This window comes from Chelonia mydas, chromosome 8 (assembly GCF_015237465.2).
Source record: "Chelonia mydas isolate rCheMyd1 chromosome 8, rCheMyd1.pri.v2, whole genome shotgun sequence".
NCBI classification, from domain to species: Eukaryota; Metazoa; Chordata; order Testudines; family Cheloniidae; genus Chelonia; species Chelonia mydas.
The window spans coordinates 99,599,739-99,743,917 of NC_057854.1; the positions used below are offsets into that span (position 1 = coordinate 99,599,739).

Sequence of the window (144,179 nt, forward strand, 5' to 3'; positions counted from 1 at the left end):
GGTCTCTTTCAGATGCATTGTGGTTCCAGGTATTCCCCTTCTCTAACTGAATGAGTTAAGTTGGGAAGGTGTTTGCTTTCACTTTTAATTTCCTTCCTTTTGATGGTTGCATCACAATCTTAACATGACTGGAACATGGGGGGGGGGGGGGGTTTCATGTGTTATGAATCATCATTGACCAATCAGTGATTTATTTAACCCAGGCTCAAAATATATGGCCAAGAAAGTGAGACTAAATAGCCAGGCGTTCATTGGAAACAGATCAAGACGACACTCTGTTAACATCCTTCTTGACTGTGGGTTGTTCCCTCACATCTGGCCACTAAGTGCCTCTATAAATCAAAAATGGCATTAAAGGATGAGAAAAACTTCAGGGTGACCGCAGCCAAATGCTGACATCTCTGCTCTACCAACAGTTTATCATGAAGAGGGAGCCTTAATATAGTCGAGCCAATGTCAGTTCTGTTGATTTGTTTCTCAAGCAAACGTCTGTGCTTTTTTCCCAGGCTAACTCCCATGTAAGAATCACCCTTCTAAAAGGCTACTCCCCTCAACTTATTCAAGTCCCCCATGAAGGTCCACCACTGCTGTGATGTTTCTAAAGGCATAAAGTTCCCTGCCAACCAGACGGGTGCTCCTGCTATCCAGCTTTCCTTGTATTGTGATTGTGGAGGCATCTTCAGGGCATCAATAATACCGCAGATTTGCTGTGGCATGGAGAGATGAACTAAGATGGGTTTACAAAACAGTCTCCTTTGCAGAGTTATTGGGGTAGGTCTTGTGAGGATACAGGTACTATTTCTTTAAATCTGTAGCAGGAAGCCAAGCAGGGAGGAGTAGGCAAGATTCTAGGCAGAAACTCTACAGGAAAACGGAAAGAAACGGAAAGAGAGTTCAGTGGATAATACTAGAGTTGCTTGCAATTTTTAGAACACAATGGGGTATGTCAACAGAAACTGCTTTTCCTTGAAAAGGGTTTGAGAGAACCTTGTGAAATTTTAAAAAACCCTCCACATTTTTTGCAACGTCTTTGATCAATGTTTTACCTGAAATTTGAGTGCCAAACTTTGTTGAAATGAGCCTGGACATTTTTGGTTTATGGTTTTCAGAAAATGAACATTTTTCTGGACTTATTTCGAGACCATTTTCAATGTAAGAAATTGGTTAAAAACCTTTGTGGAAAACAAACAATGGGTCTGGTTCGAACCGTGGGAAATGGAAACAACTAACATTTTTCATGAAAATTTTCGTTTTCCAACCAGCTCTAGATTAACGCCATTTTCCTTAATCTAATAAAGTTCTTTGATCTGTGTGTAACACTAATACCCCCTGTGTACATCATCGGCCATGGGGATCACACCTGGGGCCTCTTGAGCTTAAGTCATGACCCTCTAAGGCCTGATCTCTAGATGGTCTAGCCACCAGTAGATGGGGACAGAGTGCCACACCAAGCAGGCGGGGATTCCACGTGTAAACAAAAAACTCTTCCCATAATTCTTTATTACTGCCACATGATACCCTGCTCTCTGATCAACCTAGCGGATTGGAGCCACATACTGATAGGCCCATCCTCTGCTTGCTTAGTCAGAGCTGAAAGTCTAAAACATCTCAGTTTGTGGGCCACGCCGCACATCCAGTCCGTCTTTTCAGTTGTCCCTCAGAATGTGCAGTGTTGCCCTGTAAATAAGGCAAGAATACTACCTTCAAACAGGGCCTATGCCCCTTTTTTGTCTGACACCGCAGGCATAACAACAGTGGCCTGAAATTAAAGATTAACCAGAGTCCTTAGAGTACACATTTTACTACCTTATGCCAGGCCTATAAATTCTTTCACCATATATTTAGCCAGGTTCAACACTGAATATGTCTTGGCTATAAAAGTTACTACTTTGCATGTTTCATTAGAAAGAGTAAATATTTTAACTACTTTTGTTTTGATGGAGATTAACCAGATTTAGGGCCACATTCTAGATTTTCCACTAGCATAACCAAGAGCTGAATTTGGCCAACAAGGCTGCAGAAGCCTTTGAATGAGACAGGCCGTGCTTGTGCAAATATTAGCTTTGTGTCATTCAAACGCTGTCAGAATTTCATATGATTCCAAGCCAGGTCAGATGGGATCAGAATATCTTGCCTTCTGACGGACTCTCTCTCTTCAAACCTCTGTGTGCCGGGTTCGAAGGAGCACTACAGAGCACAAATCCATGGTGTGCATTCTCCTCTGTAGGTTCCCCCTGTCTCTGAACTGCTTCCGCTGCACACAGGATGCCCTGAATGCCATTGTTCTGTAACATGAATAATATTAATTTAAAAGGCATCATCATAATAGCTTTTCAATAATTCTGGATTTTGCTGTGTCTTGGGATACTGTATACTGCCCATCCCCATAGTATCTAGGCATGTCTACTAACTTTCCAGGTGCCTGACACTCAAATCTGTTTCACGGCCAAGCTTTTTTCTTCCTGCACATATATTAATTGGTTTGTTATCATCAGACCACTCATAACTGCTGGGCTGATTTGCTACTCTTGGATCCCACGTGATTGCTGTTTCCTACTATAGAGCTGCTTGTGATGAGCACTAGGTGGATGACATTGGTGTCATTCTAGCAAAATATAACTGATGCATTAAAAAAAATTACAAGCAGCCTTCAAACATAGACTTGATCCTGCAATCGTATCTGCACGAGCAAACTCTTCCCCACCTCCACCCTCCACCCCCCACCCACCTACAGCCCTACTGAATTCAATGGGGCTCTGCACAGCCCAGGAGTCCACCTACACAGGTCCAATTGCAGGATGAAGGCCATAAAATACAGGTCAAATGCTGGTCCCAAGACTGGCCTTCAATTAAATTAGTATCAAAATATAAAGGTTTTATTGAAACAATGTCCTAAATTTAGAAGCGGCTTGTGTTTTATAAGTTTTATTTATTTTACTGCCCTATTGTCAGTTAAAAAACCTGTTTTCCCTTCCCACTCACTCTGTTCTTTTAAGTGTCTGTATTTTCTTAAATTCTCCATCTTCTAACAGTCCCCACTGAGATCAGGCACTGCACAAACAGTGGGAAAGACAGTCCCTGCTCTGCAGAGCTCACAATATAAATAGACAAGACAGCGAAAAAGGTTGGGAGGACAAACAAAGGGAATTACTTGCCTAGTCCCAGAACGTGGTTGGCAGAGAGGGGGAACAGAACCCAGGTTTCCTGACTGCTAGCGCAATGCACTATCCAGGGGCAGCACATGACTCTTCCATTTGGGGAGACTGGGCGTGCCCAGACCATGGCCTCAACCCCACTTGGCCTCCTTCTCCCTGAAGCTCTGCCTATGCTCTACTCCCGGCCCTGTACAGCCCCCTTCCCTGAAGCCCCACTCCTCATGCCCCCTCTCCACCCACCACTCGCGCCTCTTCGCCTCCTCCCTCAGTCCCCATGTGGGCAGAGCAAGAATGGGAAGAGGTGGAAGGAAGGTGGGGCTTCAGGGGGAAGAGGACAAGCTGGAGTGGGACATGGGGGCAGAGCGCGGGTAGGGCCACAGCCGGGGCCCCCACCCTTTTGGTGGTGGCGTGCTCCAAAGGCGGCGGGCCGGCTGTTTGGGGAGGCTTAGCCTCCCCTGGCATCTTATGCCTGCTGCCCATGGCGATATCCATTGAACCACACTGCCTCCAGCTGCAGCATATTGCCAGCCAAGGCCCCAAACCTTCAATAAGTGCCATGCAAACAGACTCCCCATCCATGCAGAGCCCCATTGCCTTTAATGCGGCGGGATGGATGCTCAGGGGTCTGACTACGTGGACCTCATTGCAGGACTGGGGTCTTCCACAGCAACATGCTCCAGACAAAGTACTTTGTTATCTGAAGGTTTTTCAACAGCCATGAATAAAACCGCAGCAAACTCTAACACTTCCAAGAAGATCTCAGCTCCTACTGATTAACCACGGTGCAAACTTCATAAAAGGTTTGACCTCCACCATCTATTTATATACTTGAGTAATCCCAATAAAAAAGGAAATGACACTTTGCCACAACATTACTAAGTCCACATCCTATAAAACCATTCAGCAAAAGCAAAACAAGAAAGAGGTGTGTTTGGCAATCGTCTGTTATTATACTGGCCTTTGTCAGTGTTACGTTGCTTCTAAAAATAATGAGCAAGGAACAAAGCTTGTTTGTGTTTATGGGCTGGTTCTTGGCCTCTGTCAGGGGCGGCGGGTATCATAGGCTGGGGGAGCCAAACAACCTGGCATGGCCCTGCCCACGCTCCGCCCCCAGTAGAGTGCCTAATAGTTCCCGCTCTTTTATGGCCCAGGCTGGGGCTGGGCAGCCTGCCTCCGGGATCTGGGGAGGCTAGGGCTGGTGCCTACCTGGCACTGCCTGCCCCGCACTCTGGGGCTGGGGTTCAGGTAGCTGCCGGCCCCACGCTCTGGGGCTGGGATTGGGGGTGCTACTGCGGTGCCGCCCACCCGGTGCTCTGGGGCTGAGGTCAGGGACCCCTCACTCCAGGGTTAGGGTTGGTGGCACCCGGTGCTCTGGGGCTGGGGTTGGGGGAGGCGCTTGCCTGGGGTGGGGAGGCCAGCAGCTGTGGTGGGGCTCCAGGTTCCAGAGAGGGACGGGGCGGAAGGGGAGAGGTGGGAAGGAGCCCTGGGCGGAAGGGGAGGGGGCTATTCTAATGCAGTGGTTTTCAACCTGATATCCGCGGACCCCTGGGGGTCCACAGAATATGTCTAAGGGGTCCATGAAAGGTTGTCATTACCATAGAACAGTGGTTTTCAGCCTGGGGCCCACAGACTATGTCTAAGATTTCCAAAGGGGTCTGCACCTCCTTCAAAATTTTGTTGGGGTCCATAAATGAAAAAAGCTTGAAAACCCCTGTTCTAATGACCGAGTGGAAGATGCACTTTGAACCCTTGGATTCCACACTGCAGGAGTGCTCTGTTTATTTTTCTGATTGCCTTGCTTGTTTCATTTCCACCTCATGGCCGTGGCATGTCTCCCAGTTAACACACTGATGTTTCTACACCAACCCACAAACAAATACAAGCACCCACGTCAGGAGCAATGGGGAAGCTTTTGAATGACACAACCCTCCCAGTGGTTTCCATCCAACAATCATTATATTTGTTTAAGCTCATGGAAAGAGCCATCGAACATGCTTAAAATAAAGTGTATATTTTTTTTCCAAGCAGTGGGTGATGCCACCTATATCATCCCACAAGCCAAGGTACATTTTCAATGCCCAGCAGGAAAAAATACCATTTGGATCAATGGTCTTCCCTTTCCTTCTTTCTCCAACAAGCTATTATTCAAATTGTTAAAAGAAACAGCTATCAAGGCTAGAAAGGTGCTAGACAGACAGAAATAAAACAACAAGATGAGAGGTTTCAACCCCGGCCTCTCCCCAGGAGCATCATTATTTTCTGTTTTGCTCTGCATTCGATACAAGGGGAAAAGCCGTGAGCAGGTTACTAAATTTAGATCATTGCTGATATGAATGAAGGTGCACTCGCTGTCCCATAACACCAGAGATGTGACTCAGAACAGCGCACCATGGAAGAGTGGGAGAGCTCTGATTCACAAGTGCGACAATTCTTCCGCCCTCGCTTGCAATAGGCGATCAGTATTCTGCAAGCAGAACCCTGTATTACCCTGGGCCCAGCTCCTACCCTCCACTTCAGCGAGTGGAGGGAATGATATGCATCATGCAGAATGGGGGATCAGTGCTCCATGTCACGGTTATTCCTTGCCCAGCCATGCTCTTACACACTGGGTACATCAATAATCCAGTGGAAGGCGTAATTTCCAGTTTAGACGTGCTAGGTTTGATCAAGGTAGCTTGGTAAAAATAGCTGCAATAGCCTGGGCTAGCTACCCCAGGACAATCCCATCCAAGGCCCTAGATTAGTACTTGGGGTAGAAAGTCTGGGACTTCATCTGTACCACTAGGGCTACCCTGCTATTTTTAGTGCACTGTCTATTAAACCTAGCATGTCTAGGCTGGAAATTACCCCTCTAGTTGCAGTGTAGACTTACCATATGTTTGTTTATATAGTGCCCAGCACAACTGGGCCCCGGTCTCAGTAGCAGCCTGTCATAAATATAAAGGGAAGGGTAAACACCTTTAAATCCCTCCTGGCCAGAGGAAAAAACCCTTTCACCTGTAAAGGGTTAAGAAGCTAGGATAACGTCACTGGCAGCTGACCAAAATGACCAATGAGGAGACAAGGTACTTTCAAAAGCTGGGAAGAGGGAGAACATCAAAGGGTCTGACTCTGTCTGTCTGTGTGATGCTTTTGCCGGGGACAGAACAGGAATGGAGTCTTAGAACTTAGTACGTAATCTAGCTAGATATGCGTTAGATTATGATTTCTTTAAATGGCTGAGAAAATAAGTTGTGCTGAATAGAATGAATATTCCTGTGTGTCTTTTTGTAACCTAAGGGTTTGCCAAGAGGGATTCTCTATGTTTTGAATCAAATTACCCTGTAAGGTATTTACCATCCTGATTTTACAGAGGTGATTCTTTTTTACTTCTATTAAAAGTCTTCTTGTAAGAAAACTGAATGCTTTTTCATTGTTCTTAAGATCCAAGGGTTTGGGTCTGTGGTCACCTATGCAAATTGGTGAGTTGTTTTGTTTTTTTTTAACCAAACCTTCCCCAGGAAGTGGGGTGCAAGGGTTGGGAGGATTTTGGGGGGAAAGACATTTCCAAACAACGTTTTCCCAGTAACCCAGATAAACGTTTGGTGGTGGCAGTGGAAGTCCAAGGGCAAAGGGTAAAATAGTTTGTACCTTGGGGAAGTTTTAACCTAAGCTGGTAAAAGTAAGCTTGGGGGGTTTTCATGCAGGTCCCCACATCTGTACCCTAGAGTTCAGAGTGGGGAAGGAACCTTGACAGAGCCCATAAGCGCTACTATAATACAAACAAATAACTTACTTGTATTGTAGTCGATTGTAAGCTCTTTGGGGGCAGGAACTGCCCTTCTGTTCTGTTTGTACAGAGCCTAGCACAACAGGGTCCTGCTCTGTAATTGGGGTTTTGAGGCACTTTTGAAATGCATATAAATAATAATAATAACAGCAGCCTTCACCCCACTGAAGACTATTGAGGGAGAGAAACTATAAAATCTGCAGATGAAAAAAAGCTGGAATTTTTACAACAAAACTTTTTTTTTTCAAGCCAAAAATGGACATCTTCCTGCAAATGAAATTTTCTTGTTTTTCACAAAAATCTTTTCTTCTGTATTTTTATTGAAAATGGAAACAAAAAAAGTTATCAAAATGGTTACACAATTTTTTTCATTTACCCAACTGCCACGATCTCGATAAACATGTCGATAATGATTTTAAAGAAAACTTAATTTTTTTTTAAATGCCCATAATGGAGTCCATTTCATACATTGAAGTGAAAGCAACTTTGAAATTTCAATTATTTTTCATGAAAATGGGTTCTCATTTTTTGACTGGCTCTGCTGAATATTAGAGCTGGTTCCAAATTTTCCAATGGATCATTTTTCTGTTGGAAAATGCCATTTTGTTATTTTATTTTATGTTATAAAAATTACAAAATAAAGTGCTTTGATGTATTGAAAAAATACATTTTGACTGATGAAAAATGAGGGTTTTTTTTTTTTTTCAAAAATTGTGTTTCAGAAGCAATTTCAGAATTTCAGCTTTTTGTTCTGTGGAACAGAAATTCCAGTTCCTATCCAGCATTACTGAAGATGGCGGAAAAGATCTCATGTTGCCCAGACTCTGATCTTGGAAGCATTTATGCACAATTAACCAGTGGAACTCATTGCCAGGGGATGTTGTGAAGGCCAAAAGTATTACTGGGTTCAAAAAAGAACCTGATAAGTCCACAGGTACATCAATGTCGATTAGCCAAGATGCTCAGGAAGACCCTAAACCTCTGACTGCCAGAAACTGGGAAGCAAAGATGGGGTGGTTCTCCCAAAATTGCCCTGTCCTGAAAATCTGGCACTGGCCACTGTTGGAGACAGCATACTGGGCTAGACGGACCACTGGTCTGACCCAGTGTTGCAGTTCTTATATCCTTACGTTTAGACTAAAGTTAGGCACGTGTGAAGATGTTTGCCAGATCGGGGACCAAGTTAACTAGTTGACGTTTAAATACACTGGTATAATTAAAACTATGTAGATAAGCCTGCAGGCTCCAGTGCAATCCATCAGTGCCTTGCTATGATGCCAAGAGCAGAAGACACCCCTGAGAACTTAGCCCTTGAGTGTTCAACACCTGGCAAGATTATGAGGACATGCACCAGTGCCGTAGGCACCATGGAACCAGTTACATCGAACCCTTTGAATTTCCAGAACCTTCTCGCTAGCTTGTGTTGCTGTAGTTCCCCTTGGAAAGTCGAGAAACACTCCCCAAATATCCTCCCATTTGTCACACGCTTGTTCCCTTGTACACATCAATACTTCTGCAAGTGGGGCCATTAACCTGACCCAGCCATTACACAAGGGGCCTTTGTGTGTTTAATTATGTGGTTTAAATCTGCAGGATTCGTGATTCAGGACAGAACAAGCTCTTCCATCGGGGCCAGTCTCGAGGCTGAACCATCCATGGGTCCTTTTAAAGCTTTAATGTGGATCAAAAAGCTAGATCCCGGATGCTGAGTATTTTTGACATTTAAACACATTTTTATAACTAGAGCACATGACAATCCTTCAAACAACCATGTTGTTTTATTTTTACAAGGCCTCCAATTAAGCAGTGTTGTTTAGATTGGTAATACTTGCCATGCATAAACTTTCTTAGCACATGGCATAAGAAAACAAATAACCTCCATCAGATGTGCATTTCCTGTGTCAAAAGAGCTGAGGGAAATAAGTGGCATTTTTGTCATAAACGGTCTGCAGATTTCCTCCCTGGAGGGTGCAAGGAACATTCAAAAATGTAATACAAAGGATCACACACACATGGACCCAAATCCTCAAGCCGTGCAACTCCAATGGGTGTTTCTTCTGGTTGAGGACGTCAAGATTTGACCCAGAGGAAGTACTTTCTGTCTTTGTGAAGCCCTGGCTCTCTGATCTTGAGATGGATAGTATGGGCATATTAAAGGGAATGGGGCACTCCAGGGGGGTAGCAGTATATCTTTGCATTATCAATTCTAGGAACAAAGCCCAGGTAAGCATTAGTGAAAGGTCCTGCAGTGAAGGTACTGGCTGGGTATTGGGGAGACCAAGGTTCAGTTCCCTACTCTGCACCAAACTTCCTACAGGACCTTGCACAAGTCACTTAGGGCCAGGTATTTAGGTGCCTGGTGGGATTTTCAACAGCACCTAATGGGAGTTAGGCACTGATCTACATCTTTTGCTGTGTAAATGCCTCTAAAAATCTGGTCCTTCGCCTCTCTGGAAATGTCTACACTGCAATTAGGCACCCGTGGCTGGCCAGTGTCAGCTGACTCAAGTTTGTGGGTCTCAGGCTATGGGGATGTTGAACTGCAGGGTAGACATTTCATCTTGTGCTGGATCCTGGGTTCTGGGACCCTCCCCCCACCCTAAGTCCCAGTGCCTGGGCTCCAGCCCAAGCCCAAACGTCTATGCCACAATTAAACAGGCCTGTAGCCGAAGCCTGAGTCAGCTGACACAGGCCTCTGTGCCTCAGGTGCCCATCTGTGAAACAGGGATATGAGCACGCCCCTGCCTCCCAGCAGCGTTGTGAGGATAAATACATTCAGGAGTGTGCGCTGCTGTGGGCAAGGCTGCCCCCCCCCTTTGGCCCTGTCAGTCACATGAAGGGTGGAATAAGGGCTTAAAAACAGGAAGTTCCCAGCAGTTGCTGGGTAGCTCTGGGAGAGAGCAGAGAGTGGCTCTACAGCTCCCAAAGGAGACTTCTGAAAGCCTTCAGAGGAGCTGCCCTCAGGAAGGGTATTTATTAGCCCCCTCCAGGCCCACAAAGAGACAATGGGCCCTAGTATTCTGGCCAGTAAAATAGGGGTTTTATAATCCCCAAGGCAAGCCAAGGTGATCGGTGCTGCCATCCTCTACTCATCTGGGGGTTAGAGACCTGAGAAGACCAAAGGGACTAGGGCAGTGGGAAGCCAAAAGCTATATCCCAGCCCCCCACATCATCCTAAAAAGACCATCTAACACAATGTGTGTGACAGGGACTCCTACACAGGCAGGTGGGACTTTTCAGTGCCTTTCCAGTAGCAGGCACCCCTCAGCAGCCTCAGAACGGTAACAAACGCACACATTCTGATGTTAGTGAAGCACAGCCGTCTTTACGCAAAACTAGCCTCAGGTGTGTCTGGAAATAAACCCACCCTTGTGTTGAAAAACGCGCCCATTTTAATGAATGAATGGAGATGATGAACATTTTCAGTGTTTGATTTTCTTTGGGCCAAAAACTCAAATGTTGACCAAAAACAAAAGTCAAAGAATATTTTCACGTAATTTAGGGTGGGGGAGGATTTTTTTTTGGAAAATTTCACCAACGTTTTGAAAAGCGAAATAGTTAAAAAAAATCAGTGGCAAATAGTTTTGTGAATGTTTTACTGCTTTTTCAACCAGTTCTGCTAAAAAATTAGCCTGTTTCACTTAAAAAGTTCACTTGTCAAGGCAAAACATTTATCCGCCCACTATAGGGGGCACTCCAGGGCAAGCTGGGGGGTACAGAAGGAGGATGTAGATTGCAGGTGGGAGGTTGGTGTTGCCAGGGACTTCTTACACCCTAAATCGGTGTGTCTCAATGACCGGTCCCTGGACCGGTGCCCATCCTTGAGATCTGCCTAACACAGTTCAGGAAGGCAGCAAGCCAGTCCCTGGTATCAAAACGGTTGAGAAACACTGCCCTAGCAAGTCTTCATCCCAGTAATGGCCCATACTGGTCTCTGCAACAGGTGCACAAGTTAGTTGCTCGCTTAACTCGTCCCTGGCAAGCGAGTTGGATGGGGAGATCCATGCACTAATGGTACCATACAGTGTGGTGAGACTTTATCCATTAATGTCTGTAAAACCTTCTGAGATCCTTGGTGCTATAACTTTTAGTTACCTTTATTCTTATGATACAATTCGGTATCCTTCTCAAGCACTAAGGTAAAAAATAATTCCATCAGTCAACACTTCTTCCAATTCGTATTCTTTACTTTGATTATACATCTTCAAAACTTGACAAATTAATGTTTTATTGTCCCCAGATATTTCTAATGGATCCAAATGTGCACATGGTTAGCCATAAAACCTGAAACCAGGGAGGGGCTCATTACCAATTTGAAACTCCATCCAAGTTTGCCAAATGCTTTGTGAATCTGGATCCAGTTTCGAACAAACATGACCTAACAAAGGGTTTCACTTCAAAGCAGCATGAAGCTTGATGGCTTCAACTTGTGATGGACCAGAATCAAAACATCCCTTACAAGCTTTGGGGAGGTTCCTGCCCAGATGGAAGCTGGTCAACAAACTCTATAATGCAAAACTTTGCATCCAAACATACTCCCTACAGACTTCTGTTCACTACAAAGCTAACTCGTGGTATAGCTTGCGGGTTCCCTTAACCCAAATCCCAACCACACAGAAAAATCCCTCATTTGAATGTGGTGGTGCTATGAACTTGAGATGGCTAAAGCTTGTTTGAGCTCATCCAATCAGCTGCTACAGTCACTCTACAATGCCACACGATTGCCGCTAGTCCTCCAAAGACTCTCAATTCTTCTGGGGACAGACAAGTTCTCTCACAACACACTGAAAGAATGCATAGAGATAACCAGCACACTGCAGCGCTAAGAACCATGGGATATGCCCCCAGAAGTCTTTGCACCACCCACAAGTACATCACCAGTGAAGATGCAACAAGCTGAGTATTAATTTGCAGTGTGACTGCTCTCACTTGAACTAGGCTAACATCAGATAAATAATTCACATGCAGATCACTAGGGTTGACTCTGCAGTGAAGGCATAATCTTTAAGCCCCAATTCAGTATAGGATCTAAGTATATATTCAAATCCCATTGACTTCAATGGGGCCTAAACACATGCATAAATGCTTTGTTGAATCAGGGCCTTGGGCTAACACATCAGCATTCATCCCATCTGGGTATGAATAATTTCCAGTGAGATTAATGAGAGTTATCCTAATCTTTTAGGGAAAGAACAGGATCCCTGGATACTATGGTGGTAGATATATCAGAAGCTCATAGGGACGGATGGATGGACAGACAGACAGATGACCAGACATGATTTATTTTTGTTACTATCAGATGACAAAATCAGTCACAGGGCATAGATATGGGTTATTTTTACATAGCCCATTTTGTGAGCATAACCATACTGCAAATGAAAATCAGTTCCACTTTAACCTTAAACAGTGGCAAATCAAAATGTGACTCATTGTAGAATTATTTCAAAGATGCACATACATATTTATTCAGTGTCCTTAAACCAAACAAACAGTTGTATATTGTTACCTACAACATAAGTCTTGGGTCTTAAGTCTCTGGCCAAGAAAAATATTGTCATAGCTAGTTTGTTATGAAAATGTTTGAATAAAAGAAATACCATCAATAACTTATGAAAAACTTCAACCTTTAATCAGCTGAGCCTTAATAGGGTTCAAGATAACAGTATTTTTCCAAGAGTATAAAATAATCATAAAATATTGTAATTGATGCACTGCTTTGGTTTATTACAGCTTGCAAGCTAGATAGCTGAGCACATGGATAGAGAAAACGTTGGGTCTTATGCCAACATTGTTGCAATAACTAAACACCAACTATTTGGAGTTTGGGAATGTCACTGGTTTTTATTTATGGTTTATTTATTTTTACAAAAATGTAAAAATCCTGGGCCAGAGTCTCAACAGGTGTCAATCCGTGTAGAACCATCGTGGTCAATGATCAATGCTGATTTCCAGCAATTGAGGGTTCAGCATAGTTTATTTAAGAGTGGATTTGGCAGACCCAATTCCTGCTCAGATTCAACCATCTAAATTTAAATCTAACAAAAATACAGCAAATAAACCTTGGACAATAAGTTACACCAAGTCGTTTCCTTTTTGGAAAGTAGTTAGCTGCAAATAATTCCTAATATAAGGTTTGCAGTGCTCAGTGAATACAAATCTTTATTTGGGGGCTGCGGAGCGAGCTTTTTTTCTTGCTCTCTTGACAGTTTAACAGCATGCCAACAATATTTGCTTAAAGTCTTTGGCTCCATTAATCTCAACCCCAGCTACAAAGATTGCCAAAGCTGATGACAAATCCCAGTTAGCATGGATCATCCACTTCCCCATGACAATATTTTTCCCATGACATTAGAATAGCAATTTTCCCCAAAGAGGGCACAAGTCTACCAATTCTCAAGAAAGGATAAGTCTATGGCTTAACATGACTGATAGAGATAGCTGGGGACTACATGGAAATAGGAAGGATAGAAAATACCCTTGCACTCTAATTGGCTTTTTTGTTTGCACACAGTTGTTTCTAATATGGACAGATCTCCATAAGAAAACACAAAATTAGCACCTGTTAGGACAACTTAACCTTCAGGGAGAAAAGCAAACATCCTTGGGTTGTCTAGATTTTGCAACAAGGTTAAAAAACAGCTGATTTTTGCCAAGATTATTTTAACCCTTCCTTGCAATACACCACTCTCCATAAACTAGGAGAACTGCACCATTCGTCAATGACATGTAGAGCTGGATTTGAACTTTGAAGCTTCTTCCTAGCTCTGTAGTGGGCCAAGCCAAACCCCTGGATTCAAACTTCATGCTCAGGCCTACCTGTTAATAGATAGAAATATTTTATTTACCTTGGGGTAGCTCCTAAGGCCCCACCCAGGAATCAAGGTCCCAATATGCTAGCTGTTGTATAGACAAATCATGCAAAGACAGTCCCTGCCCCAGAGAATGAAAGGATAAATGGCAAAAACTGATAAACAAGGGTGGATGACAAGGTAACAGCAAAGACATACTTCAGAATAGAGTTCATCAATATTAGATTAGATGGGCCAGATTCTTAACTGCTGTAAATTGACGTCACTCAATTGATTTCAATTTGCCCTGATGTGTGTGTGCATACATGTGTGTATATTAATTATGGGGGTTATGGAAGAGGAAGATTGGAAATGCTTTTTAATTAGGTTTTAAGCACATCTTTTAGGGGTCAACAAACATATCCAGATACAAGAAGAACTGATCCAAACATGTGCCCAGAACCAGAACCAAACCCAACCATTTCTAGATTTGGAAACATTAGCTTAACATTGTTCTTTTCCCCTTTCTGTCATGCGTCTGGGTACTAGCTGGGATCAGAAGTTGAAATCCTCCAATGCCATGAGACAGACTGTTCTGACAATGTGTCCTTTCTGAGCAGGAAGGACAGAAATTCCATGAGGAAAACCCAGGCCCTTATCCTCCAGAGGCATAAGAATGTGGTTAACTTTACACTCGATGAATAGACCCACTGACATCAAAAGGACTTCTCCAAAGATAAGCATGTCTTTGCAGGACTTGGACCTAGGTCATGAGTTCCGCCTTTTCTACATGGGGAGACATGTCAGAGAAGAATAACTATTCCGGTATAGCTACCCTGGTATAATTTAGCTATTCCGGTATAACTCCCCAGCATGGAGACACTATTTGAGAATAAAAGTGAATTTTTATTCTGCAAATTACTCTGTTTCCAAAGCTTCATTACTCCACTCTATCTATGGTGGTCAATTTCCCCGATGTAGACAAGCCCTAGAACCTTCTCATAAGTTTATCCCATAAGCCCATGTTGATATTTTAATTATCTCTCTCAAATTTTAAGGAAGAAGAACATATCAAACCTTGCTTGTGTCTTTTTTTTTTTTCTGCATCAAATTGCCATTCCTCTGTAATCACTGACAGTCTCCGCTGTATCATGCAACCCTCTTCGCTGGGAAGCGATGGGGGACTGAGTTATTTGAAGCAGCCAGCAGCTTTTGTGTAACTTAGACTAGTGCACCATGGAATTTAAATAATGGCAAATATAAGCTATGAAGCCCACATCAGAGAAAAAGTGACCTTTAAAAGCTTAAGGACAAAGAAATTTTTAAAAAAATCAGTTTCCCATGTCTGCTAATTCTTTGCTAAGTCGTTCATTTAGTCATGCTCATTAAAATGCTCTTTTTGGAAAGTTTCGGGCGAGATTGCAGCTTTGCCACAAAGCCTGGGCAAGGAGCAGCAAGCAGGCATGCTGCCCCAGAGGGGATCAAGGCCAGAACCTGGTCTCAGAGAGCCACAGTATCAGTGGGGCACACGCTCATCATTTTATCACAAGTCTTGGGAAAGCTGAGGCTTTCCTTTAAAGCCCTAGCTCCTAGGGCCAGCAGATTACATGAGTATCTCAACTCTAACCCACCCCCAAACTTGAAAATGGGACCCGAGTGCACCTTGAAGGCTTGGAAACCAGGACAAAAAATTGGGGGGGGGGGGGGTCTTTTCATTTAAATGTCATGATTTTTAAGACAATCTCATGATTTGGAGAGTGGGGAGCTGACATGGTGTTTGTGGTGGTGTGTTTTTGCAGGGGTTGAATGCAGGGCATTGGCATACTGCAGTACAGTCTTTTGAGCCCCACTTGCTCCAGAGGGGATGTGATCTTGGCCAGCCCTATATCTGGCACAGATTACTTCCCCACCTACACCTGCTCAGCTGCACTGACCAGTGCGGGGCGGAGGGGGGGAGGTGGGGGTGGGGAGAAACAAGATTCTGCCCTCTCTCCACCTCCTTGCATGGGAGAGGCTGCCCTCCTCCCTACACTGCACCCTAGGACATGGCTAATTTCTGTGCCTGGGTGTAAGAGGAAGCCTCACACCCCATTACTCTCCGGCCTGGCTGGAGGGCACAGCTCTGCCCTTTAAAAACAATGGAATGCCATGCCTTTGCACTTCATTCAGACCCAAATTAATCTGGTCCTCCCTGTAACATGATCAGCAAATTTTGGAGCCCATTTATCAAAAATAGCACACATTTCCTCCCTTCTGATTGATTACACTGTGTAGGAAGGTATGCTGGTGAAGACAGCGGCTGTCACAACTGGACAACTCTATTCCTGGTCTTAGAAAGCGGCTGTCGAGTATGGGAGGCCCAAATGCCAAACCCAGAAAGGAGAGAAAAGATCCGAGGGGAAGAAATCCAAGATTAAAAAGAATAGATGCTTGCAAGCAAAAGCTGTGTCATTCAGAGATTGCTGCGGAGAATGTGCGACACTGGCATGTGCTGCGTGTAACAAAACAGTCACCCAGCTCGCACTGCCAGTGTTTTGTTACTGCTGGAAAATGAATTGATTAAACTAGGGACTTTAACTTTAGTGGAACTACCCAGCTGTGTAAGCTTACACCCATGCAGGATCGGGGCCTCAGTGAGTCTATTGAGCTGAAGTGATCGTAATTGAACTCAGGTGATTGTAACACCATTCAGCTCGCAATGCTTCTTATCACTCTCCAATAGACGGACCCACTCTCTCCCCTGCTGGAGTCTTCCATTTCTCTGTCAGCACCTCAAGCAGCTCCCATTTTTGCTACCCAGTGGCCAACATTACCCCAAAAGGCCTTATCATCGGGCTGTCGCTACTAACCCTCCCTCCCCTGAGGAGGGCTGCATCAAAAGCAGAGAGAGACTTAGTTTTGACAACAGATTAAAAGGGAACAATCCACCGTATAAATGTAAAATGGCTTTATGGGGGGGGCACCTATCTATATGGTTGTGTGTGTTTTTTGAATAATCAGTATCTGCAGGTAATGGTTCAATGTCACCCAACAGGAAGTGTGTGCACAAAAGCAGTGATCCTTGACTAAAGAACAGCATACTTAACAGCTCAAAAGCAATTGTTGTAAAACCTGACCGAATGGTGGCTAGCAAACATATTTTATTGTCACTGGTGCAATGAAGCTTCAACACTTTCGGGGAATTTTACCTTGGGGAATGGTGGATATTTGATGAAGAAATCTGAGCTCAGCAGGTCACGGACATGTTTACTGTTTCCTCCAGAATGTACATATCCTACACAAAATACAACCCGGGTCTTCAGAAGAAAAACACTTTATTCAGCTTTGCATAGATCCCAAGGTCATATAAAATAATCTCTCTGAAGTTTGCACAGTGGCTCAAACTAAAAGGACCAGGCTGATGAGCTACTGAGTGCCTTCGACTCCCACCTGCAGCAGAGGGTGAATTTGGCTTTCGCGGCATCATTTGGGCCCTGATTCTGCAAGCATAGATAATCGACTTTTTCTCTCAAAGTGCTGACCTGTCTCAGCTCCCACTGGAGAGGTTATCGGTGGCCCTGGCACAGAAAAGCTTGGCCCCCACTCAGGAATCTGAGCAGCGATAGGCTGTTGACTAGAACTAGTGTGTTCGGAAACGCCGTCCTCAAAGATAGCTGGTCCAGTGGTTAGAGCACATGCTTTGGACTTGAGACCCGGGCTCAGTCCCCTGTTGTGCATCCCTGGGCCACCTCGGCGGGGAGTCACTTAGGGTAGGCCACAGGGTGGAACGGCAGCTGGTGTGGACAATTTAGCCAGCTCAGGTGCAGGAAGAATGAAGCTGCAGCCGCATGGCCTTCGCAAGTAATTACCCAGCGTTCCTGGCAGGCTGGGAACTGATGCGCTCTGCCATGGCTTCCCTGCTATCAGTACCCAAGCTGACTAAATTAAAGCTGGCTCGGGTATGTCTACCCAGGCTGCACTAACACTCTGTGACCACAATGTGGACATGGTCCCCTCCTGTAAAATGGGAATAAATTGCGCTTCCCTACTTCACAGGGGTGTTGGATACATTTAAGACGGTCAGGCTTAGATACTGTGGTGATGGAGCCAGGTAAGTACATTAGATAGATTCCTACCAGGGCTGGAAGTAAAACATTTGCATAAATGACATTAGTTCTATCTTGGCATGGCATCCCAGGTTGGCAGAGACCTGAAGTGAAGGAAATCCCTAGCAGCAGCCTTCTCTTCTCAATAGTATCAGTGGTTAGCAAAATGGAAATATCCTGCTGAGATTAATCCTGGTTAATCGCTAGTCAACCCTCATCTTCTTTTAAAGATTTAAAAGTTTAAGGTGGGGGGGGGGGTAGAAGATGCAAGAGGGAAAAGCTATTAGTGTCAAATATGCTCACCATCCCTAAACGGTATTTAAAGAAAGTCAAAGATACAGGGATTAAAACTGATCTGAGCTTAGGACAGGAGAGCCAAAAACTCTTGAATTCTAATCCGAGCTCTGACACTGATTCGCCATGAAGCCTTGCCCAAGTTGGTTTTCTTCCTCCGTTTCCCCAGGAGTAAAATGGGGAAGTCAATATATTTACTTACATACCAGCCAGCAGTGTCCGAAGAGTGTTGGAAACGTATTTTGAAAGCTTTTGTCTGATGCTTTTCAATTACAAGGATGACTTACACATGGGTCAATTATTTCCAAATGTGTCATATGTCAATGTCATAATTCATTTCTTAACTGCTAATAAGGTTTACACGTGTCTTTATTTACTCTCAGATGTGGGGTGTCTACAATAAAGCAGCACAGATCTCATGACCTTACGCTATTTGAATCATTATGTATGATGAATAGTGATGAATGAGCTGGCTTTAGCTGGCCCTCATCCATTGAGATTAATGGGAGTTGAGCTGCTAAATCTCTGCAGACTGATTTGAAAATGGAGCCAAGTAAAACAGGTCCCAATCCTGAGAGCTGTTAAACACTTTCAACTCTGGGTGAAGTCAATGGGGCTTGGAGGCATTGATCACCTTTCGCCACTGGGCCAGTTCATGGGAGTGGAGGGTTTTTAGCATCTTGCAGGGATCGGGCCCTTAATGAGCATCATTTTTAAGTGTGTGGCATCCCAGAAATCGGGGAACATAAGAGCCAAATTCATTACCCATGGGGAGAACTCCATTAGGTGCAGTGTAGATACTCCTGGGATGGCCAGCAGGTTAGACTTACCCCTTTATCTGCAGATAACATTCCAGAGCTATTTCATTTTCTAATGCAACTCACTGAAGTATATTAAGAGGAAATATGTTATGGATTGAAGAGGCAGGGGTCTTAAATGTAGCAAGATGATAGTGGCATAAGCTACTGTCATCCTTATATGTTTCAACTCAGAGGAACATTTGGCATCCCCCTGGGAATCAGACGGGTTTCCTAGGCAAAGGGACAGATTTCCCTTTGGTTTGTTTGGGTCTGAGGGGACAGATTGGCTCTATTCTAGCTCTGAGGCTTCTTGGAGTCATGCCTTCTTTTGACAGAGGCAGGCCCAAGGCTAGGAGCTGTCTGGTTCCCTTGTGCAAGTCCCATGCCCGAGACACCAAGGTGAGAGGTTGCTTTTGGGCAGGCGAGATCAAAGCACAAGGTTTGCAGGAGGCAGGTTGTTCTTAAATTGCACCAGGCAGCTGGTTCACTTTGGCATATGCTGTTGCTGACCTCCTTCCACGATATACACAAGGATACAACCTGGATGGAAAAAGCCACTGCACCACTAAGTCTCAACAGAGAGAGGTGGTAACTGACTGAGGAGCCTTCAGAACCCCCCAAAATGGCCATCGCTTAACATTCAGTAAAGCAGACTGCTCTGGGAGCAGTACATGGTGAGGTCTTTCATTTACTAGTTAGGGTGGGAGAGCCTTGAGGGAAGGGAGGGCGGCAAAATTTGTATACCATTGTAGCCATATATGCCTATAGGTCCAAATACATCTTTGGGTGCCATTCTACTTACTTCAGGGGAGGAATGTCCACTGGAATGCCCTCTAGTGGTGGCTCTGATTAGAGTACTTCCTTAGAAATATCCATTGGGCTACATTACCCAGGATCCTTAATTAGAAACCGGCTGTGTCTGTCCAGGAGAATTGAAAGCAAAGCATGGTGGACTGCAAGCAGCAAACGGCTAGGTCTTTCTTTTCCACAGAAAAAAATCATATGAGTATACAGGTGGATCAGATACTGTGGGGATGGAAGCCATCCAAGTAGCTAGCTAGAGAGAGAGGCTTTTAAAATAAACCTTTTAAAATAGTATTATATTATTTGCAAAACAGTTTAGAACCATGAAATAATCTCCATAATACCACTGTGAGGTAGGGCAGTATTACTATCTCCCTGTTAGAGATGGAAAAACGGAGGCAGAGAGGGTAAGCAATTTTTCCAAAACCTCAGAAGGAACCAATGTCAGAGAAGGTATTAGAACTCAGGAATTCCTGGTGCCCAGTTCTGTGCTCAGGTCATTAGCTCACACTTGTCTTGTTTGCAGCACCCCTTCCCCATTATACACACAAACAAAACTCCTCTCCAAATTCCTTTTGGCAAACCAGTCAGCCTGTGCTGGAAGGGGTCAAATTACAACGTACAGAATATATATAGAAATCCTTTATCTGAAAAGGGATTATATGCCCAGAGGGGAGGGCGGGAAATCCCTCCTTTAATCAGAACCTAAATGGGAAGACCCGGGTTGCACTGGAAGTGAGATTTCAGAAACGCAAGGAATGAATGGTCTGCTTTGTATCCACAGCTTTGATAGATCAGTTCCTTCAGTGACAGACTTGTTAATCTTTCCAATGTTGCTTTTTCAAAAAAAGACAAACACAGCGGATAAATGTAGAGGGCCAGCCACATCCCCTCCCATAGGAAGTCTCACCACATGGGCAATTCTTCCAGTTAAAGAAAACAGCCCGCTTTATTTACAGGGTAAATCATTTTGACTTATCTTGCAGGGCTTGCTCATAGCGAAGTGACAGTTTCTCCCAGTTGCACAGTAAAGGGCTGACTGGGAAAATGTTTTCCTTCCCACCATGTAGAAACAACCAGCCAAAAGGAGGTGAGGGAACTCTTCATTTTTGTAATACACTGTTAATGCTCTCCTAGCTGACAATCACACAGACGCTATAAAGGCCTGAATTCACTGCTCCTGGCAACTGCATCTAGAAATCTGAACCTCTACAGGGATTTTGAGCTAAGTACATTGAGGCGAGTTAGACCTTTCAGCCTTAGAGGTAAGGTAACCATTAAAACAGCTTCTAATTAAATTGTGTTACTCTGAGAAAGGAAAAAAAAAAAGTCTCCTTTTTCTTTTATTCTACATTGTGACCCAAAAAGCAAATACATCTTCCTCACCTAAAGGAGATACGCGTGTGGGGAGAGGAGATTTTTAAATAATGAACACTCCAAATGAGAGACGTTGATTGTTTTTTCCTTCGTATACATTTTTCCATGCTCATCAGCTTTACACAGCTGAGTTAATCCAGGTGTTTTTTAGATGTGTGGCTTAAATAAAAATAAACGTCTGCACAGTTTTGCACAATACTGATTATTGTTTTCTCTCGAACAAAAGTTTGCAAGAGAGGAATAGAACTGGGCTCAATCCTGCTCTTGTCAAAGTCAATGAGAGCTTTGGCACTGACTTTAGTACAAGTCTGATTCAATCCATTTGACCAGATTCTGACTTCAATTGCGATGGTGCACATCTAGAGTAACTCCACTGCCTTTTTAGGCTACAGACAACTGCAGACGCTTACTCATGTTCTTAACTTTTTGCAAGTGCATAGAGTTAAGCCTGTAAATGTCCGAAGGATCGGGGGACATAGAATGAGGAAGGAGTCTTCTTAATGAATACGTCTGTACGGCACCTTGCACATTTTCGGCACTGCTGCAATATGAATAAAAATAATAGAAACTGACCTCAGTGTAACTGAGGTCAGAATCTCTGTATCTGAAAAAAAATTTGGAAGAAATATAAAAGGGCATAAGAACAGTTACACTGGGTCAGACCAATGGTCAATCTAGCCCAGTATCCTGTATTCTGACAGTGGCCAGTACCAGTTGGGTCAGAAGGAATGAACAGAACGGGGCAATTTATTGAGTGATCCATCCTCTGTCATCCAGTCCCAGCTTCTGGCAGTCAGAGGTTTGATGCCCAGATGCTATGGTGCTAAATACAGCATAAATAACCAGTGGGAGGATCAGCGGACGGATGGATCATTGGATAGATAGATAGCTTTGGTCTGGGGTTCAGTGAAAGATTTGGCACCATTTTCCTCTCTACTTATGCACAGATGTACCAATATAAGCGGCCTCCCACACACTTTGTTAATGGCTCTATTCAGTTAAATTGTATTTAATTGCAAGCATGTGTTTAAGTCCCATTGATTTCAAGCGTAAGTGTTTTGCTGAATCAAAGCTTATATACATAAATATAATTATACATACATGACAGGGAGAAATCCATTGTGGAACTCTGATTCCACATTACAGAAAGAAGGCAGCTTCCACTCTCAAGCGAACAGATGGAAACTTGTACACATGCTCTCTGCACCCCCATAATTCCTTGTATAAAAGTTGCTTCAGAAAATAAAGGATGCCACGTTCGGGACTAGAAGTCACGGAAGTCTGTGTAGCAATGCAGATTTACCCCAGTGGAGAGTTTGGCCCCTTGATTGTGGAAAGACAATACTTTGCTGTCAAGTTCTGGTAACGTTCATTTGTTTAATTTGAAATATGAAAACATATGTTCTGATTTATGAACTGCAGGTCAAACGTGCAGGTGTTAATGGCTTTTTGCTGAGATTTTCAACTCCAGCCAGTCACGTGTATGAACAACCAATTCAGAAAAAAATAGAAACTATAACAGCATAGCGGTGTTCCCATCATCTCATAGTAACAAACCAGCATGGGGAAATTAGAAACACAGACCTTTCCAAGAGGACTCAGCCTCGGCAGGTAACAAAACAACCTTGAATCCTGCTTGAGTCTAAAAATATGCTTCTGTTTTGACCTTAAATGGTGCAATTTACCATAATAATAAACATTTTAAAGACTTTCCCCCAAAAAGGGTTGAAAGTTGAAAGCTTTCTCTGTTGCAGTTAGCTGGATTATTAAAGGTAATAGCAAAGCTGCTTGTGCTAACGAAGGTTGCATAAAGATTTAGAATCCCTTACAATTTTCCCTTTTATTTTTAATATCCCCCCTAGGGCCCCATCTGCACAGGTAGATTTATGATGGCCAAGGACTATACTGAAACACAGGGTGTGTCTAAACTATGGGCTAGGTCTTCAACTGGAGTCAAACAACAGTTTACAAAAGATGCGGTCTGGCCCTATAGATACAAACATATCACAGGAGACTGGCTATAACTTGGCTTTCCCCTACTCTGGTTACAAGCAGAGTTCCAACGGTAGGGTAGACTAGACCTTGGCCATGTTTTGTAAGTAATCATCTGAAATTACTCTGCCATTTAGAGAGACAATGTCGGGGAGGCAATATGTTCTATTGGACCAACTGCTGTTGGTGAGAGAGACAAGCTTTTGAACCGCATGGAGCTCTTCTTCAGGTCTGTAACCAGGTAAGTGAACAATTGTGTTGTAACCAGGTTCTGTGACATGACATTTATAGTGTTGACAGGGTCACAGTTCTGCTCTGAACAGGGTATAAGATGCTTGGGACACTGCTATGTTATAACATTATCCCCTGGCATGCTAGATGTGACTTGAGGCTCTGTCCCCAAGTGCTGGAACAACCATGTTTAAAAACTTTGCTTGAGAACAGTTGGAAGTCAGTTGTGATTCAACAGGGGTCTAACATGGGTTGGCCAATTGGCATGGATGGCCCACAGCATGTTAGGATCGTATTCAAACCCAGTGCTGTGTCTTCAGTTCCTACATTGCACTGGTGTTCTAAGACAGGTTAACCCTATGCGTAGTAGACGACCAAACCATACTAGAGGGTCATTTGACCACAAGCGAGTTGAAACTCGACATAAGCACTATTCTTAAATGTATCTGCTGCCATAATTCCACTGAATTCAATGTTCTTATACCAGCAGCGATTCTGGCCCCCATTGTCTTATCCGACTTATTTTGATCTTCTTCCATCTGCAAAGCATTCAGGGTCAGAACCTAAACTGGCAAGCTGGCAAAGCTTCATGGATTCAAGTGGAACCGCAACCACTGACAACAGCTGATTTTCCCCCCTTATGTTTCTTATGGTCCATAAGTTATGGGGTACCATTGCCCTGTTCGATTTACTTGCTTTCCCTGTAGCATCAATAGTAACATAACAGCAGTAGAGCTCTAGGTGACAAATTATGTTTTATTTGTCCGCTGGCTCTAGAATCTCAGAACCCAAGACACTGTGGCTATCATAGATTTTTAAAATTCTTTTGCTACGGAGTCATGGCCTTAAGAAGCAAGACCCATATTTTTAAAAGTCCATGCACAAAAAGGGCACATGTACTTTTGCATGTACACAAGTGGCATACAAAAAACACTAGACGTATGGGTACAAATTGAGGCTGCAAAGGCATCCTTGCCTGCAAATTGATTTCTTGCATAGGCACATTGAGGGTGAAATGCTGGCCTTACTGAAGTCAGTGTTTTGTGTGTGCAATTCGTGCCCATGCAAAAGAGTATGCACGCTTTTGCACGCAAGCCTTTTATACTGGCACAGAGATTTTCAAAGCTATCTAAAAGATTTGGATGCTGCCATTCATGTCACCTAGAGGGCTTTCAAAACACCACCCTGTGCTCCTAGATGTTAAGAACGGGTGAGGCATTCCATCAAATTATAAGAATTTTAAATGAAGCCAAGCATTTGTGAAAATGGCATGTCTTCCTTACCTTGAGGCAACAAAAGTATGGGAGATTATTATTTTAGTGGGTCTTCTAAATGACTATGTATAGTTTGTAATAATTAAAACAGTTTCAGATGTCCAGGAAATGACCTAACCACATAATTGCCCATCAAACATTTAACTTTTAATAATTGCATTTTGTAGGATAGCATCATCAGCTGTCCCCGTCAGTGTATTTTATAAAAACTGGGAGAACCCACAACAAAAGGATGTTCGGAAAGATCCTTTTGCAATATCCCAAATGCCTTCATTTTCTTTTTATGCCGCTAAAGATGATTTTCTGTTTCTTGTGATGCACCCTGCTGCTTTGTTTATAATCCCTAAGAGAACGGGGACATCATGGAGAAAACCAAATGAGACAGAACTAACATTTATTTATATATTAGTAGTTTTATTGCTGATCAAATGTTGAGTTAAAAATCAAACACCGAGTGTGTTTGGGTAACTAATGTTCCTAAGGATTCCTGGTGGCAGGTGCTGTCAAGAGACTGAGTTCTGATTCACGATCAGCAATTTTCTAAGGTTTGGCATATAAACCTAAAGGGTTTAATCCAAATCCCATCATATCCACCAAGACACTTAGTCAGCATGATAGGTTGTGGCCTCATCACACCAGCAGCCTAACAGTTGTCAAGTTTTTGTTGGCATCAGGGCAAAGGAGTTTTAAGGAGAAATCCGAGGAAGGATAAGGGATTGATTTTGTGGATGTTCACAGGTAGCTCCTCCCCAGCGTGAGGTGCAGCTTGGTAGGAAGCACAAAGGTGCTTGTGTGATTGACTTGGTTTTATTGGGAAAAAGGAAAAGGGCAAGAGAGAAGCAGCAGAAAAGGCTCCCAATGTATATTAAAAATGCACCAAATGTTTTAGTGGTCACAGAAGTACAGTAATCAATAACAAAAAGTGGTTAGATTTTTCGCTCTAAAGGAAATATTATTGCTTGGCGGTATATAGATAAATTGACTTATTTTTATTGCCCACTTCCATCCTCGTATTGTTTGGCCGATCTCCTGTTGCAAGTTGAGAATGCTGCACACATAAACAGTCCCACTGAAATCAAAGGTAAGCACAGGGATGCAGGACCACAGACGAATATTATAAACTCTAAGGATCACGTCTACCTTTATTTTTGTACAGCACCTGGACCAATGGGGCCTCTGCCATGCAGAGACAACTGGTGCCTGCTGATAGTGGGGGGGGGGCACAATTTATAGGGTCACCTCCCCTCCAAACTCCTTGAGTCACCCCCCCATACCCTCAGTGGCACCTCCCTGCAGCTCCCAGCTGCCTCTCCCCACTCCTGCAGCTCCCAGCTTGCCGGCTCCAGCCGCTGCCATGCAGGGAGAGTGCCTGGCTGCACCATGTGACTGAGCAGGGCCAGCAAACCCTGGCAAAAATGTGATGGCACATGGCCCCATGGCCCCCCACCCCGCCATGTCGCCTCTGCTACCATGCCTGGACCTCTTGGTGCTACTGCATTAGGACAAATAAATAAAACATTAATATCACGCCTCCTACTAATCATAATCCGTAGCTCTTTATCTTGGACTTTTCACCAACAGATCGCAAAGCACTCTGCAAAGGAAGTCAGCATAACAACCTGAAGCTTCATCCCCCACACAAACGGAATCTTTTGCAAAGTTGGAAAAAAGTGGGGTTACTTATTTTCTTATTTGCCATCTTGGGGATCCCCCTGGCCTTTCCAGCTTCTGGATGCGTCAGAACGAGACAGGTCAACAACATCACACGAAAGGCCGCTATGGGGAGGTTCCCGGCCGAGCTGGAAGTTGCAGGGCTCTAGTGAGAACGCATGGCTTAGTAGGACCGACGTCTCAGTTTTGCTGACTAAGACATCTGTAAAAAGAAAAGGAGTACTTGTGGCACCTTAGAGACTAACCAGTTTATTTGAGCATGAGCTTTCGTGAGCCACAGCTCACTTCATCGGATGCATAGCATATCGTGGAAACTATGCATCCGATGAAGTGAGCTGTGGCTCACGAAAGCTCATGCTCAAATAAACTGGTTAGTCTCTAAGGTGCCACAAGTACTCCTTTTCTTTTTACGAATACAGACTAACACGGCTGTTACTCTGAAATAAGACATCTGTATTTACATGCGAATTTTGGGTGCTCGTCTGAACTGAACAGCCCCACTTTTCTGCAGTCTGCCCATCACGACCTCACCCAGGTCCAGATTCAGCAACGTTCCAAAGCACATGGCTAACTTCAAGCATATGAATAGTGCCATTGATTTCAATGGGACTTCTCATGTGCTTAACGGTAGGCATGTGCCGAAGTGCCTTGCTGAATCTGGGCCCCAATGCCTTTGTGTATATGCATGGATTTGCAAAAGAGCCCACACACTTGGTGGGTCCCTCAAAAAACGTAACGGAGACATGAAGCACAATGAACACCAGACAGAGCCTCTACTGTATGTATCACTGGCTTGTTTGCCCCCTGATCTGAATTATGGCCAGAAGTTGAAACTAGAAAAACTCAGACTGGAAATAAGGTGCACATTTTTAACAGTGAAAGATCATTAACCATTAGAACAGTTTAGCAAGGGCTGTACTGGCAATTTTTCAATCAAGATTGGACGATTTCCTTAGAGTCATGCTCTGGTTCAAACAGGAATTAATTCAGAGTAGTTCTGTGGCCTGTGTTAGGCAGGAGATCAGATGCTAGACGACCACAGTGGTCCCTTCTGGCCTTCGAATCTATGAACTGTATTGTTTCATCTGATTTGCAATTTCAGTTTCCTCTCACGCTGCTTCCCTTGCTTTCCCTCGCAGAGTAACTGGTGCTTACAGGGCTATAACAGCACTGGCGTTGTGCATTGATAACACCCTCGCCGCCCATGTTGACACCTTGACCTGAATTCAGTGACCCTTTTCACAGCCTGGCATGTAAGGTAGTGAAAAAGGGGAATGAAAACAGCTGTAATAGTGAATAAAATATTTTCTCAAGGGTATCCTTTAATTAAGGGAAAAAATCCATGCTGAAACTCTATTAAGCATTGGCTTTTAAGCTTCCTTTGAGAGAACAGGATTTTATTCCCGAGTCTGCCTCCAACCAGGTGGGTGATGGTGGGCAAGTCACTACACTTATCTGTGCCTCAGTTTCCCCATCTGTAAAAATGAGAATTTTCTCTGTAAAGCACTCTGAGATAAACAGATAAGAGCTAGCTATTACTACTCCTCTGATTAACTGAAGAATCATACACAACCCACTTTAAGACAGTTTCATATTAGATATTGACAGAAGGAGTAGAAATGGGTTATTTTTCCTCACTCTTGACATAGATATTCTGGTTTTCGAGATTAAAAAGCAATAACAGTGTGTGAAAGATTTACTCTTAGCATATCTAAAAGACTGCCTGCAGCCCCAGGATAAAGATGTGGTCAACAACTCTGCTCCCCCAACACAATGGAGAGCGCTACCTCTCTAGTTGAGCCAGGAGAGGGAGCTTTCTTGGGAGCTGGTTTGAAACTGTGGAATGAATTCCGCCAGGAACTAAGGACCATCCCAGACCTCCACAACTCATGCTCTGAGTGCATGAGGCACTTCTCTGACCTGCCTTCTCAAACAAATACAGAGCTGTGTGTGTATGTGTGTGTGTATATATATATAGAAAAGGATGCATCTCTTCCCTGGACTTCTGCTATTAGGAATTGACTTTGTGGGTTGCGTCCATCCAAAAGTGGCTTGCCATAGTTTGGGAGAGTCTGTACAGAAAGCACTCAGCCTTCAAAACGACAAATATACAATGTAGCTGGGAATGTGGTGGCTACCCTTGGTAAACGTCAGGGAAGAACACAACTTGTGCAAACTTAATTCCCTTGCTAACTTCTTTGCCTTGTTGAAATATTAAACAAAAATAATTTCTCTTTTTATCTTTGAGTCAGCAGGACAAATTTATCACTAATGGATTAATGGGGTTATGCTAGGGAAGAAAGAGATGAATTTGTCCTAATGGATTGTGTGTCTCTGTGTTCTTATTGATAGCTGCTTTAATTAAAAACAAACATTTAGTCTTCAGAGCCGGTCAGAAAAAAAAAATCCAAAAAACGTTGAAATTATTTTCAACATTTTTTGTAATTTTTTTTTAATCATCTAATTTGTTATTGTTTTCTGTATGCGAAAATAAAACCCTTTAAAATTAATTTTTGGTCAGTTTAGTCACATGAAGGGATCTTTCCCCCTGAAAATCATTATTTCAAAATTTAAAACTTACATTTCTCCACGAATGTTTATCCCACAGACAGCAAGACTAAACGATAAAGAGAAGACACTGATTTTTAAATAAATATTGATAAAAACTTTATCAACTTTTAAAAAAAACATTTTTATGAAAAAAATCAATGTAAAAAAAGGATTTTTCAATTAAAACAATTTTTCTTCCACAAATTCAACCAAATCTAATATGAAGGTGACAAAGTGTCTTTCTCTAACCACTGACAAGGATCTTCTTGGTAAATGAATGGAGTAAAACAAAATTAAGTTGCACATTAAATAGCAAATCAAAATGCTCCATTTCATCGTAGAGGCTTATTCTGCAGCCTGCCTGGCTCACCAGCTGTATTTAGAACACATGGTCTTTACAACACAGAATTCAAAGAATTTAGAAAGAGGAAAAGTTGACTGATGAGGAATGAAAAGAGCGCATGATGAAATATGGAAGCTACTGAACTCTATAGTCTGGGGAAGATGCATTTTATGTGTCATGTTATATTGCATGCCAATCAATTACAGTGTGGCCTATATAAACACATCATGTGAATTCTGACAAGGAGTCGGGGTGAAGCAGGGTGTCAGGGTAAAACAGAGGATAATAAAATCACTTTAGATTTATTTCTCTAAATTGGAAACTTCATGCTTACACCTGACTAAATCATCAGCCTGAAACTCTAGCTCCACTCCCCCAGAAAAAGTATGAAACCTTATCCCATATTTGTTTAACAGAGGCCAATCAAGCCGGACTAATGAATTCTGCAGATGTAGGCTGCGGGCCTCATTCGGCTGTTTCAATTCTGCTGGGCTTTATCAAACTTGTCTTCAGTGTACCCATCTTACTCTGAGTCTGGCTTCCCCCGGATCGGCAGCAAGCATGTAGCTGCACTGACTTACTCAGCCCTCATGAGGGACACGTACACGATGATGTTCTTTCACATTAGCTGCGGCCTTCATACATTCTGACAAATCCTAAACTAACATTGCAGGTGGTCAACAACTGGGTCCGGCAGATGGCAGCTCATAACCCCGCACAGCTCTGGCTCTTGGAACTCCATTGCGGGTCCCTTTCTTTCCTGGGGTGGTAATCAGCATTGTCATTTTACCAGCAGTCAGCAAGTCTCCTCCTTGCAAAGCACAAGATCACTCTTTTCTTAAGTCTAGCATAAGGAGCTGGTTAAAAAACAATAAATCAGCAGTGAAACGTGGATAACAACCTTCTCTGTAAAATCAACATGGATTGTGTTCCTGCAGGGAGTCTTCTGACAGCCTAGCTGAAGCCTAACTGCTTACAGCCAGATTTACCAGGCTGCCGAAGGGTTTTGTTTTGTTTTTTTTTGTCTCTTTTCCTTTTGTACGCTGTTCTGCTATGTTAGAAAAATCAATAAACAAGGCCTTGACCCTGGCATAACTTCAGGCATCATTCACAACCTCTTTGTATCTCTCTTTTCTTTTTAAATACACATACACACGCACGGGGAGGGGGAGCGAAGGGGAGGTGGAATCTTGATGCAAGATGTGCAAAACTTGTTTGCAACAATATTCCTTGACAGGCCAAATCGAATTAGAAGATTAATGGAGCCTGCAGAGAGAGAGAGAAGAGGAGCTGAGGTGAAATATAGAGAAGCAGGAAATACCTGAAAAGAAACCATATGTGGCATGGAGGTGCTAGAGATTAATTTGCGCAATTTCACTTCTTAGGGTTGTTTTTTTTTTTAAACAACATAGAAAATCAAAAATAGCTTTTTCCATTTTTCCTTTTTTTCTCGGCCCTTGTTTCAGCTCTGGTTTATTTTCTGATAATTTCTCCTCCCTCCCACCCCGCCACAGGTTTTCCCTTCAGCTGACTCCTCAGGCTGGCTAAATTGGGTGATTAAAATATAGGAAGGCCTCCAGATTCCCCTTAGGACTGTATTTAATATCTGTAAAACTGCCACTTTGCCTTGCCAAGGTAAACATCATCGCATTCAGTTCAAAGGTGAGCGAGCCTAAATGTTTCCCTTAGCCTGAAAGGAATCTGTCTTGGGACCCAGTGCACCAGGCTGGAGGGAGGTGAGGGTGGGCCCCCAGCCCTCAGCATGGTGGCCGGTGAAGCATCTGTGTACACAATGCTCACGCCTCCCCCACAAATACTAAAAATTTCTCATTAAAAATTATTGCTGTGTCAACATGTGAGGCCACCAGCCCCCAATCTGGAAAAGACGTTCTGGTTTTTTCTTTCCTTTAGCTGGGAAAGCAGCCGGGGGGAGGGAGCGGTTTGGAAATAGAGCCAGGGAGAAGATGGGATGTGAGACTGAAGTCATTGGCTCCTGGACTTTGGATCTCTCCTTTCCACCTTGTCACTCAAGCTGATATTCCAAACTGTTCCACTTCATCTATTTTAAGTTACTTGCTACCCAGAATTTTTTTTTTCCCCCTGCCCTCCTTTGCTCTCTGAGAGGCTTATGTATACTTCACATGGCCGGAGGTTAAGTAGCATTTGGTGTTGCTTCAAATGGAAATGTGATTTTAGGTGATTTCTGTGGGTTGCAGCTGAAATACCTTAACGGGCCTTTTTGGAGCAAAGATTTTCCACTATCTAGATCCCCACGTACACACACTCAGGCCTTGATAGATTAAAATTTGCCCGACCTGTATGTGTTTGTCTCTATCAGATGGTCAGGCATTCACATCCGAACACCACCTGAGTTTGTGGGACAAAGTTTGTTCTGAACTCAGCTCCGGTTGGGTTTTGATTCTGTCCCCAGTTAAATGGGTTTGTAGGTTTTCTCCAGTCCAAAAAAAGCTACAACACAGAACTATTATTGCAAAGCTACCGGGGTGGGGATGGGGGTGAGAGACAGGAAGTTACAATGGAAAATATGGAAGGTGGGTGGAATAGGATACAAAACTAGGCAACAACCCATAATTACTTGTAACATTTATCTCTGGGGAGGGCATGATGGTGGGAGGTCAGCCAAAACTCAAAACTTCTGAAACTTTCAACGTTCTTGTTCTATTGAATCCTGTTCCGTGATGCATGCAGGCTTATGCCTAGACGACATGAAATACAGCAACGTGTAATTAACCTGATGTAATGTAATATATCAATAAGTTAAAAAAACCAACAACTTTCTTTGAGGTCAGGTACCCACACACACAATTCAAACAGTGGAGACCTAATCCAAATTTATTGGAGTTTGTAACAGCTGGACTTATGCCTCTAATACCTTTTAAGTGCCTCTTTTAACAGAGAACTGAGCGTGTCTTTCATGAAGACGGAGTTGAAAGCATGTTAAGTTCATAAGCATGAAAATAGCTATTTAGATCTCTTGGAGACAAAGTCTACCTTCAGTTTACAGTCAGTGCAACCCCCATTAATGGGCAGAATTTGGTCTTAAGTGACCCCATGGCACATGTTTGCATAGACTTTTTTTTTTTTGCTATAAAGAGGCCCTACTGTAAACAAAGTACAAACATATTTTCTCCAAACATACATATTTTAATCTTTGAAGCCTTTAACATCCCTGCTTCACCATCAAACCCCAAAGCAGGAACTAATGTACCTTTTCATCAGCAATCCCCACACCCACTTCCAGGCCCCAATACAGCACAGGACTTTAACACATGCTTAACTCTGGAGTCAATGGGACTACTCACGTGTTTAGATTTTGAGATTGATTGGGGCCATAGAAAATTGCCTTGATGTAAACATCAATGCTCCCAAGAGCTGATGAAAATATATTTTTATTATAAACACAGAGAGGAACTGTTTTGATCTGAATTTTATGGGGAACAAGCTTTGAACCGATGCTTTTTCACGGTCAGAGCTAAACAGAAACTGAACACCGCCGCGACTGAATGACTGTTTGAAAAGGCAGCACGGAGCCAGGTTGATGTTTGTATATAATGAAATTCAGTATCGATGTGATATGGACATCATCCAGCCTCTGAGACACATGAGGGAAGTGTGCAGTGCTTTAGGAGCAGCTAAAATCCATGGGGCACAGGGAAAGGAGCATCTCTCAATACTAATAGGGAAAAGAGTTTGGGGAACTTTTTATATGTAAATCATGGCTAGAAATATTTTGAAAATAGAATGAAATGTCCAGATATAAAATATATACGAGTATGAGCACCCTACAGGGGACACACGATGGGCCAATTTCTGCTCTCAGCTGTAATCTGGCAACCTCGCTACCATAATAATACTTTGCAGTAAAATAGCATGTGAATAGTTATCCAAGTGCTTTACCAAGCAAGAACAATCCCCCTGCAGGAAGGCAGGCACCGGCAGCAGCTCTCATTCTCTCTGGCCCTGCACCTGGTGTCATCATTCCCACTCATGCAAAGTGGCTGTAAAATGCTATCCAATCTGGATCCTCCACTCACATAAGTGACAGCACTTGGCATGCCCTTTGGACAGATGTAAATGAGTACACACATAGAAAATCAGGTCAAAAGAGATTAGATGACTTGCCCAAAGCCAAGCGGCAAGCTAATGAGAGCATCAGAGTTGGAACTGGAGCCGGGCAGGAACAGTGTTTTCCTTTTTTGCAGGCAATGCCGTGATTTTGAAATTTTACTTCCATTGCGAAACAGAAAACATTTCTGCCATGCATTTTTCTTTGGACAAATCAGCATTTTCTGGTGGGGAAACATTCTGACCCGATCTTGTTAGAAGCCATCTCTCCTGATGTCTCACTGTGTATTTAATCATAGAATCACAGCGTTAGAAGGGACCGAAAGGGTCATCTAGTCTAACTCCCTGCCAAGATGCAGGATTTGTTGTGTCTAAAACCAGTGAGCTCAAAGCTGTGTGCCAGTATATGGTTGCATGGATAAAAATGAGGACAGGATCTGGCCTGCTGCACAGCCCTTAGGGTTTAGCTCCACTGGACTAGAACACCTGTGGCTGGCCTATGTCAGCTGACTCGGGCTTGGTCTGTGGGGCTATAAAATTGTAGTGTAGACACCTGGGCTTGGGCTGGAGGCAGATATCAATGATGCAATTTTATAGCCCCCCGCAGCCCAAGCCCTAGTCAGCTGACACAGGCCAGCCACAGTTGTTTTACTGCAGTGTAGACATACCCTACGAAAGCAGTTATTTTACATCCCATACCCCTATTCACCTGTGGGCACCACATGGCACGTCTTTTTGTAATTCTTAGGCCCCCACAGCATGACTGGCTCCACCGGTATCTATCCATTGACTTCCTTGTATGTTGCACCACGGTGATGAGCACAAGAGATTAAAGGGAAGACATACAGATAGCAGGTGTTATAAAGGAATATGTGGTCCCATGCGCTATTTGTTCTGTGTTTGTACAGCACCTGGCGTAACAGGGTCCTGGTCCATGACAGGAGCTCCTAGGCACTACGATAACACAAATAAATAAGAAGTGCCAGATTAAACGAAGTTATAGAATTCACCATCATTAACCTGAGACTGGCATATGGATAATCCAAACTTCCAGCTGGGAAGGAATTGGGAGTTGCCTATAATATCGTCCGTTTGCTAGATTGGTGTTGTGTTTGCCACATGAGCACAAGGGGTTAATTCCAACAGGAGCTAACCGCACATAGGCCTGAAGGCAGGCCAGAATCTCAGGTAACCCCGTTCACAGATATTTAATGGACAGCAGTGCAGGTGTCATTTGCTCTTGAAGTTTACTTCTGACCCTGGGGAGTTCAACACCCTGGCCAGGCACATGCGGAAGGGGAAAATCCAGGCTGGAAACTGGACCAAAGAAATTTAGGGTGGCTAAAAGCACAGTCCCTGAAGTACAGGGGAGAGGCAGGCAGAGATGGCTGGGAAGGAGACTGATCCCCATTTCTCAGAGGTGGTGGCAGCTGGGTTAGGTGACCCCTTGCTCAATGAAGCAAATTAACTGCAGCCTCTGGGAAACACTGGCAAACCTTACAGGAATTGAAAATCTCCACAAGGGTTTTTTCCTTCTTTTTGTTAAATCATGGGACGATTTTCTGGCACGTTATCTCCAGAGAAGGACAGTTGACATCTTACTCGAATGGCGCACAATAAAACCAACTGACACAGAGCTGCATTTTCTCACCCTCAGGTTCAGGGATTATATTTAACTGGATGAGGCAGAATTAAACATCCGATGAAGTGAGCTGTAGCTCACGAAAGCTTATGCTCAAATAAATTGGTTAGTCTCTGAGGTGTCACTAGTACTCCTTTTCTTTTTGTGAATACAGACTAACACGGCTGCTACTCTGAAACCTAATTAAATATTAGTTAGGCCAGAACAAAACAAAAATGAAGTGGAAACTTGTGATTAACTGAGATACTGTTGTGGATTTTGCTTTTAGTGACACTTTCCATGATGCCCTGTGCATAAGCAGAAGTTGGGTACAGTATTTTGCAGTAACATTATGACCACTGTCCCCTCTATGCTGTGTGCATGCGCACACAGATCCTAAAACCTGCGCACACGGTGGAACACCACGCGCACAAAAATTCGCACAAAAGCACAACAATTCGCACAGAAGAATTTTTTTGCATACACGGCCTGTCAAAAATTAGAGGGAATATTGATTGTGATAGGCAGACTTACTGGAAGAATGAGCTATGGGAGCCATATAAAAGAGTAATTTAGGCTAGCAAGAAGTGGCAACATGGTCCAGTGGTGAGGCTGGTAACCTGGGAGAACAGCATTCAATTTCCTGCTGTACCACAGACTTCCTGTGTGACCTTGGACAAGTCAGTTTCTCTTATACCTCAGTCCCCATCTGTAAAATGGGGAGAAGAGCTCTTCCCTAACTCACAGAAGAGTTGTAAGGATAAATACATTCAAGATTTTGAGGTGCTCAGTGACTTTGGTAGCGGAAGTCATAGAAGTATCTAAGACAGATTGCACACATAAAGCCTGACCACCTTGGTCATGTTGCCTACCCAGCCAGCACTACCTACTTTCTGTGCGGTCCGGGTTCCCTCCAACTTCATCCCCAAATGAGGTAGTGGGGAGATATAACCCACTTTCTGCCAACTCCACTTTTTCCCCCAAAGGCTTTTCCACCTTGGGCGATGCTCCACCAGCGTCTACGCAAACCTGGGTTGAACTTTGCCCTGTGTCTGTGACCTAGCAAGGAGAAGAGGTTGTTCTCTTGGTGGGACCCTGATAGATTTCCAGTCCACTTAAGGGTCAGATACTACAGGGATGAGTGCCATAGCAATGCACATGATGATAAACTATAGGGACTGAGTCTCACAATTTACTCTCATTTTAAGGCCCCTTTACATTGCTAGAGCAAAGTGCAAATAGGAATCAGGGTTATTATATATTGTAGCCTGAACAGACGTCCAAGTTCACCTTTACTGCTCAAGGAGTGGACTTTCCCCAATGGAAATGACCATTTTAGGGTGTAGCAAAAAGCATGAGTCAGAACTGGATTCAACTGGGTTGTACCATTCTGGTCCAGCTACAAGGTCCCATTCAATGCCATGTTAATTTTGATTTAACACTATCATCCAAGGGGAAGGCTATGGGGCTCAGCTTTCAAAAGTCTGGAAAACACAGCCCTAAGCAATACTTGGAGCCAGATTGCATCAGATCATTGCTCAGGAGCACAAGGGTGGGACAATGCCCATCAAGATACTTCGCCAGACTCTACCCACTTGTCTCCTCCGTTCAGGACTGGTGCCAGTCACAGGCTGTATGCTTACCCAAGACTGCATGAGGCAAGTGGCACTAATGATGCTGGCCATTCTGAAGGGGATAGGGAGAAGTCAGGGACTGTCTGCATCAGGAATCTCTCACAGGCATTGTCTTTCCCTGAAGCACAAACCCAGAGCTCTCAGATGGGCAATGTGACTATACACCACCCGGCAGGTCAGTACCTCCAAAGCGCACTGGAATCTCAGTCAGTTAAGATTAGAGCAGAGTGGTGGGCAGCATGCGGCTCATCAGGGTAATCTGATTGCGGGCCGCAAGACATTTTGCTGACATTGGCCATCCGCAGGCACCGCCCCCCGCAGTCCCCAGTGGCCGTGGTTTGCAGTCTCCTCCTTGTAACAACCTTTCATGTACCTGAAAACTGTTACCATATCCCTTCTCAGTCTTCTCTTCTCCAGACTAAACAAACCCAGTTTTTTCAATCTTCCCTCATAGGTCATGTTTTCTAGACCTTTAATCATTTTTGTTGCTCTTTGCTGGCCTTTCTCCAGTTTGTCCACTCTTTCCTGAAATGGGGTGCCCAGAAGTGTACACAATACTCCCATTTAGGCCTAATCAGCGCTGAGTAGAGCAGAAGAATTACTTCTTGTGTCTTGCTTACGATATTCCTAATACATCCCAGAATGATGTTCACTTTTTTTGCAACAGTGTTACACAGTTGGCTCGTATTTAGCTTGTGATCCACTATGACCCCCCTATCCCTTTCCGCAGTACTCCTTCCTAGGCAGTCATTTCCCATTTTGTACGTGTGCAACTGATTGTTCCTTCCTAAGCGGAGTACTTTGCATTTGTCCTTATTGAATTTCATCCTATTTACTTCAGACCATTTCTGCAGTTTGTCCAGATCGTTTTGAATTCTCATCCTATTCTCCAAAGCACTTGCAACCACTCCCAACTGGGTATCGTCCACAAACTTTATGTGTACTCTCTCTGAGCCATTATCTAAATCATTGATGAAGATATTGAACAGAACTGATACCTATGCCTGTCCAAGTAAGCAAGTGACTGCAAGTAGCACCAACTAGAGAGGGCTTGGAGGCTTTTTGCAATATTGTAACTAGGCAGTCAGACCACAGTGATGTATGGGAGTCAAGAAATGATTGATCCAAGTTATTAATATCCATGATTAGAAGCTTAATTAGAGATATCAGGAATGCCAGATATGGATAATGGGTAGGTACTAATCTTATTATGGTCATGGAAGAAGATCAGATATGGTTGTATATTTAGTTACTTAGAGAAAAGGTATAACAGAGCCAGTCTAGTTCCCTAATTTTGGGGTTCCTTGAGTTCCCAAGGTAGTGTAAAGTGAATCAGGACCAACTCTCTGATTTGCTCCACTTCCTTTTCCTTCCATCTACGTTTCTAGTGGTCTGTGCAATGTAAGACTGTAAGTATGCACAAAGTAAAACTGTAAGTATAGAAAATGCCGGACACCATTTTACTTCTTATTCTTATACTTATGCAAATTAATTTTTCTCAGATTTCAATTATATTTGTCCATATTAACTAAAGCCCATACATTTCTGTGTTCCATTTTTATCTTTTTAATTGACTATAAGTAGCCTCCTGAAAAACAACCTGTTATCTCTGACAAGTGCATGTTGCACCCCAATAATAATCTTGTAATTGCAATAATCAAGAAGCCTACAACGGCTGCCAAAGCTCAGAGGACTGATAATTTAAAATAGAACAGAATGGTGGCACAGACGGAAGAGTCATGGCTGACAAAATGTAGGATTCCATTCAGTGTTGCCAGCTCTTTACATAATGGGGAAATGAGAGCTCACACTCAAAGCTGGGAGCATCCCAGGGTTCTACACCAAAATGGGGAGGAGCATTTCTGATGATCACGTAAACCTCCATGTGTCTATAAAGCTGGGCTAGAAATCCTGTGGGAACAGTCCTCTATGCCAAATTTCCAGTATTTTCACAATGGCTATGATGATGGCCATCACTGGGGACTGAACATAGGGCACTCTAGATCTCAGAGAACGAAGCCAAAGAATTAAGGGCCAGATTTTTAAAGGGAGTTCATAGATTCTAAGGCCAAAAGGGACCATAGTGATCATCTAGTCTGAGCTCCTGAATCCAGGCCAGAGAACATCCCCAAAATAATTCCTAGAGCAGATCTTTGAGAAAAACATCAAGTCTTGATTTTAAAATTGTCAGGGATGGAGTATCCACCACGACCTTTGGCAAATTGTTCCAATGGTTAATTATGCTCTCCGTTAAAAATGTACACCTTATTTCCACTCTGAATTTGTCTTGCTTCAGTTTCCAGCCGTTGTATCCTGTTATATCTTTCTCTGCTAGAGTGAAGAGCCCATTATTAAATATTTGTTCCCCATCTAGATACTTATAGACTGCAAACAAGTCAATCAACCTTTCTTAAGATAAATAGAGTGAGCACTCGGAGTCTATCACTATAAAGCAGGTTTTCTAATCATTCTCTTGGCTCTTCTCTGAACCCTCTCAGCATCCTTCATGAATAGCAGGGACCAGAATTGCACACAGTATTCCAGCCGCAGTCACACCAGTGCCAAATAATATAAAGGTCTCTACCCCTATTCTATTCTACAAACCTCTCTACTCCTATTCAAGATTCCCTTGTTTATTCATCCCAGGATTGCATTAGCTCTTTTGGCCACAGCATCTAACACTGGGAGCTCATGTTCAGCTGATTATCCACCACGAGCCACAAAAGTCTACATTAGATCCCTACAGATGCAGATAGATTCTTTGTGAGACTTTCAAATGGACCTAACTCCTCTCCTATTGCAAGTAGGCACCCAGCCCTTTCGAAAATCTCATTAGGCACCTATCTGCCTTTAAAAATCTGGCACTTAAGTCTCCTACCTGGTAGCTGTAGAAGACTGCTATCCCCTATGGATCAGACACAAAACAGTGTGTTACTTTTTCACTCCTGGTCTTTGCCAGAACAAAGAAGCACCAAACACACACAAAAGATGAGAGACACTGAGGAATGAAAGAGTTGCCCAAATATTTCGAACCTGCAAGAGGTTTGGTTCAGGTTCATTTCAAGTATGGCACAGAGGTTCAGATCATTTATCGTATCTCAGATATTTCACCATTCGCAGTGCATGAGCTACCAGGTCAGTGTAGTCAGTTAATACAAACTTTATTGTAGAGCTGGCCAATATTTTTTGCACAAAAATTTTATCACAAAAATATGTGGTTTAGTCACAATGAAAATTTTCCAGGGGAAAATGTCAATTTTGATTAAATATTTTGATTTTCTATGGGGAAATTCAAAACATCTCAATATGAAACAAGACCTTTTTTGTTTCAAAAGCCAAATTGAAATGAAAGATTTCATCTCAAACTGACATTTTGATTTAAAATGACTCATCTGCATGTCATTTTAAGTCAACTTCAGCATGAAAATTTTCATTTAGAACAAGTCAGAACATTTAGAAGACATCAAACCTAAAATATGACATTTCCAAATCAAAATTCTTGGGAACTTTTCACAAAAATTTACAATTGTTTGATTTTTTCATCCTGATCTGGGACAAAATTAAATGTTGAAACATCAGAATTTCCTGCAGGATTAAAATTCCATTTTTAAGCAGCTCTACTTCAGTGGACAATGGAAATATTAAGTCTTGCATTATATGTCTACAGACTTTTTTTTTTTTTTTTTTAAACTCCCACCTTCAAAATCTGGAGACCATAAATAGACCATTTTTTTCCAGGCTGCAAAACAGCCTTTTAAACCAAACATTTGTAACTATCACATCTGTAATAAGTACAACGTTTTTTCAAAGGGATTACATCGGACTGTGGTTTTCAGTGCTGCTTCGTTGTCTGCTGTGAAAGCTCCGCATCATAAATTAATTTGACTCTTATCTTCCTAGTACAATCTGCTTTCTGACAGATTGTTTTTATCTTGGTTCATTCCTGTTTCTTATTGACAACTCAATGAGCTGTATAATAGATATGAGTTATGAACATGGACAGGTTTTGTAATGGAATATTTTTTATCCAACAATGTATCATTTGTAATGTTTTTATTCCGCTCCTTCCCTTCTGCTACTTTTATAGACTAAGCAGAAAATGAAACAAGCGATGTAACTAGACTTTCCTGGAGCCCTTTTAAATTCATTCTGGAAGATCTTTGTATACCGACTAGGAATGTTATGTTGTAAGGTGTTATTCATACCGGACATAACTACTCAAACAATAACATATTGAAGGTTAAGTACAGTGTAGTCCTGGTGAAAATCCAAGCACTGGATAAAACAACATAAAAGAAGTTCAGATTCGTACATACCTATTAAGTGATGTGAACAATAACGTTAACCTAGCAACAGAATCTGAGAAGAACGTTAGCCAGGCTACATTAAAAAAAGGCCATGATGAAAAAAAAAAGTTACGTTTTTTTTGTCCTGTGGTATAAAAACCCAATCTCGCCATTTCTAAGATCCTTATTCTCAAAAGTCAGGTAAGAATCCTGGCCAAAATTTTTAGACTCAGGTGCCTAAAGTTAATCACCAGATGAGCACTTGCATCTCCCTGTTGACTTCGAAGGGGGCAGCGAGTAATCAGCACCTCCAAATAAATGACCCGATATTTCAATCTGTCTAGATATCACGAGTACCTACACAATCCCTCTCACCAGATCATCTCATAATCTTTAACGCATTTAGCCACACAACACCCTATGAGGCAGGGAAGTGTTATTATCCCTGTTAGATAATAGAGATAGAACTGAGGCAGAGAAACTAAGGCACAGATACTCAAAGGTATTTAGGCACCTCATTTGTATGGAAATCAATGCGATTTGCCTATAGTCACACAGGAAGGCTATAGCAGAGCAGAGCCTTACAGAGCCCAGACTACCACCCGAACCACTGGACCATCCTTTTCGTCTTCACATTCCGGAATATGGAGTTAGGTGCCTAATTGTAGGCCCCCAAGTTTGAAACTTTTGGTTCTGAACATTCAGTAAGAACATGGATTTGAGGCTAAAGAATTGGGAGAGTGCCCCACCAGCAGATCGTCTCCTTGTACCACAGCTTTCCCTGATGTAATTTGACTGAAATCAGTGGCGTTACACCCAGGCTGAATGTGGTGGTGATGCTGGTATAAAGAGAGTAACGTATAAAATCCTTCTAAATCAGAATCATTCTCTACTCACTTACCCCAGGAATAGCAGTTTACATGTCCTGTGTACTCACTTTTCCCGGGACAGCAAGCCTCATGCACCAGGGTTGCAGTCAATACCTAACTCTTAGAGGTCAGGATGAGATGCAGCATGGGGGGGTGAGGGGGCGCGCGGGCAGTTTATCCCATAACTGCCCACTTTGGGGATCTTACACCTCCCTCTGATGCATCTGGTGCTGCCCACTATCGGAAACAGGATACTAGGCTAGAGACCTTGGGTCTGATCCATTCTGGCGATTCCTATACACTTACATTTTCTGATGGAGAGTATTTCCTGTGTCCTCCAGTTAAGTTTTATCTTCTTAACTTACCTCCCCAATTATTAGTCTCTATCAGTACCTTTGGTACTAGTCTCTTAAAGCCTCAGTATATTAGCCTAGTAGTATCATTAATAGTACCTTTCCCAATTATAGCATTTTTCATTTACTATTCTGGTTCCGGGCTACAGAACTGCGACGTTCAATCAAGTGTAAGTGTCCATGACAAACTGTGAATAAGAAACCCCACAACACAAGTAGAGGTACCCACAGGGTACAGTATAACTTTACTGTCAAGCCCTGAAATAAACAAGCTAATGAAATAACACCGTAAAGTTTGTTCTAATTAAAATTAAGAGCATTTTATCTCCCTCACCTGAGCCTTAAACTGGGACAGATTGAAAGTCACAATGGAACACAAAATTGGCATAGCAGGAGAAAAAAATTATGAGCATAGTTGCAAGGTTAGGATTGTTGAACATGTCTAGTAATCTGACTGGTTCTTCACCCCAATGCCCTGATGTTGCCTCTTTTGTGAGCCCATAGAATAGACTAAATATTATTACTCACCACTTCCAAACACTAATAGGTACTTAGTATGGAAATGAGCCTGTACCAGGGTGGGACATCAGATCTGACCCCAGGAGTTCAGATGCTATGGAGCATGGATGCATTATAAAACCCACAGATGGACAAACAGAGAGACAGAGCTGATCAAAAAAATTCTAAATTCCCTTTTTTTTTTAATGAAAACAGATAATTTTGGTTTAAATATACATATATATATTTCCCTCTCATTGTTTGACCAGCTCTAATAAATAGGAAGACAATGAAGTGACTGATGAACTTCTACAACCTATGTTATGCAGGAGGTCAGACTAGAGATGATTGTAGAAGTTCCTTCTGGCCTTAAAAATCTCTGATAAAGGTAAAAATTAAGAGACCATCTCAAGCTTTAGGGAAGTTCAGATGCCCCCTCAGAGATCCAAATCTGAATTTTGCAGCTCTGTAGCTAGCCAAACCAGAACATCAAATCTGCTTATCTTCAGACTTTGGGGAAGTTCTGATCCAGTTCTGGAGCCAACTTCACAATTCCACTAGCATGTGTCTACCCACATTCTTAATCACTGTAATATCAGAGCAGTTGCACCAGTGTCATACTGCCAATATTTCAACAAAGATCTCACAAACCTTTCTCTCCTTATCCTGAGATAAACCCGATGTCCCAGCAGTGGCTGTGCTGCAGAGAGAATCATAGAAGATCAGGGTTGGAAGGGACCTCAGGAGGTCATCTAGTCCAACCCCCTACTCAAAGCAGGACCAATCCCCAACTAAATCATCCCAGCCAGGGCTTTCTCAAGCCTGACCTTAAAAACCTCTAAGGAAGGAGATTCCACCACCTCCCTAGGGAACGCATTCCAGTGCTTCACCACCCTTCTAGTGAAAAAGTTTTTCCTAATATCTAACCTAAACCTCCCGCACTGCAACTTGAGACCATTACTCCTCGTTCTGTCATCTGCTACCACTCAGAACAGTCTAGATCCATCCTCTTTGGAACCCCCTTTCAGGTAGTTGAAAGCAGCTATCAAATCTCCCCTCATTCTTCTCTTCCGCAGACTAAACAATCCCAGTTCCCTCAGCCTCTCCTCATAAGTCATGTGTTCCAGCCCCCTAATCATTTTTGTTGCCCTCTGCTGGACGTTTTCCAATTTTTCCACATCCTTCTTGTAGCCTGGGGCCCAAAACTGGACACAGTACTCCAGATGAGGCCTCACCAATGTTGAATAGAGGGGAACGATCACGTCCCTCGATCTGCTGGCAATGCCCCTACTTATACATCCCAAAATGCCATTGGCCTTCTTGGCAACAAGGGCACACTGTTGACTTATATCCAGGATGGGTGACTGGACTATGCTGCAGATTTTTTATCACAGCGTAAACATCGCCTGAGATCATAATACCTGAACCAAAGACAGAGGTAGCACCACCGTCTCCCCTTTTGCTGAGATACCGTTGAGCACGATGGGGGGTCTAGGGTGACCAGATGTCCCGATTTTATAGGGACAGTCACGATTTTTGGGTCTTTCTTATATAGGCTCCTATTACCCCCCCCCCCCCGATTTTTCACATTTGCTGTCTGGTTACCCTATGGGGGTCACATGGCTGCTGCTTGGAGAAGTAGTCCAGTTGGGCAGCCCAACCCAAGGAGGAGAATTGGGGCATGAGACACTCCAGATTACAACTCCAACTCCCAAGAGATACTACGGTGGCATTTCTGAATTCAAAATTTTCGGTTTTCAAATTTTCAACCAAAATGTGACACTTTCCATGAAAACATTGATTTTGTGGGAAACTTCATTTGCTCCTGAAACTTTAACAGAAATATTTTGACCAGCTGTAAAATGTAGTCATGTTGTAAACCAGACCTGGCAGAGGGTTTTCCTGTTATCCGAAGAGTCTTTGTAAGTGAATGTGTGCATGGTCCACGAGTATCTTCACTAGACACGTTTATTTTATAGAAAAAAAAAAAAAAAGACAGAAAAAATGCAGAAATAATATATTATCACAAATAGAATAAGTAGATTTTTAATGGGGGATTTAAAATTTATTATATGCAGCTGTAACAAACTTTAGGCACATTGTACAAATCTACATAATCCATAGGCCTGATTCACTATTGCCTTGACTACTTGTGTAGTCAGCTAGGCTTATACAAAACTCTTTGGGACTGGGACTATCTTTTAGTTGTTTGTACAGCACCTAACACAATGGGGTCGTGGTCCATGACTAGGGCTCTTAGGTGCTACGACAGTACAAATAACAAATAAATAATAATTTTACATCTACTTTACACAAGTGTAAATGCCACTGCAATGCCAAGCAATGGAGACCCAATAGAACATCAAAACTGGGCATTCAAACTCACTGCCAACAGGATATGCCTTAGAGGGGTCTGATTATCAGGGGTCAGATGCCAAGCAGTTTCTGAAAATCAGCCCCCTTTTAGGTCTCCCATGTTGGACAGCCACACTCACTAGTCGCTATTGAAGATCTTGGCCATCGAGCTCAAAACCATCTTCCCATGCCAGAACAAACCCCTAATCTCTGCATCTTCCCAGGAAAAGAGGCGGGGTTTCTAGCTTGTCCTGGAGACCACTGAATTCAGGCTCATGCAGACAGAGAAAGGAAGTGATCTCCTAAGCCAAAGGACACACGCTACAGCCAGCCTGCTTCTGGTTTATACCAGGAGGTAGCTTCTCAAATATGGTCTGATCTAAAATCGGTTTAAATCAGTAGAAAGACTCCCATTGACCTCAATGGGCTTTGGACGAAGTCCTGGCAGACCCAGAAATTTTTCACATGGTACACATGACTAAACCCCTCATGGCTGCCCCCTTCTCCCCTCAGGGCACCTTGCCACACCTCTCCCAGCCAGTTCCCCTGTGCATGCACTCACCACAGCTCCTTCGTGATGGAGGGGCCACAGGGCGCATGGGTATCTCAGTACCATTCAGGTTTGCCCATGACGGAGGGGCCAGAGGGCCAAACCTGAAAGGGGAGTGGGGATGCCAGCACTGCTCCTTCTTGCCACTGCCATGGAGCTGGCTCCTGCTCAGGTCTCCTCTGCCCCGGATGCCTACCTGGCCTTGCCCCACTTCCAAGTGCCTGAGCGCCCCGCCAATGATATGTACCCAAGAGGAACGACAGCAAATTTTGAAACCTCCATGGCTGCCATGAGAGGGAATGGTTACCTCCTCTCAGCTCCTGCCAGTAGCCAGCATACCTGGTGGAGCAGAGCTATGGGATAACCCGCATTAAAGGTGAGCCGCCTCCTTCAGCACGAGATACAACTTCTGAGTGGTTTGAAGCCCCATGTAGAGCACCTGGCAGTAATCTGATCTGCGTGTGACGTATGTGGGCTAGAACATGCAATAAATGTGTTCTTGGAGTAAAAATGGCGGGGGGGGGGGGGGGGGGTCTCGCAAGCAGAAGAGGTCAAGGTAATAAATATAGGGGGGGTGGGAACATCACCCAAAAATCTGCTGAAAATCAGTGCTGTCAAAAGAATTATTAAGAGGTCAGTTGAATACAACCATCAATGGCTTATTTTACGATTCTACCCTTGCAAGGACGGCATTAATGCCAACGCCAACAAACGATCATGTCTGAGCTGGAGGGAACCGCTGCTTTTGTTCTGACTCACAAACTTTGTCCCCCTCTCTCTCCGCAACTCACCTCAATCCTAAATAATAGAAGTGGATCTGCACATATCCAATCTGAACCACTGACACCTTTGAGGCTCGTCTTTCATCCCAGGCCGAATGGGCAGAGTTTTGAGCTCATTTCACAAGCGAGTTTGGACGAACCCAATTCCCAGACTCTCCTATGAACAGCCTATTGCAGCTCTGAATGTGTTGGGTCAAATCCACCTTTGGGTTGACTCCAGCTTGAATTTAGACCAGGGATCAGAGTAAGCATTAAGAGGGGAAAAAATATCTCCTCCAAAATTAATGACTTCAGTACATTGCCATAGCACTGAGAAATTACAGTATGATCATTGCAAACTGTCAAAATATATGTTGGCAGATGAATTTATAACCCTGAAGCTCATTGAAGTTTTGCAATCCCTGTGAATATCTGCACAGAGGGAGGGGGTATCATAGAGATGTGAGGAACCTGGGGCAGAGACCATCTTCTTTCTATTTTTGCATCCCCAGCACCTAGCGTAACAGGGTCCAGATTCTTGATTGCAACTCCACGGCACTACCAAATGCCTCAACATAATCACAAAACCAGTTTGAGTTCATGAAATTAAATCCAGGCCTTGTTTCCCCAAGGTCGATTCACGAAGGTTTTCTGGCCAACGGAAAGCCTGGGCTATGTATTCGGAACAGCAGAACCTCTCAAAACCCTTAGCTGGGACCAGTGGGTCATGTATACACAGGATATATGAACAGCATAAACACGGTCACTGCCAGCACACTTTCCAAAGCACCGAGGACAGGTCCTGAGGGACAGATGTTTAAAGGAACTTAGCTGCCGAGCACCCATTGAAACCAATGGGATTTACGTGCCTAAATACCTTTACAAATCTGGCCCCTAATCCAGCTCTAGATGATCAAAAGCTATGATGTCGCTGGACCCGCCTACAACAGGTCGTGGGAACTCTGCCGATTACTGAGTCTGGCCCTGATCTGTACCGAAGCACATGCTGAGTTTTAACCACGTGAGCGCTGTGATTAAACCACTGACTGCTTAAAGTTAAGCACGTGCTCAAGTGCTTCGCTGGATTGAGCCTTACTTCAATTTGTGTGCTTCAAGGTAAGCATTTACTTCAGTGTACTGCTGAATCCAGGTGTAAATGAATTCACGCAAGGGGAAAAGCAAGGGCAGTGCACTGTTCAGTTTGGTCATTTGGCAAAGGTATTTTACTTCTAATGGTTTATGATCATATTTCATACCATACCAGTAAATGCGCTGGTATTTGTAAGAATAACGTAGTCTTACTAATGAGACTTCACTCCAGCTCTCTGATCTTACATCTTCGCTAACAAACTGCAAGACGCAACCATTGCTGTGTGAAAACTACAGGGCACAGTTCGACTGTATTATTATATCTAGTTACAAGAAGCTGTGAATTGCTAGTCACATTTGAAGTGCATTAAGTTGGATGCAAACAGTTCTGGGATAGTGAAAAGCCAGAAAGGAACGTGCCTTTTTCACATTGCGAAGATGACTATTTAGACTCAGGAAATGCAGGTCACGAGATGAATTCATAAGAAAGGCATGAGACGTCTACGGTGAGGGTGAGAAACTGACCACGATATTTAGGAAAAACATTTCGAGTAATTAATTTTCAACCAATTATGCAGCAAAACCATTTGTATGGAGTCAATGGGTACGGAATGTGTGTTTTCAAAACAGCTATACACAATAACAACGGGACAGCCTGTTAGGTGAAGATCATGGCATTTAGTTTATAATACAAAGTTGGCGTGAGTTTGCACTGAGGCAAGCACTGGTTGATGTGTGAGTTGTCCCCCCTACCCAAACTTTGGTGGGAAGGGGAAATTCGTCTCAGAAATAGGCTTAACGGCATTAGAATAAAAACCAAACACAGCTTTCGTGCCATGTTCAAGTTACAGGATCAAGCCCATCGGGAGATTCCAAAAGGTATGGTGGGTTCAGCAGCTTTAGCTCACCCACAATCACATCCTGGGTACTGTATGATAACCATTCACAGGGGCAAGCGCACGAGGAGAAGGGGCAAAGGTGACTTCGTGCCTCCTTCGTGTCCTCTGGGCTGCCGCAGGGGCTGAAATGGCCCCCGGAATAAGTTAGAGTAGCTCCGGGGCCGCTCTAACTTCCAGCAATCTCAGCAGGCAGGGCTGCCTCTGGATCACAGCAGGCCAGAATCCCTCACACCACTCAGCACCGTCGTCCCCTCCTCCGCTGAAACTTGCAAAGGGGCGGGAGCAACTTGTGGTCACTGAAGTTTGTGCTAGGCAGCTCCTCTACCAAGGGAGCTCTCCCCTCTCCTGCATGGCTCCTATAAGTGGAAGGCCACAAAAAGCACTGTGTTAAGGTCCTCAGTGAACAAGGGAAAGTAGAAGAGCAAACAAAGTCACTGGAGCACATTTAAATTTTGGACTTTTCTGACTTTTGGGCACTTGAGCTTGCAATAATTCAGGGGGTTCATGGAATGTTTCACTTAGGTGTCTCCTCTTTTTCCTACTACCAGAAATGAAGATCAAAGGAAACCAATGAAAATAAAATCTGAAGGTGACTGATCTTCAGTTTAGAAACTCTACTGCCCTTGCCCGCAAAACTTAGACGTACTTTGAACACTTAAACATAGGGTCTGAGTCTTTCCATTCGTTCCAGTAAGGGTTGAATCAGGTATGTTCAGTTTAGCTATCCTGAAGCAGGAGGTCATATGGTCTAGTGGATACAGCACTGAATTAGGAGACTTCTGCCCCTGAGCTGCTGTGTGACCTTAGGCAATTCACTTCACTTCTCTGTGATTATTTCCCCTTCCCCTCCTACCCCCCCAATTTCAGTTTCAGACCCATCACTGCTGCAGCCCTGTCCAACATGCAGTTAGTTTGTGTCATTACACAAAGTAAAACTGCAAAAAGAAAAAGAGGACTTGTGGCACCTTAGAGGCTAACAAATTTATTTGAGCATATGCTTTCGTGAGCTACAGCTCACTTCATCGGATGCATTCAGTGGAAAAACTATTCCCCTTGTTTATTTCCCCTCCTACTGTTCTTGTAAACTGCTGGAAATGGCCCACCTTGATTATCACTACAAAAAGGTTCCCTCCCACCACCCTGGTAATAGCTCACCTTTCCTGATCACTCTCGTTACAGTCTGCATGGTAATACCCATTGTTTCATGTTCTCTGTGTATATAAACCTCCCCACTGTCTTTTCCACTGCATGCATCCGATGAAGCGAGCTGTAGCTCACGAAAGCTTATGCTCAAATAAATTTGTTCGTCTCCAAGGTGCCACAAGTCCTCCTGTTCTTTTTGCGGATACGGACTAACACGGCTGCTACTCTGAAACCTTAGAACATTTTAAATCTCTTCATCAGTTCATCCCCCTCGGAAAGGGATTTTGCTCAAGTATTCCCCCCAGATTAGAGACCAAGCAACAGAAAGTCCCGCGCGGAAGAGTGGGGTTTTGAAAACGCGTGTCCATGTGAAAGTAAGGGGTTGCAGCTGAATATGTTTGGCCAGAACTACGCTGCACCTGCTTTAGTTTCACACTCGTGCTAGTGCAGACCCCTGTGCCCATGCAAAAGTCCGTTGACTTTAATGGGGGCAGCACCAGCCGATCCTGATGCGGGACTGGGGTCAACAGACAGTTAAAAGAGTCTCTTTACTCCTGGAATTTCTCCAGTCCCTGGCAGCTTCCAGAATCTGGGAGTACAGCCAACCTTTGCCCCACCTTCCCAGGTTGTGCCAAGCTCAGGTTGGCTAGAAGCCCAGAACTGAGGCCGCTAGTCTCATTTTAGACCAGGGGGGTTGGGAGGCGGGAGGGAACTGAGACAGAGACAGGTCAAGTGACTTACCCGCGGCCGCATAGCAAATCAGTGGCGGAGGTGGGATAGAACTCAGGAGTTCCTGCTGTCATCCAGACCACCCGGCTGGCTCGGAGACCACACTGCCTCTGTGAAATGTGTGGAAATTTGCAGGCATTTTCCCTGATTTCTACAGGGATTTTTTAGTTCCACACTTGGCTCACAGCTGTTTGCCAAAATCAAATTGCTGAGGTGTTTCTGTCTCTCTTTCAAATTCCATAAACAGACAGTTGGACGGAAAAAAAAACCCATCAGCTAATCACAGCTGCATCTGGGGGATTCATGTTAGCTCTGGCAGGCTGCAAGCGGAAAACCCCAGCTTAGATACGGACTAAGGCCCTGACTCTTCCCCACTGCCCCCCGCACTCCTTCTGCAGCCATTCACACCAGTACCAAACACTGCGAATCAGAGTAGGCACATTTTACAGCCACTTTGCACCAGCGAAAATCATTACAAAAGGCGCAGGTGGAAGAGGCTCGTGCCTTGCATCTTTCGCGTTACGAGGCTGTCGTGCCAAAGACTGTTTTGAAGAGAGATCATCTGATGCAGCCAGGCCCTCAGTAACTCAGAAATAGGTGAGCCAGCCCATGTGTGCAACTTCCCTGCTAGCCGCCAGCCCATACATACCAGAACTAGCCAGGCTTCCATAGGGCTATGTGGACAGACACCAGCTAAGGATCTGGCCCCCGATTCCGAGTTCACCCTAACTTTGCCTTGTTTTTCCAGGATGCTTCTTTCCTGCTCTGTCTGTTCACTAGACGTGCACAATCCTCCATGTCCCTTGTGTTTTGAAATCCATCCAGAAACCCCTCCCACCTCTTGCATGGTGTTTGTGCTTGCCTGGCAGTCAGCACTTGTCTCCATCTGGGTAATACCTATGTTCTAAGTGAGACTTCCTTCCTGGTCCATACACCGGCTTTCAGGGCTAGCTTCAGGGCAGACCAGGTGCAGCAAGAAATCAGGGACAAGATGTGCAGCGGCTTAACAGAGTGAATGACCATCAGGCCATGAGAGGAGCAGATGTTTTCCAGTTTACCTGTAGTTGGAGCCAGTTCTGCGACCTCCCAGCAAACAAAAGGTTAAATAAACAAATCCTGAGTGATGCATTGGGCTTGCCAGATGCACAAAGCTCTCAGCCAGCACCATTTCCCCTTCCCTAGCTGCACATTCATATTTTGTATGATGTCAAGTTGCAAAAAAACAAAAACAAAACCACCTCCCCAATTCAGATCACAACTGTGCATAAAATGACCTGAAAGCCCATTTTGCATATTTCCTTCTGGCCCAGCGAAGTGGAGGAGAGAAGCAGTGCTCAGACGGCCTGTCCTGGTACTTGTGGACGTGTGACCTACAAACGTCTCCCATATAGACCCATGTGTTTTCTCCTATCTCACTTCATCTCTCACAAAGCCCGAGCGATCCCGCGCTATTGCAGATTTATCGCCATCTGAAAAACATTAAATATCGCAAGGTTTCAAATATTTTCAGACAGCCCAAGAAGTGGCTCTGATGGAACTGTCTCTTTCTGGCATAAAGCTATCAATTTTCCATGAACGTTTATGCCTGGATTTGTTCTTCCCCCCCCGCCACCCCAATCAGATCCAGTAAAATTCTGTATAACAAATGGCTTTTATGGCCTTTTAGTAAGTGAAAGGGAAGTGTGGCTTGTTATTACCAAGACTGCGTGTGTGGAAGTAACGAAGAGACAATAAATCCCAATTCAAGATAATTCACTGGGGCTTGGTTGCAACTTTTCAATCTGCACCTCCCCAGGAGCAGAGAATGAACGGGGATTCAACCTAGATTTTGCCCCAGCTCTGGGCGTAGCTGGAGTAAGTTACTTCCCCCCTTCTCATGGAGTGACTCCCCCCATTCTGTGTACCCAGCCTGCTATCGGGTCCCACTCCTCCCACTGCCCGCCCCTCATTTCACCACTTGTTTGTAGCTGGACACAAAATCCGGAGCAGAAAGGGATTGGTTTCTCCTCACCTCCCCCATGTGGCAAAGGAATGGTTGCAACAATCTTGTCCGTGGGTGATCCCAATGCCAGGGAGGACAGTGGTTTCAGGCCAGGTCTGGGAATCAGAAGATCTGGCTTCTTCGGCAAAGGCTTGCTGTAGGGATGTCTATACTGCAGTGCAAGCCCAGGGTTACGGGGGACTCGAGCCGTGTTAGGGAACCCTGGGCTTGAATGTCTACATTGTATTCTAACCCTGCATTCAGACTCATGGCTGAGCTGTGCTAGGTGAGTGCATGGCATCATTACTGATTTAAAAACATTTTTATCTTCAGTCCTGTTTAGAAGAATAAGACTCGGGGGGCTCTCCATTGATGGAGAGAACAGCGAGAGTAAAACACTAGCTGTGTTGTCTCCTGCAGGGGTTCTCAACCTTTTTCATTCTGAGGCCCCCACAACATGCTACGGCCCACCTGTGCCACAACTTTTTCTGCCTATAAAAGCCAGGGCCACCATCAGGGGGGTAGAAAGCAGGGCTATTGCCTGGGGCCCCACGCCACAGGGGGCCCTGTGAAGCGAAATTGTGGAATCAGCCTCAGGTGCCGGGGCGTGGGGCCCTGGGCTTCAGCCTGCAAAGTGGGGCTTTGCCTTTCTGCCCTGAGTCCCAGCGAGTCTAACACCGGCCCCCCGAAACCTGCTCGTGGTTCCCGGGGGGGGGGCAGAACCCCTGGTTGAGAACTGCTGGTCTAGTGGATAGTGCACAGGCCTGGGAGGCAGGAGACCTGGGATCTAGTCCCAGCTCCATTGCAGGGTGACCTTGGGAAAGTTGCTCTGCTTCCCTGTGCCTCAGTTTCCCCATTTGTAACAGTGACAAAGATCCTGATCTCCTTTGTAAAGTGCTTTGAGATCTATGGGTGTTGGGTGACCGGATGTCCCAAATTTATAGGGACAGTCCCGATATTCAGCGCTTTTTCTTATATAGGCGCCTATTACCTCCCACCTCTGTCCTGATTTTTCATTCTTGCTATCTGGTCACCCTATATGGGTGAAAAGAGCTCTTGCATAGATAATACTTATGCTATGAAAAACCATGACTGGCCCAGCCAAGCCACACCTGATCACCGGCTTGATGTCTGCAGACCAAAGGTGGAATGTATTTTCTGCCCAGCATGGTCTCTGCTTCAACAGGGCTTGTACCTAGTGTTGCACTAGGCAAAAGGCTCCCCCTTTTGTGGGGGGGAGGGTCCACTGGAGACAGCGCCAATGTGGTGCTCAGACAGGAGAAATCTCTATCCGGAAGGCACATTTCCATGCTGAAACAGAGATTAGCAGTCATTTCTGCCCTTATCTCCCATCTGGTCTGTGGAGCTAATGAAAGGCTTTCACTATTAGCAGGCACACTACCCACTCTCACTTTCTCCTGGGGTTCCAAAGTTCACTGCCTTCTGCCCGGTGCACCAGCATACAGTTATTTGATTTTATTTCTTTTCAACAGGTAAATTGTGGGTTGTGAAAAGCTCCTGACTTAGCTTCTTTCCCAAAGAGGGAAATGATGCAAGCCCACACGGCCACCAGGTAAGCGCCACGGAAGGCGGCTGTCAGCGGGTGGAAAGTTAGCATCCCTGGAGGGCTGGTTCTTGGAAGGGGGAAGAGGAACCTGTAGCTGCTGGAATGGGAAAGAAGAAAAACTGAATGGGAGGAGGGCATTGAAACAGAGGGTCTCTGTAAAATCTTGGGTGAGCCATCAAGAGATGCGATTCTGTTCTATCTGGCCCCATTACTGTGCTATCCTTAGGTTGTTTTTCAAGGTGTCTGTCTATCCTCACAGCATCCCAGTGAGGCAGGGCAGTGCTATCATGCCCATTTTACAGATGGGGAACTGAGGCACAGAGAGACTAAGGGCTTATCTGCACAGGGGAAAAAACCATAGTAGCTAATGCGCATTAGCTGCTCTGCATTAACACCCCATGTGGACACTCTAAGCACCCTAATGTGCAGCCGCTGAACGCACTTTGAAAGTGCATCAAGATAAGCTGCCCAAAGGCATTCTCAGGGCACGCCTACACGAGCAGCAGTGTGGAGAGTATAGATTCCGCACACCCCCCTTACACTGGTATAAATAGCAGTGTAGACAGTGAGGCCCACCTCAGGCAGGAGTGAAAGTTACTTAAAGGACTTACCGGTACGCCGGAGTCCTGTGCAGGGGGCGGGGCCTCAACCGGAAGAGGCGGGGCCTTTAAATCCCCCGGCCCTTTACATTGAGATTTAAAGGGCCCAGGACTCCGGCTGCGGTAGCTGGGAGCCCTGAGCCCTTTCAATCACTGACGGAGCCCTATGGTAGGGGTAGCTGCGGTAGCGGCCGGGAGCCCTGGGGCAGCAATTTAAAGGGTCTGGGGGTCCAGCCACTGCCGGGAGCCCCGGGCCCTTTAAATTGCTGGCCTGAGGAAGCTGCCCCCTGCCAGTACAGTTGGCTGTGTACCAGCACTTGCCAGTACTCCGTACCGGACCATACCGGCTTACTTTCACCTCTGGGCCGAGGTGAGTAGAGTGCCCTACATGCTTGAGCCCCCGGGGTAAATACCCCGCATGGCTCTCTACACACTCAAGCAATGCCTCACACATCTACACTGCAATTTATATGTAGCGTTCCCCACTGCCGGAGCCTTTCACTGCAGCGGGTAGCGGCTGTGTTCTACACACTGCCCTGAGTGCGGACATGGTCTCAGAGTGCAGTCTGGGTGTCCACCTGACAGAGACCCTAGTGCACTTTAAATCCACACCCTCGCTTACTGTGCGCTGACTTCCCTTTGTAGGCAAGCCTTAAGACCCAGACTCTCAAAGGTATTTAGGTGCCCACCCCCTCTTGATTTCAAATGGCTCGTGTAAGGTCACACAGGAAACCTGCAGCAGAGCGAGGAATCGAACCGTGGTCTTCTGAATCCCATCCTCCCTCCCCCATTCCAGTCTAGTTCTTGCACCACCCTCATCCATCTACATCAGAGTGTTTGCCAGAGATGCATTAAGCGATGTGACTAACATCTGTCACATGCCGTGTGTTTTTTTCCCCCCTCATCCTCTCCCCTCAGATTTAGTCCCCCGCATCCAGGCACCTCTGAACTCTGCTGACACTCAGCTGTAGACATCCCAGCTGGCCCTTCCTCGACAATTCCACCGAAAACAAGGTTTTATGGGCCATCCTATGGATTCAATATAAAGTTATAGACCCTGCCATAGCATGCTTCAAAAACCCTCTGGGAAGAATCACGTAGTGGGTAAGTTTTTAGCGTCATTTCCAAGGGCCTCCTTCAAGGCCAGATCCACCCCTCTCCCCACAAATGGTGGAGCTTGGGTCCTGTGCTATATAAAACACAACCCAGGGGAAAAATGGGTATAAATATACACACACTTCATACTTCACTGGTACCATGATGTCACTGCCCACTGATTAGTGCATACTGTCATATGTTTACCATACTATTTAAATATAAATACTAGTTTATATAGAAGCCATTTACTGGATGGCATTTTGGGGGAAGTTTGAGGGTATGTTTTGCAGGGGAGAGGAGATGTTAAAGGTGCCGTTTTGTTGCCTTGATTTATTAGCTGGCTGATTTAATTCACTATTTAAAGAGGAGCACTTTTTGGTAGTGGATGGTCCTCCTTTGTGATTGTATATCAAATTAATGGTGGGGGCTCTGATTCAAGCTTATTTCATGGGCATTTTTCATTGCTAATTAAATCTAAACAAATAAAATAAAGGCCCCCGCTCTGCAAGTATATAGCCCCTTGCACTTCATACACGCATCAATATAATTTTAGAAACGAATCCTCCCAATCCCACGAGGAGGGGTAAATAACTATTGTAAAAAGCCATTTAGACAGATGGGTAAACTGAGGCACGGAGCGTAAATGACTTGCCTGAAATCACAAAGTGAATCAGTGGCTTAAAGCAGGAACATGACTCACATCCCGACAGCTGCTTGGTGCTCTAACCACTCCATGACATTCCCCTCACCCCATGTCCTCACCCACCACCCTGGGAGGAGGGCAATGTCATCTATAGGTTTATACGTTACATGAGTTCATATATCTTCTTGTTTTAAGAACATTTATTTATATATATATATATATATATATATATATATATATTTAGCTGAGAACCAAAGTGTTAAATTAAAATTAAAAGTAGCTGGCCCAGGTTTTTACTGTCACACGTGCACAAATATGTTGTTTGGATATTTTTACAGCCATTAACTTTTCCATATTTTTTATATATATATATATACACATATATTTACACACACACACCGACCTCCCATTAGGTGTTGTAAACTGGATCTCCTCTCTTGTTGCCAAATATATTTCAATTAAATTAAAGTCACCTTTGGTCTTAATGAACCCTTGCTGTTTGTCTAATGCGATGATTAGTTCCAGCTGCAAACACTGGATACTTGTGCTGGTGGGTGGCTGGAGATGCTTGTTTTCCTCTTGAGTTTGTGGAGGGTAAATAGGAAGAACCAATGTAGCCACAGTATGATTAATAACTATTTGTATTAATGCAGCACGTAGTGAAATGGAGACCCTGTTGTGCGTACAGACACCGGCACTGAAAAGCTGACAATCTAAGCAGACAATGGCGGGAAAGGAAAGAGAGGTTAAGTGACTTGCTCAAGGCCATACAGCGGACCAGTGGCAGAGCCAGCAATAGTCCGCAGCTGTCTTGAGTCCTACTCCAGTGACCTGTCCATGAGACCAGTAGGTGGTTATTCATACTATAGCTGATTTCAGTGCAACTTTATCTTGACTTAGCTTGCTTTTTGTATTAGTGGGTCCACTAGTGGTTGGTCTCTTCTTTGTCCCTGAGAGTAAGGGGGTTGCTTTTGTGTTTAAAATACTGCCAGAGAATCAATCACCCTCTCTCATCAGCTACTGTAGCTGTTTTAGCTAGCTCAGCTAAAACAAAGAATCTTCTTTTATTTCTTTCTAGTTAGTAGTAAACCCTCTGCTTGTCAATGCTATAGAGCAGGGGTGGGCAAACTACAACCCGCGGGCTGCTTCCAGCCCATCAGACATTTTTATCCGCCCCTCAAGCTGCTGCCAGGGAGCGGAGTTGGGGGCTTGCCCTGCTCCGCCCGCCTGGTGCTCCCACCAGACCCACAATTCCCTTGATGAGCACCATCTTCCGGCACGCAGAGCCACACTGCACAGGTGCGACGTCACCGCACTGTTTCCGGGATCAGAACCCCGCCCCTATGCAGCAGCCCCACCCTGCACAGCAGCGCGCCCAATCCCCTCCTGGTCTCCTATGGCCCCACCCTCGAGAGCCTCGAAACCACCCAGGGGCCGCACCCATCCCAGGTAGGGTAACTCTGCCCGTGGCAGTGCCCGGTACCGCCGCCTTGGTGTCACTGCCGGCAGGGCCCCTAGGAGTCCCCAGTGCCGCCCCTGTAGAGCCCCCCCGCCGCCACACACACACACCCGTAAGTCCCCCCCTACACCTTGGTAGCATCCCTTATAGAGCCCCCCCATGCTACACCCCATAGAGTCCCCCTTCCCACCACACCGGGCATTCATGGCCCGTCACAATTTCCATACCCAGATGCGGCCCTCAGGCCAAAAAGTTTGCCCACCCCTGTTATCGAGGCTTCCAGAGACACAAAAAAAATGACCTAGAAGAACTAGGATCCAGGTGAGTTTGCTAGCATGGACGCAGCACTGCATTGTGATAGCAAAAGAGCTGGTGAGCCAGTAGGTTTAAGGTTCGAACTGGCCCCTCCCAAATACATCACTACAGACGGAGGGCACTCGAAGGCTCCGATCCCAGAATCGGATCCATGCAGACAGACACCTGCCTCTACGGGGAGCCCCAGTCACTGCCGAGGGGATCTGCCCAGGCTGCTGCAGGACCCAGGCCTAAAACAATATGGGCCTGATTCTCTTCTCAGCTTAACCAGGAATAGCTCAACTGAAGCGCCGAGCTCGGTGTAAAACCAAAGTCAGAGGAGAATCAGGCCCTATGACTCTATATGGGCAAGTGCTAGCACAAAGGAATCATGAATTAGTTTGCAAGCTCAAGGCAGAAAGGTGCGTGTTTTTGTATCCATTAAGCAGGAGTCATATATAATGTGCATACAACACATCACACATACACATGTACGCACAGCCAAATTCAGCTCCGATGACTTCTCTAGGGTATTAATATGCCAGTGTTTTGTCCAGGCTTGTTTTTGTACGGAGACAAATTCCGTTGCCTCCTTGATCATCTCACTGTCAGGAAATTAATTCACTACTACGTTATATTGCATTGGTGCAGCAAATTGCCTCTGCTCCGGATACTACCTCGCAAGTTCCCCGCTCAAAGCTTCGTGCCACATTGATGTGAACAGCGGGTAATAACATCCCGAGTGCTATAACCCAGGACACCAGAAATCCATAATTTAGAGACTGTTCCTGAATATTTTCCAAAAATTTGAGTATTCTCCAACATCAGTGCTTTGATTTGAAAAGTTCAATCAAGCATCTAACTCTTCTGGTTGCGTTCAAAGCAAGGCACCATGTTCATTGGTTCTGCAAACAAACAGGTCCAAACAAAAGCCCTGAGAAAAGTGCAAACTTCTCTTCCCCCTCCATTTTTTGTTGAATGCAGCTTTGATCTTTAAGCCAAATCATCAGCATTTAACAACTGGCGAATACCCTTATCCAGTGTGGGTTTAGTTTGTCTAAAATGACTTGAGATATAATCCTAGCCAAAAGCGGAAGGATGGTTTTAAGAGTAAGGCAGTGGACTGTACACCTCATGAGATCTGGGTTCAATTCTCCCCTTTGCAACAGGTGTCCCTGTGTGATCTTGGGTCAGTTACTTAATCTTAAGGGTAAAAGGAGGTTAATAAAACTGTTCTTCTCCCATCTTTGGTCTTGTCTATTTAGACTGTAAGCTCTTCAGGACAAGGTACTTGCTCTAGGATCCACTGTAGAGAAGTTCTCTGGCCTGTGTTGTTCAGAAAGATGATCACAATGGTCCCTTCTGGTCTTGGAATCTAGGAAGCTATGAATGAATCTGCATTTGTACAATGCCCAGCACAACAGATCCCCGATTAGAGCTGTGCAGAAAACAAACCTTGCATTTGGTGAAGGATTTTAAGGTTTCAAAATCTGGCCTCATTCCAAATCAGAAGAAACAATGAAAATTACAAAGTTCTCCATGAAGGAAAAGTCTGAATACAATTTTGTTTGGGGTCGATTGAAAGGCTTCATTTCTCTTTTGACTTTAATCTATAAGATATTATAAAACTTTCAGAACAAAAAATCAAAACTTTTCATTCTGAACATGCCCCAAAGGGGTGTTTCAGCGTTGTCGGTGCTTCATTTTCTGGTTTTCTTCCACAGCTAAATTCTGATAAAATCGACCCTATGACATGAAGCATTTCACACACCCATTCTGAAATTGATGTCTCGGGCATTAGCTGCTACCTTCCCAGTCCCCTCCCCATCTCCCACCACTTTAATTGCTCTTAAGTCCTGCACAACAATAATGAACAGATTCTTTATCTTGATTTTCAGTGGTGTCTGCCCCTTTTTGTGGACTCTGATGTCTAGGCTGCAAAGCCAAAATTGCCAAAGAACTGTACTATTTTTGTGAAAACCGTGTCCAGTTTTGCTAGAAAACCCTGGCTCATTAAAACTCTTGCACAGCAATCTACTGTATGCCACTTCAATATCACTGACATGTATAATTAACACTAGCTCAGACATACCAATTGTACAGTTTATAAAGCATCTTGTTTCCAATGCTGGTCTGCCTCACTTCGATGTGTGCCAGAGACATGTAACAGATACCAGGGCAAGGAGCACGGTCAAGGGAAATCAGTGGAAAATCTTTCATGTATGTCTGCTTGGATTTTTCATCCACATTTCAACAGGGGTAACCTGCGGGGATTGGAGGGGTTCTGCTGTTTTTTCCCAGTGTTACTATTCGAGCTTGCATGCAAAAAGAGGACAAAAAATTAGAGATGGGCCCAAATTAAACCCCTAATCCAACCAATTTTGAACTTTGGGGGAGTTTGGATCCAGAGCTGAACTTTGGCCCAGACTCTCTGGGATGTGCTGGCCCCTTTGAGCCACTCAGGCAGTAGATGTGGGTCAGATTCTGGGCATAAATGGATGGCAGAGAATTTCCCTGGCAGAGAAGAATGCTCTGGTGGCTCAATCCCAGCTGCCCACTCTGGCACAGAGGGCATGTCGGGGAGAGGGCGGGGAAGTGTCAGAACAGATCTTTACTACACCAATTGTCCAGCGATGTGGGACCTTATGCCAGTGGCAAAGGTTAGAGTAGCCCCTCGGCTGCTTTAACTGATGGTAGGGCATGGTCAATACAGAACTAAGAAGTTATAACCAGCTCCTTGATCCCCCCACACCCCATGCCAAGTGGAGCTGGGATGCAGGGGAGAGCTGTGTCCTCCGTCCTATAACGGACCAAACCAAAACCCTGAATTAAAATGCCTTTAAATTGTGGGGAAAACTCAGGTCTGGATTTGGATCCAGATTTTTTGGGCTCAAGCATATTTCTTAAGAACAGACAAACCAATTGATAGAGGATAAAAACCTTTCATCCAAAACTCAAACCCAAAATATCTGTCAAGTCTGCACTAGGTGAGAGAACATTTTTCCATTCCTTTCCGAACTAAGTACGTATCCTGCACTCATCACCCAGATATCCTTTATATTTCTGAGCCTCAGCTGGACAAGAACATACCAGAATACAGCAATACTGGGCAGTTTTTAAATGGTGAGGGTAACCAAATTACCAGAGGATGTGGCAGAATCCCCATCTCTTGAAGTCTTTAAATCAAGAGTAGGCCTCTTTCTAAACAATAAGATCTTGTTTAGCCACAAGTTCTTGGGCTCGATGCTGGATCACTGGGTGAAATCTATGGCCTGTATTGTGCAGGAGGCAGATTAGATGATCACGAGGACTCATCTTGGATGTAAAATCTGTTAATCTAACCCAACCAGCAAATGTAATTACCAGAAATCTCATGAGGAAGCAAGCTACTGACCCTCTGGATGCCATCTTTTCAAGGAGGAAGGTGGGCACTTTGATCCCAGTTTTGCAGACCCAAAAGGCTTGGGATAGTTTACCAAAGTTTCGGTAATTTTTGTTGCTTACACGAACTACCCCTAACAAGCTCGATCCCCTAACAAGTCATTCAGTTGAGCATCTCTACTGGAAGGCCCAAGATACAGTGAGTGACCTTCTCCACCCCACAGGCCCCAGACCAGCTAGGAAGGAATTCAGTGCCAGACAGGGTCATCATGGAGGAGGAATGAGTGGGTGCATTTGCGGAAGGAGGTTGGGGAACTGGGATGGCGCTTTCTTGTTAAAAACAGGAGAGGTGATGAGGAGACCCAACAGGGTTCTGATCCAGGAGGAAGCTGCCCTAATTCCACACTGAGTTCACATCATCCTCACCCCTAGAGCTCTCACTTAGTACAAAGTAGCTCATAATCCCCGACACACGGGGCATGTGAGCCGGGAACATCGCACTAGCATTTCATCCTAGCCCTGGTGCCAAGGGGCTCACATGACCCCCAGGCCCTCCGCGGCTGCAATGCATCAGCGTTGTCAGGACCTGCTCCATTTTACTCTGCAACTGGCTGCCCGGAATTTATGAGAGCTACCGATGATGCCGTCCATCACTGAGGCAGTCACTGGAGGAAATGAGGGTGATCTGTCCCCCTTCAAATTGAGGATGTTTTTCCTGTTCCCTACTAAAAATAATGGCCTTGGCATTGCCCTTACTAACTGTTCACACACAGTCTTGCAATCGGACTGCTGGATCACATCCACCCTTGCTGCTGATCCCCCAGCTGGAAGCACAGCAGGGTCTGGGGAACTGGACGGAGTAGCACATTGGCTTGTAAAATCCCTGTAAGCACCCTTCTTTGGTCATGTGACCCTCATGGCAGCCACCTTTCCCATTTCAAAACTACGGCCTGGTGGGGCCATGCACAACACACTTCCCTTGTGGTCAAGGCTTTAAAGGTGCAGCCAAATCCCCATTTCCAATGGGCAAAGGAACGCGGGTCAGGTTTTCCCTCCTTATCTCAAGTGACTTACCAGATGGAGACGCCTACCGCAGATCTGGGCTGACAGCTGGGGCAGACTTCGTTAGCTAACGCTTTTCACCTGGGATACCATAACTTAAGCCCAAAATGGATTTGCTGGCTCTGCTCACCCTGTGCTGTCAGATATCGCTTGCACCTAACCAGGGCCCTGAGCAATAAAACAGACAAACTCTGAGAGAGAAAAATCACTGGAGGAACTCACGTCTCAGCCAACACATGTAGGCTAAAATAAGAAGCCACTCATTTGGGGACCAGTCTGACTCACAGTATATGACAACTATGCCATGAAATTATCTTCTTCTCTGAGCCAAGGAAGGACTTGCGGCCAGGGGCACCACAAGAGGAGGGCGGAGAGGGGTCAAGCTGGCTCTGGGAGTGCTGCTTTCAAGGAGGGGGCGGCAGAGGCCTGGAGAATAGCATTGTTGCCACCAGCCCTACCTTTTCCCTTCACAGCTAGGCTGGCCCCACCCAAGCACCCGAACTTCACCATCATCTCCTAACACCTCAAGTGGCAGGCAGCTGGCTGGAGCAAAGGGCCCAGCCCACACACCAGGGGCCATTAGTGCGGGTGGGGGGGGGGATGGCATGGAAAAGCATCAAGCCCCCCTAGCAATTAAACTTTGTGGACTCAGGATCAAATCTGAGTCTCCATCCCCAAACTCCAGCCCCTAATCCCCCCCAGTGTCTACTACGATCTGCTCCCTTCACAACTAATATTATTCAGTAAAAATTCAGTCACCGTTCCATAAATTTTTTAGACTGCACCCACCCCTGTCTTGAGACTCCATGGGGTGCCCCTGATTGCAGCCCCATTTCCATCATGTAGTTCTTTCGTGTTCAGTACTAAAGCCTTTACCCAAACTATAGTCATTTCTATGTTACTTACAATCCAGCAGAGCTTGAGAACTCATCGGAAGTGTAATTGGTTTCATCTCCCCATCAAAGTTTATACGTGATTATTTGCCACTCTGCATATAAAATAGATGGCATAGTTTTAGAAAGATGTTAAGATACTTCTGGGCATCCAAAATAAATGAGATTTCAGAACCTGTGCTCCAACTCTAGATGTTTTACTGTTAACACTAAAGCTGGTTTGAAAATGGAAAGTATTCCCCCCCCCCCCCCCCCCCCCGTCCGTTCCCCAAAACGTCAGTTGTTTTTGTTCTCCAGGTTTAGAGAAATGACGACTTTGGTTCAGTGTTGAATTCTGGGGTTTTTTTGTTTTCCCATTTTGCCCTTTTCCTCCTTTCTTTTCTTTACCCTCTCACCCTTTTCTTTTCTTTTTTTTTCCCTTTGCAATTTTGCCACTGAAAAATGGGTGCGGGGAGGTCGCAAAGGGGAAAAACTTACAAACTAAAAAAGGATTTTTTTTTCTTTTCTAATTCTATTAAAAAACAACAAATTGGAAAAACCACCACCTTTTTTTTGCAAAAATTTCCAGTTTTGGGGGGGGAAAAGGGCCATTTTTCATTTTAAAAAATGTAGCCTTTGAAAAGCATCAGCCAGAGCTAGGTACCTCTTTCCCTAACATTAGGATCCAGATTCAGAACTTCTCCAAAAGTGCAGCCCAAACCAACACTAAGAACACTAGAGGGTAAGAAGCAGAATTCTTGCTTCCCATGTGAACGAGCTGGGTTTGATTCTCAACCAATACACAGCTAATCTGAAGTCAGAATACAAGATCTAGTGGCTCCTTCTGGCCTTAAAAACTATGAATCCATCCAGCTTCTGATTGCTTTTAACACCACATGACCTGCTTAGTAATAGGGCATGGGGTAGAGCAGTCCCTCCCTCAGAGAGCTCCAAGAAGTAAAGATTTTATCTTGCTTCTCCCTCTGTCTCCCTTGAGGGACAGCAGGTCAGATACCCTCCCAGCATTTGCCACCTCTCAATCCCCTCTTGTTTATCCTGCCTTGTGCACTTTTACTTCTCTTTTGTTTAAAAACTTACCTGCTTCTGCATGCCATGCCAGGAACTATGTTTGGAGAAGAAGGAGAGAGAATCAAAATGGAGAACAATCCATTGTAGAATAAGCCTCACCCACAGGAGGAATTATGTCAGTTAGTGGGCGGAGCTCACCCCTATATAAGTAGAGCCCTGGGCCAAATAGCACACAGGTTAGGTGAATTCTAGAGAAGAGGGAATAACAGGCTCGCTCTAAGCTACCAAGTTTTCTTTAGGGAAATATTGTCAGAATTTTTTTTTGTATGTTATTGTCTTCCATGTGCTCTGTAAGCATGTTGTATAAATTAATCACCTGTGCTCTCTGCTCTATTCAAAACAAAAAATGCATGCTGCCTTGTTCATTCAGCAGTTTAGTGCTTGTCTTCACTGCAACAGTTAGCTCAAGTTGGTACACTCAAGTTACATCACTTGAGCTAGCCTAGCTCAAGTGAGAACAGCCACACTGTAAAACACCACTTAGGCTATGCAGAGTGATTGGATTACTAACTGATGAGTTGTGCTAACTTGAGCAGTAGCCTGTAGCTACATTCCCCCCAGTACTGATGGCTCAAACATCAGCAACACTCAAGCTTCAACCCACCCATGCCAGCTAGCTTGAATTTAAAGCACTGCTTAACTTAAGAACATGAGAATAGCCATACTGGGTCAGTCCGATAGTCTATCAAGCCCACTATTCTGTCTTCCAACAGTGGCTGGTGCCAGCTGCTTCAGAAGGAATGAGTGATCCATCCCCTACTGTCCAGTCCCCAGGAGAGCTAGAAATTTTTTTGTGTGTGGATGGGAGTCAGGTTAGAGGCAAGGCTCAAATTACACCTTGAATTAACACTGCAGCGAAGACAAACCCTCACATAACGTCTCCCTAGTCCATGTGTTTTTCTTTATTTGAGCTCCGCCAACCAACCAAGTCTTTGTATTTTATTGTTTTGTTTTGTTTTCTCCTTTGTTTCTCTCTCCCCTGTATCAGGGAAGTGAAGGGGTTGTTCCATGGATGTAGTTAGTTCACTTCTTTGAGAGGCTGTAGCTAAGTCAACAGAAGAGGCCTTCCATTGATCTAGCTGTGCAGAGGTGCCGACTCCATGGGTGCTCTGGGGTTGGAGCACCCATGGGGAAAAATGGCGAGTGCTAAGCACCCACCGGCAGCCCCCCATCAGCTCCTCCCCCACCCCTCAGTGCCTCCTGCCCGCCACAGATCAGCTGTTCCGTGGTGTGCAGGAGGCACTGGGGGGGTGGGGGAGGAGTGAGGGCAGGGCACGCTCAGGGGAGGGAGCAGCACAGGACAGGAAGAGGCGAGGCAGGGGTGGAGTGAGGCAGGGAGTGGGGTGGGCGCGGGAAGAGGCAAGGCAGGGGTGGGCCCTTGTGGAAAAGGGTGGAGTGGGGGCAGGGCTTGGGCCGAGCAGCGTCCGGCTCATTAGGAAGTCGGCGCCTCTGTAGCTGTGTCTACACTTGGGGTTAGAGTCGACTTAACTATGGCTCTCAGGGCATGACATTTTTCACAGCCCTGAGCAATTTAGCTAGGTCGATCTAATTTTTAAGTGTACATCAGGCTCCCGAGAGCCAAGACATTAGTGTCAGGGGGTACCCAATATCTTGAATGACGAATCCCCTTTGTGTTCATTACACCCATGTCCCATCTCTTCTCTGTCCTGAGAGATGCTACAAGGACAATCTCAGACTTGGAGGTGACCAAGGTCTCTAATGTCTATAAATTCCCCCACGTTCAACTTTACAGGAGCAGCCTGAGAAAACTTGCTGTTATCATAGGTACCCCAATCAGTTGTGTTTAGGCAGCTAGAGGTATCACAATAACAGTTGAAGCCTTCGTGTACATCCTAGAAAATTCATCCTGCCGTATGGACCGAAGTATTCTGTCAATAATGGGCTATTAATGGCATAGATAATTATTTTTAAACAAAAAGACAAAGGATGTGTTTAAGCCTCAGAAATGTGGTGACAAAACAACTACACAATTTCAAGGAAACGATACCAACCGGTTCTATGGCTGAGTCGCTATTACACAACTAAGGCTGGATCCTGCCTCACTGTAGAGGTGCCACTAAAGAGTATATATAGATTATATAGCTATAATTTGCTGGGGGAATAGCCATGTGGCGTAGGGCTAGCCGAACCAGCACAGCCTGCTCTATGTAATCCCGTTACTCTCACAGCCCCTGGTAGAGTAGGGGCCATGAGTAATCCCTGGAAGATATCATGTTCCCAGCCAATTCAATTTAGAGCAGCCCAGAGGCCCATATAAGGCCCAGATCCTCGGCTGGTGGAAATTGGTGCAGGGGTTCTACAACAGGGAGGCCAGAGGACCACGGCGCTATCATTTCTTACCAGCCATAAGGTCGAGCAACAGGGGGGAAGGGGGCAGAGAGCAGCGAGCAGGGGGCGGGGCCTCGGGCGAAGAGGCAGTGTGAGGGCAGGCGCTCTGGGGGAAGGGGCAGGGCCATGGCTCTGGCACCAGTGGCTCCCCCCACACACACACTTTTATGGAGCTTCTGCTGCACCTGAATTGGTGTCAGTCCAGTGAAGTCAATGGAGCTGTGCCGGTTTGCATCGGCTGAGGATCTAGCCCTCATTGCACCGTACCGTTGTTTCCCCCCCCAAAAAAGGATTCATTGTTTTACAAGCCGAGCTGATTGGAAAATGGCAAAAATGATTTGGCAATAAATAAATGAATAGATTGAAATGTCAAGGTTCTTTCCATTTCACAAGCTGCCACATGGCCCCGTTTTCTGACAAATGGTCTGTGATATTTTTTGGTTACCAACATTTTCATCAAAATTATTTTCTGGGTGTTTTTTTTTTTGAAACTTGTCATTTACTGGCAACGTGTTTTTGGTAAGAAAATGTGTTTTTTTCCTTGATGAAAGCTTTGTAGAAAGATTTTAAAAATGACAGTAAAAAATCATGGAAAATTTGGTGGAAAATGGAGGGAGTTTTTTTAATGTTTCATTTTGGGGGAAGAAAGGGGGGAATTAATTTTACATGTAAAATATCTCAACCAGCTCTACAGACACATTTTGCCCAATCCCCTATGAACTGAAAACGCTGAATCCAATCCAGTTGGAATTATCAGTAATGCAGGCTGGAGCAAATTTTCTACTCAACGAGGGTCTGATTCTCCTTTCACTTACTCAAGTGTAAATCAGGAGTGATGAGGTTGAAGTCCCTGGGTGTACACCAGAGTAAATCCAGAGTGAGAGGACAATCAGCGTAGGAATTTTGACAATGGCCCTTGTAAAATGTCACTCCACCGTCTTAATATACTTTGCACAAGACTCTCTTCCACTGCACATTCTCTCTGATAAGTGCACTACATCTTCAGTGCGGCTCACTTCAAAAAGCTCTCTCCTGGACAGTTTCTTTCCTTGAATGAGAGGCATGATCTTACCCAGACCAGAATCCTCATCGCCCAGGCTACTTGTGTGGTCTCCTCAAAAGGTCCCAGCATGCTACTACCCTCGGCATCCACGGAGCAGGTGTCAGAGGCAGCTAGGACCCCCTAACCCCCTCGGCAGCCTTGCAAAGTCATTAGTGGCCTTCAATTGTCGGAGCAGAGAGAAGTGGGAAATTCCAAACCAGCTGTTACCTCCCTGGTTGGGATGGTACGTGTGGGCAGCTGCTTGCACCTGATGTATTCCAAGGTGTGATGTGCTATACGGGGAAAACTGAGGGGAGCACAGCTCGAGCCAGAGCCAGAAAGGGCGCTAAATGATCCAGTTCACGTACACGTCTTTTAGCTGGCAGGGTCCTGAGTTCAGGATGATGGGCCAACATTCTGCTCTTGCTGACACTTGGCCAAATTCTGGCCCTACACTGAATATCTCCTAAAGAAAGAACCCCACAACGGTGCCGCTCCGGCAACAATAGACACCTGTCGCCTGGCTGATCACAGCTCCCAGGTTCAGGTCCTGATTCTGTTGAGTCATTATTATTTTATTTAATAGTTGTAAAAAAAGTAGTGCCCAGAAGTCCCAGTCAGGATCAGGGGCCCATTGTGCTAGGTGTTATACGAACACATAAGCAGACATAGTTCCTGCCAATTACAATCTAAGAAGACAAGTGTCATTTGAAAGGTAGCGAGTGGTAAAAACAATCAGGTATATATTATTTTTGTAGGTGTGTTTATCTTTGCTATTTTTTTCTTAACATAAAAAAGTCAAGTAAGTGTCAGCTGTGTGCCTCAGCCTAGCCATTGCTGGTTGGCTGATCTCTCATAGGCATCATGGTATCCGTGTGTCCTGGGAGACGAATTTTATACTTCTGCAAATCTGGCAGCTAATTCATTGAAGATCCTGGTGTTACACCTCATTTCTACCAGTGTAACTGAGCGGACGTCCGCAGAGATTAGTGTTGCCAGAAGCAGGGGTTAGTTTCCTGGGCTGGGAATTGTGTCATGTGAATTGCTTGGATCAAGCACAAAGTCACATGGACAGCAACCTTTGGCCCTTGCTATGGAGCTACAGGCTACAGCTTCAGTTAGGGGAAGCCTCCTGAGTGTTGTCTCTATGCTTGGTTCGGGATTCCACCCCACTTTTCTCCTCCTGCTCGGCCCAGTGGCCTCTCTCATCTAGGCACAGGTAAAAACTGCCTCGTAGAATCTGCCCCAAACGAATGCGCTCGGCTGACCAGCGCTACTGTATTTTTAAGGTGCTATTAGGTTGGGAGCTCAGCTCCCAGGTTAAATAAAGCCCTTCTGATGTGGACACAAGTGCTTGCCAGCCAGGGACTCTCTTTCTTCTTTGCAAATTTGTCTTTCAGCTTTTTAGTGATGAGCAGAGCTTCCTTTGTGCCAGGCCACAGCCACAGCCCCTCTTTTCATGCCAGGGCACAGCCCTGACCCCTCGTCTGTCAGCGGCTCAAGGTGTGACCTGGGACGTCTGGTGTGCACAGGTCATGCCGTGCAGAAGACCCCACTGTGTTCTACAAAATAGCGTCCTCCGGGCAACGTGACCACACACGTACGGTGCATGGAAGGACACGCGATGGGGAGGATGCCATTTTGAGCTGCCACACCTCTTTCTTTGCACATAAAGCCCCGTCGATGAGCACTTACCCTAACCTAAAGCATCTTAAGTGTTACATTCATTGAGCACACACACACACACACACACACAAATGAAATGAAAACCAGGATGCAAATCAATAAGAAATCTTAACAGATGGAACAAGACAGGATCTCCCGACTGTCTGCTTTCTGGATCTGCGCTGTGGCGTGGGAGCATGCTCTCCGTCTGAGACTCAGTAAGCCAGAGATGAATTACTGGTGACAGCTGAGATGAGAGGCAAATGGCATCCCAGTGAAACTGGCCAAGGTCTATTACCACATGCTGTGTGATCCTAAATACCTTGAGAGCAAAGGTCAGGAGTACAGGATTCTGCTCTCAGGCTTCATCACCCCCACTCTGCTTGCAGAAACGGTTCGCCTCCACGTGTGGAATAACTTTTGGCACCTTGGCCTACGTGAATAATTAGTAGCAACTAAGTTTATCCAGCAAATTTAGCCTCTTTGTCTGTTCGCAGGATGACCGCAGGTGATCACGCTTTCCTCAGAGTTAGTCAATTAAGGTGTCCCCCAGTTTAGCTCTATGGATTGAGCGTGAAGAGTTTTCTGCAGGTATTTGATATTTACTATGGGCCTGACCCAAAAGCCACGGAAATCAACAATTCCCATTGGCATCAGTGGACTCTGAATCAGACCCAGTGTGAGCTGCCTGACAGAGTTTGATTGGTCAGATAATTCACCGAGTATTGTCTCTGTTCTCTGATTGGCTAGGCTTGTAACAGTTGCCGAAGTCGATGCTTGTGCCTGTGACTTTAACATTTGCTATCCACGAATGTCCGCCGCAGGAAACTTCAGTCGTGTCGTTATTCCCAGAGCAATGACAACGCAGGAGAATGAGCTGGGCTGGTGGTCTTTCGAAGCAGAAGGCTCTGGATTCTATTCCCCACTGCTTCTGTGACCTTCCAAGAAGCCGGGGTGGGGATCTGCTGTTGTTACTCGGAGTCCTCACTGCTCACGGGCTCGTCCCAGTCCCACACAGAGAGCTGGGGCTTGTTCAAATATTCCTGCGTAATGGGCAGATACGATCACAGAAGTAGCAGTGTAAAAATGGCCCCTTCTTACTCCAAATACCTGCTCCCCGAGGCTAAAATCCAGCCCCAGCCTCCATGGCCATGGGGCTCCCCAGACAGCAGAACCAGTGCAGTTCCACAGAGCAAAGGGGCAGGAGGCCGGGGTGCGGAGCTTAGCTCTGTGTGGCCTCTCTGTGACAGCACACCGGGGGCCGGGAAGAAGAAGGCGTAGGTGGGATGGATATTCTGCTACACAGATCCTCCCATTCTCTGCCCCGTGAAGCCAGCTACAGCCATTGGGCTGGAACAGACTCCCCAGAGCAGCTGTGCAGTTGTCCATCAATGGCTATCGGCCAGGATGGGCAGGGATGGTGTCCTTAGCCTCTGTTTGCCAGAAGCTGGGAATGGGCGACAGGGGGTGGATCACTTGACGATTACCTGTTCTGTTCATTCCCTCTGGGGCACCTGGCATTGGCCACTGTCGGAAGACAGGATACTGGGCTAGACGGACCCTTGGTCTGACCCAGTCTGGCCTTTCTTATGTTCTGTCACCCATAGGGAAGGATTCCTCTTCCGGGGTCAGCTGCTCACCACCTACCCAGGCTCCACCTTTCGCCTGTGTATTTTCCAGTCATATACATGCTCTCTTTACTGACCAAAGCAAGTGTTTGCTTCTGTTAACCCTGCCCAGACCCTGCAGCTGTGGGAGAGGGAGCTGCAGTCTGTCCTGCCTCATATATTCTCAGGTCAGTCATGACTGCAAAGGGCCAGATTTTGCCCTTACTCACCTCTCATGCAAGCCCACGGGGCCTAATTCCGCTCTCATTTACCTCAGGCAATGCTGAGGTGGCACCGGTGAAAGTGAACAGAACTTGGCCCAATGATTTCCATAGGTTTGCACAAGGCAGAAATCCGCAAGGGATTTTGCCCCACTTCTTTCTTGCTGGTAGCGGTCTGGAAGGCAGAAGGATCCCACCTTCCTTGGTGGAAGGCTCTGGGGCGAGCCTCGCACGGCATGTGAGCTGATCACGTCTGATACAGTACAAAATTCCCTACGTTTTTCTCTGTACTGTCATTCTTGCCACTCGAGCTGCTCAGAGGGCTTCCCAATACAGAAGTACGCTCATCAAGTCAGCTGCGCTTTCCTTGTTGTCGCACTGAAACTCGCCACGAGCCTATCCAGGGCCCAGATCCTCAGCTGGTGTAGAGGGGGTGCAGCTCCCCTGGCTTCAATAGAGCGATGCCAACATACAGCAGCTGAGGGTCTCCCCTCCTCCCCGGCGCTTGCGGATCCAAACAGACAGCGAGTCACTTGACAGGCTGTGTTTACAGACCTCCCGCTCTCAGCGCCAGACTGGGGCAACCAATTGTGTGGGATTTCTATAGCAAAGATCCAGCCGTTTGTACAATGCAGCTCTCGGCTTTATTGTATCGTCCCAGGCTACAGGGAACTCACTATCCCTGAGTACTGAGGCTCCATGCGGAGGATATGTCTGTACTAAGGGCCAGATCCTGAAGTCTCTGTTGCTACGTTTTCACTCAGACTTTACTCAGGCACTAGCGTCCATGTGAGTCCAGATACCTGGTACTATGACGATGTATTATTTCCACTGCAGCAGCACTGAGGAGCCCTAGTCATGGGCCAGGATCCTGTGGCGCTAGGCGCTGCACTAACACAGAACAAAAAGCCGGTCCCTGCCCCAAACAGCTGACAAACAGGGAGTCTCTACGGTTGCCAGGTGTCTGTTTTTTTATCAGAAAATCCGGTCGAAAATGGCACCTGACAGTGTCCGGTCAGAAATGCTGACTGGACACAAAAAATCCTGTTGCCGCCTGTAGGAGCAGGGCAAAGCGTAAGGGGGACATGCGGGGGCAAGTGCCAGCCAGATTGGTCTGCCGGGGTGGGGACAGGAACCAGGCTCTCTCCTGCCGACCCAGAGCAGAGCAGCTGGCAAGAGAAGTAGGTGGTCCCGCCGCTTCCATTCCCCGCCTGGGCCCGGCTGCCAGGATCAGAGTGGAAGGGGTGGGACCATCCACTTCTCCCACCGTCCGCTCCATTTTGGGTTGGCGTCAGAGCCCAGCCCCCCCCAGCACGGCAGCTGGGCTGCCAGAGAGAGAGCCTGGCTGTGGTATGCGGTGGTGGCAGGCTGCCCCATGCCCAGGCCTGGCTGCTGGAAACAGGGGGCCGAATGTGCCAGGGGGCAGGTCCAGCAGGAGGAGACACCCCTGCACCTGCAGGTAATTGGTGGGGTGGGGAGTGTGTGGCGGTCCCCAGGCTGGGCACAGGGCGGGGCGAGGGAGAGGAGTGAGCAGAGGGCGGGACGTTGAGGGAGGGGTAAAGCAGGGGGCGGAGCCTTCTGGGGAGGCGATGGAGTGGGGGTGTCTAGTTTCCAGAAATTAGGAAATTGCGAAACCTCAGAGGCCATGGGAAGAGAAGAAAAGAGAACGTCTCAGCTCCTGGATGAGGGATTGGGCCTCTCCCCTGACACCTGTCCACTGGAGCCCTCCTTGGGTGGAGGTCCCCTCTCCAGCACAGAAGTGGGGTTCAGTTACCTGCATGGCACCATCACCAGGACCCGCTGGAGGCCTCCTGGCTGGTCCCAGGACCTTCAAAGGAAGAGGATGTGGGAAGTGGTCAGGCTAGGGAGCAGCATCACATAGGGGGAGGGTAGATCTTGGGGGGATGCCCAGGGTTTCCCATCCCTCTGGCCCAGTTTAGTTTACAAGGGGGCTGTCTGAGATGTCACGGGGAGCCAGTCCAGAGCGGGAATCTACCTTTGAGAGTGTCCCCAGGGTAGAGACCCTGCTAAAGAGATTCCGCTGGATTTGCTGGGGCACTGGGCCTCCGTGTGAATGGAGCAGGGCGTTTTGGTCATAGAGTCAGGCAACCTCGGCTGCAGGATGCTACTTGTGTTATCCTTAAAAATCCTACTTTTTCCTGATTTTGAAACTGGACTGGACTGTACCAGTGGAATAACTGTTCATATTATGGGGCAGTCATAAATAATATTTCTTGTTTAAATAGCGCATTTCATCCTTAGACTGTGGAACACTACGAAAGAAGGTTGGTGTCACTGTACATATGTGGAAACAGGCACGGAGAGGTGAGGTGAGTTGCCCAAGGTCACAGGCCACATCAGTAGCAGAGAGAGGAATAAAACCCATCACTCCAGGCCAGCGCCCTACCCACTGGGCCATACTGCCCTGTCATTGTTATTAAGCGTCGACAACATACTTGCCGCTGAGCTGGACATACCCTACGAGTATATCAAGCAGAAGACAAGCCAAGCCAATGGGCAAATCGGAGGAGAGAACATTCGAGGAACAATGTGCTGATCCAGGCAAACCTCCTCACGCAGAGGGAACCTACTTGGCCTGCTCATCAGAGCACTGGAGTGCGTTGAAGCAGGCCCCCTGTCCGACGCTTCTGGAAGCTGCAGAACAAAGAAAATAATGACAATGGGAGTGATGTCTTTTTAACGGGCCTGAGACGAAAAGAATCAAGAGAGTCAATATTTATGCATGAAAACAAAATAAGCTGAGCCCCTAGCACAGAGGAATGTGAGGGAGGCAGGCACAGTGCTGGGATAATAATTATTTCATCTGCCAGCTATTCCAAGATACTACATTGCCCCTTGCTGTGCCCATGGGCCACACGTATTGTGGATGGCATGGGGAGAGAACTGGGGCAAGTGAGGATTGGAAGCCCAGTCCTAAACAGACATGGGTCGCGCAGTGGGGCAGGCGATCACTGTGGCAGCATCAGGTGTGTGACGAAGGCTGGCTCGGTGCTTTGGCAGATGCAGGTTCCAAGCCAACCTCGGCCCAGTGTTGAAGCGAGTCAGAGGTCAGCGGCTGGAATGTGCCTAGTGCTTTTCTTTAACAGGGGAGATGTTATTCAAGAACTTGCACCGATCGCAGGTCACAGGCACTGGGCCTGCTCTGGAGAAGCCTAAGGAATAGTCCTGGGAGGGAGAGTTGGCTTTGGTGGAGCCCTTGCTGAAAACAGAGGGAGGAGGCCAGAAATCAGCCCAACGGCCTCTGTGAGGGCTCAGGCCTGTAAAGGGCTTGTTTACATTCGGGGGGAGGTGAATCCACAGCTCTGGTAAGAGGAGGTTCATATTAAGAGAAGAATCTGGGAATACACCCCAAATACACCCCCTCCTGCCCATCCTGAGGAGATCAAGTAGGTACTGAGGAACACCAGGGGCGAAAGGGAAAAAGGAAGCCCCCAACCTGCCCCTCGGAGTAGCAGGGGAGCTGCTCCATGTGCTTCCTTGATCCCCTCTGTGGTGTGCCTGGGAAGACTGAAGGTGCCATAGAGTGGTAAAACTTCTTGCCTTGCCCTCTTCCCCTTCTGACCTGTCTCTGCTGCAACCCCTGTCCCTCCAGGCCATGCAAAGAGTATACACATCCATTGCAGGACCTGCCATATAATGTTTTCCCTTATGTACATTGGTGCCACTGCCCGAGGGCCTCCAGAGAGACAGGGGCAGGATTTGCCTCTAACAGCTGTAAGGGGGGGCGTTCAGGTGGGATTCTTGTAGGAGAGCATTCCAGAGCCAATTCAGTCCTCTTGAGCCCCAAAACATTCCACCCAGAGAACCTGGTTCCATCATGTGTGTGCATGCATGGTCATATGTACTTTCACATGTGGCTACACGTGTGGCATGTGGCTGTTCCTTCCTGTGGCTTTTAGCATTTAGTTCTTGTTTCCCCCCCTAATACTAAAGAAAAACAAGTGGGAAAACTTACAACCAAATATCACAGCAATAGTACAGTAGAGCCTCAGAGTTACAAACTGACCGGTCAACTGCACACCTCATCTGGAACCGGAAGTACACAATCAGACAGCAGCAGAGACCAAAAAAAAAAAAAGCAAAGACAGTACAGTGCTGTATTAAACATCAAACTACTAAAAACATAAAGGGAAAGTTTAAAAAAAGATTTGACATGGTAAGGGAACTGTTTCTGTGCTTGTTTCGTTTAAATTAAGATGGTTAAAAGCTGCATTTTTCTTCTGCATAATCAAGTTGCAAAGCTGTATTAAGTCAATGTTCAGCTGTAAACTTTTGAAAGAACACCCATAACGGTTTGTTCAGAGTTACAAACCCTTCAGAGTTACGAACCACCCCCAGTCCCGAAGCGTTCATAACTCTGAGGGTCTACTGGCCTACCAGAGAGGCAGGTGATTATCAGATAATACATGCCACAGCATCCCCACCGCTCGTAGGCATGAGAGAGAGAATAAGGTACGGTATGAGTTCTAGCCGTCACTCCGAAGTCTTTTAGCAGTTTCTTTCTCATAAGTTATTATTTAATTCAGTTTCTGAAACATTAGTCAGCTCTATTTGTGAACTGGAAAAGAACCCCTCCCTTCTATTCCCAGAGCTATCATTATTCATTAGCCTTCTTGGCCCTCGGACTTAAACAAAATCCAGCAGTGTCACGACTTTTTAATAAGATATCATCTTCAGGCATGACAAACATGAGAGCTTAGTAAATAATAGCTCTAACATGTAATGTCATGCCTAGCCCATCTGTTGCACTAATGACTGCTTTTCTGTCACCTGCCAGTCTCCCACCGCTGCTCTGCACTCAGCAGCGATAGCCTCCCATTTTGTACCATAGAGTTATGGAGCCGCTCGCATGCGTTGGCGAGTCATGAATCTCTCCACCAGCTGTTTGTGTTTTTATTGGGAGTGACAGAGTAGTCAGCATTTTTGCAGGGGAGGAAATTTATTTTGACACACATGCTGGTATTAATACCAACACTGGGTAGTAGAACTGAAGAGCAACAGAATGGCCATGTTGCTTTCTTTGTCCCACAGCCTGAAAGCAATGGTAATTTTGTAGCACTGGGTTTTTTTTAATATAGAGACCATTTTACATGGAGCTTTCAGTGTGCTCCCAGTCCCCAAACATTCCCCAAGCTTAGAATTCTAATACATGCTTAGGCTCTGGTCTCTCTGCGTCTCCAAGAAGCTAAGATATAGAACTGTGCAAATACTTGGTTTCAGAGTAGCAGCCGTGTTAGTCTGTATCCGCCAAAAGAAAAGGAGGACTTGTGGCACCTTAGACACTAACCAATTTATCTGAGCATAAGCTTTCGTGAGCTACAGCTCACTTCATCGGATGCATTTTCCACTGAATGCATCCGATGAAGTGAGCTGTAGCTCAGGAAAGCTTACGCTTAAATAAATTGGTTAGTCTCTTAGGTGCCACAAGTCCTCCTGTTCTTTGTGCAAATACTTGATTTTTTAATTCAGTGGCTGACCCCACAACAAAAAATTCCTTTGGGTCAACCTGAAAACAAACATTTTTCAGTGTTTCCAGCAATATGAAAAAGAAATGGGGGGGGGGTTAATGAAATGTGTTGTTCAACCCCAAACTAAACATTTCCTTTCATTGGCATGGGGGGTTTAAACCTTTTTTTTTTTTAAATAAAATTCTCTCCAAAGGGAAAAGTCAAAATATTGTTTCAAGAATGCCAAAATGAATCACATCAGCACTTCCAAAAGTTGGTTTTTATTCAACAAAAACAATTCACCAAAATCGACCCAACTTGGCATTTTTTCAGTTACCCCAAATCTGAATTTTTTAGAAAAAAAAATTTTAAAAAACAATTGTAATTTGCACAGAAAATGTCACCCAACTCTGCTTCGGGGAGCCTTTGGAATGTTGCCTAAAGGTGAGAACTCCTGAGTTCTATACTGTCCTCTCCCCAAAAAAGTCAATGGAAAGTCTACCGTGGACATACATGGGCTTTGAAAAGGGCCCCACGGACACACTATGGAACCTTGGGCAAATCACATTAACCCATCTATGCCTCGGTTTAACCATCGGTAGAACAGGGACAATGACACTTAGTCAAATGTTTCCTCAGCTTTCAACAGATCTGAATTTAATCCATGCTATTTGCTCTGCTGCAGAGAGGTAGGTCTTGCAAGGATCAGTGCTCGTGCAGTTTGAAATCCTCATGGAATCGCTTCAAAGGTCTTTTTACTTCTGCTCTGAATACAGAATATTGTTGTGTCTTTAGAAAGGAGTTTATTGACCATTCACTACCCCAGATTCACTGGAATGACCAAGTTGTGCTTGGTACGAGCCCAGAAGGGGTGGCAAAAATTGTTTTAAGCCACCTGTGTGGCTCCCTGATCCAGGGGGCAAAAGGCACCAACCCAGTCCATTGGCACAGTTTAAAGCAGCCTCAAGGTTGCTCTGATTTACACCAGCTGCCTCTAGCTCACGTGGGCCTGGGATTAGTTAGGTCACACCCCCTTTTCACTTGCCATACCCCCTACATCAGGGACTGAAGAAGGTGGAATAGAACCACTACCACTATACAGGGCCATGTACATCATTGTTACAGCCCCACTTCATGATGCAATGCAATCAATGGGCACTAGAGAATCTGACTCCCTTATTTGTTGCCAGACACACTAAACTTGGTCTTGTGTAATTTTGATAGCAATACTGGGCTTCCAAAGCAGGAGTTAAATTCCCCAATATCATTAACCAGCAAAAGTTAATACAGTCAGAAATGATTTTGTAGATGTGCAGATTGTACAATACACGGTTTTAAGTAATGGAAATACAAAGCCCCACTTCACCTAGGGTTTGGGGTTTGTTTGGGGTTTTTTTTGTTTTTTTTTCCTTTTAAACTTCATTTGCATCGACTTCTAAATGGATGATACAGGCTGCATGGCGTTACTTTTTCCATGAAAACTAATATTGCCGTGCATGATTTTATCAGGAGGGTAATCTGAGCCCGAGCTAACGTTTGAAAAGGCATTGCAGCTGAATGTGAAAATGGGGATTTATTAGTGAAAATTAAGCCTGAGATTATTAGCTAGAAGCTTTACAAGTTTTCTTTAAAGAGTCTGAAAAATAAAGTAAGGGAACAAGCCGTATAAGCAAGCCTCAGAGAGAGCATGGGCCAGATCACTAGCGAGCATGTAACAGTATAGCTCTGATAAGGAAGGACACCGACGGCACACATGTGGAACTCAGCAGACCCCAGGTTCAACTCACTTCTCCACCACAGACTTCCTATGCAACCGCAGTCAAGTTATTTAACTTGTCCCTGTCACAGTTCCCCCATCTGTAAAATGGGGATCTTTGTACTTCTCTATTCCCCAGGGGTGTGTAAGGATAGACACTGTGAAGTGCTCAGATACTTCAATGATGGCCATATAGATACCACGGATGATGCTACACCACTGCACAGCAGCTGAGGATTTAGACCCTTGACTGGGAGTGGTGCAATGTGCCTTCCACCCAGCATGCAGGAACAATTTTTATAGTGGGGGTGTTGCGAGCCATTGAACCAAACTGTAAACCCTGGATATGATGGAAACCACTTCAAGCCAGGGGGTGCGGCAGCACCCCTAGTTCCAGCACCTATGCTTCCACCCCCTGTGAGGGCCAGAAACAATTACAGTCTCTCCCCTTCCTCTGTGCACCCAACAAGGCACAAATCAGCCCAATGTGGGGCGGGGAGGGGGAAGAAGAGGACAAGCCTATTTTGACACAGCCTGCAAATCCGTGTGCTCAAGGGATGAGAATGCAACCCTTTGGCACAATCCTTTGAACTGTACTTAGCTCTGCACAGCCTGGCCCAGCCCTCAGGGAAGTAAGATCTGGCCCTAGATGATTCCGACTGGATTCCTGCATTTTACAGTTCTGCTGTTCTCTGGGTCTCCCTGTTATTGGTTCGTATCCTTCAGGAAGATGAAAAATTAAATGTCAGAGGAGCTGGGTGTCACAACTGGTGCCTCTAACACGGAGGCTCTTATACAACTTCAGTGTCAGTAACGCTGTCTGGTAATAATTTGGGAAATCCCCACTAGAGGAAGAGTCACCTAGTGGTTAGGGCAAGCCAGTGGGGCGCAGGAATCCAGGGTTTTCTGCCTGGCTCTGCTAATGATGCAGTGCCTTCTTCAGGCAATTCCCAGGAGCCTTTCTAGACTTGCATTTCCTCTGTAAAATGGGGCTAAAATTATTTACGTACCTCCCAGGAGTGGTATAAAGCTTAATTAATTAATTATAAAGCATTTTGGATCATGTGATAAAGGTGCAATGGAGCAAAGGAAAATTATGGCTGTCTCACGCTTGCAGTGGTTGCAATAAATGCATGACTGAACATGAATATGTGTGGTCATGGACTTTGAATTGGGTGTGCAGAGAAATCATGTTTACTCTCAACTGTTCGTGTTTGGATGGCAAGGCACTCACTTGCAGATTGCTGGAAGCCTTCCTTAAGGCCTAGCCACTCGACAAACGTACGCTTCAAAGCTCCCTGTCCCATCAAATCTGCAGGAAGCCTTCTGTTGTAAAACCATGAGTGATGGCACATGCCCCTGAAAATTGGGTCATGCCTTTTTATGCCCGAGTGTTATCGGAGCAGCTTCGGGTTACTTCACTGTTCACAGCAGTGCCTTTGGGCTTGGGGAGAGTGTAGGCTAGCGGATGCAGCACTGGACTGGGAATCAGGACACCTGGCTTCTGTTCTCAGCCCTGCTGGGTGACCTTGGGCAACCATCCTGTGCCTGCTTCCCCTCCAGCCCTTTGCTTGTCTTGTCCTATTTCGATTGTAAACTCTTTGGGGCAGGGCCTGTCTCTTACTATGTGCACAGGGCCTAGCACAATGCAGACTAGAGCCCAGGTAGAGCCTTCAAAAGCTACTGTAATACAAATCATAAGCTCAGAATTCCCAAGATCTGTGTCTAAAGCTGCCACTAACTTGTGGGGCAAGTCATTTCAACCATGCGAGTATCAGTTTACCTATTGGTAAAATGAAGAATAATGATATCTGTCTCATGCTGATGTTACTGACACTGAATCAATGGTTCTGAAATAGTTCTGAGAAAGAGAGATGTGATGTAAGTGTACAATAGAAGAGTGAGAGTCATGAAACAGTTTGCCAAGGGTTGTGGTGGAGTCTCCATCCCTGACCATTTTTAAATCAAGATCCAATGTTTTCCTAAAAGATCTGCTCTAGGAGTATTTTAGGGTAGTTTTATGGCCTTGCTATACAGGAGGTCAGACTAGATGATCAGAATGGCCCCTTCTGGCCTCGAAATCTATGAATATTTTATTATATTACTGATTTTGGTGGGTGGGGTGTTAAGGGTCAAAGGCAGGAACAATGTATGCAATAAAAACAACCCTAGCTGGCATAGAGGGGTTTTAGCAGTAGATCTCAAAGCACTTTACAAAGGAGATCAGTATCATTTTTCCCATTTTACATATGTGGAAACTGAGGCCCGGGGAGGGACGGGACTTGCCCAAGGTCTCTCAACAAGGCTGTAGCCAACCCAGGTCTCCTGAGTCACAGTCCAGTGCTTTATCCACGAAGCCACTCTGCTACCAGCAATTTTTCTGCCGCCCTAGCTGGACCTGTCCTGGGCCTCATCCCCCTGACGTCAATGGGAGTTGCAGGCATTCCACACCTTGCAGAATGAGGCTTCAGATCTCGTGCCAGTGCTCCTACAAACCCACGCCGACTCAGGGTGGCACTCTGTCTCCCTCTAGCACCTGGACTACGTAGAGGCTCCAGAGTCCCTATAGCCTCTGAGCTAACGCACCTGAATCTTTTAGCTCTGGCAGTGTGACACTCACAGTCTTAAATCCAGAGGTCCTGCATTCATGTCCTTCTCACGCTCCATGACCTTTCCAATGGGTGTCTCATTACGTGTAGCTCTGATACAATGCTTTCATCCATGGACCTCCAGGCACTTGGTGAAAACACAGCTAGCACCATGTTATGGGTGTGGACATTTAGAAGTGACTTGCCCAAGCAGCGAAGTGACAGAATTAGGCATTGAACCGAAGCCCCCTGACTCCCAGCCCAGTGCCTTAGCTCTGAGACCACAGCGCTTCCTCCTCTGTGGGCCGAACACTGCCCAGATCAGCCCATCATTAACCAGTCACCAAGAATCCAGCCTGTAGGGACGGACAAGCCGGCGTGTGCTCTCGCTGACCCGAGAAAGCGGCATTTGTGCTGAAGAGCAACCATGTAGTGGGTGAAAAGATAAATCTATAGTTTTACAAACAGAAAAGAAACAAACCGACTCTCGGAGAAAGCAGGAGGCTTTGTCTGGAAAAAATATAGGCACATTTGGCAGGCTTTCTTGGACTCGGATGCCCTTGCCATGTGTACACAAAAGAACCTCTCATAAGGTTCTAATTTCCTTTTTACTTTTTATATGGCCAATAATAAGACTCATAACTTTAATGTACTATATAGATCTTAGTAGAATGCGAGGGAATGTCTCCAGCATGGTTTTAACCCTTTGGATACTGCTGCTGTCCCTATGCAAAGCAACAGTTCCGAACTTTTAGGGAGCAACAGAGCCAAATTAACCAGATCTCAGTTCTGACAGGCAAAGGGTTGATGTTCTAAGCTTCAGTGCTCCAGCTCTGTAGTAAGGCTGGAGTTTAGAGATGCACAAGCTGATGTGTAGGGTCCCTATAACTAAATTGGGAAGAACTCTCACCAAGAACTCAGCCCGGAGGTTTATCCTCAAGAGAAATGCAGAGTACCAGTTATAAAAGGCTAAAATACATGTATTAGCTGGGAAGCAGTGGCCTAAAGCAGCCAGATTCTGGCTGGCCTCTGTAAATGACGTAGGTCCAGCACCCCAATGCCAGAGCAGGTGTTCCCAATTTGGCCAGGTAAGAGAGTGGGGCAGCACCTGGTGAGGGCTGAAGGCCGGAAGAGCAGTAAAGGGAGTTTCCTGCTGGATCTAAGCCAGAGAGCTGGAGTGAAGGGCCAGAAAAGGCAGAAGGCAGGGGAGCAGCGAAGGGGTTTACCTACTGATCTCCCCAGAGCTTGAGGACTGGACCCAGAGGAACTGTGAGAGGGGCAGGCCGGAGTGCAAGCAGCTGCCCAGCAGAGATGTGGTGGGTGTTCCTGCTGGGAAGGGAGGGATTGCACTCCATCTGGAAGGACTGGGGTGGCTCTCCTGGTACAGATATGGGAGAGGGCTGACAGAGGGTCGGGATGTGGCTGAAGATACCGGTGTGTGGGGTGTAGGGCATTGAGAGACAAGATGCTTTGAATTTTAAGGACTGGAGTGAGGAATGTGTTATATAGTTGGGACTTTTATTCTGGACTGTCTTGAACTACGTTCCGGTACTAACCCATATTGCTGGACTAAAGGATAAGCCTCGCATGGCATTATGGGGTTACCTGAGAGACCGAACCAAGGCAGGAGTGCCTGTCATGCTGTGGTCTGCTGCAGGAGGGCGCTCTAGGCCTGCCCCATGACACAGTAAGTCCACTGGAGTCAAAGGTAACTGAGGATAGAATCCGGCCTTAGGAGTTAAAAGGGAGTCTGTTAATAGTATCTCACTCTGGGTACAGCTAGATATTGGAACTGTATTTTAGATGATTGAGGCTAGGGTGACTAGATGTCCAGATTTTATAGGGACAGTCCTGCTTTTTGGGTCTTTTTCTTATATAGGCTTCTATTACCCCACCCACCCCCCAACCCCTGTCCCGATTTTTCACACTTGCTGTCTGGTCACCCTAATTAAGCCAGATCCTCACCTGGTGTAAATCAGCACCTTGAAACTGCTGGAGTTGCACAGATTTACACCACTCTGGCTCTGGCCCACAGTGTTGTCCTCTGTAAATCACCATCAATCAGAGGATTTGTACGATGGCAATGGAAACCCATTCTTGTCTCCCTGCTCCTCCAGAGTCAGAGACCTCCTTGGCGTCCCATCTTGGAGCTCATTTCTTCTAACATTCTTGGAAAGTGAAGCTATGAGGCAAAGCCGTTTGGATACACACGCAGTCTATGTCAGAGAACAGGGTGCTGGTTTCGCAAAGGCCAGTTTTCCACTACCCCAAACAGGAGAGCAAGCATGATTTCTTGCTCCATACCAGTCAGGGAGGCATTCTGAAAGCCTGATTTATGCCGAGCGGTCTGGAAAGACGTCTTGGCTGTTGAATGAGGCTTAAGCTCCACAGCACCCAAGCGAAGAAAGCCTAGTGGAGGATCAACAAGTCTTAACCATGCATGTCGAATTTTGGTCCGAACAGAGCCTTGTTTTATTACTTCTGCTTTCCCAGTTATTGCTGCACTTACTCAAACATATCCAGAGCATCATTTTCTAAAGGCATGAGATGATGCACAGCAATAACCATTTCGATTTTTTTTTTTAAGCCCAGCTAATCATCTCACCGCTCCATCTTAGACAATTCACGGCGGCCGAACTGCACGGGAATACATGGGCTGTCCTGTCACAAAACCAAAATGGCTGGAGCTACACACCCACTTTCATCTCCACATCTTTGCTGCTTTCACTGGTTAGGGAGACAATGCTGCATGCTGGTGAGACTGAGGTAAAATGGAGCCTTCCAGGCTTGATGACTGACTGTGTGTGACCTTGGCCGAGTCTTCACTTTTCCTATGCCTCGGTTTCAGGGGGAGGGATAGCTCAGTGGTTTGAGCATTGGCCTGCTAAATGCAGGGTTGTGAGTTTAATCCTTGAGGAGGCCATTTAGGGATCTGGGGCAAAAATTGGGGCTTGGTCCTGCTTTGAGCAAGGGGTTGGACTAGATGACCTCCTGCGGTCCCTTCCAATCCTGATAGTCTATGGTTCTATGATACAGTTGATCCCTGTTCGTAACTCACCGTGTGATCCCGAGGTGGAAAGTGCCACAGAAATGCAACACACAATCTTCACACAACACAGTTTTCTCAGTGAAGCCACATGAGAGCTCCTTGCCTGCAAGGACAATTGCAGTTCAAGAACCGGTGCCTGGTACGTGACCAGAATCAGGCACACAACTTTAAAAGTGTGTTAATGAAGTCATCCGCTTTAATTCTTTATATGTGGCCCACTCCTCTCTTTTCCACCATTCCCCTTATGGCTGTAAGTTTCCCAGGTCCCTTAGAACTCAATATTTGTCCACCAAAGCCCTACACAGAAACCACCTGACCCTTCCCAAATGTAGTAAATTCCCCCAGCGCTGAAGGAAACTGTTTGATTCTGAGATCTGGGTCTCAGAGAACCATGACTCTGAAATGAATCTGCAGCAGTTTAATGAATCCGTAGTTTCTCTCATTATTACAGAGCAGAGAGTGGTCAGATCTATAAGGAACTGCATGGCCAGAGACAGGGGGCTGGATCTGATGGACTTAATCTGCTATAGCAAGATCATATGTTTCTAAGCCTCCTCCCACCATATGTGTCATCCAGCTAGCAGGCCCTTGCAGAATATTGCTCCTGGCTGGTCTTTGGAAATCCCACCTTCCTCCACATTGCTAATAGCTATTGCTCCAGGAGAAAAAGAATGGAATAGAAGCTTAGATCTGGGTTTCCTTCTTGGCAGTTTTTAATAATCGCTCTAGGCCACTGAACCACCCCCACCACTGAAAGTTAGCTCTGGTTTCAGAGAGCAAGTCCTGGAGAATAATGTCTCTGTTTAGATACTGATATAGTGGGGGGCCAGAGTTCCAGCTGTGTAAATTAGCACATCTCCATTGAAGTCAGCAGAACTATGCCCAGTTACTCAAGATGAGGATCTGGCCCACTGGTCTCATGGCTCTGTGTCAGTCTTGCTGGTGACACGCGGCTCCCTTTTGTTCTTGGGGGAAAGATTGCCCAGTGGTTAGGGTGCTAGCTGGGGATTCGGAAAAACCGTGTTCAATTCCCTGCTCTGCCACTGACTTTCTATGTGGCCTTGGGCAAATCACTAAAGAGCACATCCTCAAAGATATTTAGGCATCTAATCAAGGTGGGTTAGATGCTTCAGGACCTTTGCGAATCTGAGCCTTTGGCCAGGTTGATACTAAAAGTGTTAGGTCCACCCAGCTATATTGCTCAGAGGTGTGAAAAATCCACACCCCTTAATGAAGTAATTAAGCTGACCTAACTCCTGGTTTAGACAGCACGAGAGAAGAATTTTTCCATCAACCCAGCTGCCACCTCTCAGGGAAGGTGGATTAACTACAGCAAGAGGAGAACCCCTCCCGGTGTTGTAGTGAGTGTCTACACTGAAGCTATACAGCAGTGCATGTGTAACCTACACACCTTCTGGGTGTGGTGTTCTGTCCCCTCTAGTGGCACCCAGACCACTGAGAGATTAATGAGTCTTCTCTACAGCCTTAACTATGGGCCATGTGGTTTTTAGCTCATGCATTTAGCTCCAGAATTCACAGGTTCAATCCCGCCCGCCGCGGACCGGGGGTCTGTCCTTGTTACACATGGTGCCACTGCGGTGTTTCTAGTGAGGACGTAGCCTTAGTCTCTTTGTGCCTCAGTTTCCCATCGGTAAAATAGTAGCACTTCCCGACCTGACGGGGGTGTGGTGATGATAAATAGATTAAAGTGTGAGGCCTCCGTTACTATGGTGATGAGTACAATAGATTTTAGATGCAAACAAGGTGTAACAGGATCTCAGCCTGGCACAGGGATGCAGATTTCTTCTGCGGATCAGGAGTTAGCAGCTGCCCTCCAGCTGCTGAGTAACTTCTGCTGACTCATGTGAGTCAAGTGCACTTTATCACCTGCACCAGAATACAAAAGGTGGGTGACCCCTTGGTCAGGGGAACTGTCTAGGATTGAGACCGGGAGTTCTGCAGGAAACCTTCATAATAGCCAGGGTTGGGGGTGGGAAAAGCTTGGGCTGAGGTTTATTATTATTCGTCACCCGGAGAGCCACGCCCCATGAAAGGGATATGGCTGAGCCTACGGCATGTGTGTGGACTCTATTCAGATCAGGGAAGGAATGCCAGCTGCTCACACCTGGATAATAGCGTAGGGCCACCTCCTCCAAGACTTAAGCATTGACAAGTGTAGCGACTTGCTGTAAAACCTGCCTCCAAATTTGGTGCGTAATTCAAATGAAGTACTATGTTTCGCTATCACTCTGGCAGAGGGAAAATGGGGAGCTAGGGTAGGGGAGAATATCTGTTTAAGGTGCTTATGTGGCCTCCATCACCACAGTATCTGAGCGCCTCACACCCTTAAACGGATTTATCCTCACAACACCCCTGTGAGGTAGGGGGGTGCTGTTATCCCCATTGTACAGATGTGGAACTGAGGAACAGGGAGGCTAAAAGATTAGCCCAAGGTCATACAGGAAGTCTGTAACAGAGCAGGGAATTTAACCCCGATATCCCAAGTGCAAGGCTAATGCCCTGACCATCTAGAGCAGTGTTTCTCAAACAGAGGGTCCTGACCCAAAAGGGGGTCACAAGCTTATTGTAGGCAGGTCGTGGTATTGTCACCCTTACTTCCTCACCGTTGCTGATGGTGGTGCTGCCTTCAGAGCAGGATGGCATGGTATTGGGGAGGTGATGGGGGGTCATCACAGTCTGAAATGTTTTCAAAGGGGGTCCCAGCAAAAAAAAAGTTTGAGAACCTCTGACCTCGATGTTATTTTCTAAGGATCACAACCACTCCTTACAATGAAGATGATGTGAACACGTTTCCCACCACCACCAAGAACTAAACTCCACCCTTCTATCTATCAGCTGTATCTCAGAAATGTGGAATGAGTTGTATGCCCAAACAGCTGACAGCAACCCCCTGGGAGTCACTTTTGTCCCACAGGATTCCTGCCTTCTTTCAGGAACCACAGCACCACATCTGAGGTTAGGTTCCCCCTAACACACACGTGGCTTGATCAAGAGGTGGGTGGCTTTAGCAAACTACTTCAGGCCTCAGTGTGCCCTGGATATGTACATGTGACTTCCGTGATCCTCCCCGGGCAGAATTTAGTCTTTCATTTCTTTGGATGCCCCAATCTGAAAGGGTCAGATCTCCAGTCGCCTTAAGTGAGTGCAAGTTACAGCTGACCTCTGTCAAAATAACTGACACACTTGAGAGTTCTCCATCTGTGGGGCCAGTTGGGAGCTTTCTGCAGGCATGTGTTTTTTCGCATCTTTCAGCTAATTCAGAGATCCAAATGCAAAACTCCGTGCTCAGGGTCATCTATAGATTTGTGAAACTTCCTGGAACACCTCAGGGCCATAAAGCAATGCAGGGATTACCAAAAAGAAAAAGAAAAAGCGTTTTCATCTGGATCAGATTGAATCTTCCATCTATATTTTTTCACAGCACTTTATGGTTTCAAAACACCATGTGTCTGAGAGAATTCAGCAGACGAGAATGTGCTTGAGCAGAATAATGCAACCACCAGCCGCCACGTGTGCTGTCCTGAGGGCACTTTGGAATGGTGAACTGTCAGGATTAGCTTAGGAGAACTAGGAACCGACAGTATATCACACAGTCCATTTAGCAGCATAACTATTTGTATCCTATGGCTTCAGTTGCACAGGCCAGTGCCATTTTATACAGTGCCGGAAGTGTGCATGGATCTTTACAGACAAATAAATGGGTGCCTCCCAGAAGATCTTAAAATGCTGAAAGGTGCTCAGCATCCAGCAACTTCCATTGCTGCTGTACTGACTACTGTCACCCTCCTCCCCAGAGGAGGCAGATCCTGCCTTGCCGAGATGCCGGATGTATGGGGCCTGATATTGCTCCCATTGACGTCAATGGAGTTTTGTCAGTGACTCCACTGAAACCAGGCTTGGGCTCATCGCTTGTAAAAGTCTTTGGGGGGCTTTTCTGGGAGAGAGGTGACTACGCCAGTCATGATACGTGATTCCAAGCAGGAACTGGAATCTGGGTCTCCCACGGGCTAAGTGAGCTCCCCGACCACTGGCTGTTCTGGGGTTAGGTGTGCTTGCTTTCTCGCTGTCTCTTCCTCCCACTCCCCCAGCCTACCCCTGAGAGACCTTCCCAAAGAGAGCGTTGCCAGAACCAACATGTGTCTGCAGAAAGCTTCCGTGATGACAGATCAGCATTTTCCGACCAAAGGAAAAACGTCAAAAAAGCTCCAGCCTGCTCTTCATGTACGCTTCCGATGCCCTTTCCCCCCCTTATGACTCTGACTTACCAGGGGAAGTGAGGTAGGCCTTTGATGGGTGTGCTAGACTTGGAGGGGCCTTCTGCAATCAAAAGGGTGGCATTTTACACCCCATTCGCCCTTCCCATTGAACAGGTGTAAGTGACCACACAGCAGAGAATCAGGCCCGTTAGCATAAGCAGTTGAAATAATCCAACGCCCGTCCTTTAAAAATCAGCACACAGTGTTCGTCAGTACCTACATGTGCACTGGGCCCCATCCTGTGCGGTGCCGAGCACCCTCAGCTCCCAGTGAAATCAACTGGGAATGAAGAATGTGCCACATCGCGCAAGTCTGGGCTCACAGCAAAGTCAATACACTATGCAGAGACCCACAAGCCCTACTACATTACATGTTTATTTGAAAGACTAACGTAAACATGCCTTAATCACATATACATACATATTTATGGTAGTTGGTTGTCTGTGAGGTACATCTTTGTTTAGGAACACCCCTAGCTTGCACACTCAAAATTCGCACAGAGATGAGTGGGGCTCTTGGGTACGAAAGGAATGCAGGCTGGTGCCCCGCATGCGTATCCTGATGCTGCCATATGTGGATAGTTTCGATAGTTTAGTTGCTGGGGTTTTGAAAGGAGGCAGAAATATGTATTTGCCCAGTAATCTGAACATTTCAATAAATGTAATGTTTTCCCCTCAGCTGGAGAGAGCTGTGGAATCTAGAAACCTGTTGCTACAAGCCAGCCAATCTGAGATCAGAATGTGAACGGCCAGTCCAAGTGTAACAATCAGACCCAAAGCTGGGGGATCTCAAGGGGTTCCTTTTTCCTTTAAGGTTACTTCTTTATTAATGTTTACATGATGTAATACAAAGAAAGCACCTCAAAATCAGAGGAGCTAGGTTTTACTCCTTACAAGGACAATAGAAGAGACAGACAAGACACTTAGAAGAATAGCTGGAGAAGACACTTATAAAAAGAAAGGCCTATCCAAATCCGTCACCCGAAAACCATATCTGCACCCATCAGCCTCCCCCTCAGCATACCAACAAAAAAATCTTGGTCATGCATAACATGTTTAGGGACGTAATGGACAACTTTTCCCTGCATTTGAGCTCTGCTGGCATCCTGGTTACAGATCCCTGCTCCAGCATGAGGCTGGCCTGCTCAGAGGATAGAATCATAGGCCTGGAAGGGACCTCAATGGGTCTTCGAAGTCCAGTCTCCTGCACTCCAGGCAGGACCAAGCATTATCTAGACCACTCCTGACAGGTGTCTGTCCAACCTGCTCTTAAAAATCTTCAGTGACAGAGATTCCACAACCTCCCCAGACAATTTATTAGGAGTTTTATTACACCACATCCCTTTCTCTAGCCTACCCTCCCCTCGCCTCCTCTCCCCTCCAACAGACCCCCTGCACTGGGGTCGGGGCTGGCTCCTTCAGGAACCACATCTGATAGAGCCACAACCGTGGACAGTTCTCCATTAGCTATTTCGGGTCAGAATCTGGCCCCTTTATGCTGCCTGAGTTGTGTCTATACATCTCCTACCTATATTTTACAGAATCTTCCAGCCATATAACCACTCTTGGGCTATCATTTTTGTAAACATTTCCCTTCCAATTCTCCATTTACCCAACCACCACCCCACAGGGTGGCTATGGTCTATCACCTGTTAAACACAAGGCCAAATTCTGTGAGGTGATATCCTGTCCTTGCTGGGTGCCCAAGGAAAGCATCTTTACTCTCTGGGAAGCCCCATGCACATTCATAGCCCTGCCTAAATAATAGAAGTGAATTTCCTTAACAGTATCTTGCCTTTTGAAACATCAATCCCACTTATTGCCAAACCGGGGGGCCCAAACCTGCCCAATACTGAGCACTTCCAATTGACTTGCCCTTGGGTGCTCAGCACCAGACACTATCAGGCTGGGAGCCTTTAAACAGAGTGTGCTTGCTTTCAAAGCCTGCTTTGTACTGTAGCTTTTTACAGTTGATTCTGTCCTCTCCCTTTAGATCTGGACATAGCTGAGGTCAAGTTTTGCCCCGATTTACACACCCTGGGGTGGGTTCATCCTGCTGTCCCATTGGCTCAGTAGGAAAATGCCCTTTTGACTTCAAGGGGACCAGTATCCAGTTCCCCTGCCCTCCTTATTCATATCACTTATTTGAGGGTTGTTGGAGGAAATTCCAGGGAAAGGAAAACATTAGATCTCCTTCATTAAGAGTCATAACTGGCTGTTCTTACCCTGGGTCCCAGTCCGCTGCTCTGACCCAAACAACTCTCCCATTGTCTGGCAGAATTCAGTTCTAGATTGCTATGCAGTGTGTAGAGAGTGAGGAGGATTTCCAAACCACTGCTGTGCCTTATGCCCACCCCCACCCCCCACCCCTGTACACACACACACAAAATCCTTAACATACACAAAGACTAATTATTCTGGCTCACTTGCAGGCAGCGTGTAATGGTGATTTTCATTTGATTTTGGAGTATTTGTGTTTCAATAACCTCCTTAACCCAGCATCTCACCTCTATAATTCTGGATATTTTAAAGGCTCCTAACCGGAGCACATACTTCAGATGCTGCATTCAAGATTTGTTGACTGATGAGTTGCATTGGCCTAATTGCAAGCCCTAATTACAGGATGTTTGTTTGTTTGTTTTTTAATCCAGGAGCTGTATTACTGTGTACATAAAATTCATCACGGTTTAGTGCACAATGCTTCATATTGACTAACCTTCCTCTGGGGGCCTTTGGAGGCTGGGGTTTGAAGATTGGCTATCTGCATATAAATATCAGGGCAAATGTTACCAGGAAAATGAACTCCCTGAAGGGCTGGGTTAAGGTTTGTAACTTTTGTTTGTGATCCCTTCCAAATCAATGGTATTTTTGTTTAGTTCACTGTGCAGCATTTCGATTGAAAGTCCTGAGCCTGAGAATAGATTGTGAACTCTGCACACCACGGAATGTATTAATGCCAAGATCTCTGTAATTCCATGGTTTTCCAGATCCTATATCCACTGTACATACCTCCCCTAACCTCAGCTATGCTCTGGGGGGAAAGGAGGGTGCAGCTCTACAGAGGGAGGTGGCCAGAAGAGGCAGTCGTCTCCAAAGAGCACATGGGGAAACAGGGGGAAATGTGCATTTAATTCAGCCGCTATCTATTTATTTTCAGGTCTGTTGGGGGTGTTCTAGGATTTAGCCCAGCACTGTTTGGATGCCCGCAGATGCAAAGCATTACAGTCGAGCCATGCATGCTGCACAGCTAGGAACAGAAGACTTTATATAATAAAGCACTGGGGGGGGGGGGGGCAGAGATTATTTTGACCCTGGGCATTTTCTCTCTGTATTTTCACTTCAGGAGGGGAAGGGGAGAGGTGATCAGACAGCATGCATTTGCAAATCGTTAAGAGAACATGAACGTGTGTGTATGGGGCAGAGGGGCAAAGAGGGATATTATCTGTGTATATAAATAGGCAAAGTGTCCAACAGTCATAAAAGGGTTACAAGCGGGTGGCAGATAATATACTGGGTGAAAGGGGAGGCTGGAGTAGTTATAATTATGATAAGGAAACAGCAGGCTTTGCCATGACACCACCTTGCCCCTGCTGTGTGGGAGTCTAGTAAAATGGCATGTGTTTATAGACGGAGTAAATATAAACCTCTTCAGGGTTATTTGCACACACGTTTCTTGGGGTAGGAGGCACAAAGCTTTTAAAGTACAGTTACCAAAAAACAAAACAAAAACAACAAAAGATGCAGCTTCATCTGGGCTGGCGAGCTGCACCGCATTCCCCAGTGGCTAAAGGCCGGCTGCAGAAAAGCCTTGCAAAAGGATGGACAGTTCTAACCGAGGGAATAAACCAGGGAATATCAAGCAGCCTGGCACCTCCCTGGGACTAAATTTGGAGTTTACTGTTTCCAGACGGGATAGTATGAAGAGCTGTCAAAATTTAGCCGGATTTTTGCAATGAAAGATTTACAACTGAAATGCGAGGTTGTTTGAAATACGCCAGGGCTCTCCATTTCCAAATAGATCTTGTATGCCCCTAACAATAATGTGTACTGCCGGTTTAAATCAATCTTAATTATGCATTGCTCTTATTTACCTTGAAAGAGCGCATACATTAGCATCAAATGTTTCTGTTCTGAAAGTGTCTTTTAGGCATTTCTACAGCCACAAATATTCACTGTCAATATGTTTTGTTTGGGGTTTGGGTTTTTCTGTTTTGTTTTGTTTGGGTTTTGGGGCTTGGGAAAGAAATGAAACCTCTAAATAGTTTGGCATACGTATCAAAACGCAGTCACAAGCAATTAGCATTATTCCGCACTGTTTTTAATTGCATTTTTAAAATTGCATTTGGTTTTGGGAATATGTGTCTATAGATTTAGAGAGAAGAAAGAGATAGATAGATAGACAGACACACCCTATAAAACGCTGGTGATTGTGCATAGTGTATTTTGCTATATCATACACACATATATATATGATGATTGTGCTTATACACACCCTATAAAACGCTGATGATTGTGTGTGTGTACACAATCATCAGCGTTTTATATTAATAACATGTATATTGTTTAATTTGGAACAGATAAAATTAAAATGTTATTTAAAACAATAAATAGGATTTATATAAATAGGCGTTTAAGGAGGGTTTATACTATAATACTGGAAAGATTGATAATACCTGAATATATGGGGGGAGGTTATAGTTAACACGTTAAACGTGTGCAGGGTAAAAAAATCGCTGAATAACCCTCCCCCCCCCAAAAAAAAAAAAGGTAAAACAACATTGTAATCAACAAAGAAGTTGGTATGTACCTTCCATTACTGGACACTTGCATTTTGTGTCCAGTTAGGTCCATATTAGCTGAAGGTCTCACTGTCGGAACACTGAAGGGTTGTTTATTTTTAACTATTTCCAAGGCTGGAGTTTGGAGATTTCCCCTCACATAGCTCCGTGTCATTATTTCCCCCTCGCTTGGAAATGAGCGTCTCACGCCTTTTCAGTCCCTACTTTAAAACATCACACGGCAGATCTGCTGGGCAAAGAGGTACCTAGCGCGAGTCAGTTTCATGCATCCGATGAAGTGCACGAAAGCTTATGCTCAAATATTTGTGTTAGTCTCTAAGGTGCCACAAGTCCTCCTGTTCTTTTTGCGGATACAGACTAACAGGGCTGCTACTCTGAAACCTGTTTAAAAAATGTGTGTGATGTGTAGTTTGTGCGTCTTTATTGCCACTCTGCAGGGTCTGTACAGGAAGCAAACCTACATAATGCCTGTCGTGGCCTGTCCCTTCCTTTGTTTTCAGTTAGCTCACCCTTGTTACCAAAATGAAAAGGCACTTGCATTTCAAGAGAGAGATGGAAGGTGCACATGTAGTGAATTTCAAGGGTCTGGGTCATCCGCGAAGCAAAAAGCTTTATTGTAAGAGCCTGGGATCTCTCCCAGCACCCCCTTCAAACCTGCCCTGGGTAAACGGAACTAAGAACTCGTCTTTTGCCAGTACTTCAAGCAAGCACGTTGTTAATCCAGGTCCCAGGTTGCTGCTCTTCCAGAGGTCAGATCTTTCCTTTTCTCCCCTTTCCTGCCCTCCCCCTAACCCCCGCCTCCAGCCTCCTCACCCCCTCCAACGCACGCGTTATATATTATCATATGCACGTCTCATATATATACTGGCACGCTCCTTGGGCTGGAGCAAAACACGAGCCTCTCTGTGCAGCGAGCAAACTAATTTTGCATTGAAGACAGGCTGGTTGGCGGAAGAGGCAGAGAAAGTGCTGGCTGACTCCATCTCCCCCGAGAGTCATTGTGCCACCCTTGTGCTGGTAATCTTTTCATGTTTGGGATGGTTTTATAGCTGTTGATGTCAATGTTATCCATACTCCAAATATCTTGTCTTTTAGCAGGGAGAAAGCGTAAGGCAATCGTTTAATACCTAGGTTACACACACACACACACACTTTGTTCCTTTAAGGGCCTGTCCCGTGATCAGAGTCACTTGGCTGAAGATGTCCCATAACCACAGGTTCCCCCATACATTAGTTGCTTGTCCATAAGGCCGTGCAAGAAGACGTATGAAGAGGCCAGGCCAAAACTCTCCCACTGACTTCACAAGCTGGGCCCCCTCCTGAAAGCCTTGCCTGGCAAGAATGACCCACCCGGGTGAGAGTTGGCAGGATCAGGCCCCTTAGTGGGAGCTGAGAACTCAGTTTCACTATCCTGGGAGTGAATCGATGTCACCATCTTGCTCCCATTGGAATCAACTGCAAAATCGCATGGATCTCAATCGGAGCAGGTGATAGGACGGGGTCCTGCCGGTTCTACAGAGGAGCGAGTCATTCCCCCGAACCCGGGGAGCCCACCACGTGCGTTGGGGAGCGGGGTTACAAACCAGAGCCAGGTAGATCAATGTCTCTGCTCTGCCCCGTCGGTCAAAGGAGTGTCTTTAATGCAGCAAGCAATGGCTTGCGGAGAACCTATCTCCCCGCGGCCCCGCTAAAAACACGCCCCAAACCCTTTGGAAGGATGCGGGTGTCTGTCGCAGCGGGAACGCGGGTTGCTGCGAAAAATGAACCCTTCAAGCAGGAGTCAATAAGTGTCCGCAGAAAAGAGGGGCCAAAACTGGGGCCACCCGCTGGTCTGGCTTCGGTCAACCAAACCCGGCATCGGCTACTGGACCGCGCCGCGCTTGTGCCAGGCTGGGGGTGAAGAAACCGGGAGGGAAACGCCAGAGTCAGCGGGCTCACGGCAAGGCAAATCAGTGGGAGTTTTTCAAAGCCCCCGGAGCAGGCAGGGGCTCGCCCACCCTGGGCTTACACGTGCGAGCAGCCCGGTGTGTTGGAAACCGCAGGTCCGTAAAACTCCCGCTTGACGCGTGGGGTTCAAACAAAAACTCGAGGCTGTTTCCCCTCTTTGCTCTAGTCCCAAAGCTTATCCGAGCGGGACTCACCGGGCATCCATAGCGGGATCGCAGAGCCAGCCCTGCCATGTTGGTCACCCCGCATTCGTGGCTCAATGAAGCAAGAGGGAGCGGGAGATCCCTCCAGAAACAAGGATTGGAAATTGATTTGCCAGTTGGATCTTCCTTGGAAGATACTGACCAAAACCTCCTCCCGGTTCTGATGAGGTTTTCAGTTAGAAAAACACACCTAAAAGTCCTCGTTGCGGATACACACAGTCAAACGGGTGCTTAGTTACCAGCAGTCGGATTGATGTTGGGTTTTTTTTTGGTACAGAAGACGATTATAGCAAGCAAACATTACAACCAGAAAAGCGAGCTTTGAGAAAGCCAGCTTTGCTGCCCTGCGAATGTTTTCATGGGGTAAAGTAAATGGGGCGCACAGACTGCTCCCCACTCGTGTCTCAGTGCAAGGAAGGTTTTCCGAGACTGCTTTGCTTCGAGATTTCATTGGAAAACGGAATATCCGGAGTCTCCTTACGTTCCGACACCGGATTCCCCCCCCCCCCCAGAGCCGTGTTATTTCGCCTACACAAGAAGCGAGTCGTTTCTTGATTATTATTTATGGGGTCGGGTTACATGATACTGCCTCCTAAACAAACGCAAAACCAGGCAAAGCTTGGGACTGATTTATGGGGGGGGGGGGGTGATAACTACATCTAGCCCCTGCTCTCTCAGACCCTCCCCTCCCTTAACACGGATCGTTTCTGAGTAAAGTCGCGATTTTTTTTTCCCTCCGGTGGTCCCTACGCTGAGAGCAGGAGTTTGTGATGGGAAGTCTGTTAAAGCCATTAGGACTTTGGCACCGGGGCACAAGAAAAGCAACACAAACACCACTCACTTTTCTAAATAAACATTAGTCTTAAACAGTTTGCACTATTGACCCCCCACAGATCTGATTACGTGTAATTCTCTGAACCATATTTTAAGACCTAGGACTTTTTTTTTTTCTTTTTGGAGGGAGGGGGGAATTAGAGGAAGCCTCCTCTTGGTACATATGTGTCACACACACACACACACACTTACTTCAGTGTTTTCCGTTATTTTGGGGGGCTGGAGGGGGGGGCGCGGTTCATGGTGCACCGCCATTGAAGGGAGCTGTTTTCACGCTGCGCAGCTCTCGCTTTTCAAATCGGATCAAACAAATCTGGGCGAACCGCTTCTGCCCACGCACACGGTACAGCAAAAATTGCATGATCGAGTGCAACGTTTTCTTCCTTTTAGACTGGATCCCCCCCCCAGGGCATTTCACTTTACAAAAAACACAAGCGGACAAGGACCTCGAATCCTGTGCTGGTTTTCCGTTGAAACGAAGCATGGCCCAGGCCAAGTTTTGCGGGGATGCTAAACAAAAAAAAAAAGGGGTGGGGGAGTCATAACACCATTTCTTGGTCATTTCACTGTTTGTATTTCAGGGGTTTGGGGAAATGGGTTACACAGAGAGAGAGCGACTCGACCCCACGTTATCCCAGGCGAAGAGGAACTCAGGGCTAACTGCGGAGGGATGCACGTTGCCTTCCGCTGCTCCTGCAACCGGGAACCTGCAGCAGCCCGGCTCAGTGTCTCCCTTTACCTGGGCCCAGCCTCACTGTCTTTCCTGCCCGCTTCTCAGACGCTGGGTGCGGGGGAGGGACTGGAAGGGCAGAGCCTCGAGCCCCTCGGCCGGGTCTGCGGGGATGTTCACGGCACGCCCGCGGCTCACGGTGCGTCCGGCTGCATCGCCCAGCCAAAGCTGGCGGGATCTGCCAAGCCGGCGCCGGGCTTCCCCTCCCAGAGCCGGGGCTGCGAGGGCAGCCGTGCCCAGGCGCCGCCCGTGTAACCGGGAGGGCCGCACCTTACAGTTCCCGCTAATATCGCGGCGTCCCTCCTCTGCACCTGGACGGATTTCTCCTGAGCCAGCCCTTGTCACACTGTCGTCCCCCCCCCCCCCCCCGGAGCAGCGATCCAATGGGTTGCCACGGCAACTGTAATGGCATTAAAATGGGGCCCGCCCCCCCCCGCAGCCAGGCCAGGAGGAGACCCGTGCAAAGTGTTAGGATCCGTGAGAGCACGGGCGGCGTGCGTGGGTTTCTCAGCCGCGGGGAGAGAGCAGGAGGACGAGGGCAGATCAGTGCTGAAGAGATCCGGCCGCTGCCCCCAGCCAGCTTTCAACACCCCCCCGTGGGGTGACGCCAGCCCATGCCCAGCAACATCCACCCCCTTACAAGCAAGTGATTTCCTTTTGGAGCTCACCAATAGACTCAGGCGGAGGAGAAAGTTAAACACTAATAAAATAATAATTAACACTAACTAATAACACGATATCATCGCCCCCTTTCGAATTGAATCTTTGTAAGACAACGCCCCCAAAGGGGTGGTGGGCAACGACAGATTTCCAAGCACGGCCACGCACGCTGGCTTGTGCATAGTATATCGTGGTCTTTAGGAAAAATGACAACACCGGTTGCAAAGCCAGGAGACTAAAGGGGAGGGAGGGAGACACAGGTGTTGTGCTTCCCCCCACAGTTCACTTTGTAGGAGATGAAACCAGCAAAACACGGAACTCGGCGCTGAAAACCAGGAAAAGAAATGGCGGGGGTGGTTTGCAAAACGGGGTCCCCTCGCCTAATGAGGGGGAGAACCTACCTGGCTCTTGCATTGCATCCGCAAATCTATCCGCATGAAATTGGGTAAATATTGTTATGAAATCCGATTATTTAAAAAATATTAAGAACCAGACTATGCCTGGAGATCTGACCAGAAAGAGAAGCCTCGTTTTTAAGCGGTGGGGAGCCAGGATCCTTTTGGGGTTCAATTGAAGAAGAGGTGTGTTCCCTTTGCGATGAAAATCAGCGCGTTGTCACTTTACTGTCAAGAGAACTTCTCTTTTTATATCCGAGTTGATTTCCAATAATCCCTTTGCAGGGTAATTTCCAGAGCTGTTTGCTTAAAAATTGGATGGGTTAAAAGAAGTGTTTAATGTCACAAGGCAACTTCCGCTGTGAATACCCCATCTACAGTTAGATTCCTTCCAGCTACACAGTTGCCATAAAGGTAAAACTTTATCAGATGATCAAAGGACGCTGGTTGACGGTAATACCGAAACTCTGGGCAGCCTAGCTTTAAAGTGACTATGGACTAGACCCCACTAGAATAAATTGTTTATTATTTGATACTTGGTACCTACATTTAAAATTTAGGTTGTCATACAACGGCGATGGGGGGGTGCCCCATAACTAGATATGAAATGGATAGTGGTCTGAGTTGATTATAGGAATTTCCATAGAAATATGTTTGTTCCTAAACTAGATTTCAAACTCTAACTCCTAACTAGAAACATCCTCGGAGACCCCCTGGACTCTACTTAAGGAAATGAATTTAGGAATATCCTTGAGTGAGGGGCATCGGTAGATCAACTACGATTCTTAATTTCATATCCTGGGGGGCGGGGGGGGGGGGAGAGAGAGAGACTGTTTCCCAATTGCGCTCGATTTGGTGTCGATACCAGTTCTGTGCATCGGATTTACACGAGCGAGCAATTTCTGCGGCGAATATTTTGTCATCTAACCTCTCCCCACTGGTGCAATTGAAAACCAGACATCGGCTTATTACTTTGGCTGTGAGGGGTTGTTTCCGCAATAAAGGTGAGCATTCTGCCCACTTCCCCTCCGGTCTCTTCTTGTTTGTTCTTCAGTGGTGCAGGATCCGGCCCCCAACTGGGTGTGTTACACAGATGCATATTGTATACACTCGCATTCACACTATGTGAAATAAATGACTGTGTCTTCGCATCCCACTGTTCGGCATTTTCCTCAGGCGAGTAGTTCTTACTCAGCCCTCTCTAGTCCCCTTGACGTTCATCCAAATGATTCTGGGAAGAGCTTTTCAGGATCGGGTCCATACCGGGCAAAGGGGATGTTTTCCAAGGAAAATGTTTTCACTTGCAAGTCATACGTGAATGGGAGGAGACCGCTGGGCGAGTCTGCTTTAAATTACATCGGGAACGTCAAGAAATGGGAAGGAATTTTTGTATTATTATTTACAAGTTACATGCATTATTCTGCCATGCCCCCTGCTCCCACTCCAAAGCCCTTCGCCTCTGTATCTGCTCTGTATCGACACAGGTTCGTTTGCAGATGATGGCGGGGGGGTCGACTTATTTTATGAACTAAGGATTATTGCCAAAACCCAAGATGCTGGGCCCGATCCTGCCCAGAAATCAATGCGACGGGAGCTTTTCTATCAACAGAAGTGGGGGGGCAAGATCTGGCCCGACAATGGTCCCCACCCCGTTACCACGTGGGATCAACGTGCTCTTTCTTTGTAGCCATTTGACGCGAGGTTGTGTCCGTCCATCCACCCCCCCCCCCTCCGCCCCGCCCCGCCCCGCAGGGCGAAGGGTGATGGCTTAAATATTTCGGTCTCAGACTTGGCCTTGGCCTTTTATGTTAAGGTTTATGGCAAATACCAGCTGGCTGCGGCTGCTGCTTTTGACGAGCACACCGCTCCCCTCGCACCCTTACACTCCGTGTTCACTATTGCAGTGTCCTGTTGACTCCGGATGCGCTCCTGAGCACGATTAGCGAGTGCTGGAGGTGCAAGCTGGGGCGGGGGGGGTCGCCTGCCCCGCCAAACTCGCTGGGCCGCAGCTCTGAAAAGCTGGCTCTCCTGCCAGATAGTCGGGGCTGGTGGGGGCTTGGAGAGCCGGTGTTTGTCGCGCTTTAAGAATACATAGCAAGGTGCAGGGGGGTGGAGGGGTCCGCTTTCACAGGAGGGATCATTCAGCTGCGATTTGGTTCCCTGGCAGGCTGAGCTCAGGAGACAAGACTGCAAAAGGGGGGCGGGGGGGAGCTTCCCTCTGTCCCTTGAACTCTCCTTTTCCTGCCTTTGTAACTCTCAGGACACGCCAGCCAGGAAGGGTTTAGCCCCCTCCTGCAGACGTGTTCTGGGGCTTGGAGGAGCGTTTGCTGGACGGGTTGGCACAGCGGAGCTATTTGCCTGGACCCCTCCAGGCCTCGGCGTGGTTTGCCATCCTTCCCTCCCTAGGCACGTCACAGCTAAGCCACTGTGCTTAAGGACTCACCATCTACTTCGGACGGTGCAGGCCCAGCCCTGACTCCAGCGGTAACATAACCCGGGATCCTGCAGCCCTCGCTCTCTCACAGCTCTGGGAGACGTGGGGGGCTGGGTTTTGCTTCCGAGCTGCCCAGTGCCTAGTACGATCAGGCCCTTTCTCGGGGTTGTTTGGTTTAGGGTGGAAGGTGAAGGGAGTCTTGTGATAAGCTCCCAGCACCTGTGGGCTCAAAGAACAAGGCTGGGGCATCGGTTCCAACCAGGGGGTGCTACTGCACCCCGAGCACCCCTAGTTCCAGTACCTATGGCCAGGGATGCTGGAACGATTTCGACCATGGGGGTGCTGATGATGGTGCTTGTTATTATTACTCCAAGCTCGGGAATTCAGCCCCACCGAACAAGGCTCCCTTCGCCTGCAGAACTGGGGCCTGGCCTTTTCTCTTAGCCATATTTCCTGCCGCCTGCCCCATCAGGAGAAGGATGCATGCCAGCATGAACAAGGGAAGCCTCTTGGGAAGGACTTGAGAGCGGCAGGTCTCTTGTCTGATAGATCGGGCCAGGAGGTTAGCTGGGAATTTGTGCCCAGGTGGTCTGCCCCTTTTACAACCGGGGGGGGGGGGGGGCGGGGGGAAGCAATAAAACTTACTGTAGCTGCAGTGAATGAAGTAGCAAGAGGGACGCCTAGCAGCCTCCATTCAGACCGGCTCCTGGCCAAATGGACAAGCGGAAGAGCTCCCCCCTCTCTCCTGTCCCATGTTTGCAGTGTTGGGCCCCGGACGCCAGCGGGACTGGGGGGTGCGGGGCGCGAGGGGCTCGTGTGCTGGACCAGTTGCTGAGGGTGACTGAGACAAGCCGGGGAGCCACGCAGAGAGCTCCGTGTGGCTGGAAAGCTGCTCCTGCGCCGGCCGAAGTTGGCCCCATAAAAGATAGTCTCACCCACCTTGTCTTATTCACGGCAGACGCAGGTAAAAGACCCCAGCGGTGAAAAGCAGCCAGCAGAGTCCGCCCCCTTGTTTGGCTTCAATTACCAGAGGCCACTTAGTCACCTGGCTGGATTGACACCCATTAAGTGGCTCTGCTGGGCGTATGGCCTATTTCCCCCCCCCCCCCATCTAGGGCCCGATCCTGTAGTTCTCGTGGCAATAAAGGCTGCAGGATCGGGCCCAAGGCACTCGCCCCGTTCCTAAGCGTTCTGGAGGGGCCGGATCCGTCTCCCATTGAAAGGGATTGAGATTTTTTTTTTTTTTTTGACTTCCAAGATCAAGCAGATCCAGGAGAAGTCCCGGTCGATGGGCAGTGAAGGGCGGGGGCAGGCAGGCAGGGAGGGGAGCCGCAAACTGAACGACAAATGCAGCGTTTGCTTCCACGTCTTGTAATCATCTCCCCAGCGCTCTGTTTGGGTCCAAGCCCCAGCCACAAGCCAAAAGCTTTTCCTGTGCAGTTCCTTGCATTAGCCATTTCTTCCGCGGGTAGAACCGTTTCTGGTCTTGCCTGTCATCACAACGGCTTCCAGGTGTGAGATGGTGCAAACCACTTCTGCAGCCGCTTTCTGTCCCGCCTCCCTCCCAAGAACCAGAACAAAGCAACCCGCGCAAGGCGAGCGACGTCTGCGAGAGCCACAGTTTGCAAAGAAACTCGCGGCCGCTGTGACTTGAATAAAGAACACCAAGTCACCCTCTGCCTTTTGGGGAGCACCGATTATAGTGAAATCACGAGTGGAAACTCTGCGTTTTAATCCAGCGATGTTTCGTGATTATTTTATTACCAGCCCCAATGTGTATTTGGAAACTTTCGCCCTCTACAATTTTTAGGGTTGTTTTTTTTAAAATGGAGTTATTTACGGCATGGCTGAAGCTTTTTCCAGTGCACCAGCGTTTAAATATCAAAATCGTATCTATTCCCCACCCACCCCCCCCCCCCCCCGCCCCTTGCTTTGTGTACAAAGAGATACTGCACCTACCCTTGGCTAAGTTTAACAAAGCTTGAGCCAGCCCACCCTGCATCTTTGACTTGCAATTGAGCAAAAACAAAACCCCAAGAACGCTTATTCGGAAGTGGTTTTCTTAGCCAAGGTTTATTTAGGTGGCTACAACCACCAACCTGTCCAGCAGGAGATTTAATCTCTATGCTCAGAGAGGGGGCAATCAAATGAGGTTAAAAATAATTTCCCCTGTGAAATGTGCCAGCGTTCTCTGCCGTGCTGCTGACATGGGGATTTCCATCAGGGTGGATAAATTTACTGGTGTCCCACATGACCGGGGAAGGGAGAAGGTCATGAGACTGAGATTTACTTTATAAATCACAGAGACATGGATTTCCACTCCGGGTACCGCATTATCCTGCCCTTGACTCGAACTCCGTTCAGTTGGCAGAGAGACGCCAGAAAACGCCCCGCGAAGGCGCCGATCGGTGGAACAAAAGTAGAGTTTTAGGCCGCAAGTTATTTGCCCTGAATACAACATGCTTAAATGGCCAACAGAAATGGGAAATTAAATCTCTGCTAATAACGTGAGCGTTCATAGGTCGCTCAGCTGACCTAGAGAACCTGATTGCGGCTAGGAATTTAAGGAATATGTTTCCAAGGACCTCAGTGCCCCGTGGCGCAGATTGCCAGCCAGGGCAATGGACAAGTGCCACCAGCTTGAGGATATGCCCCCCCAAATCCGATAGACTTTGAGAAGACATCAGTGCTGTGGGTTCTGTGTCTATCGATTTCGAATCGGATTCTTGCTGCCCTGGAAATCCACAGGACTGTTTGCCACTGGCTTGACTGGGAACAGGATCTGGCCCTTCCTCCAAAAACTGGTTTGCATTTTTGGTTTGTTGTGTTTTTATGTATTTAACAGCCACTGGCAGGGCAGAAGGGATCCCAGAGCTAAACCACACAACAGATGGCGGAGGAGAGGCAAATCCGAGAGGAAAGTTGTAGCCAGAGAGTCCACATAAGATGTGGGAGGGAAATATTATAATGTAGGAAATGTAACTTTTCCTTCAACTGTGAAGAAAGAAAGAAGAGACTATGCACGGAATCTCTTTGATATGGTTGAGGATGTGAAACAAATTTTAGTTAAAAAGAGCAGTGACTATAATTTAGTCCAAAGCTGGAGCTGACGTGAGCCGACGAGTCTGAAATGTGACCAGATTGCGTTTGCAGGGACAGCGCCTTTCCGCAAAGTATTAGTTTATGTTTAAAGAGAAAGCGTAGAGGTCTATTCCCGCCCCTGGCTGTATACTTAGGAGGCTCGTTAGCTGCTTCGCTCTACCAACCCCAACCAGACAAAATCCTACATTAAAAGTGGGAGGTTTTGTCTGTAAAACCAAACAGCAAACAGCAGAGCGACCGGCAAACGTCAGCCCTCAGACAACTCAGTATAATATTCAGGATCATTTCGCTGGGGGAAAAGGGGGAGGGGGGGGGGGAATCTAAAACGACTTTTGCTTCTGCCGTGCTGGGCTCATTTTAATCTGCTGGCCTGGGTTGCAAGTTGAGAGCCCATTGCGAAATTCACTCCAATCGTCCCACGACATTCATTTTTGTGACCAAAACAAAATTTACCTCCTCGGAAGCAGTTTTAGGGAAGGCCCCGGTCTTCCGATCAGGCGCTAGACTGCACCTCAGCTAACCCTGGTGCCCACCAACTCTTGATTGTAAGACCTATTGGGGGCATTTGTTCACACAAACATCCACTAAGCAAATAATTTGGTCGATATTTTCTTTCATTTTTCTGAACCAGAAAAGAAGAGAGAAATGCACTGAATAAAATTCACTGTCAATTAATCATACAGTCCTGCTAGCAATGAAGTGAGGGCTGAGGGTTTTTTCCTGGTTAAAAAAAATAAGTTTTCCAAGGAATGAATTAAAAGCCCTTCTTTTTGAATCATTGCTTCTAAGGAACATGCTTAACTTGTATATACTTGTGTATTACCCTGTGAACCTTGAAGTATTTTATCATATTCATGTCTGAAATGTGCGGGGGGGGGGGGGGGGCGGGAGGAACAGAAGAGAAACTTACCCGTGGGTTATGGGGAAAAAATCCGTGTGGGGATCTGTTCACCAGATTGGAACCAGACTGAAAGACCTTGTTGGATCCGAATAAAACTGGTTCATGCCCTGCTTCTTGAGTATGCTCAAGAACCGGTGTAATTTACCAGCTAGAGCAAAACTCCCATTGACTTTCCAGGGGAGCTTTGCCTGGTACTTCAGCTACACCCAAAAACACTTTTGACACGGCAAAGTCACCTACTTCCCACCGAAGTTTTCTATGATCATTTTAATTCAGCGGCAGGGGAGCCTTTTCACTTCCTGAACGCAAATTTCAGGGCACACCGGCTCATCTTTTGAATGCAGGGAAGCTGAGCCAGGAAGAATGGGGAGGCGAGTAATGGGAGTTTTGCTTGAGTAAGGACTGCAGGAACCGGCCCTGTTCGTTTCACAGCGTAAATTCCCCGCACCAAAGCGCAGCAAAATGAAATAACTGGTAAGAATCTCATTTTCCTTGAAAATGAGGTTACAACTGGGAGTCGATGGAATTTTAGTCCAACTTTTAGAAGGTGCGTGTGCATATCATTTCCTTTTTGATCAGATCAAGTGGTTGGTATAATTCCTGTTGCACAGTCTGACTTGAAAAATCTGATCCTAATTAAACAGGAAATACTGGGGAGGGGGGATATAATTAACAAGAATCTGAAACATTGCAGAGAGACAAGTTAGCCTTTGCAGGACTGGACCCAGAAGAAACGGCATCTCCATTCCTTTTCCAATATATAATCTTCCGTGCAGATTTTCATTATGTTTTACAAGGCTATCTTTGGCAGGTGGAGAATATGAACTTTCGTTGGAAAAGAATGCTAATAACTTGCGATTTAAAAATATATGTATATATTTGGGCACTCGAGTGACACAGCATGCCTTGCCAAAATAAACACGAGCTATTTATAAAATAAGGCAAAATATCCAGGGGTTTTAATTCGGGGAAAATGAGATGTTTTTCCTCAATCCAATTTTGGAATGAAACAGTATTGAATATTAACCAGGCTCCTCCGATTGGCACATAAATCTATTTCACGGTTCCATATGTGCCGTTTAAAATAATCAGACGGCCAATACCCTGATTTAGTTTATCAACATTTTATCCCTGGGTATCATCAAAGGAGTATCAAGAGCCATTAAAATTAGCATTTGAATTAAGATGGAGATGGAAACTCGAGATCAAAGCCTTCGGTGCTTGTTATGTGCCATCCTGACACCTGTTGCTATGAACTACATAGACTCAAAGGTTAATTTTATTTTTATTTAAAAAATAGCACAAATGCTCAAGAAATGCTCGCAGGAGATAAATGGAAAAAGGGGGGCTTCTATTAGAGGCATAAGGTGTTTTCAGGCTGCAGTATCGAGTAGTAAGGGTTTAATATCACGGTGATGTTTTCAAGCAGAACTCACATTAGGATAGCTCTGTGTATCGCCGTTTCTAATTTCCATGCTCCGGTAAATTCTAAACTCTGCTAAACAATCAACTGTTGAGTTTCCAATTTTTTTTTAAAAAAAACATTCATTAATACCTTGGTTGTCTCTCCAGCCTTCAGGCTGAATGCGAATCACAGAGATCCCTTTAGTCTTTCGCCTACCTGGAACCTATACAAGGCAGACTTTGTTGTTGATCTGGTTTCTGTGCAAGCGGCAACGCTAGCCGCTTAATTCCTTCCACAGCAATGAAGCAAAAAGATAAAATCGGTTTATCCTGACCAAAAAAACCCCATAAAAATAAATAAAAAAAAAACCTCATCGCGGCGCGGTTGCTAAATTGAATAATTGCACTGCAGCTGCATGGCGAAGACCATGCAAAAAATCCCTGTCTGCCTTCATGGCCTTGCTGATTTCGATGCAAAGTTCTGGCGACCATTTGAACTTTGCCAGCTGCCTGTCTCAAGCCCAGCCTCTCCCCGCTTTCTAAACTTGGAAACTACGAGATCGAAGAAGGATCCTCGCCGGCCGGGTGTTCGTCGAACCTAACCGAGGCTCAGGCGTTCAAAGTTAAAGCCAACAAGTTTATTTCCCAGTCACCGCGCTGCGAACGGAAAACAGCCGAACCGGGCCGATGCAGCGTACAAGCCGCATAACGAGACAACTTGGCGACTGTAATAAGCAATCAGCTTCAGACCAAGGAGGGACGAGATTAATAAAAGACAACAAGTTGAGGGCACAGAAAGAAAGGAGGCAGAACGAACTGAAGGGAAACTGGAGAGAAGCCCGGTTTAAAATGTCGTTTGATTCCTTCCCTCAGCTACCAAACCCTTTCACAACCAAATCCACGCGGATTGCAGGTTTCCGATGCAAAGCGTGTGTACACGCAATTTATCTTTATTCTAGAGATGTAACAGACCCTTTGGATGGGGAGTAATTATAGGAACTATATTTGTTTCTCTCTCCTTTTTTTAGGTGACGCTTAATTAGCTCCGAGGGCAAAATGTCAGTGAGTGCTTCCAGCGGGGAGGCTAAAACGGATTTTAAAAACCTGCCACGAAAATCATTACATTCTGAAACGCTTTGAAAGGTGATTTTTCTTAATAAAACAAAAAGTGCAAAACCAGCTAGGGTCTTCCCTGCAAACAGTCACATTTTGTTTCACTGTAACTTTTGCTTCGGATTTCAAGCAGGGAATGGTGCTGTGACACAAAATATAAAGTGCATTGGTGGATATGAAGTATGTGTGTTTGGGACCTGCAGTATTTTCTTACCTAGCCTGCATTGGACAAGGAAGCATGAAAGCTAAACTAAAAGAGGGAGCAAAGTTTGCAGCTTGGCTGATTTGTTCTCTAAAGAGCCACCAAAGCCTGTATTTAAGCGTGGAATTGATGCTATATGAGAAGTCTCCCGTGTCTCAATCCATTCGAGCGTATTAAGTAACAAATATCTAAATATTCGCACTCCAATAGGCTCGAGGGGGCAGAGGTGCTGTCTGAGATCTTTAAATACCACCCTGAAAAAGTTTAGCTCCGGACCTTCAGCGCTGCACGATAAATCTTTATTTCATTTCAACATTTCCAAGGGGTTCCCCTCCCCACCGCCTTGCAAACTGAGTAAAACTGACAACGTCTATTATTCTCTCGTCGCTACCAACAATCCTTCCCCATCACTGTCACAAATGGGCTTTCAAAGCCTCTGAAACTGGACAAAGTTTTAAACTTCATCAAGTGGCCACTAAAATGACCCTTTGGGTCTAAATTTAAATATGCCAGATTTGAGCCCTAAATAAAAGATTCCCCCCCCCCCCCACGAGGACTAGGATCTGCCGCCGTCAAACTTTAGAGAAATAAACAAGTTTGCTATGTTTTTTGCATGTCTGTATTTCCCTAGAACTACAGCCCCTGGGTGGTCGCCCATGCAAAAAAAAAAAAAAAAAAAAAAAAATAACAAAAAAGCTTCAGAGAACTAACAAGACGAGACACAAATTAACGTGGTTAATAAACCCCTTGCAATATCCAAAGGCAGATATGGCCTGGCAAGATTGGAAAGACCCTGTTACAGAAAGTCCCCCCTTGTCAGCCTCAGCGGCTCATATCTTTGTGTGAAATATCTAAAAACACTGCACGGTCACGTTTTCCATCCAATAACTGCCGCTTGTGTTCCAAAAGCAATAGGCACTGAAGATTTTAAAACGTAGGGAAAATTTAAGAGGTAACAGTTTCGTTCCCAAAGCAGAGGAGGGATGAGAAACGTTGTGGATTAGGAGGGGGGAAATAGTCCACTCCCTTGCAAATATTTGTCTTAATTCACAAGTCAAGAGAAAGTGTCTCAAGCAAGGGTGAGATGACTACTCTAATTAAGATTTAAAGCAAGCGAGAACATGGGGGGTTCGTCTCAGAAATAGGAAACCAAAGAGGCCTGGCCATCAGGAGAGGGTTTAACCACTGGAAATCGGTGTTGTTTAGAAAAGGTGTTTTCCATAATCCAGATAATTTTTCAGCGCTCCGTTTAAACACAAAGACAAATATATTGGAGACGGGAAAGGGGCTTCTGACCTTCCTAATTCCCCAAATCAGTTTAAAACGCTCCTGCGGGCTTCTGAGCGCAATAATGGATACCAGAACCTGCCAAAGGAGGAGATGTTAGGAGAGAGTTTTAATGTGATTCCAGGAGCCTGAAGTTTCTGATGGGATGCGCGGTGGGGATTTAAAAGCCAGATCGAAATTGACGCGCTCTTCCCTCTATCCCAAGAATCGTGATCACCCAATTTAGGCCAATGACTGAGGGGGGACACGGGACCTAACATGGAAAGGGGGTTTCCCTCCACACCAGATGTGTTCTGAAACGTGTTACAACATTTGTTTTTCTCGGAGGCCTCCTCCTTTACAAACAGAAATGTTGATGAGAAGGATTGTTTTCCCTAGCCATATCAAAAGGGGGGGGGGGAGTTACAAAAAAGGAGGGTGACGTGCTCTAAAAACCATCTCGCGGGTCACATTTTTTGTGCCCTTGAATGATAGAAGCGGTTGAATGAAACCCACTTCGAATCGAAACCTCCATACTATTTAGTATCTTCCGGGCGGCTGTTAAAGTTCCTTCAACTGACACCCCAGAAAGGTATTTACCTCCCCAACCCCAAACAGTCCACTAAAGAAACGTTTGCAAACGGGAGAATTCGGCTGGCATTTTATGTATAGACAGGAACTGGGCAGGGATCTATTTTGGACCGATTCTGCCAGTCGTTATTCAGGCAAAAAACTCCTAGCGAGGAAGAGCTCCAGGATCGGGCGCTATAGTGTTAACATCCAGGTCTTCGGCCTTCAATCTTTCTAGGTTTATAAGGGGGGGTGGGGTTTTTTTTGCTCCCCTCCTTTTTTTTTTAACTGCAGTTTTCGAACAGAACAGAACAAATTCATACCCGGATTTTGGCAACAGATTCTGCTTGAATTCTAACATCGTTCAGTGATCGGTTATTGCCAATGCCCCCCTCCCTCCCTCCCTCCAACAAACAAACAACCCCCCTCCTTTAGCCAACTCGGCGTGAAAAGCGATCCTCAACGACCGCTTAAAAATAATGCCCCGTGAAGATCAAACCGACAGTCAGCCAGCCCCGTAATCAGAGGCCATTATCCGCAGTGGCCACCCCTTCTAGAGTTAACGTTATTCCCTATTTCGCTGTTAACCCCGCCGCCGTGGCAAGGCTTGGCAGTGAATCGAGGGCTCTCAGATCCGGCAAACCCTGGGGTGCAGCGGAGTCCGAGCCCCCTGCCCCCGCCACATAGGAAAGTGAGGGGAGCCATAGGGTCTGCAGACAGTCGTTTTTACGGATTAACCACCCCACGCGTCGTACAATATTCGTTTCTAAATACCACATTCACAGCGAGGCCTAGAGAAACCCAGAGCAAAAAAATCAACCCACCACGACACAGAGTCAGGCTGCAGTGCAAACGAGAGAAGTCAACGAGGAAGGTTTGATCTCGTTTTGGCTCGGATTAAAATTGGTTAGCTTTCCCTGGTAAGTTTCATTCATGGCCACAGAGTAACATAGAATCATAGAATATCAGGGTTGGAAGGGACCTCAGGAGGTCATCTAGTCCAACCCCCTGCTCAAAGCAGGACCGATCCCCGACTAAATCATCCCATCCAGGGCTTTGTCAAGCCTGACCTTAAAAACTTCTAGGGAAGGAGATTCCAACAACAACAAATATTCTCCCTTGACCGGACCGGAGCGGGGAGGAATGGGTGAACAAGACAAAATGCCAGCCACAAAAGGGGATTTCAACCTAACAGAAGAAGTTTTTAAGGGGGGGGGGGGCTGGTATGTTTGAAGCCATCATTGTTCTAGTCAATGAGCAAAGGGTGGAAGCCTCAGAACAACTATCAATTGGGTTTGGGTAACGACTGGTTTGCAATCTGCTACCTCTCTTCTAGGAAGAGATTTGCCCTCTTAGGGGAAATCCCAAATACCTGGTGCAGAACAGCACCGCTGTCCTAAGCAAGATGTGCCCAACGGGGTTTTAAATGCACTGTCCTGTTGATTAACTCTGCAAACCAGACACACTGGCTCTACATTTTACATGCCCGATGGACCGGATTTCACCCCAAATGCTTCTTAAACTATTTTCTACCAGCCACTAAATTCTATATTTATTTAGTTCCCTGCCACAGTTTCCCACCCCACTTCATCCCCCCCACCCCCCGGCTTTTTTTAAAAATCGCTCGCTACTTTTAAAATAAAAACCCTGACGTATAAATTCTCTCCTTTCTCCCTATGGATCCCACATTATTGAAACCAACCTCATTCATGAAAGAGGATCGGAACAAAGTTAGTGTCTCTTCACTATCTTCAGTATTTAATTCTAACTCCATCAAAGGCTCCGGGGAGAGAGAAAGGGCGGGGGGGGGACCACCCCTCTAGTAATGAGCTTGTCAGAAACACCCCCAACCTAGCCATTTAACTACTTGCACGCAAGTTCTAGCCAAAGACAAGGGGAGGCCGGAAGAAGAAAAGAGCTGCAGAGGCTCTTCAGTGTTTCCACCATGTGCTTGGCAATCTGCAAAATAGATTCATTGGCCTCCTCTTTTCTCCCACGTCGAGCCTTGTAGCCCCTTTTGTAGGAGCTGGACATGAAAGGGGACAACCAAGTGTCCGACAGAAGATCGCTTTTCAAAAGCAAATGTGCGTGAGAGCGAGATGTGAGACCGCTCGCTGGGCGCCTATTCAGGGGAAACAGCCCCTTAAGAAACAACATCAACAAACTCAGCTGAGGCTCGAGGTGGATTAAGAGAGATGTAAAATGCTACACGAATCCCCCCCCCCCCCCCCGCGCACACACACACTCACCCGCGACTGCTCCTGCCTGTTAATATATTGATCTCTATGGGGCCGGAGTCCATTGGCACAATGCGAAGCTGGTAAATGAATATTGGGGGGGTGGGGGGGTGGATTGAAGCAGTCTGGTGTAATTCACTGAAAGGGCATGGCTCTTTGCTCACAACTTCCCTGCTTGCTGCACAAGAGACCAGGATGCTTCTTTAAAGTAACCCGATTGCTTTCAAGTTCCTGCGTGACAATACAAAAAAAAAAAAAAAAAAAGGGGGGGGGGGGTAGGGCAGGGAGCGTTGCAAGATGTTTATTTACTTTCGTAAGTTGTTGCAAAATGTAGGCAGAGCGCTCGAGTTTCATTGGGCCAGCCGAACTCCTCGGGCCCCAGGAAAAACAAAATCCTTTCAGCTATTTTCCCATGGGTCAACGTTTCCAAACAAAATAAAAAGGGGGAGAAAAACAACACCCCCCCCCACACACACACACACAGTATTCTCTCCCCTCCTTCCGTAGGAACAGCCTGGCAACAGCGAAAACAGGAGTTCAATGGGTTGCCCCATGTAGAACCAAAACTAAAAGTCTAATAATGGAAAGGAGATTGTATAAACCTTGAATTATGATTTTTTTAAAAGGGGGGGCATGTTTACAAAAAGAGCAAAAGCCAGATTTAAACTTTTAAATTCTGACCTGGTAAGAAGGGGGAACTAAAACATTTACCCTGGGAAATAAAACCAAAATCAATATATTGATGACCGTCTGTCCTTCTAGTCCGCTTTCCTCAATGTCTATTGAAGAATTCGGTTCCAATTTAGGCCAGCTAAAACCTAACGAGTTTGGTGCTTCAGTTTAGCCGGAGCTTTGGTTTTCAAGTAATCAGAAGCCTCCCCCCACGGAGATCTAAGTGGTTTTATTTTTAAAAGTTACTCCGTTTCTAACTTGTGTCAATTGGATAGCTACATCACTCCGTTCTCAGGCCCGGAGTTAGGGTGGGGGGTGATCAGTTCTTACATTAAGAAAATACATAAGAACGAACCATCGTTTGGGGTTTTGTTTTAAACAGTTCACAGACATTTATTAATTTACACCATGGTGGACAAAACTGCGTTGGCCTTTTCCACAAAGTATTCACAGATTCCCCCAATAAAATAGATAGGACGGATGCACAACCAGTGAAGAGAGTGGAGTGGAATCTGCACATTATCTCCCCAATAATCTATATACAAATAATTACAGATACATTAAAAAAAAAAAACACCCACCCGCACATTTAAGGGGTGGAAAAACTGGGATTAAAAAAAATGAAAATTATAAAGCTTCCTGATATCTCCGATCTTTTAAATGTGTATTTGAATACGTCTCATTCAAAAGGTCCTGAGTTTCACGGATTTTTTTTTTTTTTAAATATACTGGATGGTGCCTTAGAAGTAAAACCAATCAAACCAAGATTAAAAAAAATATCGGATCATTAAACATTTTCCTCGAGAGGAGAAAAATATGCATACGTTTGAGGAAACCCTTAAAATCAGAGCTTTGAAGGAACGCTTTTTAAAAATACCCAGACACTGTAAACTCCCCTTGTAAGTTTCAAGCCCAGCTCTCTCGCCAGGACGTTTGCAACCCGCAAAGAAAATGTTTCCAAGACCCGAGATCGATTTAAAAAAAAAATTAACAGCTATAAAATGTTACATTTTAACCAGCTGAATTTCCCATCGTACAGTATGGACACTTTATAAATGTACTTTTGGAGTCGGGGGGGTTGGTTTATAATTCTTTTTCGAGCAGAGGGAAGAGATACAGAGATCTGGATGCGAACGAGACAAAACACAAAAAAGAAAGATTTCCTACCTTAAAACACAACAGGAGGAGAATTTGGGAGGGGGAGAGGGTATTTTTTTTGAAGGGGGGGCTTTGTTTGTTTGTTTGTTTGTTCTCTTTTAAAAGGGACAGCTACTCAGAGTTGTGATTTTGCTGGGAAAGTTCTGTCCGGGCTGCAGGAGAGACTCGTGGGCCAAGTTTAAGGGGTTCTGTGCCGGTGCCAAAGCAGGAGTCAGCATGGCCAGGACTTGAGCCTGGCTCCCAACTTGGCCCGCGGCGTAAGGTGAGGAGGTGGGGGAGCTGCTGTGGGGCTGCGGGGCCGCGCCCCCGATAATGTTGTCTATGGAAAACGAAGGCCTCCGGGGGGTGCTGTGGCCGCCGCCGTGGCTGTTGTCCGACTTGAGCGTCTGCAGGAGGGCGGCGGCGGCGGGCAGGGCGGTGGGGCTCAGCTGCGGGTGGTAGAAAGGTTTCCTGCAGCTCAGCTCGCCGCCCAGGAAGGAGGGGAGGCTGGGGGCGCCGGAGAAGACCGAGGCGGCCGGGGGCGGAGGTCCGGGCAGGGGCGGGCAGTGCGGGGGCTGGAAGGGAAAGGTGCCCCCCGCGCCGGGGTGGGGCGGATGCGGGTGGTGGTAACTCTGCAGCTGGAGGCCGTAGTTGTAGCCGTAGGGTCCGTAAGGGAAGCCGGGCAGGAAGGGGCCGGGGTCCCCCCCGGCGCGCAGCAGGAGCTCGGGGTGCGGGGGGTGCAGCGGCGGCTGCTGCCGCTTGAAGCGCTTCCTCCGGCGCAGGAAGCTGCCGTTGTCGAACATGTCGGCCGACTCCGGGTCCAGCGTCCAGTAGTTGCCCTTGCCCGGGTTGCCCGGCTCGCGGGGGATCTTGACGAAGCAGTCGTTGAGCGAGAGGTTGTGGCGGATGCTGTTCTGCCAGGCCGGGAACTTCTCCCGGTAGTAGGGGAAGCGGCCGCTGATGAACTCGCAGATCTCGCTCAGCGTCAGGCGCTTCTTGGGGCTCTGCAGGATGGCCATGGTGATGAGCGCGATGTAGGAGTACGGCGGCTTCACCAGCGGGTTCTTCCCGGCCGCCGGGGGCTTCTCCCCGGGCGCTGCGCCCCGGGCGCACGCCGGCTCCGGCGCCCCCGAAGGGGACCGCCTCTCCGGGGAGCCCCCCAGGCGCGCCTTGCTGCTGGCCCCGGTCCTGGGCAGCCCCAGAGGGTCGCCGTCTTCGTCTTCCTCCTCTTCCTCCTCCTCGCTGAACTTGCCCCCGTCCTGGGGGGGGCCCACCACATCGATATCCGCGTCCTCCACCTCGGAGAGCGGCTCCTCCTCCGGGGAGTTCTCGGACATGATCCCGCAGCCGCTGCTCCTGCTCCTGCCCAGAGTCATTCTCGGGTAGCCGGGCCCGGGCTCCCCCCACCTAGCGGCGGCCCCCGGAAGGGTCCCGAGGCGGCGGCGGCGGCGGCTGGGGCTGCGCGGTCCTCCCTTCTCTCTCCAACGGGGCACTGCCGGCAGCAGGCTCCGGCTCCTTCCCCAGCTTCCCGCCGCTCTCCGGGCGGGAGAGAGTCAAGGCAGGATCCGGGTGGCGGCTGGAGGGGGCGGGCGGGGGGGAATGGGAGTAGGAGGGAAGGACACAGAGGGGCTGGGGGCTTGCGATCGCTCCTTGGCAGAGTCTGGGGGAGGGAGGGGCCCGGGGAGGGGTGGAAAAGGGGATGGGGGTGGAGGAGGGGGGGCTGTGGGAAGGCGCCCTCCCCCCCGAGCTCAGACCCAGCGGAACTTCTCACACACTGAGAAGCCTGCAACTGTTCCAGGGGCCTTTATACCGCAGCCAGCGCATCACGTGCCGCAGCCACCGCCGACATCCGCCGGCCGCCCCTCTCTGCCACTTACCCCTGGGGGTAACCCGGGCCAAGCGAGCCCCTTCCCTCCCCTCACACCCGAGCCGCGAGTGCAGCCGGGGGGAGGGAATTTCCACCGGCCGTAGCTCTTCCCCCCCCCCCCCCCCCCCGGGTTCTGCATCCATCCCTCGACGCCAGTCCCACCCTGCACCCGCCGCTTTGCCTTTGCAAAACCCTCACGCTCGTCCCAGGGCAAACCCACCTCCCCAGGACTTCACAGTCTCCCTCTCTGAGCCTGGAGTTGCGGGTGCACGCGTTTCTCTACCCCAGCTATGCCGGGCTAAACCCAGCAGACGGAAAAGGAGCGTTAGCCGGAGATTTGCAGCACACCAATGCCGCCCAACCGAAGGAGACGCCCCACGCATATCGCTTTGCTCCCTACCTGAAACATCGCTCCAGGCAGTTTTTTTTTTTAGGCACCAAGTGTGACTGTGATATTTAAGTGCATCCTAATGCCCTGATCCTGTCCCTTGGTCTCAAGAATTCATTGAATGGGGGGCGCGGGGGAAATCACAGCTCAAAATACTGGCAGACCTGACTCTCCTGGGGAAGGGGGAGCAAGAGGGTGGAACTGAAAACACGCGGATGCTAAAATACGGATTGCGAATCAAATCCACCCCCCCCCCCCCCAGTAAAACTGCACTCAACTAGAGAGCTAGGGCAGAAGGCTTTCCTGATGCAGCTCCGGCTACGTGTATAAAGAGCAGAGGGTCTCGGGGGGGTCAGGGGACGCTTTCTGCACGGGGTTAACACGACGCTTGGTTAGCACCAGCGCGCCTTGCAGACCCCTAACAGGTCTTAAGTTTGCCACATGCAGGTTTTATGGCTCCCTACGTAGACAGACCGTTCCCAAGGAGCCAGGTTATTTGCACTGCCCCTTGGGACGGGAGCGCACGCTTTCCCAGGGAGATGCTCAGCTCCCTGCTGATTTAAAGAAAGCTGCTACCGGACAGGTGTTGGACAGAGAGGGGAAAATGCATCTTCAAGCTCAAGGCAAAGCAGCTCCCAGAAAGAGGCTGTCGGAGGTAAGAATAGGTTCCCCAGCCATCGCCTTTCCCCATAGGACAGCCCAGCTTTCGGGCCCGATCCTTCTTCCCGTCCCTACCCCCAGCCCATCTGGGGGCTTATCCAGGAATGTAATATCGATGGCACAATATATTAACCGGGGGCCACGTATTCGGCGCAGGCTTTCCTGCCCCGCACTGCTGAAAGTCCCCCCAAATCACCACCACTTGGCAAAAACCGAAATAGCCGAGAGCAGATCAAAAGCTGCTTCCGTGACGAAGATCGTCCAGGCAGCGACCCCCGGTTGTACCTGCGATGAACCCCCCAAGCAACGCCGCTAGCAAGTGTCTTTAAAACAGAAGCTCTCTGTTAAATGAGAGACGCCGTGCTTCCAATCCGTACACGCCCTTTTTAGCACCTTGATGCTGGCGTCAGCGCGAGTTTTCTGTCCCTTAGGAGGCCAAACTATTTTCTATTTCTAGCGTCCTCCAGAAATTGCCGTCTTATGGCTGAAAACAGGGGGTTACAACCGACTGCAATGCACCAACCCGCAGGGTCCCTCTCTCGGGCTATCGCGACGCTAAATGAAGCAAGGGATGGAGGAGAAAGCTGTGATCAGATGAACCTCGCTAGATTGGAAAGACTTTATTTCAATCCGGCTAATGAGGCCCGTGGGTAGCGTCCGCACACACGGCTCATCCACTTTCTTCAGTATCACCTTCCTGTAGGTGCTCTCATAAAGGAAGCCGGGTTAATTCACGAGATTTACCAATTTTTCTTGTGGCGAATTAAAGGGGGAAGTGAACAAGCAATAGGGTACCGTCCCTGTAATCCAATTAGTTTGTAATAGGGGAGTTTTGTATAGGGAAGAGTTTGCAGCGCCTTCTTCAACTCCCCCCGATTACCACCACTTTTACTCCTGGCCCTCCCCGCAAAACGAATGGAGACGTTTTCCCTTGCAGAATTAGGGGGTATATGAGTCATCCCTGAAATCGACCAGGCTAAGCGTGTGAGAAAGGATTAATCGCATGAAGGTTGGCAAGATCGGGCCACTGCCGAGAATAATTCGAATGCAGTCCAGGGCCCCGGGGGGGGGGGGGGGGACGCTTCGCTTCACACAGGTGTGAGAACGCTTCTGTAGGCAGAGTCCTGGGTGGGGAGGAGAAGCTCCCGTCGGATACCAAACAACTGGAATTTCAACAAGTGGGATTTTAAAAAGAGCCCCACATTTAGCAGTGTGAGAAACTGCCGTGATGAATTGCAGCTCGCTGCGGCTGAGGAACAGGTGCGACCATTTGGTGGTCAAATCTCCAGCACTAATACCGCTGAACTGGGCCAAGCAGCTGCATCCTCCCCGCTTCCAAATACCGCTCACAATTATTCAATTCCTAACGACTTGGGCACAGGCTCGCTACAATTAGAGGGCTCCTTAATAAAATTTCAGCAGTGCATGCCAGGCATTGTCCTGGACTTCTCAAGTTTAAATCGATATGCAATAGCCCGCATCCCATAAACAAACTTAGTTCCTTTTTGTAGCACTGGAATCAAAGATAGGTTTTATTTACCTTTTTTTTTTTTTTTCCAAAAAGGCAACCACTTACTGATTCGGGGAAAACCCCACGTGTGTAAACACAACAGCTGCGCTCCCTCACTTTTACACTCCTTTAATCCCAATAATGTGCATTGGGAATATATTTTTTTAAATTCTAAATTAAGGACTAAATGCTCCGGATACTTGACATCTTTTCTACCCGCTTTGTTTAAATTAGCTATTGAATAATCAGAGCCTTGGAAATCCGATAAGGAAGGACAAATGTAAGTGCCGGGGCGACTTTTCCTACCTTTCTTAAGTAAAAGTAATAATTCTGCCTCCCCTGCACAAACGAAAGTGTTAAAAAATAAATAAATCCGAAGCAGCTGCTAGCGATTCCGACCACACACACAAAACGTGCTATTGAATTTCCGCTTTGTCTATTTCATGACTCAAAGTAACTGCCGGGAGCTGGTGTCTTTATGGGCGTGGAAAAAACTTTGATTTTAAAATCATTAAGTAAAGGTAAAGAAGGCAGCTGTTAAACCCTCCCCCCTCCTAGATTTTGCAGCCGAATCGAGAGCAGCCAGGATGAGAACCATCCGAGAGGAGGCAAAGACGAAACTGACAAAGGATCCTTTGGAGTTGAAAATCTCCAGTCCTCGCTATATAGAGAAGCCTGAACTCCTGCCTGGTTGAGTCACGTCCGAATCCAGTTCGATCGGCCTCAAAATTTCCTTTCCTTTACGTTGGCAGGCTCAGCTCCCCTCAGAAATCACCAGTGGAAATGAACCAGATGTGGGTTTGTGGTCCTAGAATTCCCATCAATTGGCCAAACAGGGCAGTGCCCATGCGGGGTAAACGGAGGGGGGGACACGAAAACCAGTCAAACAGCTGCTGCCCCGTCGAAACACCAAATACAATTCGATAAATGCCAACCGCGTGTAATGCCGGACAGGCTCCTAGATAAACCAGCGATAGCTTAACTCAACAATCATCAACTCAGAGGCCAGGGCGACGGAGACACTTCGCTGATATTACAGACTCCCGTGGGTTCAATTTATTGTATTTATTCCATAGAAACCCTTAGATTTGAAACCCCGTAGGGGCTACGTGACCAGAAAGATTTCAAAGAAATCATAAATACAGGAGATTTTTGTTTCTAGGGAGGCAGGAAGGCTCAGTTGAGCTGGTTTACTCTAGAGAGATGCAATCAGCTCGCGTTTGTCAAATCTCTCAAAGTGTATACCTCAGATTCCTCTCTTCTTTAGCTTAGAGCACATTGAACTAAAGTAAAGCACGTGTGGAGTGAACAGACTTTAGTTCTAAATATCACATGCCTAGATCAGCGATGACTGACATTTCTAAGGAAAAACAAAACTCCATTTCAGATCAGCAATGGCCTGAGAGGAAACACAGTCTGAAGGGCACTTTCCCCTTTAACTCTAAAAGCCCTTCGGTAGGTCCAATTGATTTGAAGTTCATAGCCTCAGTGCTCAGTTTTATCCCACCAGATTGGCTGCTCATGTTTGTGGTGACTTATTATGGACACACACACACACACACACACACACGGTACTCTGCACCTAGCTCTTCTGAAAGGAGTGTGGGAGAAAGAGCTTCCACTGACATTATGACAGATGGTCACATCACAGAATTTTTTCCAAGTTTTTTTTTTTTTTAAATGGTTAGTTGGCATATTGGGCTCCAAAATGAGACTGACAATAGGCCAGTCAAATTGTTGAAGCACTAGTCTATCCGAAAAGGGATGAGACTTATGTATAGACAATGCTTTCTTTTAATTTTCCAAATACTTTCAGGTTTAAGGGAAAAAACAAAACCAACAACCCTCTCCCCAGGCGCTGTCTCTAGGCGGGGTTTCTATTCAGTTCCCATCCTCCATTCCCCCCCAATCTATCATCTCTCCCCCTTTTTATATGGATTTATAAAATATTTTAGGGGGGAGGTCTGCCGTCAATTTTACATTATAAATCCATAGTCAAGTTTATTTCCTGTGTTATTGTTCCCTGATGTGACGCCTACACACTACAAAAAAGTTAGACAGCAAAAATAAGTCAGCAGATCAACTTTGCTAACCCTTCTTCTTTTCATTCTAAACCTCTGTTATGTTCTTTATTACCCCAACCGCGTGGAAACTTTTTAGGCTAATGTTTATTTGTTGTGCATTTCTCCTTAGTGAGGGGATACAAGATTTCTCCCCAGAGCTCCACATTTTAAAATTTCCCTTAAAGTTTAAGGCAGACTGCCTAATCACAAGATCTTTGCCTTTAAATAAAACCATTAATTGCTGCTTCAGTCTTCATGAAACTGGTGGAAATAGGTGGGGGCCTGGCCGATCCCACTGATTTCAGCAGGTAAAATCCCCTCTGGCTGGCGTCAGTAGGAACAGGCTTGGGCCCAGTCAAGTTTTAAGGCTGAAGCAGTGATGAGAGCATGTTTTCCCTATGAAAACCTTAAGTCAGCCTGTCTGGAATCCTGGGCTTTTTCCATTTGCCAAAGGTTATTCAGAGTAAAAGGAGAACAGTTCCAGGAGCACCCTCTGTAGAAGTAAGGACTTGATTTCTTATGTCTAACTCCTTGCATTGAGATTGTCCACACACAGGTCTGCGTGGATATTGGCCAGATAAGTCTTTCTTAGCCAAGGGCCTGATCTTGTACTCCTTACAGGAATAACTTCCAGCGTTAGTTTTGGCTGTATAGAGGGTGCAGTATTGTGCCCTCTGCTTACATTGGTCATGCTGATACCGTACTTGCTTGGTTTGTCTAGACATGTGTTGGTTATTATTTTGGAGCTTTCAGATTTCCATTGCAGACAGATTTGCTCCTGGGTTCTTTCCAGATGATCTATTGCGTTTTGCCTAATTTTTTTTTATGCTTCCTCGGTTGAGTACCATTTATATTCACTTATTCTGATGAGACTCATCTCCAGGTCCCCGAAGGCTAGCTGATAGATTTTGCTGCATTGCCTTTTTGCTATCAAGCTTTGGCTGTCCTCTAACTTTTTTGAAAATGCTAAAAAGACAGATCTGCTGCTCCCTGGGATATCCCGGGGGTCTCTTTTTCCACTTATGCAATTTCCTTTGATGCTAGTTCTCTTCTTTCAGTTTCCAAGGTTCAGAATTTCTGATCCCTCAGTGACTCTGAACCTCCTTTTCAGCCACACATTACCCAGATTGCAGAAGCTGATTTACTATGATTTAGGCCTGTTTCCAGTCTGTGGGCCCTGCTGCAGCATCCTCTAGATGCTGGATCTCAAAATGCTTTTATCACAGCCTAGGTTCACATCCCAGATACTTCCATCAAGTTGCAGCCTGCAGAGAATTCTACCACTGGAATAGTCACTACTGTGTTGAGGGGGTTTTAAAAATTGCTTTGGCCAAAGCAATTAAGATCTAACTTAGGTGTCTAAAATTAGGTACTTAAATAAAGAATGGCCTGATTTTCCAAAATGATGAGCACCAACAATTTTCATTGATTCCAGTGGGAGCTTTGGTTGGTTTTTAAGAATGCCTTTGTGATTTTAAGAGCACAAATCCAGTGGAGTTTCCAATTGGGTCCTTAAGACCTCTGGGGAAAAAAAATTAGGGGATTAGCTTTAGGCACCCAGGTTTGAAAATATTTATCCATGTCCCTCCCTTCTAGAGCTTATTTCCATTGCATATTAAAGCATGACCCAACACTCAACCTTGGATGAAGTCTTAATACTCAGCTGTTTAACCCAGCTTTGACACAAGCTTTTTGTATAGTTCCTCCTGACTCTCATATCAAAAGACGGATATACGCACAAGTGACTTAGTGGAACTTGGAGTTCTCAACTCAGAGGACCACATGCATTTTTGAAAACACACAAAATCTGGTTCTCCTCTTCGCCATAAAAAAACACACCAAAATGCACAAGTGTGTTGAAGTTAATTGTGCTTTGGCACATGCAGCCACACACATTTAGAAAAGCCAGCATGCCATCCACACAAAGAAAAATATCCTTAAGAAAACAGATCTGTTAATCACTATTATTTTAAATCCCAAAACAAAGTTAGAAAAATCTCAGGGAATTGTATAAGGGATAATATTTTCCAACTGTGGGTGTCTGCCATAACACATCTGAATAAAAGGCTTGATTCACACAGATACTGAGCAAAACAGCCTCTATTGAAAAATTTAAACCAAGATTTTCAAGGGCCAGATGTTCAAAGTCTGTATTTGTTCATGCCTAGCTTATGCCCAGACATTCCAGTTGCATGCAGGTACACGAGCTATTTGTGCACGTGTATGGCAAGATAGGAGCCCATCTGGCCTCATATGTGCAAAGATGCCTGGTTTTAACACTGGGTATGTGTGTGCATAATAGGCATGTGACCATAAAAATAATATCCTAGGTCTTCTATAGTACTTTGCATCAGCAGATCCCAAAGTGCTTTACAATGGAGGTCAGTACCATAATTAGTTTCCCCATTTTAGGGGTGAAGATGAAGAGAAGTTAAGTGACTTGTCCAAGGTAACCCAGCAGACCAGTGGCAGAGCTGGGAGTGTGTGAATGCACTTTAACACATTGAATGGTGCAAATCTGGCTTTTACATGCAGATGATAATATACAGTATATTTGACCCATTAATTCCAAATAATATGGCCAGAAGTAAATTTAAAAACTCTCCCCACTTCTACATAAAAGGGAAGTAGAAACCTTATTTTAAAGAAGAGAAAATTAGAGGTAGATAAAATTTGAACTCTGGTACTGTTGATTTATGATTAATACCATTTATTTGTATAATAAGTAGTCATAATAATGAACCAACAGCACCAGAGTTCAAATGACATGATACCGTAATATTATATCATCATTTGCATCATAATCCCTTCTACCTCGGTGTTACTCTCTCCCACACACTCTCCTTTACAGCCCACATTGAGAAAACGAAAGCCAAGGTTAACATATGCCACCACATTCTCAGCAAGCTGGTTACATCAGAGTGGGGTACAGACCCGTCGACTCTGTGAGCAGCCGCACTGGCACCTTGTTACTCCTCTGCCTGTTCAGCGTGGGCTTGATCCCCCCAGGCAAAGAAGCAAGACCCTGTACTGAACACCGCCTGCCACTACATTACAGGGTGTTGTGAGCTCCCCTGTGTCAACAGCCTCTACAGCCTCACCAGCGTTGCTCCTCCTGGAATATGCCTGGAAGTTGCTAGTACTGTTGAGTGCCCAAGACAACGCACAGATCCAAGACATCCACTGCACGACAGACCACCAACGCTGAGTCAGCTGAAGTCACGGCTAAGTTCTCACCACCATTAAGGATCATCCAGCCATTGCGTATGCACAGATATGGCGAGAAGCAGTCGGAGGACCCGACAAGAAGATTGGTACCATGATAGCATCTAGATGCCTAGCTGAAAGCAAAATCCCACAGCGCTAGGCATTGTACAAACATGAATGGAGACAAGTGTCTTTGCCCTGAAGAGCTTCCAGTCTAAATAGGCAAGACTGAGGGTGGGAGGGGAAACAGAGGTACAAAGTGGTTAAGTGACGGGCCCAAGGGCATACAGTAGCTTTGTGGCAAAGCTGGGCATAGCACGCAGATTTCTGGAGTCATGTTCCAGTGTCCTAGCCACTGTTCCACAGAGCACTGCTTCTCCTGTACACTCACCCCATGCAACTAAGAATCACACTCCCCCCTGCTGCTCACCTTTGAGGATTGCTTTAGCATTTGAGTCTTTAAATCCACTCATCTATCTTGTGACCTTGGTTCTCTCTATTTTTGAGGAGGAGAAGGGGGGGTTCTCTAAAGCTACATAAATGTGCCTGCTGCAATTTTAAACACCCCACAATATGAAAGAAAAGTGGTGACTGGTATCAGGCAGCAATTTCATAGAACTTAGTAAATTGTAACAACCACTTTGCCACTTACCCCTGCGAAGCCAGCACGTGACCTTCGCCTCTCGGATGTGCTTTAATAATGGTGGGCTCTGGACCAGCCCCTATCTCAGTGGTACACAATCTCCAGTAGCCAAGGCATTTCTTGCAACGCTGGAATTAGATCAGTGTGGGTGGGCCCATACTAAAGTCAATGGATTCCTGGCACAGGTGGTGAGGTATGGCCAAGATCCAATTGCAGGCTCAAGGCCTTATTTTCTGCACAGTTTAAGCTGGAATTTAAAAAGAAAAGCTTTCTGGCCCTTATGGAAGTATAATACCGTTCTGGGGAGACTTGATCCGGAGAACAACATGCTAATTCAGACTCTCCTGCTCCAAGAGCAGGTCTTACATGGTTTAGCTCATCTTTGGAAAGATGCATTGAGTAAGATTCCACTGGAGAAAGGGCACAGGGTTGAGCCAGATGTTATTTCACAGCTTGATAAATGATCTGGAGGAAGAACTGAGCTGTAGCTTGATCAAGTTTGCAGGTGGACTGAACACACTGAAGGGGGTGGGATGTGGGTGGATACAAGTGGGGAGAAGGAGAGGAAATATTACTGGAAGGAGAGAAATTAGAAAAATGATGATAAACAAGATCAGGAAATGGTGTATAGAAATCAGCAGAGCAGAGAGATCTGAGTTTAGTGCAGAGCACATGAGATATAAGCTAGAAAAAAAGTGAGGATACAGAAAAAGAGGGCTATTGATATCCATATGGCATTGTCACAGGTAAGGCTAAAGAGGTTCTAACTCTTCCCTATACAACCTGGATAAATGACGTCTTTGGAATCCTGTATATTGCTTGGGGAACTTTCCTCCACGCCAGTCAGACCTCAAGAAATGGGACAGAATCCAAAGCAGAATGAGTAAAATGACGTATGCCACGGAGGCTGCAATTTATCAAGGTAGGTTGTTTAATAGAGGGTGGGTTACATTGTTAAACAAAGAGGCCTGATGAGCTTTGTTGTTCTGTGGATGGTTTTTAACATTGCTATAGAAATATCATTAGTTTTCATTTCATTAACTGCCTAGACTTTGAATTAGGCACCAAAGGTGAAATTCACCCTGTGCTGAAAGTCAGCACAAAGCCTCTTTTGAGGGCCAAAGTGGGATTTGCAAAGTGCCTAGCCCTTAGAATCATAGAAATGTAGGGCAGGAACAGGCCTTGAGAAGTCACCAAGTCCAGCCCCCCTACCAAGGCAGGACCAAGTAAACTTAGACCAGTTGTTGAGGGGCTGATACACCCCATCACCCTTTGGGGGCAGGAGAGAGGTGTGTTATGGCCCTGCAATTGAGTCTGTAAGGCTGCCCCGGTCTTGGGGCTGTGTGGCTATATGGCCTTAATCTGTAGCTTGGCCCTTGCTCTCAGGGCAGGGCAGGGCAGGGCGGCCCAGCGGCCAGAGTCAATAGTGTAGGTGAGCTGGACCACCACCCCAGTTGGGCGGTGGCCAGGATAAGGGGACCTGGGCCCACCCTCTCCTCTGGGTCCCAACTCAGGGTCCTGTCAGTGGCAGGGTTTTCTACCACCAGTTCAGTGGGGATCCTACCAAAATACACTGAGCCTGTCTCCAGTTCTACCACCACTTACTCCCAAAGTTTCCCTGGGTCACTTCCTACCCAATTTTCTGCAATTCGCTGACTCTGGGTCTCCATGGTCTCTCCCCACTCTGCAGTGTCCCAAGCCAGTGTTTCGGGGTCTGTCTCCATCTAGCTGGCCTCCACGTCCTGGAGTGCAGGTGTTTCTCCTCCAGGACTCAGTAGCCCACCTCCTTCCTCACCCGCAGTCAGCCAAAACTGAGCTGCTCTGCTGCCTTTTATATCCTGTCTCCAGCTGGAACATGCCCAGCAGAGCCGAAGGGGCATGGCCTCCTCATCCAAGAGAGAAGGGTTAACCCCTGCTGCACCAGTGTGGGGCTGATATACCCCGTCACACCATCCCTGACAGATGTTTGTCCAACCTGTTCTTAAAAAGCTTCAACGAGGAGGATACCACAACCTCCCCTGGAAACCTATTTCAAAAAACTTAACTACCCTGAGAGTTAGAAAGTTTTTCCTGCTGTCTAACCTAAAATCTCCCTTGATGCAGAGTAAGCCTGTTATTTCTTCTCCCACCTTCAGTGGACGTAGAGAACAATTGAAAAGAGTCCTCTAACACCCCTTAATTTATTTAAAGCCTGTTTATCAGGTCCCCAATCTTCTTTTCTCAAGACTAAACATGCCCTTAAAAAAACAAACAAACAAAAAGATTCTCGTAGTCAGGTTTTCTAAACCTTTTATCATTGTTGTTGCTCTCCTCTGGACTCTCTCTCCAAAGCGTGGTGTCCAGAATTGGACACAGAACATCAGCTGAGATCTCCAGTATCACGTACAACGCTCCTGTGAATACCCTCCAGAACGGTATTAACCTTTTTTGCATCTGCATCACTTTGTGGACTCTCAGTCAATTTGTGATCCATTACAACCTCCAGATCCTTTTCAGCAGCGCTACCACCTAGCCAGTTCATCCCCATTTTGTAGCTGTGCATTTGATTTTTCCTTCCTGAGTGAAATACTTTGCACTTAGCGTTATTGGATTTGATCTTGTTGAATGCAGACCAACTCTCCACTTTGTCATGGTCATTTCCTCTGAAGTGCTTGCAACCCCTCCCAGCTTAGCGTCAGCTGCAAATTTTATAAGCACACCCTCCACTCCATTATTCAAATCATTAGGGAGGACCAGTTCCAGAAGTGACCCGTGACCCCACTTGATATGCACTCCCAGTTTGACCGCATGCCATTGATAACTACTCTCACAGTACAGGCTTTCAACTAGTGGTGCACCTACTTGACAGTAATTTCATCGAGACTGCATTCCCCAGTTTGTGTATGAGAAAGCCATGTGGCACTCTGTCAAAAGGGTTACTAAAAACCATAGGACTGGAAAGGACCTCGAGAGGTCGTCTAGTCCAGTCCCCTGCACTCATGGCAGAACTAAGGATTATCCTAGACCATCCCTGACAGGATATATCCCATCTATTGCTCCCCCCCACCGACCCACTATGCAATTAATCCTGTCGAAGAAGGAATTTAGATTCGTTTGGCATGATTTGTTCTTGACAAATCCATGCTGGCTATTCCTCATAATGCTATTATCCTCTAGGTGCTTACACATTGGAACAAATTATTAGCTGTCAAAGTTAGGTTGACTGACCTATAATTTCCCTGCTGGTGCTCTGCACGGGGTGAATTTCAGCCTATAAAATAGAAAGTTAAATCACTTCCATCAGCCATCTAGAGCCCTTATTATCCCCTAACAGCATGCAATGTCCCTCTCTGGTGTGTGGCCATTAGATCACTGATTCAATACACATTTTCCAGGTTTCAGGGCCTCCATGCCCCACAATATTCAAGTGAATGACTTGGAAATGGGTTGCCAAACTGCTACAGGGACTGGGATCTTTCCTCTCTGCTTGGATTGCGATCCCGAAAACTAATCCCCAGTTTGTGCTATTGGGGAGCAGATCCCCATTCTGCTCCTAGATGACTTCATGGAGGCATCAGTATGACTGTTGTGAGCCATTCACTGGTATCTGTGTGTACTCCTTGAAGTACATGGGCAGTTATAGGAGACATACCAGCCCAGGTATGATCAAATTCAGTCACCTAAAAAGGGGCCAGCTTGTCAGAGGGCAGATTGTTCAGCACTTTCTGAACAATCCCTTTCCCTGTGTCTCGTTGGCCCCTTTTACAGGTCTCTATTTCGGCCTCCAAAGTCACGAGTCACTTCTGGAAAAATCTTGGCCTGCTGCTTGACTTGACTTTTGCATTTCCTGATTTGTTTGCTGTACCTTACACCCGCGTTAGTAAAAGCCTGCTGCATTGGTGTAATTCATTTGATTCCAGTAATGGTACTTCTCTGGTGTCAATCAGGAGAAATATGCTTTTTGCCCCCACTGATGATTCAGCCTAGATAAATCCTCACGCCCGTTCTGATGAGACAGAGATTCAGACTGTTGGATTCACGGCAGCCCCCCTCATTATCCTTAAGATCTGACTACTTCACTGCACTGGCCCAGTTTCAGTCTCAAGAAAAACTCCCACTGAAGTCAATCAAACAGGTCCCCCTGATGCACACATCCTGTATGCATCATAAGGAGCCTGGAATGTGGGTCTCAGCTGTGGGATTTAGGGCACTCTTGCAGCTCAGAGATAAGCATGCCATCTAGAGGATGTCAGGTTTATTGCTGATCCACTGCTTAAGAAGCTGCTAAGCGTTCAGGCTGGAGACCCAATAAAGGATAATCAAGCTGGAATCCTCCTCCCACTGTTTGGGTGCACAAGGGTCAGCCATAGCAGAACTGGGATGGTTACTCTGCCACTGTGCATCATGGCTGCTCTCCCCCATTGTAACGCAAGGAACATGGGGCAGTGTATATGTAAGGTGAGGCCCCAAGGTGGGTCATTAGCAGCAGGGATTAAAGCTGGGCCCTCTGGTTCTAAATGCATGAGTGAGTGCAAGTACCAGACGGGGAAGAAATGCTACTTGTGGTTCCACAATACCCAGCTCTTATTCGGCGCTTCTCCTCAATGCACGTCACAGCCCTTTACAAAGGAGGTCTGCGTCATTCTCCCAATTTTACAGATGGGGAAACTGAGGCACTGAGGTGAAGCAATTTGCCAAAGGTCACCCAGCAGGTCAGTGGCAGAGCCAGGAATAGAACCTGGGTCTACCAGTCCAGGACTCTAGCCACTAGGCCATGCTGCTTCCGCCACAGGGCAAGTAAAACACACCATGACCACAGCTGCTGCATTCATGCTCTGCAGGGTTGGGGAAAGGGTCTTCCCCCATGGGCCCTGTAAAGGCCACCTGAACTAAGCCTTGATTTAGGACTTTGCAGGTGGTGGTGATTCGCTCAGAGAATCCATTTGCTGAGTACAGTCCCAGGAAGCCTCCTGAGGGTGACCACTCTCAGCGACTGTAATCATGAAAGCACAGGGGAGAAATTTAACCCTTTGTTTATTTTTTTAAAGGAATATCTGTGCAACATTAATTATTCTTGGCCAAACGTACACATGACAAAGGGCACTGGAAAGAAAGATGCCAGCAGAAGCCATACCTGAGATTCTTCCTCTGGTTAGATTTCAGCATGGACCATGAACATCCCCAAAGCCAGTGGTTTTCAAATGATGGTCCATGGTCATTAGGGCTCCGTGGAGCTGTCCTTGGCAACCGGCAGACATGTTCCGAGAACCAAAGCAGTGGAGTGTTGACTTGGGTGCGTGAAAAAAGGTCTATCAAGCCTGGTCCACACAATGAGAGCATGAGAAAGTCAGCCCTGAGCAAATACACCACGTTGCAGCACTATCAGGACTGCCTCATGGACAGAGCAACGAAGATGCAGTCTAGGGCCACCCCTTTGTCGGTGCCTTATCAAAATATGGGTTCATTTAGTTCCCAAGAGATTTTTATCCTCCTTAGTTCAGCCAGCCATGTCTTCCGTGTCCCATTAAGTAGACTTGTAGCACAGCTCAGGAGCACAGCAGAACATGGCAGGAATTCACCTCCCTCGGTGGCGGTCTAGCCCTTGGGCTGGGAGCAAGCGAATGGCAAAATGTTAAATTTTTACAAGGGCTAGTTATTTACCGTTTTCCATTCGGCACCTGTCCTGTGTTTTGTTAGCAGTTAGTCACACACAAAGCCTTAACAAGCGCTCCCTCTGCGCTCACCACATCAACCCATCAGACAAAGCCAGCAACTCAGCCTCACCCTCCCGACTGTAGTTCGCCAAAAGAGAATCAGCTCAACCAAGTGATTACTCAAATCTCAGGTTGCCACAGGGATTATATGAATTTGCCATTCAAAGGCAATTTGGGGAGACCGGCAGCTCGCTCCAATTCTCAGGAGTATGTTAAATCAGAGTCTTTTGAAGTAGGCATTAGTTACCTTGCCACTTGTGAAGGCAAATTTTAGAATATTCCTCATACCAGATAGATATCTTTAAAAAAAAATAGGAACATAAGATTTGTTAGATGGGATGAGCCATCTAGACCCATGTCTGGTCTCTGACAGTGGCTAACACGAGCTGTTGCAGAGGAAGGAGCAAGAAAACCTGCAGCATGGGATAAGCTGGCCACCAGGAATGTTTCTTCCTGACCCCCAGCAGTAAGAGGTTGGGTTCTGCCCTGAAGCTTGAAGGTTAATATCCCTTCCAAAAATCTTTTTTTTTTTTTAAATCTTTTGTCACACTGGATATTCTTGTTATCCAAGGAGAAAGGGGGAAGCCGAGACCTAGTTATAGCTGAGTCAGAATTTGGTATTTCCTCTGCTCCTGTGGACCATGTGCTGGCCTTTACTCGGGGCAGACTGCAAAGTGCCAATCCGATCCATAGCTGGTGGGATTAATTGCATAAGAAAAGATCAGGTGTCAGTCACTAGTTAACAGGCGGGCAATGCATCCCCCCCTCAGTGCCTGATCCACAGAGGAGGAGAATCTGTTCCAGCCTCCAGCACCAGAGTCTGGTTGTCTAGCTCAAGCTGTAGGAGACCATCACAAGGTTCTCTACTCACCACTGGAGAGCTTCCTCCTGGTCCCACCTGGGGATCCACTCTGCCGGCCTGACACCACTTCCTGGGGTTGCTCACTCCCTGTTTCTCAGCCTTGCTCTTTCTGGACTCAGCTGCCCCCACTTCAGGGCTTGGCCCTCTGGCCAGGTCACCATCACTGTCCCCTGTTGGAGAAGAAGGGTGGTGCATGTAACACAGTCTCTCCAGAGGCACTGTCCTAGGTGGTCTTCCCATTAGCTGCCCCATAATGGTGCCACTTCCCCAGGGCCTGGTGGGGGAACCCAAGCCTGCCCCCCCAGGGGCCCTGGACCAGGGACCCTACAAAAAGCAGGGTCTACCAGTCCAGGACTCTAGCCACATACCTACAGCTTACTGCGGTCTCCCTCGGCTATTTCCTCCCATACCTTTGCTCACCCTGAATGTGACTGCAGCCCCTCCCTTTCTATGCTCTGCTACTGGGCCTTATACATGCCCTTCCTGTTCCTCTCCAGCTGAGCTCCATCTCTAATTAATCCTCCTGGCAGACTGGCTCCTCCTCCAGGTGCAGCTTAGGGTGCTAATTGGCCTACCTAACCGTCTTAACCCTTTCAGGCCATGGGTAAGACAGACACCCCACCACAGTCTCTCATTGCTTTCAGCTCTGGAGGTCCCAGGGGCTGGCTGGCACATACACACAACAATAATTCTTACAATATTAGGCCCAGCTGCTTCAGGGTCCTTTACCATGACCTTCAGTGTTTGAGCTTAATCCTGAAACTACTGAAGTCATTAGTATGGCTGCTATTGACTTCAGTGAGGTAGGATCAGGAGCCTACCTATGCTCAGAAAAGTCCCCATTCCCAAATGTGAGATCCCAGGGCAGCGGCTTCGAGTTTTCCCTCTTGACCTGAAACGCTGGGAAATACCCTGGACTAGATCTAGGGGGTGTTTCCCTCTCCCATCACTAAGACTATTATTGAAATGTCAGCAGTCAGTAGTCCTCGCTGCTCGTTCAGTTAAGAAAACTGTAACACGTGCAACCCTAAAGAATTGTCTAAAAACTCTGCTAAGAAACCTAATACAGGAAATAATTGTTCTCGCCCAGCAGAGAGCACCCTTGTTAAAATATGAAGGAGGATGTTTTCATAGCAGTGGTCTGCAAGCAAGACACTCCAGCAAAGTGATGCTCACTAAAATAGACAGTGAATTATGACAAGAGGCATGCTAGAGGAGATAAAAAGGTACCCAATGAAAGCGGGGGAGTTAAATAAAAGGAACAGGTGATGTCAATGAGAAAAGAGGTTTGCAAAAGTCAAGAAAATGGCCAAGATTTTCAAAAGTAACACGATTTGGGGCGGGGCTCAACTTGCAAAACCTTCAAAGGGAGCGATTTTCTGACCGGGCGGAGTGCACAACCTCCCCAAACCAGGAGTCCTGTCCGTGTCTCTTAAAATTGTACTCTTTACTCCCATAGCCCCTCATTCCTTCCCCAGAACCCCACTAGAAAGCCAGCTATATGAGTAGCCAATATGGCTAGCCTCAACCAGATTTATTTAAAGGCTTAGCACCATGGGAAATGGTTGCACTAGCTTTAAGAGTTCCTCCCCCATGGGGCTAAACCGTTAGTGCCTGCTGTGAGCCGACAGCAAACTCATGAGGTTGTAGGGCCCCCCAGACACGCCCCGACACTTCCCTGAGGGGGAGGTCCTCATACGGGGGAGATCCTGGCATACCCCTCCAGCTACAGAGGGACCCACCTAACCCAATGAAATCACTATGGTTCTCCTGAAGAAAAGGGGCAGAGTCTAAGAAAACCAGGAAGCTCTACTCAGCAGGGGGGCTGGGTAGCAAGGGCCAGTGGAGATCATGAAGTAGCTCTGCGGTAAGCACCTGGCTTGTTTGGAAGTCTCCAGCCTCCCCCGGGAGCCTCCCCTGTGCAGCTCAGCAGGGTACTTAGCAAGGTCTGAGTTCTAGCTGACTGTGAGAATGGGCCTCTTCTCAAGAAGATAAATAAACAAATAAACAACAGGCATCAGAAATATCTACCAGCTAAAAGACAGGAAGGTGCACCACCACTTAGTTCTAATACAGCTACTTTAAGCTTGGAACGTTAGGTCTTTGCCAAATTTAAAGGGCCACCCCCCCCCCCCCCCCCGCACACCAAAGCATGCTGGGAAAAAGTTCCTACCGAAGGACAACCCTGCCCTGGGAAGTGGCTAATTATAAAAGAGCTTGTGCTGACATGGTTGTAGTCTTCTATCGCCGTTCCGTTACACCCATTCATTTTTATTGCGCGATGCTATTTTCTAGGCCCTGCTCCATTACCCCGACAAATTCCTTCTAAATACGCTCTTTGCGATGCCTATGAGAAGTGAGTTATCAATAACACTTAAAGTAATACCACTGTTGTTCCCTTTTCTGAGCTTCCCTCCACACCCTGTCTCCCTGACACGGGTTAGCTTGCAAGCGGTTGGGACTTAATTTATAATTTGTGACTGGGCTGGTGCGTCTGCAACTCTGAAACGCTCCTTGCAACCTGCCGAAAGTTATCAGGTAATTCTCTACGGAGCCACTCAAAATGTGCTCTCTCGGGCAGCAACCCTGCTGAAAACTCAGGAGCTTGCTACAATGTCTGCACGGACGTCAACAGCACTCCAAGCAGATGCGAGGGCCTGTGTTAAATGTTCACAGTCCAGGATTGGAGCCTTTGTTACGCTCCAGTTGCTGATGTTGGGACTTAGTTATCACAAAAATCTAGGGCTCGATCCTATCAATGCTCATGCCTTGGCTTCGCTAAGGAGCAGACAGTAGAGATAAGCGTACGCTGAAGTTTAATCACGTACGTAAGTGTTTGCCGGATGGGGGCCTGTCAGCACGGGGATGAGCGTTAAATTCATACGCCGAGTCATTGCCCTGCGTGTCTTCTGTGGCGTTTCAGAAAATTCTTCCAGGGGAGTTTTCAAGATCTTCTGTAAAGTTTGCCTTAATAGGAATTCTGAATTCTTGGCTGTTCCATGGGATAATTCTCCTTTTTTTCCCCTCTCCATTTTCCACTTTTAGTGATAATCCCGTGGCAGGCTGAGCCAGTTCATGCTTGGCTAGACAATAAAGACCTCCTGCTGTCTGGCTCTGTCGTTGTTTTGTATAATTGTTCCAAATAATTAGCCACCAGCGCATGCTATTCTGAGACCTCTTTGTGCTGCAATGATACTTAGGGGGTAAGCATCCGATGGAAGAGACTCTATGTAAAAGAAAGATTTTTAGGCCGGGGGAAAATGGATATGTTCTTAGAATAACACTGAAGAAAATAAAACAATACGTAGCTCATCTGCAGTAGAACATTGTTTCTGTCTCAACCGGAGCTGGCCTCGGTCAAGTGTAGAGTAGATTTACCAGGTATCTGCAGTGTGATTTGCCTTGTGCTAACAACAGAATTAGCCACTCTTAGTTTGTTGTGAAAGTTATAATGTATGTTACTAGGCTCCCATCTAGTGGGGAGGGAGATAAGGTGCAGCTGAGTAAAGATGGCTGACTGACCAGAAGATTTGTGTGTTCGGCTTGTCATGGATATTGCAAAAGCCAACAAGGAGGTTGAGTCAGCAACTTTTGCTCATGCAAGAAGGCCTTACTCACTTGAGTAGTACCACTGAAGTCAACAGGACCACTGTCCTGAAGAGTGCCCACTATTAAACTAACACTTGTCATCCACAGATCTCAAAGCAGCTGACAAAGTTGGAGCAGTGCCATTGCTCCCACGTTACAGATGGGGAAACTGAGGCACAGAGAGAGGAAAGTGAATTGATTTGGTCAAGGTCACGCAGTAAATCAGTGACAGCGCAATTCCCAGTCCCGCACGCTAGCCACTGAACCACACTGTCTCTCTTGGAGGGTGCAGTATTGGGGAGGATCACATGTTATCTCACCAAAAACTGCATTTATATGATAGAGATGAATACAAGACAATATTCTACTTCATGGGATATTGCCCAGTGCAGAGCAGTTGTTTTATAATTACAGTCATTGTGCAGCAGAGAAGTCGGCGGAGTCACTCAGTCTAAGAAACAAAATGACACATGGGGAAATTATAACATTAAAGGGTCTACACTGGGAAAACTCCTAACCAGTCTTAAAACCAATTCAGCCGAATCAATTTTAAAACCAGTTACATCCACAGTGTAAGACCCAGCTGTAGGCAGTCTAGGGTAAATAAAAGCCTGGCTTGTATCAATCCACTATATGGCATCCTGAGCAGTGCAAATGAAGCCACTGGTTCAGGGGGTAAGATGTGGCAGATCCAGGCAGGAGTAAAAGAACCTACTACTGCCAACAAATAATGACATCAGCCCTTCAGCTCAAGTGGCAGAAGCCCATGCTGAAAGTCAAGGGTTCAATCCCCACTAATGCCACATGATGGGGATTGGGTTGCACAAACACAAAACATAGCGAAGGGCACACAGCTATTCCTTGTGGAGTTAGAATTCCTTCCACGGAGCCTGGGCGGCCCAGCCTAGTGGTCAGAGCAAGAGCCAGAGTCAGGCCGGGAAGAAAGCAGGCACAGGAGCGACCACAGCTGCAGGCATAAGCACTGAGCAGCCACCAGCCAAGTGCTACTGCTGGGCTTAAGAGCAGTCCTGGCACCTTTGCTTGGCCAATCAGATGATCTGGCTGCGGGTTTCAGCTGCGGTTAGCTAGCTGCTCCCAGGCCCAGCTGCAGGGCTTCATTCCTGACAATTCCCACCAAAGAGGCTACTCAGGAACAGAGAGAGCCCAGTGCATTCCTGGTGTAATTCCTCTGGAGTGCTACCAAAGATAACTTTGGCTCTGTGCTTCTCAAATGTTCTTGGGGGCTCTGACCACTGCCACTGCAGATTTTACATGTTCTCAGTTACCACCCCCTACAGAGTCTTAAAAAGAAAACAAAAAGCTCGTGCAACATTTTTAGAACTTTGATGATAAGTTGAAATGTTTTTCTTGTTTTACCAAGTAGTTGCTACACCAGTGCAGCCAATGGATCCATCAAATGTCTGTCTTTGGCTCCAGCTAAAAATATGCGTCTTTATTGTAAATGTTGTTTTAATAACATGATCGTCTCTTACATAGATACGACTTTTCATCCATTAATCTCGAAGCACTTTACAAAGAATGCCAGAGTCATTACCCCCATTTTACAGATGGAGAAACTGAGGCACAGGGAGAGAAAATGACTTGGCCAAGGTCATCCAGCAGGCCAGTAGCAGACCCAAGAATAGAACCTAGGACACCTGAGTCCCAGTACTCTAGCTAATAGGCCACACTGCCTCATATATAATTTTAATATAGGTATACAATATTTTTTTCTGGATGTTCAAAGGGGCTACTGAGAATGGAACACCCAACTAATAACACCATCTTCACAGTGCTAGCAACCCCAGGCATTCAAAAATCATGAGTTGGGCCCCCCAAAAATGAGAGGATTGTAAAAAAATCTCTGATTTTTTAAGACAATTAATGTTGGGTTCTTTCAATTTGCCTTCTGATCTGTGTGCCTTTTAGGGGTCAGGGTTTCAAGCATTTCTCTGCAACCATAAAGGTTAGAAACTTGAATGAAAGTGGAGAGTCTCAGGTACTCACATGACTCCAGGAGCTGGGGCTTCAAGAAAACACCAAATATCACCAGACTCGTGATAAAATCACGAGTTGACAACCCTGACAACAACAGTCCTGCTACCTATCAACTATGCACTGGATGGAATTCCCTTTGGACGCACCTGCAATGCACTTTCCCAGTCCACAGGCCCAATCTCATTGTTAGCTTTCCTTTGAGACCACAGGGGAAAAAAAAGGAGTTTCACCCAAACTCCAACAAGCTTTTCAATGGTGTTCACTGATCCATTGATTTCAATGGAAATTAGGAGCCTGAATACCTTTGAGGATCTGAAGTTTAGTCTAGGCCTTAGTTCCCCGCCTATATAAAAATGTACTTCACCTCACAAGGATGTTGTAAGGATAATTACATTAAAGATCATGATGGACCTAAGGTAGATCAACTGGGCATTGTATAGCAGACAGTAAGAAATATCAGTACCCTCAAGGGCACAGCGTGGTCATCAAAGTCTCCATGGACCTACTTTGTCACCGTGATCGCTTCACTCTGTTCCACAAGCACAGTTCCCAGTTGCCGGTGCTCCAGCTAAATCGCCCATCTCTGTTAACCGTGGAGGGTCTATGGCACACAGGTGAGCAGTTCTGATTTTTTTTCAGCAGAGGGCAGTGACGCACAGACACAAGCCAGCTCAGGGCAATATTTTGCATTTCTATAACAACCGCCCTTCAAGAGGCTCAAAACACCTTGCAATCACTGATACGCTTTCACAATACTTCTGTGAAGTCGGTGAATGGTGTTATGCGCCTAACTGCATGGAGAGGAGAGACTGAGGCACAGAGAGGATAAGTGACTTTCCCAACGTCTCAGAACAAGCCAGTGACAGAACTAAGAAATGGGGGTGAGGGGATGTTTTTACACTGCACCGTTCACATAGGAATTGCCATACCAAGGACAGACCAATGATCCTTCTAGCCCAGTATTCTGTCTCTGACAGTGGCCAATCCCAGATGTTTCAGAGGAAGGAATTAAACCCTCATAATGCATCTAACTGGCTGGTGATCTGTTTATGAACTGAAGCATGAGGATTGTTAGCCTTGGTCATTTAATCCTAGGGAGTGTATTTGCAGATGCTATTATATTGGGTCACAGTACCAATCCTATAATTAAGGTTACATGGGACATGTATTTTATTCCATTTCAACACTTACTTTTCATTGCCACAAACCCTTGTAAAAAATGTATTTTTTGATTCTTTTTTTATCTAATAAACATTCAGATAGAGGAACACAGCACCAATCAACAAAGGCCTAGAATGGAGGGAGGAAAAGAGTACGGGGGAGAGGAAGTGAGCAAGGGAGGAGGGGAACCAAGAACAATGACCAAAATGGAAAATGAAATTCCCATGTATTTTGGTAAGTTGTGTGAGACAACAGGAGATGAGAAGGGGGGAAAAACAGAAAGAATGGCTGAAAAGCAGGTGAGATGCACACAACTGTGAGCTCTCAGTGATTTCTGTTTTTTTTCTTAAAGCCCCAACTTCTAGAGTCATAGGATTATCTGAGAATCTCAGTTTTCATTAAAACAAAAAGGACATTTCCAATCCCTAAAGGTTGAAAACGTGACCCCTGAAGACTCAAAAGCCAGAAGACAAATTAAAAGAACCCCAAACCTATTTTTAAATATTTATGATTTTTAAGCCCATCTCATGGTTTTGGGGCATTGCCTCATGATTTGAGGTTGAGGTTGGCACTATCAGCTGCAGAAACCTGGCCATAACACCAGTGTTCCTGCTGGGGGAGGAGGAGCCAATAATATTCGTTCCAACTGGGACCAGGGTGGGCTTCCAACAAAAAAGATTGTTAACTTCTGATTTATCTTTTTGCCAGCGTTCCCATTAGGCAACTGTATGCCAGATGCTGCAGCCAAAACTCCTACTAAAGTCAGTGTTCCCTAGTACCCTGATTAAGTAACCATTAGCCTTCTCTGTTATTAAATTAAATGATTTCCTCACCGGTCAGGGGGGATGTTCCAATAAACGGCATCCTGATTGAATGTGTCTTCATTAAGCTTGGTACATTGTACTTTTCAGATAGGACAGTATTTTCACTGTTGGGTACCTTAAATTAGGCCCCTAAATCCATCTTTAGGGTAAAATTTTCAAAAGCAACTACGTGATTTAAAAACCCATGTCCCATTTTCAAATGTGACTTAGGCACTTAGGGCCAGATTTGTCAAGGTATTTAGGTGCCTAAAGATGCAGATAGGCACCTAGTGGGATTGTCACTAGTGCTTGGTACCTAACTCCCATCAGCACCTAGGTGCTTTTGAAAATCTTGCTAGGCACCTGCCCTCATCTTTAGGCGCCTAAATACAAATCTGGCCCTTAGGCCCTTTAGAAAATTTTACCCTTTGCAACCCGCACAGGGGGCCTGGTTTTCAAAGTTGCTATGCACCCACAGCTCGTGTTCCCATCAAAGGGAGAGGCAAGTGTTCAAGCACTTTGGAAAACAGGACCATTGTTCAGGTTCCTCTATGGATTTAAGTGACTAACTCGAGATTTGAATTTTGGACACATGGTATAAACCTGTCAGTGTGTTTTAGGAGCCAGGGAACTTTTGCTAACATTGCTCAGCGCTTCTGTGAGCATCGCACCTGTGGGTCCTTGCTATTTTGTGTAGTGTTCTAGTTAGGTTATAAATGCAGTTTAAATAGCGTGCATTAGACCTTCATCCTGTGAAGTGCCACATCTGTTGTACAGCAACATCTATCATCAGCTGACAAAAGACAGCCCCCTAATTAATCTGTGCTCTACCGTTATAAAGACAAGTGTACTAGCTTTGATTAAACTGACATTGCATTTACATTAGCCTTGTCCTCAGCTATTCATGGCAATCTTTCTCTTTTCAGGCTGTGGTTCAGATCTTGATGGAATCACAAATGAACCTGATTGGGGCATGTGTATTACATCTGTAGCATCTCCATGGTTCTACACAGTGGCATGACACAGCGATTGTTAACTGAACAACAGAGACATGAATACTATTGCTCTGGCTACAATACAATTCTTTCCCCATACTTCACAGCAGAAGCTAGGACAACCGTGTCACTCCTGTGTTTGCCACTAGGGGTCGCTGTTGCCTTCAGCTGTCTCAATGTCCCCACAAGGTGGCCGATAACTGATGAATCAAAAAGAACAGGAGGACTTGTGACCCCTTACAGACTAACAAATTTATTTGAGCATAAGCTTTTTCCCCCCACTACATGCATCCGATGAAGTGAGCTGTAGCGCATGAAAGCTTAAATAAAGCTCAAATTTGCTCAAATAAATTGGTTCGTCTCTAAGGTGCCACAAGTCCTCCTTTTCTTTTTGTGGATACAAACTAACACGGCTGCTACTCTGAAACCTGATGGATCAAAGGTTAACTTGGTCATTATCAACCTTAATATACTCTAGACTTTGGTGAGTGGGGCGATCAGGGTTAAAATTTGCTTGGGTTAATATTGTACCTGACAGTTTTTCTGGATCTAGGTTTCAATGGCAAGACATAAACTCATGGTCCAAGGAATAAAGTAGATAAATTTCCAGTGAAAGCAAAACCTTATAGAATCTGAATTATGTCTATGAAATGCAGAAACTGATTTACTATAAACAGCTGCATAATGGCTATATCAGCAGATGACATGCATTCAGGCCTGGGGAGTGAAAACACACACACTGTAATTATCTTAACGCCTAGAGGAGGTCCCAGCTTGTACCAGGACCTACACAAACACATAGTGAGCGACAACCCCTGCCCAGGAGAGCTTTCAATCTGAACAGATACAACAGACAAAGGGTGGGAGGGGAAACAGAGGCACAGAGATTAAGTAAAGTCTCACCTGTAGCAGAACCAAGAAGAGAACCCAGACCCCCTGATTGTTCCTAGTCCAGTGCTTTATTCACTGAGCCTGCTGAACTACTGACCCGGTTTCAGATTAGTTATCAATTTATAAATCCACCTGCAGCTGGTTCCATGCAGATCTAGAATATTTATCTTAGTTTCTTTCTCGCTATGAAAAAAAACGTGATGCATTTTTTTAAAAGACAAATCCTCAGGTTTACTGAGCAAAGATAAGAACAATCTAGTGTAAGGCCTTGCCTATGCATAACATTTGCAAGGATTTAACTAAATGAGTTTGCCATTTTTGTTAAAATCGGTGCAAATTTCATATATACACAAGGCCTAACATTTCTAGGGTGATCCACAGAAATCCTCCGGGCAATATATTTTTATTTTTATTGTACTTCACACAGTGTCAGGAGGGAATTTTTCAAACCTTCCCCTTTTTTTATTAGTTAGGAGTAGACTATTTCCAGGTGCAAAAGGCGTTATGAAGACAACTGCCTCACCCTTTGAAAACAGCATTTACAGGCTAGAAATATAAGCCACTGAAGATTTCCAATAATGTGTTTTGACCCATAGGTAACTGCTTTAAGGTGTCTCAAGCTGAGTACCCCCCAAAAGGAGTCACCCCCAAATCACTAGTCACTTTTGAAATGAAGGTCAAACATTTAAGACCTGCTTCTGCTCTGATTATAAGTGGCAAAATTCTCATTGACTCCAGTGGGAGCAGGATCAGATCCTGTATTCGATACAATACTAAAAGGACTTTACAATGCCTCATCTTAGGGACAGATTTTTTAAAGGTATTTAGGTGCCTAGTGTGATTTTCAAAAGTAACCTAGGCACCTAACTCCCATCAATTTCAATCGGGACCTTTTGAAAATCCCACTAGTGCCTATATCCTCAAAGGCATTTGGGCACCTAACTCTCCCTGAATTTAAGGATGTTTGGTGCTTAAATATCTTTAAAAATCTGGCCCCTGGCTACTTTCAGTGGTCCTAGGAGTCTATGCATTTTTCATTCTTCGGTGGGTTCCGTCCCGCTCCCACTGAAATCAATGAGGGGTTTTGCCAATCACTTCAATGGCAGAAGGATAAGATGATTTCAGAGTGTCATTACTTAAGACAGCCCGAATTCCGTGGATAGTGCTAACTAAAGAGGGGAGGATTTTATCGGAGACTTGGTTTCACAACTGGTGATAATTGCTCCTGTTTCATTGAAGTCATACAGAGGAGAATTCAAAATAAGCCACTAAAGCAAATGAGGTCTAGTGGGCCACATGTAAACTTTGCAAAGCTCAAATCCACCATGGCCTTGCAAGGCTTATGCCCTGCATGACATTTTAATCCAACTCATTTGCTAGATTCATCCTAACTGTAAACAAGCCTTTGAAATGAAAGCTTAAAAGCCTAGTTGTGATACATTAACTTAATCAAGAAAATACTCTGAACACATTAGTTTAACAACAGTCCAAAATACAAGTGGCTACAGTCTCCCTCACCCTATGATTAATAATAAATAATAAGAAGAAGAATTTTAAAAAAGATCTTCACCCATTATGATTTTCATTTTATTTGTAAATATAAGGACTGAGCCATTTGAAGTCAGTGGAGAATCTTTCCACTGACTACAGTGGACTTTGGATCATGCCTTGGGTGAGGTTTGAATCTCCCGAACAGATTATTATTAAGAGAGGTGGTTCAATAAATATTTGTCGGCTTTATTATCTGACAAATGTCACTGGTTTGTTTTCTCAGTCAGCTGTTTATTCCACAAGCCACACTTTCTGGAATTCAATCAGCTCTGATGCTTATTGGTCTGATGGAAAGTCTGTGGCTAGATTTCTGAGCCTGGAAAGACTCCTGCTAAGCCTTCAGTAAGTGTATCCCGTTAAGGGAATCAAATATCATGGCTTGTACATGTGCAGGGTTGGAACAGGCCTACTGCAAACTCCAGCTCGTATCCCAGTTTTATTTTTTAGAAGTTAAGTGTCCCCAAATGCAACTTCAACGGTGTGAGGAAGGAGACAGCTGAAAGATAGGAGGGAGAGATAGCTCAGCCCCTCAGACACCCTGAGCTCAGCTGGCTCCAAAGGCACTTGAGCTGAAATCCAAAGCTGCAAAGAACTTGAATACCCTTTCAGAAGTTTTCCCCGCGGATCCCAACAAACGACTCCTGCAAGATTCCTTCCTGCTGCTTCTGGATGACTGGAAATGAATCGACTTATCATCCACCCTTTCCCCATCACTTCCCACCTAGGGCAGCATTTGCCACTTGGCTCCCTGTGCAGAAATCTCACAGATTAACCCTTGATTCTGATAGCACCATTTCAGGCTAGTATAACAGCGAGGAACATGTTTGGTCCAGAGTTTCATCAAATTGTTCCCAGAGAGCTGTACATATGTGTACCTACCCCATCCCTCCACCTTGACTTCTTTTCAAGCCAGGTCCTTTTTATCTAATCCTCCAAGAAATGCTGCCATCTGCCATGCAAACCCACCTTTCATTTCCACAACTTCAGAAGGTCCTGATCCTGTTCCCATTAAAGTCCCATTCACTTCAATGGAAGCAGGTAGGGTCTATAATTGCTAAAGAATCAGGAAAGTGTATGGTTCTGGTCCCCCACTGCTTACTAAGGCAAAACTTCCACAGACTTCAAAGCAGTTTTGCCTGTACAAAGATTGTAGGCTCAGGTCCTACATCCCACAATGCCGTATTTACAAGAGTCCTTTAATTATTTTTCTTCCGAAAGATCATTTTACCTTTCTCTAGCCCATTCAAAAATTTAAAAAACAGAAAAAATAAACTTTGGAATGATATGCAGATAATATTGTTTACATGAGACTGAACCTTTTCAAACTTCTGTTGGGTATAAAATATCTTTCTGTAGTTAGCTTTATGGATTTATTTTACAAATAGTCTAAATACCTCTCCGGATTTTGTTTTTTCCTCCCAATCAGTAAAAAAAAAGAGTAAATATGATCCAAGAATTAGAAAGTTGCTCTGTTCCACCAAGTCCCCTACAGATTTGGCTACTGCTAATTGATTTTATGAGGAAGACACATAGATACTATAATGATGGGCAGCAGTATAAATCCCTAAGAGTCTGAAGAGCTGAATCTGAGTGAGGAGGGACTAGTGATGAGAGATAACAGATAATCGGAGAGCCTGACCTAAACAGGCCAGATAAAGCCACCTAACTAACCAGTGATCAGGTTCCTAAATTGCTAGGTGCACCCACCTGAAGGTGGACTGGGTTACATGAATGTCAATTTCTAAACGGCATGCAGAACACGCTAATCAAACACCTCAGAAGAGAGACCCTCACAGATAATCATTCATTAAAACACTGGCATATCCAGGCAAGTACAGGTTTGTACAGGGTTAAACTAAAGATAAGGAATGGGATTTTCAAAAAGGGCCTATGGGAATTAGGTGTGCAAATTTCCACTGAAAGTCAATTGGGATTTGGGCATATAACTCCCTTAGGCAGGGAATTCAAAGGAGTCAAGAGCCCCATCCCAGAACACTAACTCATCGAATCAGCTCCAATGCAAATGCTCCTGTAAATCAGGGTGGCAGATAAATCCTGTCTTTTAAAACAAGGAGAAAAATCCCATTCTTGCCCATTTACGTGTAGGAAATTTAGGGTAAAAAACAAAGGGGGAATATCAGTGGGGAATTCGCCTCAAAAATCCATGCCAGGATATGGCCCAATAAATAAAGGGCAAAGGACCGGCCAGTGTGCAGATTCAATATTTAAAGGTCAAAAGGGACCATTGTGATCATCTAGTGAGTCTATCCTCCTGTATAACACAGGCCATACAATTTCAACTGCAAGGACTCCTGCAGTGGCGAGAATTATTCTCTCTACTACATAAATTCTTGTCAACTGCTGGAAATGGCCCACCTTGATTATCACCAGCAGGAGAGAAAAAAAAACTTTTGTAGTAATAGCTCACCTTACCTGATCACGCTCGTTACAGTGTGTATACAGTGTAACACCCATTGTTTCATGTTCTCTGTGTATATAAAATCTCCCCACTGTATTTTCCACTGCATGCATCCAATAAAGTGAGCTGTAGCTTGCGAAACCTTATGCTCAGATAAATTTCTTGGTCTCTAAGGTGCCATAAGAAATCCTTTTCTTTTTGTGGATACAGACTAACATGGCTGCTTCTCTGAAATCTCTCTACTACATAAGTCAATTGTAGCTAAATAGAGCACACCTTACAGAAAGGAATCCAATCTCAATTTCAAGATTCCAGGGAATGGCCTATAACAGGGTTCAAATAAGAACTAGATAAATTCATGGAGGATAGGTCCATCAATGGTTATTAGCCAGGTTGGGCAGGGATGGTGTCCTTAGCCTCTGTTTGCCAGAAGCTGGGAACGGGCGACAGGGGAGGGATCCCTTGATGATTCCCTGTTCTGTTCATTCCCTCTGGGGCACCTGGCATTGGCCACTGTCGGAAGACAGGATACTGGGCTAGATTGACCTTTGGTCTGACCCAGTCTGGCCGTTCTTATGTCCTTAACGTATCACATCCTTTAGGAAGCTGTTCAATGGCGAATTACCACCAGTATTTAAAAACAGGCTTCAGATTTGAAACAGTAAGAGTATAGACCTGAAAAAGAGTCCGTAAAAAATGAAAGCACAAGGCACTTGGCATAATTAAAACAGTGTTATGATTTGCATATGAATCAGCTGAGTTCTCTTCAGCTTGTTGAAAAAATGTGATATATTCTGTTTTTAAACCCCATCAAAACCATTTCTAAAAAAAGAGCAGTTAAACAGTTGAAAGGAAAGATTTATTTTTTAAAATCCTTTCTAACAATAAAAGTTATTTTAAAAAAAACAGTAAAAAGATGTTTTTTCCCACAGGGGAAGAAAAAGGTAAAGTCTTAAATAGTAATAAAATATCCCATAACTAGTAGTTTTGCTAACTCTCTGTCTGGTTACAGGTTAAGAACCCAACAAGGAGAGAAAAAGATGGGACATCCTGGAATGTTTACAAATCTACAAGGTAACAGCGCCTTACACAATGCTTTTACACAGTGCACGGCTAAATGCATGGTCCCCTGAATCATAATTCATACACAACGCACTCCAACGTGTTATACAATGCATATGCAATGAATCGTGCGTAACACA

At 46.1% G+C, this 144,179-nt stretch overlaps 2 protein-coding genes and 1 long non-coding RNA gene across 5 annotated transcripts in view; all 3 read right to left on the reverse strand.

Annotated features, from left to right (window-relative positions):
• Positions 1-1,497: 1,497 nt before the first annotated feature.
• LOC122461503 lies at positions 1,498-64,173 on the reverse strand. Of its 3 annotated transcripts, none has more exons than XR_006283437.1 (4): positions 64,061-64,173; positions 62,997-63,078; positions 62,103-62,258; positions 29,310-30,399 (listed from the first exon to the last, which is right to left on the reverse strand). It is a non-coding gene; the product is annotated as an uncharacterized LOC122461503 (long non-coding RNA). The 3 variants fall into 3 exon arrangements; XR_006283438.1 differs by lacking the exon at positions 29,310-30,399 and adding an exon at positions 55,115-55,182; XR_006283439.1 differs by lacking the exons at positions 29,310-30,399; positions 62,103-62,258 and adding an exon at positions 1,498-2,285.
• A 47,735-nt stretch (positions 64,174-111,908) lies between these two features.
• FOXD2 (forkhead box D2) lies at positions 111,909-114,440 on the reverse strand. The gene has a single exon (XM_037907853.2). The coding sequence runs from the start codon at positions 114,052-114,054 to the stop codon at positions 112,798-112,800; it is 1,257 nt and encodes a 418-aa protein (XP_037763781.1). The 5' UTR covers positions 114,055-114,440; the 3' UTR covers positions 111,909-112,797.
• A 4,554-nt stretch (positions 114,441-118,994) lies between these two features.
• FOXE3 (forkhead box E3) overlaps positions 118,995-144,179 on the reverse strand; it is a 26,503-nt gene continuing 1,318 nt past the window's right edge. The window contains exons 2-5 of the mRNA XM_037907948.2: positions 129,581-129,741; positions 128,130-128,602; positions 126,224-126,266; positions 118,995-120,687 (exon numbers count right to left, since the gene is read on the reverse strand). The gene's annotated coding sequence lies outside the window, so the exon portion shown is untranslated. The remainder of the gene's footprint in view (positions 120,688-126,223; positions 126,267-128,129; positions 128,603-129,580; positions 129,742-144,179) is intronic.

Bases quoted from the DNA above. Each gene is read 5' to 3' on its own strand.
- FOXD2 (XM_037907853.2), bottom strand. From the start codon at position 114,054: ATGACTCTGGGCAGGAGCAGGAGCAGCGGCTGCGGGATCATGTCCGAG.